Consider the following 144179-nt stretch of genomic DNA (forward strand, 5'->3'; position numbering starts at 1 on the left):
AATTTGAGGAAATTTTTTCCTCCTCATAAGGTTGTTGTGAGCATCAAATGAGACCAGATATTAATGGGCTTAAAACAATGCCCGCATAGAAATTCCTAAGCAAATGATAACCATTATATATTATTAAAGTTTTCATTGTTCTACCCTTATTATATGCTATTATGGTAGTTAAATTCAAGTAGTAATATGTGAATGTAGCTTTAAAGACAAGCAATCTTATATTGCTTGAATATGGGATAAAGATCCTTCTTCCCGAGAAATCCACTGCAAGATTCCTTTTTCTTTTTAATGTTTATTTATTTTTGAAAGAGAGAGACAGAGTGTGAGCTGGGGAGGGGCAGAGAGAGAGGGAGACACAGAATCTGAAGCAGACTCCAGGCCCTGAGATGTTACCACAGTGCCTGACTCGGGGCTCAAACTCAGGAACCACGAGATCATGACCTGAGCCAAAGTGGGACACCCAACTGACTGAGCCACCCAGGCGCCCCTCCATTGCTAAGATTTCTTATTTGTCCTTCTAGAATTTTTGTGTATAAAAATATACATGAGCTCTTTTTTAAAAAAAAATAAGTGATAGCATTTATTATATGGTTTGCATCTTACCTTTTTTTTTTTCCTGTGAGGATTATTCTGTAATGGCACTTACAGATCTACTGAGTTATCTTCAGTGGCTATGCAGTATTTCAATAGGTAAATGTGGCATAACTTATTTAACAAGCTTTATTACTGATGGACATGTACGTGGTTTTCAGTTATTTCCCATTGCAAAATAACATTTCCCTGAATATCTTTGTATAATTGTATTTTTTAGAATTCATTTCTAGAAGGGGAATTGTTGGGTCAAATGGTATGTGCATTTGAAATTTGTATAGCTCTTGTGCAACTGCCTTCTGGAGAGGTTGAAAGAATTCATACTCCTCCTCAGTTGTAAAGAAGCTATTTAAATACATTCCTTAAAAATCACTCAATTTTCTTAAGCCAATTTTCTCACTGTCCCAGAAAAGCCCATGCTACATTCCTACCTCCTTTCCTGTAATTGTCTTTGCTCCTAGCCTAGAATTATCCTTCTCATTTGTCCTATCTAAATCTTCCCCATCTGCATTAGTGGGACACATTTGGTAGTAAGTAAGAAAACTCAAGTGAAACTAGATTAAGGAAAATTAAAAGAGTGGGGAGGATAATTACTGAATGGATTCTAAGTAGTTCACGGAATTGAAAGATGAGCTGCAGGTTCCAGAGAAATTCTAGAGAGGTAGGACCAGAGTCTGCACACACACATCTAATTATTCATTTACAACTCTGAATCTCTGAATGATTGAATTATCTTCATTGGTAGACTGGTGGGTCTCATAACTGTCAAAAATGTGAAAAGGTAGCAAAGTATAAACACAGAACTTCAAAAGATATCTTTGCACTGGCAGCTGCTGGTTTATCCATACTATTGGTATCTTCTTATTTGACGGAATTCAATCAAGAAGTTTAGAAAGCACTGGTAGAGTGTTCAGAAAAATCATCCCTCCTAAATATCAAGGAGTCATATATTATTCAATGTTATTATTTATAATAATGTCCTATAAGTGAAAGTTGTGCAGCAACAATTCCAGAATCATCTCCTCCCCCACCTACATGACTAGAATATTTTGAAAGCTCCCCCTTCATCACGCTCTCCGTGGTCCTGAACCACTACAGTCAGTTGAACTGTGTTAGGAGGGGGAAAAGGGACAGAAAAAGTGAAGAAACTGCCCAGTTTTGTTAATTTTTAAATACTCTTAGTAACCAGCAAAGAACTAAAACCAATCTTGATCGAACCAAAAGAGCAAGAGCAAGCGATTTTGTAGGAAGCCGTGTCAATCTGTGCAAATGTGCAAGTGCACAGGCCAAGTCATGTAGGGGAGTCAGCAGATCATCACTGTGTAGAGAAATGGCACATCAACTGCCTTTCACAGTGAACTTATAAAAAATTACATGGATTTTCTTTATTTTTACTTTGATGTTATGATGGGATAATTGCAGAACTAAAATAATAATAAAGTCTCACAATTCATAAAGCTGTGTTTAAGTATATTTTGTAGTTCCATAAAGATTTTGAGAGTTATGGCTTTTACTCTTTGGTAAATTGTGTGCTCATCAATGACATAGTCATTTTTATTTTACATAATTATATTGTTGGTGTTGATTTATTTTACAAAAGATTTTATTTCTTACTTTCCCAGCTTAAGACTAAGTGCTAGTATTGATATTTGTCTTTTGGATGCACTAAATTACTTTACATTAATCTTTAAAAGTAATTCAAGATAGGGGCTCCTGGGTGGCTCAGTCGGTTGGCGACCGACTTGAGCTCAGGTCATGATCTCACAGCTCGTGAGTTCGAGCCCTGCGTCAGGCTCTGTACTGACAGCTTGGAGCCTAGAGTCTGCTTTGGATTCTGTGTCTCCCTCTCTCTGTCCCTCCCCTGCTCACACAGCGTCTCTCTGTCTCTCTCAAAAATAAACATTAAAAAAAATAACGTAATTCAAGATAGAGGGGAAAGCTATTATTTATTTGGGAAATTTTTAAAGCAATAAGGTGTGATTAATCTAAAAGTAAATTTCTAGAAATAAACTTTCATATAAAAATATTATTTAAAAGTTTGGTAAAAAAAATTAGGACATATGATCTTGGAAAATTTTTCTATGAATCTCTATCTCTCTCCTCACTTCCACCTTCTTTCCCTCTCTCTGAATTTCAAGAAATGTCTAGAAGTCTAGGTTTTAGAGGCAAGAAGGTAAAAGTCCGTGGTGAGAATTATCTAAATATAACATCCATACCTTTATATATTTCAATACCTTTATCCTCATGGCAATTTTTCAAGTAAGAGTTATTTAGCAATTAGAAAATGTGTTGCCATGATTATCCACGTAAGCGCTACAGATTTTACTATACACATTTACTGTACCGTATACATCTGAAGACTACATTGAACTCTAGTGATTTCCCTAGAAATCAAATCATACCCTGGGCAGTTTGTGTGCACCTGAGATTAATGTTGATCAGTCTTAGACATAAAACACAATAAGGCTAAAGCCTGTGCCAATTCCAAGGTTTCCTCTGATTTGACCATCAGTAGCAATTGACTTAGAAGTTTACTTTCTTCTCCCTGATACAGTGTCTTCCCTTTGCCTCAAAGAGAACACCCTTAAGTAGTTACTCTTCCCACTCTCCTTTGCTGGTTCCTTTGTCCTATTCTGTTCTCTACTTTCTGCCTCTTGATGATCCTGTCCAGTATCATGGGCTTTCCATTCCACATATGCCAACAACCTTCACTTGAGCCCAGACCAGTCGTTTCAACTTCAATTTTATATATACAAATGCCTACTTGATATCTCAACCTAAACATTCAACACACACCTGAAAATCCGCATGTCTAGAACTGAATCTTCCTGATCTTCCCATCATCCGTGTACCTGTTTACTCACAATCATCCAATCTGTGGTGGTTAAAAAAAATGGCTACAAATTCTTTATTATTCCTCCCATGAAGAATATGGTTCAGGTGTCTTCCCCTTTAATCTGGCAGGGGTTGGTGACTGCTTTGCCCGAGAAAGTACATACGAAAGTGAAGCTCTATGACTTCTGAGATGAGGTCGTTCAAGGCTACACAACTTCTGTCTGGTTCTCTTGGAACACCCCTCTCAGCACGTTTGCTCTTGGGGTGCTCTGTCTGTAGTCTCAATCCTTTGGAATTTAGAATTTAACCTTCATTCTGAGCTCTAGCCACATGGAGAGAGCAGGTATAAGTGTCCTGAGAGACCCAGCCTTTCAGTCATCCCAACCCAGGTGCCAGATGTATGAATGAAGACGTTTCCAGATGATTCCAGACTCCAGTCATTCAAGTTGCCTCTAGCTATTCATGCCATCCCAGGAAGGGTCCTGGGCATCATGGAATAGGGACACACCATCCTCACAGTGACCTGACTGAATTCCTGATCCATAGAATCTTAGAGCATAACAAAATGGTTAACACTTTAAGACACTTCCTTTGGAGCGGTTTGTTAACCCACTAATAGAAAACAGACACTGTCTCAGTTGTTGGAAACTTTACCTTTCTGGTTGCGCAGATAAAAATGCCCTTTTTCTCTCATGTCACATCCAAACCACCTACAAATCCTGCTGACTCCACGTTCAAAAAATATTCAGAATTTGACCACTTCCTCCCCTCTCCACTGCCAAACGGATCTCCACCACATGATCCTTTATGGTTTCATGCACTGTTCTCTCTCGAATCTCTCTTCTTCCTATTCTCCCCTTCCCAACTCTGCTTCAGCTATGCTTCCTTCTTCACCATTCCTTTAATGTGCCAAGCAGTTTCCTAACTTGGGCCCTTTGCCCTGTCTATTTCTTCAGCATGGAACACTCTTCACATTTTTCAGTTGGCTATTAGCTCATCTCCTTTGGGTCTCAATGTCACCTTCTTGAAGGAGACTTAAACCTGGACCATCTACTTATCACTGCAAACCTCTGCTACTGCCAACATTCCCAAACCTCCTAATCTTGATTTAGTTTTTTTCTTCCATAGCACTTATCAACTTCTAACATACTAGATATTTTAATCATTTAAGATGCCTTGTCTTGGGGCGCCAACTTGATGGCTCAGTTGGTTAAGTGATGGACTTCGGCTCAGGTCGTGATCTCTCCATTAGGGAGTTCAAGCCCCCCAATGGAGCCCCATGTGGGGCTCTGTGCTGACAGCACAGGTCCTGCTTTGGACCCTCTGTCTCCCTCTCTCTCTGCCCCTACCCTGCTTGCACACTTGCTCTCCCTCTCAAAAATAAAAATAATATTTTTTGAATGTTTATTTTTGAGAGACTGAGAGAGACAACAAGCCGGGGAGACGCAGAGAGGGAGACAGGATCTGAAGCAGCTCACCGCTGACAGCAAAGAGCCTTATGCGGGGCCCAAACCCATGCACCGGGAGATCATGATCCAAGCCGAAGTCGAGGTCAGATGCTTAACCGACTGAGCCACTCAGGCACCCTAAAATAATAAATATATATATTTTTAAAAAGATGCTTAGTTTTTTCGCCATGTGTCTTCCCTTACTAGAATGTAAGCTCTGTGAAGGCAGGTACCTGGCCACCTTGTGCTGTACGTATCTCAAGCACTTGAAATAGTGACTGGCAAACAGTCAATGCTTAATAAATATTTGTTGAATGAATGAGAAGTAGCCCTTAAAAACTTAATTTCCTAGTACTCGGAGGTGTTTATGTTTGATAAATTGGGAAGTACAAAAAAGCATTTAATATTTTAACTAGTTTAATGAAACCAATGTCAATAAAACTAATTTACGTTACTAATATGTAATTCATTTTTAAATGTGTCTCCTTTACAATAAAGGGCAGTCCCTTTCTTATGTAACCTCAATCCAAAACTGGTGCAAAATTAAAGATAAGTTTATATGAATATATTTTATATGCATTTATGTCTACTTCACCTCAAACACTTTATACATCTTGCAAGGGAAATGATGTTAACAATACAATAGAATAAAATTGAGAAATGATAATAAATGTCTATTATCTTTAAGAAAATGGTAATTGAATTACATTATGTTCTTAATTTGTCTTTCACCTGTATTTAAATTTCCATTGTTAAGATACATGGAAAACTTAAGTGTAGCAGACGTCATTACTTGGCAGGTACAGATTGGCTTCGGTGGAAAAATCATATTTGGTTGGTACTAAGAATCGTAGAATTTAAATGAACTAGAACCCACTGGAAGTGTGATGTGCTTTTGTCCTTGGGAGGTTTTATGGTGAGCACAACCGAGAAACTAGAGGTGTTGGTTGTTTTGCTTTTGAATTCAGAAATACTCCTACAGTGAGGCAAACTGCAGATCATGACATGTTAATGTGCTTGGAAATTAATTTAGTGGCTCTTAGCAAGCATTAAAAGAAGAGCATGAGAAAAGAGAGAAAGATGAATAAAAAGATTCAAGTACGTCGCAGGGAATAAGGGTAGACTGTGTTTCAGTTGTGTATGTAGATGTGTACAGGGCTTGACATACGATGTGTTTGTAAAATGTATTTTTACTGAGGGTCATGGTCAAAAGGTTTTAAGTCACTGCAGTAGAGTATTTCAGAATAAAACTACTGACCAAAGGTCAGTCCTTATGTATTGCATGATATTTTCATTTAAAATATGTGGGTTTAGACATAAGATACGGAGTGGTTTGCAAATCTTAGCACACATGAAACTCAGTGGGGGAAGTGCACATTAAATTAGAGAGCATCTGATCCAGGAGTCAGGGGTGGGATAGAAAAAGGCTGCACATTTAACAAGTACCCAGGTGATTCTGATGCGGGTGACCTTCTGCCCACATGTAGAGCCGTACCAGACAACACCGCAGTCATTGATATGATTATGAATGTCTTGAGTTCAAATTAACTCATATCTTCCTAATCCACACATAGTAAATATTCCTAAGCTTCTAATCAGTTGTGCATTTTTTGTAGGTTTTTTCTTTGTTTGTTTTTAAATAAAGAGCCTTAAAATCATAAGCCCTAGTTTGAGGAAGAATTACAAGAAGAAGAAGAAGAAGAAGAAGAAGAAGAAGAAGAAGAAGAAGAAGAAGGAGGAGGAGGAGGAGGAGAAAGAGAGGAGGAGGAGGGAAGGGGGAGGGGAGAGGGAGGAGGAGGGGGAAAGAAACAAAAGATATGATTATTAACCCTGCCATTAAGGGGGGGTTGGTGGGAGAAAAATGAGGGGCCGTGGGTGACCAGGGATTCTTTGTTAGGAAAACCAACTTATTTTACCTCCAGGCCCTGACTACTGAATAAAAAGTACTGCAAATTTGTCATTACTAAAATTCTTATTAAAAAACAAGTAAAGTTGGGCCACCTGGGTGGCTCAGTCGGTTAAGTGTCAGACTTCAGCTCAGGTCACAATCTCACAGTTTGTGGGTTTGAGCCCTGCATTGGGATCTGTGCTGACAGCTCAGAGTCTAGAACCTGCTTTGGATTCTTTGTCTCTGGCTGTCTCTGTCCCTTCCCCGCTTGCATTTTGTCTCCCTCTCTCAAAAATAAATAAATATTAAAATTTTTTTTGGAAACAAGTAGAATTATTTTGAAGACATTTTTTGGTTATCGAATTTTAGACGGAGTGCACCACACCAAAACATTTTTTTTTTTTTTTAAATTTTTTTTTCAACGTTTTTTATTTTATTTTTGGGACAGAGAGAGACAGAGCATGAACGGGGGAGGGGCAGAGAGAGAGGGAGACACAGAATCGGAAACAGGCTCCAGGCTCCGAGCCATCAGCCCAGAGTCCGACGCGGGGCTCGAACTCACAGACCGCGAGATCGTGACCTGGCTGAAGTCGGACGCTTAACCGACTGCGCCACCCAGGCGCCCCAAAACATTTTTAAATTGTTTACGTTTTTAAAAAGAAAAAGCAAGTCCTTTAGATGAGTGTGTCAGTCATGGGGAATCAACCTAAAAAAATCACCAATCAGTAAAAGTTCTGAAATGGAAAAATTAAAGAGTGGCATAGAGTTCTCACCTGCTCCCTCCCCTCCAACCTCAGTCATCTGTTTATTTGATGTTTTGTTGATACCCAAAACAGCAAAAGGTTTGAGATTATCTGTTGAGGGTATTAATGCCTGTCTGAAATCCTGTGTGAGTTCTCAGTTAGTTATCTTCTCTGAGTTCTCTGGGATTGATGGGGAATGAAATCAAGACTAGAGCAGAACTGGATTCTTACTGGCTGACTGCCTGTAACTGATTATTCCCCAAGACTCAGAGACTTATCAGGTCCGAGAAGTCTCTGTTTCACCCAACGGTTGTAAATAGCCCGCAGGTAGAGACCTTTGCTTCCTGGTTAAGGCTGTGCATTTACCTATTCCCAAGGTATTTAATGAAACATTCCCCTGGGCCTAAGCCAATGATTCTTAAGTTTTAGTGTAAATAAGAATCTTTTAGAAGGCCACTTAAAAAAGTAGCAGCTCAAAATGTCGCAGGATTTTTACCTTAATACCCGGAATTCATTGTTTTGCTGCAGACACAGCATGAGCAGCAGGCAGAGGTTTATTAGAGTATAAGATTAGAAAGGAAGAATAGTAGGAAAGCTCTCTCTGCAGGGGGGAGGACATCGGAAAGCAAATGCCCGAGGACTATAAGCAAGGGTCCTTGTTGTAGAAAATTCTGGGCAGCCCACCCCCTCCCCTTCCCCCCTGTTCCTTCTCAGGTTCTACAACGTACTGGTTTGATAGCTCTAGGTGCTGGGTTGCCCATTCCGGAATGGCTTGTTTCCATGGTAAGAGGGGTGGCCTATGGCCACTCTTAGGTCTTTCATCAAATTCCTGAAGAAAACCTGAAGGGGAGTAGGGGTTCTGTTACATTCTTAAGAGGAACCTTTCACCGGAGGGGGTTTGCTGGGATCAGACACTCCCAGCATTGTTCCAAAATACGTGTTTTTCCCCACCCAGTGACCTCAGGTCCTATCCTTCCCCTCTCTGCCTAGTTTATCCTCTCTTTTCCTATCATAATAACGGCTACTTAAAAATGCAGATGGTGGGGGTCTAGAGTTCTCTGTGACACTCTGGTTCAGTAGGACTTGGATGTAGCCGAAACTCTACATTTTTAATCACACCTTGGAAAACACTCACACAAATGTTTTTTTAAGAGACAGAATAATTCTTCACACTTGTCTGAAAGATTTGATACCTGTGAATGAAAAGAGAGAAGCTCCAACGCAATAATGCCTCAGTTAAGTAGAATTTTCATTGTTGTTGTTCTCTTGGAATGCATATAATACTGAAATGCAAGTACTCGCCTTTCACAGCAGCATATTGTGCCTTTCAGCCAATCTGAAACTGTGTCACAGAAAAGATGGTGCCCGCATGGACCCGGCAGAAATGGTGTCACTGGGAGTGTGTCAAAAATGTAGGACATCAGCCTGCCCTAGACCTTCTGAATCAGAACCTGCACTTTACAAACACCATCAGATTTGAGAAGCATTGATCTTGCAGATTCTCGAGCCATATGTCACTTTCCAGCTCACTTTCAATTTCCCTACCTCACATTTTTTTTTTTAATCTGAAAGGATGAGAGATTTTAATCATGAGAACAAGCTTATTAAGGGGAGGGGCATCTCCAGGCTCCCAAATCATACCATTTGTGATTGACGACTTTTAAATCAGAGGCCAATAGGCTGACATGGGATATTGTTTGCCCTGTGCCTACTTTTTCACGAGATCACAGTGCTCTGGAATTGTATTAATTCGTCCCCCACCTTCACTGTAAGCTTTCTGTGGGCAGGATCGTATCTCAGGAATCTAAATCTTCGGTGCCCTGCTTAATGCCTGACAAAAGAGGTGACCCTAGCACCTGAACAAAAAAAAATGCCTATCAGTGATAGCCACCCTTCAAGTTCAAGCTTAAGGCTTCTCTCCTTCACAAAGATTTCTTTAGATATTTCATCTACCATGCTCTCCATCTGCTCTAAGTAAATACTTCTTATTCGACATTTAACATATGTACATAGGACTTTAGGTATCATTCGTCATTATCTTGTATCTCTTATTATCCCATCAAAGCTGTAAGAAGCTCTTTTATATATTTTATACTGCCTTGAAGAGAAGGTATTCAAATATTTGTTACTATTAAGCTATCTTAAAAATAGACATTAAAATGAGAAAATCTGCAAGTTTTTATTTTCCTTCAAGCATTATTCTAAACGGCCAAAATTTTAGAGATGACTATTTAAACAGCTCCTCCAGTTGTGAGCTATTTCTCTTTTTTTAAAAAAAATTTAATGCTTATTTACTCTTGAGAGAGAGAGAGAGAGAGAGAGAGAGAGAGGAGAGGTGCAGAGAGAGAAGGAGACACAGAATCTAAAGTTGGCTCCAGGCTCTGAGCTGTCAGCACAGAGCCCTACGCTGGCTGGAATCCAAGGATGGCAAGATCATGACCTGATCCGAAGCTGGACCCTTAACCGACTGAGCCACCCAGGCATCCCTGTGAGCTATTTCTTTTAAGCAGAACATGTTCTGATATAGGAAATACTAAATACTTTCTAATTGTCAGTTAGTTGTAGTTTCAGCCCATTCAAATCCAATTTCTGTTATTTCTGACACTGACTTATACTTGTCTTTGTTGACAATATATAAAATGTTTAATTTATAGCAGATTAATTCATAACCAAAATAAGTTTATACTTAGAGATCACTTTAGGGTCGTAGGTAATAATTTACGAAGTTTTTACGATGTCCCTGATAGCATTACACATAGACCAATATTTTCATTTCAAGCTAAGTGTAGACATATTGCCCAATAGTGCATCCATGGCATGTGAAGTTTTAGCTCCTGGGATCATCACTGCATTTGTGAATATCAACACAACTGTTCCCGTAGATGAACCATTTCAGCTTATTTTTAAAATGCACTCTAGTCTACCACACAACTCATCTCTAACTATCCTATAGATGGCAGCATTGAGCAACATATTTGGTAATAGGTTTGCTTTTCGGTTTCTGTGAATTTTCAGCTAGAGCTGAATTTTTCATACAGTGTGATTTCATTACAGCACGCCACAAGACTAATTTAGCACGTACAGTGACAAAATAATACTTGTACCTGCTCCAAATTACTTAGATTCCGCAAAAGCATCTCTTTCTCTTCTGTATCTTATATGAACCAAATGTGCATTTCCAGAGTAATCTCAACCCATTAATAAAAAAAAATGTGAAGAACAAATGAACTTACTATAGTACAATTATAATAAATATTAACCATTTTAAACGTTGGTAGTAAAACATCAGCAAATAGGAAGAAATGGCAATAACATCCCGTGATCAGCAGTAACCTTCCACCTGAAACCTGCTGGTCTGAATGGAATTTGTCGCGGCAATCTGGCTTATGTCATGATTTTTATACAAGTTTTAGCCACTGAAATTCAATTTTTAAGGCAGAAATCATTTCTCACTAAGACAAAAAAGCTTTTATATTATTATGTAATAATTTGTTTCATATGATTAAAATCCAAACCTTTCTGTGAAGGTTAGGGTAGAATATTTGTTTGCAATTAAATTGATCTTCTGGCTTTCTCCTCCTTTTAGGAAAGAGTATTTTGTTTTCCACAAAGGCATATTTCCTTTATTTAGCTTTGGGGGGGGGGAGGGAGGTGGGGAAAGGAAGAGGATCATTTGAAAAGTAAAATTCTATGGATTTGGATTATTTTCCTACAAAATGATAAATACCCTCCAGTCCCACCCCGCGCTAACCATCAAACTTGCAAAAAGCCCTTTGGCCTTAGATTATGTTACTAACGAATAACCCTTTCGTCTCACTTTTTTCTTGCCAAGGGTAAAAGCCCACACAATTACACTTTGCTATGAACTTCAGGCTTCCCTGCTCCGCAGCCCCCTTCTCTGCTCCCCACGAAGCAAGCTGTGCCCCCAGAATCCCGGTCCCTGTCGCTGCAGCCTCATTACCAAATATCTGCTATTTATAGCTTTGCTGTAGTGGGCACGTGTGCCCTCATCACCAAGCTGTCAGAGGGAGAGAAGGGCGGGCTTTCAATTCAACAGTGTGTACACAAATTACAGATTAACCAGGTTTAGATGAGCCTGCATGATGGCAGGGAACGTGAAGGTACGAGGAGAAATGAGAAGCTCCAGGGTTCCGCAGATGCCGGGTCTCCCAACTTACATACCTTACGCCACTGAATGGCGCCTATGGTTCTCTCTCTCTCTCTCTTTCTCTCTCTCTTACTACGCTTTGCAACCTACCTTGGTACCCTCACCCTCTGTCCCCACCTCCCCTCCTGCTATGCAAGGCTTGAAAGACAGGCAGCCCTACCAATCAGCAGGCTTCCCCTGGAAACAGCCCCCGCCCCTCACCCCAGCTCTAGGCCCAGGCGCGCTCCGCCGCGGCCCAGCCGGCCGGGCCATTGAGCATGCCCAGCGCTTCCACTGCTGCGTTTCCCCGCGAGCATCCCGCAGTGTCTGCGAGCTGGAGGCAGAGGAGGGTCTCCGGCGTCGAGAGGGGGCGGAAACCCCACACTGGCCAGGAATGGGGTGGATAATTAAGACAGCGTTACCCTGAATGACAGACGTCATCTTTGTAGGGTTCTTAGTGCCAGGCGGGCGAGCAAGGGACAAACTGCTTGTTCATAGGTCAGCTCACAAAAACAACTTTGGGGAGCGTTGGCATGTGGTGAGACGGAGACCCCAAGATAACTGTAAGACTATGCAAGCAGATCCAGGATGCTGACCTGTTCTACTCACGAAGTACCCATTTTCCCCGTAGCGTTGAGCTGGCAGGATCCTTGTTTTCTCCCGATTATCCTTGTGGTCAAGGGTAAAAATTTTATGGGGTGGTTCAATGGGTGTGGTGGTTCAATGGGTGCGTGAAACAAACACTTAAGCCAATATTTACACAGTAGGGTTTGGGCCTTATGAACCCCTCTGTAGGTCCCTAACATCCTTTTTTAAAACACAGACACATTTCGGAATATGATAAAGGACATCTTCGTTTTCTCGCCCAGTCTTCACCCCCGTGAATCCCCGCCCCCTCGCTAGGAAGGAGGTAGGGGGAAGCCGTGATATTTACATTTTTCTCCCCCCAGTTCCTCGGCAGTAACCCCACAGCGCTGGGTTTCGAACACTCTACCCGGATCCCTCTTCTCATTTGGAGTGACCAGAATCCCCCAGTAAATGCCCTTGGGCGTCCCTCTGTCCCTTCGAGGTACCTCTCCCTGCAGTGGTTTCGGGGATTCCAAGGTGGAAGGCTGGCCCAGAAGTCCCTTAGAAGACCTTATAAAAATACAGATTTCCTCACCGTGGCCTATCACTGTGAAACTGAAGTCTGGCTTCTCTATTTTCTGGAGGAAAGAGGCTTGACCAGAAGCCACCCTCTCGAGGGGTCGATCTTACCTGTTAGGTAAGAATCTAGCCCAGCTCCGGCGCCCCCTCCTCCCTGGGTCCTCCCACTCGGGGCCCCGTAGCCGCAGTCCCCCCCCCCCCCCCCGCCGCCCCCCACCCTCACTCCTGCGTCTTCCCGAGCTCGCCCCCCCCGCCGCCGTTTTCCCAGACTCCCCTCGTGCTTTCGGGTAGCCACCCAAACACACCCGCCCGCACCCTCGGCGGGGATTCCTGCGGGCCGGGGGCGCCCTGGGTGGCACGCGGGGAGGACGGCTCTGCGCCGGGGCGGGCGGCCGCGCAGGGGCGCTGCCCGAGCGCTGCGCCGGGGCCCAGCGCGGGCGCCGCTGCGGCACTGCCGGGGGGCGGAGAGGGGCGGGCGCGGGGCGGGCTCGGCCGGGAATGTAGAGACCCGGGCGGGAGCCTCCCGGCGGCGGCGGCGGCGGCGGCGGCGGCCGGGCTGCGGAGCGCGGAGGCTCCGTCACGTGTTTTTCTCCTCCGAGTGAGACGGCGGCGCGGTCGGCGGGGGCCGGCGCGCAGAGCCAGACGCCGCCGCTTGTTTTGGTTGGGGCTCTCGGCAACTCTCCGAGGAGGAGGAGGGAGGAGGGGAGAAGTAACTGCAGAGGCAGCGCCTCCCGGGGAAGAGGCGTCTTCCCCGACTCCTTCCCAAACCTCCCCCTTTGCCTCCCGCCCTCGTCCCCTCCCCTCCTCCCCTGCCGACTGGAGCGAGGGGCAGGGATGAGCCTGTCCCTCCGGCGCGTCCCCAGCTCCCTCGGCCGCCTAGTAGCGTTTCGCGTGGAAAAGGCACTTTCTCCGTCCGCCGAGATGGGCCCGAATGGGGGCTGCAGCGGACCCGTCCGCGGGCGGCAGCAGCAGCAGCAGCAACAGCCGCAGCGCCGCGGTCTCTGCGATTGAGCTGGTATTTGGGCGGCTGGTGGCGGCGAGGCGGTTGGGGGGTGGGAGGAGGCGGAGGAGGAGGCGAAGGAGGAGGAGGAGGAGGGAGAACCCCGTGCAACGTTGGGACTTGGCAGCTCGCCTCCCCCTGCCCAAGGATATTTAATTTGCCTCGGGAATCGCTACTTCCAGAGGGGAACTCAGGAGGGAAGGCGCGCGCGCCTGGAGGGGCAACGCGGGGACCCCTGGCCGCCGCCGCCGCCCGCCTGCGCCAGACTCCAGCCCGGGCGGCGAGAGATGCATCTTCGCTCCTTCCCGGCCGCGGCGGCTGCGAGGAGACTTGGCTCTCGGAGGATCCGGGCTGCACTAGCGCCGGACGCACTGCCTCCCCCCCAGGGCATGAAACGCCCGTAAACTCCGGCCGGGGCCACCTCCTTGGCGCAGCCGCTGCGTCCCCCTTCGGCTGCCCCTCCCCGGCGCGGGCGGCGGCGTGGTGTTTGGAGTCGGGGGTTCTGCCGCCTCCAGCCCTGTTTGCATGTGCGGGGCCGCGGCGAGGAGCCTCCGCCCCCCACCCGGTTGTTTTTCGGCGCCTCCCTCTCCTCGGCGGCGGCGGCGGCGGCGGCGGCGGTGGCGGCGGCGGTGGCGGCGGCAGCATGGCGAGCCCTCCGGAGACCGAAGGCTTCTCGGACGTGCGCAAGGTGGGCTACCTGCGCAAACCAAAGAGCATGCACAAGCGCTTCTTCGTGCTGCGGGCGGCCAGCGAGGCGGGGGGCCCGGCGCGCCTCGAGTACTACGAGAACGAGAAGAAGTGGCGGCACAAGTCGAGCGCCCCCAAACGCTCGATCCCCCTGGAGAGCTGCTTCAACATCAACAAGCGGGCGGACTCCAAGAACAAGCACCTGGTGGCCCTCTACACCCGGGACGAGCACTTTGCCATCGCGGCGGACAGCGAGGCGGAGCAGGACAGCTGGTACCAGGCCCTCCTGCAGCTGCACAACCGGGCCAAGAGCCACCACGACGGGGCCGCGGCCCCCGGGGCAGGAGGCGGCGGGGGCAGCTGCAGTGGCAGCTCGGGCCTCGGCGAGGCTGGGGAGGACTTGAGCTACGGGGATGTGCCCCCAGGACCTGCGTTCAAGGAGGTCTGGCAGGTGATCCTGAAACCCAAGGGCCTGGGTCAGACAAAGAACCTGATTGGCATCTACCGCCTCTGCCTGACCAGCAAGACCATCAGCTTCGTGAAGCTGAACTCGGAGGCGGCGGCCGTGGTGCTGCAGCTGATGAACATCAGACGCTGCGGCCACTCCGAGAACTTCTTCTTCATCGAAGTGGGCCGTTCCGCAGTGACGGGACCTGGGGAGTTCTGGATGCAGGTGGATGACTCTGTGGTGGCCCAGAACATGCACGAGACAATCCTGGAGGCCATGCGGGCCATGAGCGACGAGTTCCGTCCTCGAAGTAAGAGCCAGTCCTCCTCCAACTGCTCCAACCCCATCAGCGTCCCCCTGCGCAGGCACCACCTCAACAACCCGCCACCCAGCCAGGTGGGGCTGACCCGCCGCTCTCGCACCGAGAGCATCACCGCCACCTCTCCGGCCAGCATGGTGGGCGGGAAGCAGGGCTCCTTCCGCGTGCGCGCGTCCAGCGACGGCGAGGGCACCATGTCCCGCCCGGCCTCGGTGGACGGCAGCCCCGTGAGTCCGAGCACCAACAGGACGCACGCGCACCGGCATCGCGGCAGCTCCCGGCTGCACCCGCCTCTCAACCACAGCCGCTCCATCCCCATGCCTTCGTCCCGCTGCTCGCCTTCTGCCACCAGCCCGGTCAGTCTGTCGTCCAGCAGCACCAGTGGCCACGGCTCCACCTCGGACTGCCTCTTCCCCCGGCGCTCTAGTGCTTCTGTGTCCGGTTCCCCCAGCGATGGCGGTTTCATCTCCTCGGATGAGTACGGCTCCAGTCCTTGCGATTTCCGAAGTTCCTTCCGCAGTGTCACCCCGGATTCCCTGGGCCACACCCCACCGGCCCGCGGGGAGGAGGAGCTGAGCAACTATATCTGCATGGGAGGCAAAGGCTCCTCCACCCTCACCGCCCCCAATGGTCACTACATTTTGCCTCGGGGTGGCAATGGTCACCGCTACGTCGCCGGGGCCGGCCTGGGCACCAGCCCAGCCCTGGCCGGGGATGAAGGAGCTAGTGCAGCCGATCTGGATAATCGGTTCCGAAAGCGGACTCACTCGGCCGGCACGTCCCCTACCATTTCCCACCAGAAGACCCCATCGCAGTCCTCGGTGGCTTCCATTGAGGAGTACACGGAGATGATGCCTGCCTACCCGCCAGGAGGTGGCAGCGGAGGCCGCCTGCCCGGCTACCGGCACTCCGCCTTCGTGCCCACCCACTCCTACCCCGAGGAGGGTCTGGAGGTGCACCGGGGCCACCACCGCCCAGACACCTCCTCTCTCCACACTGATGATGGCTACATGCCCATGTCCCCAGGAGTGGCCCCAGTGCCCAGCAGCCGCAAGGGCAGCGGGGACTACATGCCCATGAGCCCCAAGAGCGTGTCTGCGCCACAGCAGATCATCAACCCCATCAGGCGCCATCCCCAGAGGGTGGACCCCAATGGCTACATGATGATGTCCCCTAGCGGCAGCTGCTCTCCTGACATCGGAGGTGGGCCCAGCAGCAGCGGCAGCGGCGCCGCCCCCTCTGGGAGCAGCTACGGGAAGCTGTGGACCAACGGGGTCGGGGGCCACCACCCTCACGCTCTGCCACATCCCAAACTCCCCGTAGAGAGTGGTGGCGGCAAGCTCTTGTCTTGTACCGGTGACTACATAAACATGTCGCCGGTGGGGGACTCCAATACCAGCAGCCCCTCCGACTGCTACTACGGCCCGGAGGACCCCCAGCACAAGCCAGTCCTCTCCTACTACTCGTTGCCAAGGTCCTTTAAGCACACCCAGCGCCCCGGGGAGCTGGAGGAGAGTGCCCGGCACCAGCACCTCCGCCTTTCCTCCAGCTCTGGTCGCCTTCTCTATGCCGCCACCGCAGAAGACTCCTCCTCCTCTACCAGCAGCGACAGCCTGGGCGGCGGGTACTGTGGGGTCAGGCCCGATTCTGGCCTCCCGCACATCCACCATCAGGTCCTGCAGCCCCATCTGCCTCGAAAGGTGGACACGGCTGCCCAGACCAACAGCCGCCTGGCTCGGCCCACGAGGCTGTCCCTGGGGGATCCCAAGGCCAGCACCTTACCTCGGGTCCGAGAGCAGCAGCCACAGCCCCCGCTGCTGCACCCTCCGGAGCCCAAGAGCCCAGGGGAATATGTGAATATTGAGTTTGGGGGGGATCAGCCGGGCTACTTATCTGGTCCCGTGGCTTCCCGCGGCTCGCCTTCTGTCAGGTGCCCATCCCAGCTCCAGCCAGCCCCCAGAGAGGAAGAGACTGGCACTGAAGAGTACATGAACATGGACCTGGGGCCGGGCAGGAGGGCCACCTGGCAGGAGGGTGCCGGGGTCCAGCCAGGCAGAGTGGGCCCCACACCTCCTGGGGCGGCCAGCGTGTGCAGGCCCACCCGGGCCGTGCCCAGCAGCCGCGGTCACTACATGACCATGCAGATGGGCTGTCCCGGTCAGAGCTATGTGGACACCTCACCAGTTGCCCCCATCAGCTATGCTGACATGCGGACAGGCCTCGTTGTGGAGGAGGCGAGCCTTCCGGGGGCCACGGCCGCCGCTCCCTCCTCATCCTCGGCGGCCTCGGCTTCCCCCACTGCGCCTCAAAAAGCAGGGGAGCTGGTGGCCCGCTCTTCCCTGCTGGGGGGCCCGCAGGGACCCGGAGGCATGAGCGCCTTCACCAGGGTGAACCTCAGCCCCAACCGGAACCAGAGTGCCAAAGTGATCCGTGCGGACCCGCAAGGGTGCCGGAGGCGGCACAGCTCTGAGACCTTCTCCTCGACACCCAGTGCCACCCGGGCGGGCAACACGGTGCCCTTCGGAGGGGGCGCTGCAGGAGGGGGCAGCGGTGGTGGCAACGGCAGCGCCGAGGAGGTGAAACGCCACAGTTCTGCTTCCTTCGAGAACGTGTGGCTGAGGCCTGGGGAGCTCGGGGGAGCCCCCAAGGAGCCGGCCCAAGTGTGCGGGGCCGCCGGGGGTTTGGAGAACGGTCTTAACTACATAGACCTGGATTTGGTCAAGGACTTCAAACAGCGCCCTCAGGAGCGCCCCCCTCAACCACAGCCGCCCCCGCCCCTGCCCCCTCATCAGCCTCTGGGCAGCAGCGAGGGCAGCTCCACCCGCCGCTCCAGCGAGGATTTAAGCGCCTATGCCAGCATCAGTTTCCAGAAGCAGCCAGAGGACCTCCAGTAGCTCGACTGGACATCACAGCAGGTGCGTTTCATGGTGACAAAGTCAGAAGACAAAACTGCTTTGAACCCTGTGCTGGAATTCTCTTCCTCTTTGCTTAGGCCCCCTTTCCTCTCCTTCCCACTGCTTCCTTAGGGGGTGCATTCCCAGGATGGGAGAGGTTAGGGCACACAAGGTGTGCTCTGCCCCCCTCCCCCCCCCCCCCCCCCCCATGACACTTGGCTGGTGGTCAAATAAACCTGTTGGAGCAGCGGCCCAGGAGGCCTTTTTCATTTGAGGTTCCCAAGTGAAATACTTAACCGTATGATTTTCAAAAATATATACCCTACACCAGTGCTGAGGCTTGTGAAGTCCCTATATAAGAACCTTGTTCTCTTTATTGAAGTTTTCTTTTGACTGTATATTTAGGTCAGTCCCTAGAAGGAACAGACGACAAAAATACTGGTTAATACAGGGTCTAAACCAAACCCTCCACTTGAGATAGTTTCTTGCAGCTCTTCAGGGTGATCTTATCAAGTTGCTCTGTGTCCTTTAGTTCTGTGATTTCACAATACCAAGGCAACATAAATAGCAGTGGAAACATCAATTTTTATTCCTGCTGCCCTAAAACGATTCAGGAGGAAGAGCTTATTCAGGCTTACATATTTAGAGAGACATACTTGCCTGTTTGTGACTCTCTGTAGAAAGTAATTATGGGTGACATTCTCTTTTTGTTCCCGAACCAGCATTTGTGAAATATTATTCACACACCGACCCACCACCTCACAGGCATGGCTGTTTTTATACAGGGTATGCAGTGAAGTCTGCTGGTGTCTGAGACCCATTATTAGTTAAGAGTTATGGAAATCCACCCCAGCGTGTCTGCCTTACCGTTGTCTGTTCTTGCAAAGGCCTCAGGGAGACATCACCCAGATCGTTTGAGGACTACCGCACATCTTCTGTAAAATTACTTAACATTTTTTTGTGTGTGGAAGAGAAAGAGTATTGAGCTAGGGGAGCGCGGGGGTCTGGTTTGATTTTGCATTGAATGTTAAAGCCCCTTCATTTGGGGGGCATTTCTGGTTGGTCTTTAAAGGCAAGAGTAGACACCTCAGTAAATGTGGAAACTTAGCCTGTTACGTCTCCTGTGGCTAAGGCTCTACTGAAAATGAAAAACATTTGTAATAGGAAATCAGCCTGTCCTTCATTCCGTTGAGCCTGTTTTCTGGTGGTCATAATTGTGGGAAGAAGAGAGGAGTGCAGTTTGCAAATAATGTGATGAGTTGGCAATGTAGAAGTTTCCAGCATTTGGAAACACTTTATTCTGACGAACTGATTATCTTGTGATAGTCTTTTTGATATATGCTTCACAGAATGAGCTTTTAAAAGCATTATTCTTCGTAATGTGTGTCCATTCATAAGAAATTGTGCATTGGGTTTCTATTCATAGGTATTTGCTTATCATGTGGCCTCAGTCTCCTTGATTCTAACAGCCTCTAATATTTGACCCCTATCCTTCTCTGTTTTCTAGAACAAGACATAGATATAAAAACATTCCGACTAAGATTTTAGAGGCTATATTACACAAAGCATTATTTGATCAGTATTTAACCTCTCTTTTCATGAGTCACTAGACGAGAGATTTAATTGTATATATCAACATCAGTTAAAAACTTTGGTCATTTTTAAATGATAAAAAAAATGCTTAGGGGAAAACCCCTCTAATCCTTTAACCATTTATGCTGCAAAGTGTTTCATTTATAAAGTAATGAGAGTTTGAAGGAAAAAAGAAAAAAACCCAGCAGAACCAACATTGTGGCCAGAGGGGAGATGAAAGAGGACAGGAAAGAAGAAATTCTCCTCACCTGCTTTCTTCGGTCAAACCGGTCTCTTTTTATGTAGAGTAGAAGAAATAATATTTGCTCTAAAAGAAACTGATGACCAAATAGAGTTTTCATCTTTTCAAGGGGCTTTAAAATGCAATCCCCTTTACGTGGAGGGTACCTTAAAAACCAACCAACCAAAGCCAAACGATCTTCTGAGCTTTCTTAGGGAGAGTATAATATTTTGGAACACGCATATAGTCATATCCCTAATAATCTGGGAGTAGCAGCACACCATGCTTTCACAGCACCATGGCAGAAAAATTCGACAGTGCATATTGTACGATGTAAATGGCGAGATGAGAGGTGTGTGCGGGTGTTTTCTGTGAGGCACCGAATGCTGCTTGGCCCCCTTCCCATCATGAATTCTGCTCACCTGCCTCTGCCCTGTTGAGTTTAAAGACAGTCCATTCTCCTCTGAAACACAAAAGCGGACCCACCCCTGGCAAACAACTTTTCCCAGGAATGAGTATGCTGCTTTGTAAAAACATCCTTTTCCTAACTCCCTCGGCAATTTCTGTCTTTGCCTGCCTTGCTGTTGCTCAGGTAAAACCCGAAACTGGGAAGTAATGAGGCGCGCTTCCTCCTCACCCCCTCCTCCCCGTTTTATTAAACATTGCGGCTTCTCCAGTATTTTTCTCTATTAAAGGAGAACATTTGTGAGGCAGCTCAGGAGCTCAGAACTGGTGGTTTTCCTTCTGATTGACCTCATGGCAGCTACCGGGTTTTGTCAACCTGTGTCTCCTTGGAGTTCTGTTTTTAGTTGTTTTCCGGCATCCCCTTCTCCCCTGTTCTTTGTTTCCCATCTCTTGTTTCCTGTTTCTGGCGTTGTCTTGTTGTGTGTGTGTCTGTGTGTGTGTGTGTGTGTGTGTGTGCGCGCGCGCCTCATTTCAGAATCTCGCAGTCCTTGTGGCCTACTCTGCAGAGAGTGGGTTGAGAGCCCAAGAAAGAAGGCAGAAAGGACACAGCAGCCCAGTTTTTCAATTTGTTTTTTAGTTTTGAAACTGCAGCTCGGGCACATAGATCAGGCTTTGGCAAAGGCACAGACCCAAGCCACCCCTTTTAGGTCCCCCTCCCCCCTTATTTTTCTTTTTTGGTCATTTTGTTATGATCCCTTCAAAAAAAAAGGGAGGGGGGAGCATTTCTTTTCTTTCACTGCATTTCCTTGGGATTTCAAGGATTCCTACCTCCACGACTACCTCCCTCCTCCTCCCTCCTTCCCTTCCCCTCCCTGTGTGGCCTTTTTGTCTGGCGCATACCGTCTCAGCTCTGGCACTTTCCCGTTTCCCGGGTCACCTCCGCTTCCTGCATTCCTCCCTATTTATTTGGCACTTGGCTCCCCTCCCTCCTCCGAGCCCCTTGAGCCGGGGGTTGGGGAATCTGCAGCGGGGCTGAGGCCGCCCTCACAAACCTCCCACCCCGCCCACCTCCGGTCGCCTGGGGGCGCCGGGCTGCCTGGCCCCGTCCCCGCCCCGCCGGCGGCGTGGTGGTCGGGAGAGCCTGCTGAGCCCCGGCCCCTCGGTGCAGGACTGGCTCTGGGTGGGCGGGGAGGACGGGCGCGGATTGGCTCCCGCCAGAGCCAATCAGCGCGAGCATTGGCAGGACTGCGGAGGGCGCGGGGTGGGGCCTCGAGCGGGGGTCGGGCGGGGGCGGTGGGCTCGGGCCTCCGTCGGGGTCTCCGCGGTAGCCGGCGGGCTGGGCATCGGGGGCGCCAGTCGTCTACCTCTGTCCCTCCACCTCTTCCCTCTGGAGCCCGCGGAGCTGAGCCAGATGCGCGTCTCTCCCCCCGCCTCCCTCCCCCCCCCCCCCCCCCCCACGCCCGGAGGATGTTATGCTCTCAGCCTTATTCGTGCCTCCAGCCCATAATCCCAAGAATGAGAAAGTCCAACCAGCCCACTGACAGAGGCCGGAAACACACACTTCCTCTTTTTTTTAATTGAGAAAAATCCAGGCCATGACCATGTGACATGCCCCATTTTGTTTCCCTCCTCTCTTTACTACGGTTTACTACGACGCCACGTTCCTTCATCTTCCTGTCTGGAAATCCAGGAGCACGTGGTTGTAGGATTGATTGGGTTGGCTCAAGATTCTTACATTTACGTCCCTTACTAATGGGAGGGAGGAGGGGGGAAAAAAAACGGAGGAGGAAGTACAAGTGCTGTGGCTGGCACTGTTTGGGGAATCATTCAGGAAAAACTCATTTGGCTGGAAATTGCATTAGGGTCAACACTATATATCGAGCGGCTGCAGTTCGAAAAGCATGGAGCCAGATAAGATCAACAAAAACTGACCCTTCTAGGCCCAGGGGAGCTCCCGGTGAAATGAAAACGCCGGATATAGCTTGCAAATCATGAGAATCTAGAGATTGATTGCAAAGGCCTGGGTAGGGTTTGGTACTGAGGTTGGGGAAAACGCTGCTTAAGCTCTCAAAACCAGATTTGTTTTTTTGACCAGTGACAGCTCCAGTGAAAGATCATCAGGGGAGACTGGCTACCTTTCCTAAAGCTTGCTAGGTTTGTGTTGTGGCCCTCACATAACCAACAGCATATGAGATGTATTACTTGAGGGGATGGAAAATGTGTTCAGATCTGTCCTTTCTAAAATAAAGGAAAATAAAAGAAATCCTCCCCTTCCCCTCTCACCAGCCAGCATCCCTCATGCATCGCTGCAGCATAAGCCCCAAAGGCAGCCGCTTTTTCCGTAGGTGTAAATGTAAGGAAGAAGCACCGCCCTGATGTAAATGCCATGCCTCATGCTGTTCTGAGCTGTGGGAGAGTTTCTCTGTTCCAGAAAACTTGGAACATCTAACAATCTTATTAATCTCTGCTCTCCTTGAAGTAGCATTTTAGGTTAAAAAAAAATCCATAAAAAATTCTATATATTGTAGTCGTTTCTCTGATTGCCCCCCCCCCCCCCCCCAAATGAAGACTATCTCCAATATTGCCTACAACAAAGGACTTGCAATTCAAAAGTTCATGTCTTCCCTGACCCTTGCTTCCCCCCTCCCACCCCCGGAGTGGTGGGGAGGTTATCAAAATTTCTGGAAAATAGCTTTATGCTATCTTTAATGATGGAATGGAAAAAACAGTTCCTGGAAGCCAGAGATCTTGGGTTGTAACACAGCCTGTGCCCTTCACTAGCTAAGCGACCTTGGGCAAGTCACTTAATTTCTCGGAACCTATTTCCTCATCGGTAACTCGAGAGTTTTGTTCTAAATTATTCTGACCTCCTTTGCAGCACTAAACATAGGAGTATTTTGGAGACAATAACTGATATTCTTTAATGGGTCAGTTGTAATGAGGATTCTTTCCGAAGAAGCTGTTGATGGGGTCATAATGAAGTGCATGAGAATATTCTGTTTCGTCCTGTTCTGGCTTTTGGATCACTCTTAATAGTTTTGATTCAGGACCTATTTTAACCTTTCTGGTTTGGAGGGGAGCAGATTTTAACAGACCTTAAGACAAGACCTCCAGACTGCACCAGTCTCAATTTTTCGAAACTTTTCTAGACTGAACTGGGCTCCTCCTCCTCTTTCCTTGTTGAAAACTCAAATGCGTGTGGGAATGCAAGTCGGCTGCTAGTTTCTTGCCTCCTAAGGTCAACTGTTGGAAGCATCCCACCCCACAGTACAGGTCAAGCTTTAACCAATCGATGCCTATGACATGATTCTGTTTCTTCTCTTGGAAATCACCCCTTCTTATGTGGGTGGTATGCTTATGGATAGTGTTTCTCATTTGTACCGTCAGAATCCTTCAGTGAGGTATCAGAGAGGAAACCTGAGAGGGCAAGTGAGGACTATAGGAAATCTTTTACAATTTTTTGTTTCAGCCCTGTTAGGTGTGTGAAAAGGCCCTGTATTTCTCTTGCTGGCAGCCTGAGTTTCATCTAGCTTTTTTGTGTGTTCTCTTTTCCAATCCTTCTGCTACCTATCATGTATATTTCTTAGCTGTATAGTATATTAATGGGTTTTTTTTTTTATTTTGGTGGGTTGGTAACTTTAGGATAATGGGACACCTCACAATTACAAGGTTTTGCTTTAAAGAAAGCTATTCTCTCAATCATTTCCTCATGTTACAAAGTTACTGGAAATTGTATTCAAGGAAAATAGTGTCTTGTGAATTCAGTTTGAAGTCAGTTTCCCACTAAAGATTCTGCAACCCTCTTTGCCACATCTACAATTATATACTTGATTTATTATTTCCTTATGAGACCGTAGCTACGCGTCAGAGTCTAAAAGCTCTTCTTAAAATGTTCTTGAAACATGTTTAGAAGTTGTAATCACGTTGAATTTTAATTTAACAGAATTACATTCTAGTATTGGTATGGGATATACTATTAGTATGCTAATTGCCAACTAATGAAATAGTTGCTCCCCAAAAAGTTATCATAAAGCTTTTTTGAATGATAGCTAGGAAATATCATCTACTTACTTCCATTCTTGTCTTGCAAGGTGGAGATGGGAGTATCTTGCCTGTTCTTGATTCACAGAAAAAAGGAAAAGATAGATTAGATGGGTATAAGGTACTGTCATCTATGGGGAAAGGAACATTTCCCATTTTAATAATATTCTTGCTTCAGGCTCTGCTATAATCTGTTTGTTAAAATAGAGTTGGTTGGATAAACGGTATTTGTGCTTCCTCAATGAGCCAGTGATCTTTGAATAATAGAGCTTTTAAAAATGATGTGTTGATGTTGAAAAGGCTGCTTTTCTTTTTCAACCCTCTTTCTGTATTTTCATTAATGATGGCAGTGGAATTGAATATGTGGGTCAGGCTATAATTTTAATTGGATCATTGCATCTGTCTTCAAGCGGAGAGGAAATTTTGTGGTTTTATTACCCCCACCCTGAATGTTTTATTGAGTAATGTTTTACTGAGTGAGCATTCATTGTTTTCCTTTTGCTATTCCTTGTTTGCTCGTTTGTTTGTTCCCCACTCTGTGTCGTACCTTCTGCCATCTACTCCTGGTTCTGTTTGAGCCAAACCCACATACATTGGATGCTAATTGGTTGGGCTGTAAAGAAGATGCCGGTAAACCCAAGTTCATAAACTTTTCTCCCTTGTTTTCTATTGACCAAAAAATACTTGGATGTGAGTTCTCTGATCTGCCCTGACATATTTAGGTCATGCTGCTGAATGAACAGTATCACTTAATCTTGAGAAATTGATAGTTGTGTTATGTTTGTTGAAATGATTAAAGAGACATCCCCCCCCTTTTTTTTCTGTGAATGTGGATAGTGTGGCAAACAAATTATATTTTGCACAAAAAGTCATGATGCTTCTTTTTAGGAAAGTTACAATCCATGCGAGGTGGGGAAAAATTTGAGAAAAGACATTTATAAAAATATGACAGTTAAAGGTCTGCAAAATATTCATTAGTTACTCTGTCCTCAACTATTATTCGTCTTTTATTCTCTCATGATCATTTCCCTGCTCCCTTTTCAAATTATCTGAAGGGCTCATTAGGATTCCAGAAAATAATCATACTTACTCTTGAATTTTAGGGATTGTGGAGATAATCAGAAGAACTTTAGCTTCTCTGGTACAAGACCAGAGGCCGCCTACCTCCCAAACTCAACATGCATGATCTGCCCTCGGCCTAACAGCCCCCAGACCATGTTTTCTTGCTGGCCCCTCTCCCTCTTTTCCTCAACATACACCACTGAGCACCGACGGTGTTCCAATAGCACATATTTTCTTGTAAGCCGATGGGGGTGGACCCATGAAAGTGGAGGGGGGGAAAGGTGGTGAAGGCAGTTCAAGTAATTACCAAACTTCTTACGGCACAGCTTATCTGGGGGAAAAGAAACAAACCAAAAAACAAGATTCTGAACATGAAATCCATGAAAGTCAGCATTTTTTCATAGCCTTACGGGGTGAATGTGCCCATCTACCTCAAAGGATTATGCTTTTCTCAGCCCTTCTAACCCTGCCTTCCTGGCTGGCAGTAACACCAGCATAATTAAATAGCTTATAAGGCTGTTGAAACTATTTGGAAGAGTGGCCCATTTTTGGATATTCAGCCGGCAAACGTAATATTAGCAAGAAGCAAGAGAAAGATCTCTTTGGCTCTTTTGTGCAGGCGAAGAGGCCAGGAGAGGGGGTCCAGGTGTTACAGGGACCGGAGTTCATGAGGACTTGCTGGAGGTTGGGCCACGTTACGAAGCCTGGGGTGAAGGTGGAAGCTGCAAAAGAAATTGTGAAAGTCTTTTCTTTCCGTCTTCGAAGTTCTATCATTCAAGGACTTTTTTTTCCCCCCCCTTCGGGTGGGTGGTTTTTATTTTTAGTAGTGACAGGCTTTAACCCTCTGACCTCTGGTTCCTGTGCCTGCTTCTGGCTGGAAGTATAATCTCCTTTGAGGTTTTGTCATTGCTGTTTCTTCTGTGTGTTCCCTTGCACTCTCTCTGCTTTGATGATGGGCAGTCGTATTTGTTTTTAAGGTTAGAGTCGTTTCTTACGGGAACAAAAAAGCATTTCTTTTTTAAGACCACCAAGTCTTAGGATAGCTTGCCGGATCTAGTCACGTTATTTAAAAAAAAAAAAAAAAGTGTCGGTGTGGGTAATTCGTGCGTGTGCTCTAAGTTTCAAGCAGTTGAAAACATCTTTTTTTTTTTTTTTAAGGTATAAAGTGAAAACTAAGCTTCCCTCCCGCTCTTGCTTCCCAGGTCGCCTTCCCCTAGGCCACCATCAATGCTGGATTTTGTTTATGTTTCCAGAGATGAACTGCTCATAAATTTTGAAGCTTAGTAATAGGGGGTTGGTTAAATGCCCAACTACTCCAAGTCTTCCATGGAAGAACATGCTCAGATTCCCCGTGTTGGCACCGAAGGAACACAGCAGAGAGCATGCCTCTTACAAGAGACTCACTGCCTTTTTTGTTAAGAGGAAAAAAGAAAAGTACTCTTTCCTTTCCTTGCCTCTTGTGACTCTTCGGGACGCAATATAAAAAGCGTAATCTAGTGTAACCCAGTGATGGAGGGAACGCATTAGTTAGGAAATGATCTGCTTTTCTAATTTTGAAGCGTTTGTGCAAATTGATTATGAAGGGAAAAGGGCCTGAGTCTTCAAAGTGCAAGACTTTATTATTCTGTTTTCTCCTCGGGGCACTTCCATGGGAGCTGGCCAGCATTTCCCCGCCCCCTCCAATGGAATGAACAACTAGTTCTTAATATAGTGTGGTAGGATTAACTATAAAGGTTAACGATCCTTTTGAAGGCTTTCTGGTCACCCAGGTCTCCTATTGGTGAGAGTTCAAAAGAATTAATACTTTCTATTGGAATGGTCTGAAAGATTGGGGAAACCATTTCAAATTCTGGGAGCAGGTTACTTTAGACATCATAATCGCATGTAAATAATACAATAAATTGCTTTCGTGATTTCCTCTCCTAGTAACTTTGGAGAAAGTGAGTGGAATCTGTTCCGTCTCCTGAGGAAATGTATATCACTGTGTGTATGACAGAGATGATCTCTACTTTGTACCAGTGAGGCAGCCTAATGGTTAGACACATTTATGGCTGATGTCCTTCCTGATTGTGGTCCAGGTACGGTATGAATAGGATGGGGCAGTTCTCATTACAAAATAGAAACTTTGAGAACATGAGAACAGATAACATTTAAGTCATAATTACCAATATTTTTATCATTTTTGGTGACTTGTTAATAAGAATATGCTAAAGGCAATAATACCGGGTTTTCTTCCAGATCCTCTGGAGTGAGGGATGAAATACAGCATGCAGGAACTTTTTTTTTTTTTAATTTTTTTTTTTAACGTTTATTTATTTTTGAGACAGAGAGAGACAGAGCATGAACGGGGGAGGGGCAGAGAGAGGGAGACACAAAATCCGAAACAGGATCCAGGCTCTGAGCCATCAGCCCAGAGCCCGACGCGGGGCTCGAACTCACGGACCGCGAGATCGTGACCTGAGCTGAAGTTGGACGCTTAACCGACTGAGCCACCCAGGCACCCCCAGCATGCAGGAACTTTTAAAACAGCTGTTAAAGAATTTAATATAGGAAGCAAGCTAATTTCTTAGGTGTATGCATCATTTGCCTGCATTAGGTGTACGTATCATTTGGGCTGTAAGAAACCACCCCAAGACCTGTTGCCTTAAGATATCGGTCATTTGTTAGATCCCAGTCCTGAGGGCTGGGGAGCTGGGCTGCGTTCAGCCGGGCAGTTCCTGTCTCACCTGGGTAAACTCCTGTGGTTGCAGTTGGTGGACGGTTGGCCGAGGGCTGGTTGGTTTACAGTGGTTTCCCTTACTTGTCTGGTGGATGATGCTGACCGTTGGTGCCTGCTGTTGGTTGAACCAGAGCAAGCTAACCCAAAGTTCGCGCAGTCCTTGGGTGAGCAACCAGCCGCAGCCAGAGGGGGCAGGAGTGCACAAGTACTTTTCAGTGCTCTGCTTACACCACTTTTGCTGCTCTCCCATTGGCCGGAGCAAGTCACAAAGCCGTGCCCAGTTTCAAGGGATAGGAGAATAGACACTACTTCTTGATGGGATAAGCCATTGTTTCTGACTTCTACAATGTATGAGCGTATGTATACGTGCAGTTGTTCATACCATCATTGACCATTTATCAGTTGCATGTTGAACATTTAGAATAAAGTTATTCTTAAATGTGTATAATGAGCATGCCTAGCTTTGGGTGAAACAGCCCTGATTCCCTTTGTATGAAGTGTTATCACTTTGTTCCTTCTAATTTTTCTTTTGTGAAAAACACAAAAGCTTAGAAGGTCTCCACAAACTTTTATTGAGTTCGTACTGTGAACCCGGCACTGGGGACGGAAATAGGTGTGCCCCTGCCTTCCTGGTGCTTGTAGGAGGCAGAGAACAAAGAAGTAAACAGTGAATTTCATTGCTGCACAATGTGGTACGATGAGGAAGAAGGACACGGTGTTACGAAGTGGAATAATGGGAAACCACTTTAAATGTGGGGACAGGAAATGATTTGAGAAAATAGTACATAATATGGTTCTATCATTGAGGTTTGTGAAAGGAGAGCAAATATTTTTATATCACGTGTTCATGGGGCCAGGTGCAGATTCGGATCTTTTTTTTAAGAGTTTGATTTCCCCCTTGAGATAGACCTCTTATGGAATGAGTGAAAGCTGGAAGAAGTTCACCTCTAAGAAAAACATGACAAATGACTCCTGAGGTTTCTAGTATCAGAGGCTGTTGTGGACTACAGTTTCTAACAGTCCTCAGGCAGTTCACACAGTCTTGGCGATGAAATGGGGTAGTAGAGAGGGGCCCAGAGCCACAGGGCATCAGGCATCATCCCTCTGCCCCTTCACCAACACCACCCTCTCCCCACGCATGTGGCAAGCTGGACCAGAGCAGAGCTTGTGCAGAGAACTAGACTTTGAGTGGGGAGTGGTGGAGAGTAACGGGTGAAATGGAGTCCAGGACTTTTCGACGGTTTGAAAGGAATTTTCCCACCTGAGCACAAACGTAGACTTTGGTAACGCAGAGTTGCTGGCTCTTGGGAAGCAAATGCTTGATGGTTGGCAGTATCCGAAGGCCAACCCTGTCCCAGATCTCTTACCAGGCAGTATTTCCATTTTTCTTACACCAGAGCCTCGAATGCCTTAAACGTTCCTGAGGTCAGAGAACAAAACAAAACTGGGACACTGGGTAACATATGTCACATCGCGAGGAGGGAAGGGAGATCCCTAAAGTGTTTTGAGGGGCTAGTTGAGTGGTGTATTTATATCCTGATCTTGACAGCTTGCACCCACCCCCCAGCTCCTCCTTGGCTTGCCCTCTGCCCCCTTCCCAATTCCAGCACACTCTTTGAACCGCCGTTAACAATACCTTCCTTTCAAAGCTGATCTCCTTCCCTCTGGTTAGATTAAGGTATATAAATATTACATTTGTTTCCCTAAAGAATGGGTAATGACTTTACTTCTGAAAATATTTTACTTTCACTGGTAGTGTACCCTGGAAGTCATTGGGATTATAATGAAAACTTTCCCTTTTGCTAAGCTTTTCGTGTGTGTGTGTGTGTGTGTGTGTGTGTGTGTGTGTGTGTAGGCGAGGAGGGCTGGGGAGTGGAAACTACACTCCAATAAAAAGGGTTACATTCCTAAAACTAGGTCTTCAAAAATATTTTGCAGCCTGAGCCTTTGGTCCGTCACAAGTTCCTACAAGGGACAACCTTCAGACAGTGTATGGGCTTGTTGATTCTCGGGCCTTTGAACTGTGTGAGGAATGTGTCTCAAGACGGAAAAAGGAATGACTCCTGCTTTTAGGCTCTAGCCTGAAAGCTGGAAGAATGTTATTGTGTCTTCAAAGCCTGCTTCCCACCACGCTGTATTAGATGGGTTCTTGGAAAGCGTCTTTGCATGATCAAGTATACAACAAAAGCCCGTGCCACCCAATTTGATCTAATTCAATGGCTACTTTTAGGTGGGTTTTAAATTAATGTGTCTCTTCTGTAAGAATACAGCCCCATTCCTCTGCTCCCTCTTTACCCCAGTTGAGATGATTTATAGTGACTCACTAGATTAGGAAACTTGAGGCCTTCCTTTTTGGGGAGGGGGGTGGGGGAGTGGGGATTGGGGATTGGGGAATGTTACTTTAAAAAAAAATAGTGGCAGTGGTATTTCGGAAGGTAAAGAGTTCTTAGCTCTGTGGAATTGAGAATAGATTTTCACTGTAGGTAAGTCAGATTGAGGTTGCATTGTAAAATCAGTACATTTAAATGATCACAGAAAACATGTAGAGTGTTTTATTTGCCTGGTTCAAGTGTACCTGGCACCCTCCCTCTCTCCTTTCTTTCAGAAATTTTCCCTCTTCCTGTGATGGTGGGAAAACCCTGGTGTCCAGGCACTCGGGCACTCTTACCTACTAACAATTGTGAGCTCTTTGAGCGTAGACTCCAGTATCTGAAGAGGGAAGGGCCCACAAGACGCTTGGCCAGGTTAAAAACTTGTTCGTCAACAGTTCAGGGAGCAGTTATTGAATCAAGGCAGGGGATAACTTTAGAAAAAGTCTCAAACAAAAACAATGCTGTGCGTATATTTTGAGTGCCTCCAACCATTTCATTCCCCAGATATCTTAAAAATCAAATTCAGATTTACCATTGTGTTAAAAATAATCAAACCAAATTACAGGAGCTCTTGCAATCTGATATGACCGGATATGAAAAGCTCGGGTGAAATTAATTGCAGCCTCATCATTCATATGTCTGAAATGCTGGGGTGCTTCCTCTGTTTCCCCCAAACCCTTTTTTTAAAGATTGATGGAAACTTTGCTTTGTTTTGACAAGATTTGTTTCTCCGCTTCCAACGGGAGTTTAACCAACTTTTAGTCTGCTGAGAGAGTTCTTCTGATGTTAATTGTAGTTTACTAATCTAGGTCAGAGTTTACTTAGCATTCTCACTGATGAGGTTTAAAAGTATCAAAAGCAACGAGAAAATTATTTGAAAAATAATTATTGTATCACCATTACCTCTGCCTTTACAAAGAGGCTAGTTTGTTCTCTGTGCTTATTCCTTTTCTTCTTCCTGAGTATATCTTTGCTAATTAGCCCTTCTACTAAAATACTGGGACGATCTGGGGAAAGGAATTAAATTTAAATGAGTCGGTTCTGCCAGTGTGGCACGTGTTAGCTACTCTGCTACAATGTTATCCTGGGTCTGGGAAGTTGAACCTAATTGCCAAGGTAGGAAACTGCTCCCTCCCGCCCCCGGGTTCTGTTTCCACACTCCATTGAGGCTGGGCTGGTTTGATGGCCGCAGTTCTAGAACGTGTATTGTAAACTAGTGTATCAGCTATTAGAGCAATTCTTCTTCAACATTGCTTTTGCTATTTCAAGTATGAAGCTAAAACTTAGAATCTAAGCAACTTTACACCTAGCAAAACCAGTTGTCACCCTTTGTTCTGAAACCCCGAATCTGTAATATAAATGCCTTCTGTTTTATTTTGCAGAGTATTTCCATTTTCTTGGCCAGTCATTTGACATTTATGCTACTTTCTAAATAAAACCTTGCAGTGTTTCCCAGCAGGTATATGCATCTGGTATTGGGCTAGGCTATTTCTGGCTCGACCAGCGTGGTTGACTGGGTTCGAATGCTTCATGCAGTGAGTTTGGCATTTGGTAGATACTGTTTGTTGTCGATACTGAATAAATGAATGTGGGGCCATATGTTTTTAAACCACAGTATGGGAAGTATGCCAGCACTTTATTTATCTGTAGACCAGAATCATATTCTGTTCAGGAGGACAGAGAGTGTTTCTCAACTCCATTGCCACGGCCTCACACTTACTTGGCGGGTACTCGTCTTAAATGTTTCCATTCGTTCCATAATCAAGCTGTTGTAATTAGCAAACCTGGATATTTGAAGAAAGCATAACTGGTCATGAAGACAGTGGTGAGGAATTGCCAAAGGCTCAAATGTTTGTAGACCAGACATGAGAGAATGTTCTAGTTAATACAACAAGGAGTTAGTGGGTTTCTGCTGAGTGCCAGGCATAGTCCTAAGTTCTGGACTCACAGCTGTGAAGAACAGACAGCAATTCGGGCCCTTGTAGAGCTTCTTTTCTCAAGGACAGGTTGAGGGAGTAAGCTGTCAAGGATCCGCTTTCCCAGAGGACAAAGGAGACCCACTGAGAGATGTGACAAGGGCTTCTGGCCCCCCCTTTATGGACTTGAGAGGTTGACAACATTGATTTGTACACACACTTTTACCTTAAAACTCATCACAGTCCTTTTGCCTGGGAGTAAATACGTCATTTGGACTCTTTGTGGCTTATCAGTCATGACTGAGTTTACCTTGTGACTCACAAATGCAGCAAAGTCCGATTTTTCTGCTGTAATAGGGCTGTGTATGAGAGAGAAGGAAGTAAGAGTTGAAGCTGATGTGTCTCTGCTTGGAAGAGATGGTCTTACACGTAAAGTCAAGATCTGGAGCAGATGACAATGAGGGAAAAAGGGTGAGGGGTATTGATATCTCTGGGGGGTCATGGCAAAGATGGAAACTGGCCATAGGTATGGCCACCATTGTGTGTTGGGCCACAGATGTGTGTTGGTGTCATGACCGAACCATAGCTCATGTTGCGATGTTGATGTCAGTAATTTTCCCTGGGTGTCAAAACTTTTCTTTTGAACACCAGTACGCAACACTGGTGATGTGTAATACCAATCCTTTTCTGAAATTTTGTCTGGAAATTCTGTTGGAAAAGTATTTAGTATACTTTCTCTATGCTTATTACTTGTATAGAATGTTTGGGAGGAAAGACCAAAATCTTGAAACTACTCCTATATAGAAAGATTTTATTTTTATATTATTGTGTGTTTTGCTAGTAAGGATCTTCAAGCATATTCCTGTTAGAACCACAGATCACAAGAGGAAATCCCACAGTTTCAGGGAACATTTTCTAGTGGTTTAAAGCTTTTATGGTGAGATTTCTTTATAGCTGACTTAAGTCCCTTATTCTCAAGGGAGAGCATTTCCCTCATTCTGATTTTAGTAGTGGTGAGAAGTGATAACCCCTGTCTTTTTTTTTTAATTGGGTATGTAAATTTTATTTTTATCAGAGGGTTTATATATATATATATATATATATATATATATATATATATATATAATCTACTGTAAAGGACAGTAAGGTTGTAAAAACAAATTAAAAAATAAAACATAATGACTACATTTATTTATTTTAATGTTTATTTATTTTTGAGAGAGAGCATGCATGCAGGGGAGGGGAAGAGACCGCGAGCAGAGCTCAGATGTGGGGCTGGAACTCACGAACCTCGAGATCGTGACCTGAGCCAAAGTCAGTCACTTAAACCCCTGAGCTACCCAGGTGCCCCTTTAATGGCTAAGTTTAAATGTGCAGAAAATGATACAGGAAATCACAATAACCTTGGTGCTGGTACTAGTCAGTTTGCTAAAAGAGGAAATAAGGCCGGAAATGATTTTAAACCAACTCTTCAAAGAAAATAGCCGTAAACATAAAATGTTTCATAAATGATTAGACAATGCTCATTAAACTGGATATGACTTTCTGGGTTTCAAATATGATATATATTCATTAGCTGAAATTTATTTATAGAGTCACATTCTTCTGAAAGAAACTTTTTATATTTTGTTTTTTATTATATTTTATGTTATGTATTTTCTAAGAAATATTTTATATTTTATAATTTACTTTTCTACCAGTAACAACAGTGCACCCAGTGCAATTACAATTTGGGGCTCTTTAAAGAGTTTACTTTTAAGTAATCTCTACACCCAACATGAGGCCTGAACTCACAACCCCGAGATCAAGAGTCATGCACTCCACCCACTACGCCAGCCAGGCACCCCCAATTTAGGGTTCTTTTATGTGGCCAGGAGATTTAAAGGTGTTTGAAAACCAGTTGGGAGAGCTGCTGAATATTTATATAATTCCGTTTTTCAAGTAAACTTGTTTCATCGTTCATTTTTAACTCAGTATTTTTTTTTAAGTGTTCCCTTACTTTGTGACACTACAAGATGCCCCAGGATCATCTGATTTATTTTCTGCCCTAACCCTAGAATCTTCCATTTCTCCAAGAAGCCCTGGATCCTTTCCTTGGTGAATTGTATTAGGGACCAACATATTGGCACTAGCTGTGTTTGTTGCTACGGGTGTCATTTATTTTCTGCCCTCCCAGTTGCCAGAGCGAGGAAACACGTGTGTGTATACTACACCCTATAGATACAGACATACCTACAAATATTTCTATATGTAACCATCTGGATCTATACCAAACTACACATGAGTTCATACTGATGTCTCTTAACTCTAATGGATTTCCATATGGATTCTTCTAGCTTTCCCCCTTATCTGTCACCTCCCGCTCCCAACAGTGGGAAACTTTGCACTCACCATCCTCCCTCCATTCACTTCCTTGTTGGAATCTACCTCATGCATATGCATGCCAGGTTCAGAATTGTTAACTTGTGTCCTATAGGAAACAACTTGATCAACCAGAGCGTGGTGCTTATGTATAGTTTCTTTTGCCTTGAGTCTTACAGATTCCCCTCCTTTCCAAAGTTACTTTAGTCAGTATCTTCTTCCTTGGCCCCCTTTAGTGAGGTAGTTTCATGTGTTTGTAATACATTTTGACTCTTCTGTCCCATTCTGTGTTCTACCTGTGATCACTGACTTTTTTTTTTTTTGTAGGATCCCTTAGAATATTTTTTAAAATGTTTTTTAATGTTTATTTATTTTTGAGAGAGAGAAGAGAGCATGAGCAGGAGGGGTAGAGAGAGAGAGGGAGACACAGAATCCGAAGCAGGCTCCAGACTCTGAGCTGTCAGCACAGAGCCCAACGTGGGACCCGGGGCTCGAACTCACGAAGTGTGAGATCCTGACCTGAGCTGAAGTCGGACGCTCAACGACTGAGCCACCCGGGCGCCTCTGTGATCACTGACTTCCTAATGATTTTTAAAAATTTGCAGACATTAAGGTTTATTCTTTTTTTGTGTTTACTTTTTTTGAGAGAGAGTGCAAGCCAAGGAGGGTCAGAGAGAGAGAGAGAGAGAGAGAGAGAGAGAGAGAGAGAGAGAGAGAGAATCCGAAGCAGGCTCCAGGTTCTGAACTGTCAGCACAGAGCCCCACGCGGGGCTTGAACCCATGACCCGTGAGATCATGACCCTGAGCTGAAGTCTGCGCTTAACCACCTGAGCCACCCAGGGGCCCCCACGTTCTTCCCATTTTAATCTGCTCTATGTCAGTATTTATTTGTGCAGCCACAGAGCATTATAGATTTTTGTACCACCTTGGAGCTACTGTGATTGTCACAGCCTGTTTCAGCTTTCTTCCTTGAAGGGTCTAGATATTTGGGCGTTTGAAACTGTGTTGTTTGAATCCTCCTACTGGTCATCTTTTAAAAACCCTGTTTTGTAATCTTGCCTCACTGTAGATATTTATAAAATCTTCACTTTTACTTTGCCGTAGTTGATTGACGGGGCTCAAGGAAACGAGTTAATACAGTTAATTTGAGCCTGGTCATCATCAGTTCCTAGACACCCGGTGGGACTCTGGAACTGGCCACACAGTGCTGCCTGGGCTGGGCACAACAGCGTGGGTCACAGGAGGCAGCCACAGGGCTCAGCCCCATCTGAATTTGTCCTCTGGGGACAGGGCTTTCTTTGCTGGACTGCAGGAAACTGTTTCTGGGCTTAAAAAGGCCACTTTGTGGTAAATTGGTGCTTATCACCTTTGCAGGAACAAAGCAGCTACTTAGCAACTGGCCGAAAGGGGCTCGCAGATCGTATTTACAGAGTCTTTTAACACTCAACCAGGTTTTTTTTTGGTTTTGGGGTTTGTATGTTTGTTTGTTTTGTTTTGTTTTTTTGATCATTTACTACAAGCAAAGTGTAATCAGCCTTAAGGCTACTCTCTCCTGGGGTGGCTACCCTTGACCCAGACAACAGTGCTTCCTACCCACCAGGAGAGCAGGTGTGCTGTGGGGCAGGTACTCAGAGGGGGGAGTGACAGGGGAGCCAGAAAGGCACAGATGTTTGGGTCAAATGCTAGGACACAAAAGACAAATAAAATCCAGGTCATTTATGTTTCATAGTCTTATTCCCTACAGTCTTTTTTTTTTTTTTTCTTTAAAAACACAGACATTGATTTTTTTCTCACCCTCTGAAATTGTCTCAACTTGTGTTTCTGGCAATAGAATTCCTGACATACTAGATCATAAAGATTACTGCTAGGCGTATTTTATATCTGTGTGTGTGTGTGTGTGTGTGTGTGTGTTCTCCATATATTTAACCTTGGGTTACATGTGTAATTTTTCAAACATTCCCTTATAATCAGTTTTGTTGCCTGTACTTGTTGACTGTGAAAGCCTCTGGAAAAGTTGTTTGAAGTACAGGAGACTCACGGGTTTCTTTATACGTGTCCTTTTCACCAAAATGAACCTGGATGAAAGTTGTTTTTAAAAACCGTTTAAAAACCCACTGACCTAAAATACATCTTATGCCCTTTTTTAACCTTATATTGAAAACAGGCATGTGTACCTGCTAATGCCCGTGATTTCAAAATGCCCAGAAATATCCAAAGAGCGTTCCACAGGTCATTGACTAGAGACAGTCATGGTATCCTCCATAGAGTTTCTGGTGCTGCTTGATTTTGCACATTCCAGATTGTCACCAGAGTCTAAAAAGAATTAGTATGCCTGGACTATATTTGCATTTAGAGTGTTAGCAACCCTCCAGAGTACACACACTGGGCTATTTATGAAGCAACTTCAGCTGACAGCTGAAGATCAGAAGATTCTATTTTGGGAAGTGTCCTAAATGTGAGGTTCTGTGGTGAAAAAATTTAGTGCCCTACAGATAAGAATACTTAAAACAGGAAGCAGTGGTAATTTATTGCTTCCTGTGTAAGTATCCTTATCACTATGATAAGCTTTAGGTTTCAGTTCTGCTCTTCTGATCCCAAGATTTCTTTTCTTGTAATCAGCTCCTGTAAGAGGATTACAGATAATAATAATAATAATAATAATAATAATAATAATAATGATAATAATAAATATAGGGAAATGTACAAATGTGGTGGTTGCCGGTGGGGCGGGGTACGGGGAGAGAATTTACCAGCATGACTTTTCCTGTCTTGAGAAGAGTCTTTCATTTCCAGCCACTCAGTAGTGTTTGGTAGGCTAAGACAAAAACTATGCCACCATTGGCTCATTCCCTTGGCTCTGTCTGTTGCATGTGTGTGCATATGGCATCGATTCCAGGTTAGTGTAATGCAAGGCTGGGTTGACTGGGGCTCATGAAAGGCTGGATAATGGGATAGACCAGCATGGATAAGAAAAGAGGAGATGGGAATTGTATTCCTGGTCCTGCCACTTCCTGGGATCTACCATGTTGGACCTAATTTTCTGGTGCATAAAATTAGAGGTAGTAATAATAGTTCCCCAATCAATCTGATAGCGTTGTTCCAAGGAGCAAGTGAAGACATATATGGAAGCTCATTTATAAGCTGAATTGCCTTGGGAGCCTGTGGTTTATAGTGGTTTCCCTTAAATCCACCACTCCCCTTTAGCTCGTAGGACACGAGGGTACTTTTGACTCATGTTCCTTCCTTAGTAATAGTATGTTTCAAATTCAGTCAGCTTCCTAGATTTCTTGGCTGGACGACTATATTGTGATTGTACCTGAGAAGATGCATCCATGTTGACTCTCTAGTGGAGATATTTGTTTCATGAAGTAGGAGTCTGTTGTGCTGTTAAATTCTAGGGAGCTGCGTTGCATTTATTAGCTTGGCATAGAAAAATCAAAGTTCTACATATGGGCTAAATTATTTTATAAGCTGTAAGTATAAATCAGGATTAAAGAGTGAAACGTATTTATTACATTTTAAAAGGAAGTATGTACATGCATTTTATGGTTCCTATGGATTTAATTATATACTAAATATGGAAAATAAAAGTATTACTGGGTAGCACTGAATGTTTACTTCCACAGCACTCGAGTTGATAAATGTCTTTGCTCTTGAACCTGTGCCTTCTTTGCCAGAGAGATCTGGTGCGATGCGCTGTGCCAAGCAGGAGGGACAGCCATCCTAAAGAGATGGGTGAAGGAAAGCCAATAGCACTCAGTGTACTTATGTAAAGGTTGGTCATAGGTTCTCGATGGCATAACTTACTCTTCCTAAAGAAAGGGAGCTTTGGAGAGCAAAAACCAGCTAAATCATCTCCTATTCACTCCTGCTCTTGCAAAGTGACTTTTTGTAGTGTTGGCTGTGTTGTGATTTTAAAGGGTGCCATGTTTTTATGGAGGAGAGTGAATATTCAGTTGTGAGCTCATTCTTGGTCCTGACTTGCCTTTGTCAAGGTCACAGGTTTGTGGGAAGGATGACGATGATAGGGTACACATGGCCGTAGAGGAGTCTACAGTTGGGTCCCCTTTCCTGTCCTCAAGTGTATGACATTGGCCAGCTCTCCAGAGTAATTATGTCAGTGGCTCACTGGGCTCATATGTGTTCCAAAATTATTTCAGAGCATTGGCTCCATTGGTCAAGGACAAACAGAGATAAAATGAGAAGAACAAAGGGTAGGTTGGAGGAGGAGTAAAATTCATGTGGCGGTTTTGTAGACAGCCACTGACCAGAGTTAATTACTAATTTATAATTACCCAGGGGTCAGGAGTTTGAATTTTAGTTATTTTGCTGTTTTGTTTTCCACGTAGAGTGGGTTATGTGAACTATTATATGAATCTTTGAATTTAGTAAGAAAAATACTAGGCCTGAAAGTGTCCCTAAAGATGATAACACTTCAAACATTCATTCTGTGGTTAAATAAATGCAGGTCCAGAGAAGTGAAGTAAGTTGTTTAAGATGATACAGCTGTTTCATGGTAGAATCAGCAGAGAACCCTATATATTATCTCCAGCTTGATGCTTTCTCGGCAACCCCCCCACCCCCTGCCATGCTATACTGCATAAAGACATTCATGCATATAGTGCCTTGTTGATTTTATGTATATATAATGTTACACATGTTGCATACATATATGTGTGCCCAGAGGGTATACACTGTAGATTTAATTGTTCATTTATTTGTTCCTCAAATAGTTAATAATGCTAGGCACTGTTTTGGGTGCTAGGCATATAGCTGGGAATAAGAACTAGTTTCTGCCCTCATGAAGTTTATATTCTAGTGGGACAGACAATAAACAGATACAGTTATTTCAGATACATTTATTTCTGATAGTGGTAGGTACTCGTCGGGAAAAATCCAGCAGGGTGGAGATAATGGGCAAAATGCACCATCATCAGTTTATCAAAGCAGCTAAGTGGACCACACTCAAATTTAGTTTTAATTTATTGTTATTGAGGTCGTTTTGAAAAATTCGATTGGGCAAGAAACACTTGGGTTTTCAAAGACATGTTTGGGGAAAAATTATAATTTATGACAATAATTAAAGGATTTAAAAGATTGCTTGTTAAATGAAGTTTCCTCTTTTATATGCAGAGTATTTGATTATTAACCCTCCATGAAAATAGTTCATGAGCATTGGTAATTAACTGCCTGTATCCATGACTTAGCCAGCCCTATCCGTAAAGTTTTAAAAATGCATTTATGACTGGCAGGAATTTATTAGTGCTCTTTTTTCAGCATCCTCTTTCCTTTCTGGGGGAGGAGAGGACTAGATTTCCCAGTGTTTGCACTGCTCTGCTCATCTAGGAGAGCCCTGAAAATGGTGACGCTGTGTTTTTTATAACTTGGAAGGACTTATTTTAAATAATAGTAAGGCAATCAATGGATGATATGTCTAAACTAAGATAAATGTATGCTCGTTATCAATGAATAGCCCTGGTTCCTTGGGAAAAGTTGGAAGACTCTTATTTCATTGGCTTATGACTTATTTTTATAGGTACCTGTTCTCCCCACAGTTGTAGATAAAGAGTTTTCTGGAGATAATGACCAGAGTAGTCCTTGCCTATTTTCCCCACTACACAGATCCCTTTGTCAAGTGACTTTGATGTTATGGTAATGGTTGATAAGTTGTTGCTTCTGAAATGGAAGTTAAGTCTCCAGCCTCCTGTGAAACTCTTAGGGAGCCTAAAATGACATGTCCTGCAGGTCTAGGTCTTGTATTCATAAACTGGTTGGCTGGAAGGACAGGCCCAGAAATGGCTCTCTGGTCCCATGGGGCGCTGGGGACCTGCATTGTTTTGGTCTAACATTTGGACTTTCTGAAAACCCTCTGTGTAGCCTGGCTTGAGCTCCTTTTTCCTTTCGGTCGCTGATCATTTGAACCTGGATCCTCCTGATTTTAGTGTCCATATCCTTCATGGCCCATGTCCTTTCTTGGCTGGTCAAGGGCCTGTGTCCTAATTGTCTTCAGTTCATTGTTCATGACTCTTTTCTGAGCGTGCTCCATTGACTGCAATCTTTGGCATATCTTCTGTGCTTTAAGAGCATACTTGTGGCCACAGAGCAATTTGGTGATAGTGATAGTGTTGAATTAGGAGAACTCTAATATCAGTTTCTAGGTTCTGATGGTTTTTCCAGTGGCGTAAACAATTTTGAAGTATACTGAATATAGTCACATAAAATATATAGAATGTGAGTAGTCCCATTATGCAAACAACACATCAGTCAGCTCTGATGACTTTAAAGAAGAATCAAGATCTTTGTAAATTTCTGAGGGCCTCCAGATTGGTTTGGTAACAGCGAGAGCTTAGTTCCAAATGGATTTGAAGGTCAGCAAATATCAAGGAATACTGAAGGCAATTTTACCAATCACCTCTTGACATTCTCTGTAGTACACAAACACCTAAGTCTTTGATTAGCCCTTTGGCTTTGGTTTGGTTTATTTTCATCTTATCAATGGTTATTTGCTTATTATATTCATTACTGTCTCATTATTTCATAAAATATATTTGTATCAAGGCAACTAATATATGTCCAGTTATTCATTGCATAGGTATTTACTTGTTGACTAACCTACCATGTACCCAGCTACTTTGGAAGATGGAGACTCCAGTAAATTAGGCAGAATTAGGTTTTTATCATCATGACATATATATTACCCTAGTGGAAGAGACAAATGATAAACAAGTAAACAAAAGCATATAATTTCATGGAGTAAGACCTACCAGGAAAATTAAATCGTGTACAGTGATGGAGAAGAAGGGGTAGGGCGGGCTATTTCTTTTCTTTTTTTTTTTTTTATAATTTTTTTTTTAACGTTTATTTATTTTTGAGACAGAGAGAGACGGAGCATGAACAGGGGAGGGGCAGAGAGAGAGGGAGACACAGAATCCGAAACAGGCTTCAGGCTCTGAGCCGTCAGCACAGAGCCCGACGCGGGGCTCGAACTCACGGACTGTGAGATCGTGACCTGAGCCGAAGTCGGACGCTTGACCGACCGAGCCACCCAGGCGCCCCAGGGCGGGCTATTTCTGATAAGAGTAGTCAGAAAGGAAACATTTGAGCAAACACCTGAGTGAAGTGAAAGAGAAGCTCCTGTACCGATGTGCTCCTGAAGAGTGTTCTGAGGAGCAGCAGATGGGAGTCCTACAAAGGGAACAATCCCAGTACGTTCCAGTGCATCCAGAACAGCCCAGAGAGGGGTAGCAGGCGCAACAGGAGTAGTAGGTTAGAGCCAGACCTTGGAGGGCTTGATAGGTCGTGGTGAGTGGTTTGGATTTCATTCTTGGGAGATGGAAAGCCCAGTCAGAAGGTTAACATACGTGCCAGGAGCACCCTACCTGCCTACCAAGGATTCTACTGGAGAGACATGGAGTTCGTCTGTATAATCTCTTACTCGTCACCTCTTTACTTTCAATTGAGCCAGTCAGCTGGGGCCTCTTCCATGAACTAAAGCCACCTTCAACCTAGATTTTCATAGATCCGTTCCTAGAATTGCTTAGGCACGTTTTAGGGGTACCTCCACGAGATTTCATCTTCGGTCTCGCCACAGCAGCATGTTGCCCAAGCCGCTGAGATGCCCGTGGGCCAAACCAGCCCCTTTGGATATTGTCACTACAGTTCAGTCGTCATTCCAAGACTTTCTGGATGCTTGGCCACCCACCTAATGATCCTTGACACATTCCTGGCAAGGCACGCCTACTCTGGTTTCTTTACAGCCAGATCACAATTCTTTGGAGAATGGCGAAGCCTCTTTCATCTAGGGTAGGGTCCTTGATTGAAGCCTCCGTCAAGCATTCTAGCTGCAAATAATTTAAGCCAGTTTTTATCTACCTTGATTTGGTCATTTTTGTTTTGGAATCCATGTCACCTGACATGACCCGTTCACATATTGGCCTTATTAGTGCTTACGTTTATTTCAGCCCTCTTTTTATCTTAAGTGGTTTTTAGGTTATGGGATCCAAATTTAGACTTGCTGATAACAGTTGGATGCTAGTGGACTGGCAGTGAGTGGAGGTCTGCATGTTTTAGGAAGTACAGTATTAGTTGGTTTTAATCCTTTGATCTTCCTGTATGCTGGATACTAGTCTGCTCTAACACCTACATTCAGAGCACTTTTTTTTCCTGTGACATTTCAAAGCTGTAATGGAAACATATGGCACCAATCAGGTAGAGTGAGTTAGCTTTGACTTTTATTGCTTTTTTTTTTTTTTAAACTGGATTTTACCTACTTCCTGGAAAATGTTGGCCGAGTTCACTTTTAATGATGTTTTGGATATGCCATTTGCTTTGAGGTGTTAACTCTGTGATCTTTCTTGTTTTGAGCTGCTCTGGACAGCTGGCTGTAGTGGCTTCGTGGAGACATGCTCATGGGTTGATGAGACCCTAAATATGAGCATGGCAGGGGGAGGCGGCAGGGGGAGAGTGACCTTCATTATCTGAGGTCCCGCCATTATTAAGGATTTAGTAGGGAAGTAGAAGCTATAAAAATATTCACTAATAAGCTAACCACTTCGAGAGTCTCTCCATGCTTATTATCTCTCTATACTTACTACCAGGGATGGCTCCTCTATCTGCTTTATTCAACATTGAAAGTGTGCATTTTGCAAAAGATGCAGAATTTCATGAAGTCAATGGAAAAGACGTTGAAAGGGTGCCTGGGTGGCTCAGTCAGTTAAGCGTCTGACTTGATTTTGGCTCGGGTCATGATGTCACGGCTCGGCTCATGAGCTCGAGCCCCATGTTGGGCTCTGCACTGACACCATTGGAGCCTGCTTGGGATTCTCTCTTTCTCTTTCTTTCTCTCTCTCTCTCTCTCTCTCTCTCTCTCTCTCTCTCTCTTCCCCTCCCCTGCTCACACTCTCAAAATAAATAAACTTTAATAAATAAAATAAAATAAAATTCTCAAAAAAAAGAAGAAAATGAACTACTGAGATTCCGAAGTAGTCAGTGACAAGTCTAGATCTAGCAGAATTAGATGAGAGAGCTACTGAAGAAACAAATCAAAGATAATGACTCCTTTAGGGAATGGTAAAAATATAGGATTAAGAGAGGCCCATGGGGAAATTGATAAAGCCTCTGAATATTTCTATAGAATAATTTTTTTATGATTGTTCTATAAAAACCGAAGAACTCAAAGAGATGAAATATGCAGGAAAAGTATTTTAAAAAATGAACACTTTGATCACACTCTGTTCATTCTAAGACTTTGCCAGGAGAGGCAGCTGACTTACATTTTGTTAAGTACAGGGAAAATAGCTTTTTCCATCTATTTTAGTTTCAATATTTACAGTACTCTAATTTTCCAATATAAAATTCCATTGAAACTGCTTTTTACTAGAAAAATGGGCTCTATCTTTTAAGTAGATTTTACTTTTTTTATAACTTTTTTTTGTTTGTTCTGATAGAGAGGACAAGTTGGGAGAGGGGTGGAGGGAGAGAGAGAGAGAGAGAGAGAGAGAGAATCCTAAGCAGACTCCACGCTCAGGAAAGAGTCCAGCGTGAGGCTCCAACTTATGAATCATGAGATCATGACCTGAGCCGAAATCAAGAGTCTGATGCTCAGCTGACTGAGCCACCCAGGCACCCAGATTTTACTTTTTTAAATGGCTTTTTGCTAGTACCAGTTACGTTCAGCTGATAATGACGTTCTGTGTATTTCTTTTATGCATGTGGCATATGATAGTCGTGGGGAGGAGCCCTTCCCTTTTCCTGGCCAAATTTTGCAGAGTAGAATGGAGTTTCTCATTGTGTCAGTCCAGTTGTTGAGACCAGTTGTTGAGTAGGCGGGTAGCAAAACTCCAGGGATAATTCACTCTGGTGAGCCCAAGAAAGACCATTAGTGCTCACGGATGGTTTTGAAAACTCATTGGAACGGAGCGATGCTCGCCATCGTTGTAGCAAACACAAATAAGTTGTCAATTCCACGGGGTCCCAATAAAAAATTCTTCCCGGCCCTTCCAGCTAGATATGGATCAGTCCTCAAGAAGGCTACGCAGAGAGGAGCCTCTTAAGAAGTTTGTCTTACAACAGATAGCCATTCATGAAAAGCTTGCTGATGCTAGTCAATAAAATTTAAAATTTTAAGGGTTTCTTCTCATGTCTAATTCCCATTTCAGCTCAACTGCATATTTCCTGAAGGAGGTGGAGTTAGAGTGGATTTTTTTTTTTTCTAAGAAAGGAATATGAATCAATGAAGCCATCCATAGTGGGAGGTTGGGCTAGGTAGCGATAAAATCCAAGAGGAGGGAAATGGAAATATGCACAGATTTTTCTTGGCTGGGAAGAGGCTTATCAAGAAACTAAGTTTGTTTGCTACAGTTCTAAGCACGATATTGATGCTGTTCCTATAACCACCACCTCAGTGTGATTATGCACTGCTAGGTCTTCCAGGGAGCACTTAATTAGTGTCTTGTAGAAAAAAATCAAATCTTGTAGGAAAAAAGTCAGTTGGGCAGCTGTCCAGTTTCTGATCTGCTCACACGTAAATGAAGATGAAGACCTTAAGAACTACAACCCAGAGCATAAATTGTAGTATCATTTGTGAACAGAGATGATGACGCGGGATGACCACCACGATCTACTTGAACTCCTTTTCCTAGATTCATAACATCATCCTCGTTAGTCATTCTCTTTTTCCTGGTCTTTGTGTTTCAGGCTCATAGAGCGTTTTCCATAGCAGTTTAAAAGTCCATACTTCAAAATTCAATTCTTTGTCACATTCTTTGGGTGATTCTGTTATTGCCAAACTAACACATGCTTTTATTAATGCGGTAAAAGCAGAAGCAAAATATTGTTTAGAAAATCTGGCATAGGGAGAAATCATAAAATTTATTTCAAATGGAATAGAAATGGTACTGGATTGTGTGCTGTTCAAGTTCATCCATGTTCCATCTTTCATCATTTGGCATGAACTACAGAGTTATGTATAGGGGATTTCATTTTATTAGTGTTTGAAGTTCATTTGCTGTAAAACATTGATACAGATGAGTTTTGAAGCCCTGATTAACCCAAGTGGTTGGCCTAAAGATTATTGTATGAAGTAGGACATATTATTGCCCTGAGACCTATTGTTGGTATTGACTAGAGTAGCTTGGGTATTGCTCAAGAGAAATTTGATTCAAATTGTGAATGGAGGATTTACGCAGGGTCTTTTGTGATGGCATTTAAAGTGGACCTGGGATGTTTGTGAGGATAATGAATAATTCCAGATGGAGTAAAGCTTGACTTCTATCCTAGAAACCAAGACAGAAAGACCACAAAAATGTTGATACCTTGGCCATTAGAAATCAAACGCACTATGATCAAATATTTTGGATTACTGGCGCTAGGGAAGAAGAAAACTCTTTCTGCTGCCGTTTTGCTTTTGAAAAGCAGATGGCATCTTTTTAAAAATACCCTTGAAATCCAAGCTCTCTGGATTGCTCATTTCATTTTCACGTGGGCATTCAAGGGGGTAACCACTGGGATCTGGGATGTGGCATCTATGGTACTTCTTGTGGCTTTCGTTTGTAATATTTTTGTCAGAAATGTGGCGAGCAGCCATCCAGAGAACCTTAATACAGGACTCTTAGAATCGTGCATAATTTTAGGACCAAAGAAACCACGGCATAAAAAGAAAAACCCCAAAAATGTAGCAATTTGAATAAAAAGGACCCCAAAATAGGATGGTAAGGGAAGTGTTTAGGGAACGAGGAGTTAAAACTAACAAGACCCTCCAGTGGAAGCCTATCTGTCATGCATTCTTTCCACTTTCTGGATCTCTCACACAAACCATCTTCCCTCCTTGCCTTCAAGGGCTTTGTCTCTTTCCTCCTTCTGTCTTTCCATTCAGAAAATTGCCGTACGTTCTTTACTAGAAAAGCATTTAAAAGAAGATGATGACACAGAATGCTCTAAGTTGGTCTTATTCTCTTCTGGATGGTCAAAATAGTATCGCAATATTTTTGTCAGAGTCGCAAATGCATATTTATCCACGACAGACCACTTGTTAACTATTTTCTTGCCTGATTCCTTGCATCAGAAAGGTGTTTTATACTTGCAGGGTTGTTCCTCTGAGTTGATTTGGGTTTTATGTGTAGTCCTCTTTGTATTATTCCCGCTTTACAGTAAAACACGTAATTCTACTTAACGCTAGATAAGGAGTTGACAGAGTAGAGCTTGTGGGCTAAAATCTGGCCGTCACCTGTTTTCGTGGGTGTGTGTTAGTTATAATGGGGATTTGGCCACCCCATTTCTTTATGTATTGTCTGGGAGCTTTCGACCTAGAACAGCAGAAGTGAGTTGTTTGAACAGAGATTGCGGGTACAGATGGTAGGTAAAACTTGACATTGTGATTGCTCTCTATCTATTTTGTGCGTGTCTATGGTCTCATGGTGCGTTAGGTGATTGTATCACAGGAGGCCTGAGTTAGGTGTCTTTGTCAGTACAAGGTGACATCTATTATGACTTCCCAAAGAATCCTGGACCGTGACTCCAAGTCAGGATGCCACATTCACATGGTGATAGTGCATATTTATAGTCACTAAGAGCAAGGTTTTAAAAAGCCTAAGTAAATTAATAAATCATGCCAAATTTGAATGGATCGTTTCTGGAAAATAACGATCGCCAGTTGTTCAAAGAAAGTGAACCTCCTCGTAATTCGTACTGGGAGCGCTTCTGTAGTGAGCCAGGAGTGGATAGGTGTAGGGCTACAGATCAGCCCTTTGTATTGATTAGTCATTTTAGTCCTGTTTTATATGCTTTTTGAGTCATCTGAATGAAGTGACTGATCAGGGGTCTTTGCTAAAATTAATGGGAAACTAATTTTTGTATAGTTTATGATCATGGGAAAGTGCTGTTATTTGACAGCTTCTATTCGTGACCATGCTTATGGCCCTGTCATAGCTTCTAAATTGCACTCATGAAACAGTTCTTCAAGATTCACAATTTGTGTTTTAGTCTGGTTAGACAGCTCTTCCTTGGGCTGATTCCATGCATTTGGAGAATTTCAGGTGTATTGATGTACCTATAAAATCTTAGTTCTGTTCAAATGTTAGAATGTGTATCATCTGTAGTTGGGGATCTTTGTGGGAAGGAGAAAGCCTTTTGAAACCTCAAAAAGCCTTTATTCAGTGGGAGGTGTGATAAGAAGCAAAACTTTGACACTGTGAATGACAGTTGACCGCTGTGGCGGAGGCGACTGGAAAGAAGTACATAGGAAAGTACCAGGGACAAGATGGCTACTTTCCAGCTTTTTCTGAGGCATGGTGCTTGGCAAGTGGTTTCGAATGGCTTAATGGAACTCACAACCACCGGGCTGTGTACGGTGCAATTCGCAGGGCTGTTCTCACGCAGACAGTGGTATAAACAGCGCCCCCTGTAGTTGTACTGCCCTAACCTCGGTTACAGCAAAAAGCCAAACTAATACCAAAACACATTCCAAAGCCATTATGTTGTTGTTTTAGTTAGATTATCTGGAGAGTTGGGTTTTATTGCCCTGCCTCGCTCATTAAAACTGAGAGTTTAGAACTGGAATTGTCTCTAGGTTCCCACTCCTGCTAATTAGGTGTGGTGTAGCCTGATGCAGAACCCAGCTTGATTCTAAGTTTAACTTCCTGTCATGAGCCAGCCCTGAAACCTAGAAGTATTGTTTTTCATGGAAGCAGTGTGGAAGACCTCAGCAACTCCTGAATCCACGCTGAAGTACACATGCATGAGTCCGCTGCTCTGGGGAGGAAAGAGCTGCAGGGTGAAGATTCACAACGCTGCCGTCACAAGATTGGCCTTCGTATTATGCATATTTGCTTCCAAGGCTTCTAGTGCCGGTAAAAGGCAGCGCCTTGGATTTCAGACAGCTTCCATGGCAAGTTTTCAAGCTTTGTTCTTGCAACATCTTTTCAACAAGGAATTATCTGGTGTGTGATGAACGTACAGAATTGAATTAAAAAAATACACCTTATTTTCCCGCTAATAACTTTATCTGAAAGGGGGAAGAAGAGGGTGCTGGAGGGATTAACCTTTTAGCCAGTGTCCGCATGCACAAAAGTGGGTTCCTTCCTACGTGCCCAGATCTCTATCAGCTGTGTACTTCTTCATCTTTCACAGGGGTGAGGGTTTTCCTCTGACGTAGAGACATTCCAGATGGACAAGAGTGTAAATGCCAGGTTACATTTTTAGGGGCTTACTAATGGAGCCACAGCAGATTAAGAGCGGGGGAAAAAAGTATGACTGCACAGATTTGTAGGGAAGTGTGGACCGGACACTGTTAGATTAGCTATTTGTGAGAGCCTCTCTTATTGATATTTCATAAACTTCTTGAGTATTTTTCAACTCTCTCCAAGGAATAGAAAGTAGAATCTTAATGTCACCTTTTGTGGAAATAATATTATGGGCAACCTTTTTTTTTTAATTATTATTTATTTATTTTTATAAAGAAAAATTTTAATGCTTATTTTTGAAGGAGAGAGAGACAGAGTGTGAGCGGGGGAGGGGCAGAGAGAGAGGGAGCCACAGAATCCGAAGGAGGCTCCAGGCTCTGAGCTGTCAGCACAGAGCCCGACGCGGGGCTCAAACTCACAGACTGTGAGATCATGACCTGAGTCGAAGTCAGACGTCCAACCGAATGAGCCACCCAGGCACCCCTCAGGCAACCTTTTAGTAAAACCACTTATTGAATCTTGGTTTTAAAATTAATTGTTAAGCTTGTCTTAGGGCAAAAGACAATAATGCAGGGAATAAAACAAATTTAATTTGTGCAGATACACTAAAAAACTTGTTTGAAGGGTGGGCTTATTCTGCGAGTGACTTTTCTTTCTCATCCAAGCCTACGTACATGTTCTAACAGACTGAGGTCAAAGCATTTCAGCGTATTTTCATGGTTTCATTATTCGTGGTACTGGTGCCATATTTGCATTTCAGTGTGAGTTTCGGTTCTCTTGCGTCTTCTCTAGTGTATAGAAAGTGCCATGATTTTAAATTACAGTCAAAAAATGGATTTGGGTTGTCTTTGCACGATTTTTGAAAGAAGAAGTTTCTATGTTGCTTTTCCTTGTTTTTAAACACGTTCGAAAGTGTATTATCTGCTTGGATCATAATAGCCCTTTTCTGCTCATGTAGTCTCATTCAGCCTTTGTGAAGAAATAAATTTCGTTGCGTATCAACATTTTACGATATTATAGGAAGTGCTCCCGAGTTTTGGAATGTGACTTGCTTCAGCTGCTGTTGGTGGTTAATGGTTCAGGAAATTTGCCAACTGCCGTGGTTTGCTGGCCATGTCAAAACCTTTGTAACTCCAGACTCAAGAGCCCAGCACTTACTTGCCCCTTTATTAAACACAGGTGCCAGGTTTAGAAGTTCCTTTGCTCCAGATCTCCATAAACGTTTTCTCTGGACAAACTGTTTTGCTTTTTAGAAAGAACTGGTCTGTTTACCAACATGGCATCATAAAAATACAGCAGCTTTATATAGCTTTCAAGACCACATGGTTGCCTAATGAATATTACTTGCTAGTTGTGACTTTTACTTGTGATTTGAGCCCTTGTGTGATATTGTTCCCCCTGAAACGGGCATTTTGGGGTATTAGGGCTTATTTTTTCAGTATTCCCCCATTGGGCCTCTCTGAGTCATCTTCTGGGCACAAACAGAAGTGAATGTATAATTATAGAGCCTCTCTTATTCCACAGTTACTGGATCAAATAATTTGTAAAGTGCCCCGAGGATCTTTGTTAGGGGAATTTACAAGAACATCTTCAAAACAACCCTCATATCCATTTGTCCTTCAAAATCTGAGGAGCCAACATTTCTTTTGGTATATCAATTGTATTCCAAACTATTAATTATTGGTGCATTAACATCTCACTGACTACAAATCACAGTAGGAATTTAAGAATAGAAAAACAAATATGGTGTTGTCAAAGTATGTTTTTGCGTTCAATTAATTTTTATCAACTTTTCCATCCTAAAATTTCTCCTGTTTCTACTGGTGTATATTTTGCCCAGGATTTTATCAGGATGCTCTTTGAATAGTGAAGTTCAGGGAGAAATGATTTTCGGGGGGGAGAAATTTTACGCAGCCTTTCTCGAAGTGTGCTTCACAGGGTGTTTGAGTTGTTAGTATGAAATAAGATCAACATACTTTCTGATCATAAGTTTGGGAAACACGGGGTTAAACAAAATGTGAAGGCTCTAATGTCAAGAGGGAGATATTTCCTAAATGTCATGGGCCACAGAACCTTCTTTGTCATGGAGCTCATGTTTCATAGAACATATTTGGTACTGTTGGCTTACTGTCTGGCCAGAACTGGGTCTGTTGGAGTGCACAAATTTGGGGGCACCAACCATCCTCCCTAATGGAAGCTTCTTACCTTGTATATTGTAGGTTCCCCCAAATATTGCTATGACTTGGAGTCTTTGTCCTGATCCATTAATTGTAATACTGTATAAGTAGAGAAATATATTTGCTATTCTTACACATGCCCTTCATCACTGAAAGCAAGCGCACAGCACTTAGACCTTTCTTTGGCTGTGTGTATATGGCTGCCTTCTCAGAAGCCTGTTAAGGAAAGGAGGAGCCATCATATTGAAGGAGACAATTTGGGGCTTCCCTATAATTCTATCCTAGTTGGTCTGAATTCACACTGTTACTGTAATGCATCAATAAGGATATAATTGATCAATAAGTCATCTGATCTCTAAAACTATCTTCTCTACTTATATTCTAAAGGAAAAATATATTCCTTTGGAATGTCAAGACATTGGAATATATTTGGATATTTGGATGTCAAGACATTGACTTCTAGTTGCATGGTTAACGTTTACAAACAGCGCCTATAACTCTTGGGCGACGATTCACTGACACAGGAAGCACATCCAGGGCTGTTTCACCGCCTTTCGTGGTGCATATGTTTTGATTCAGTGAGATCAGCGATGCCAGATTTTAACATCGGGATTTTCTCAGTAAGATGAAGTTGGTGATTCACCTTGGCTCATACCTCAGACATGTGGGTATAGGATAAATGCGTTCTTAATGATAGTTCAGAGCCGCCAAATCTTTTATCTGCCTGAACTTATTGACTCTGTTACCATTGATCTTAATTGGCTGCTCCTGATGGAAGTGTGCTTGTATTAAAGTTTAAAAGGGACTTAGAACGAAGTCTCTCCCTTTATACGGACGATTGAAAGTAAATGCGCGAGGCCTGTAGATGACATGGAGTTTTAAAGACTTTTTGCCAACTGTTGATCTCCTGAAAATGTAACAGAGTTTGAGAGATTTGGCTCCTCCCTTCCCCCTTCCCACTTACCAGGTGGCTGGGATGCAGAGATTCATGCTTTTCAGGTTCGCTTGTTGTGGCATTCGTGCATTAATGTTCAAAGACAAGAGTTTAAAAACTGGTTGTTGTGATGGGGACACCCGGTTTTCTAAGCCGGAGTATCAATGATCAGGCCGATAAGGATTTATGGGTGGCACTGATTGGTAGGGAGAAGCTATTAAGGGTAAGTAAAAAAAAAAAAAAGTTGGGAGGAGGAGGGAGATAAACAAGGGATGAAGGCACAGAGTGTCCCCCAATAATGGCATCCACCGTCACCCAGGCCCGGTGCCACCCAAGTTCAGCGCAAAGAGTTTTGACTCACAGGAAAACCTTGGGTTGCGAGTGACTTGTTCTGTGAGTGTTCCACTAGACGAGCAAACATGTCTTATAAAATTTAACTTGAGAAACGACCGAACTGTCTTGCAATCCGAGTAGTGTGTGACGCCGAACATCCCATGATCGCAACTGAGCCGATAGTTCTCGAAATTCATTTCAATATACGAATGCTTTGGATTACGAGCATGTTTCCAGCACGAATTCTGCTCGCGAACCAAGGTTTTAGCGTCTTTTGATTTGTTAAGCCACTTGTACCCCCTACCATGCAACAGGGAACATACACTGGAGCTGGATCCCATTTAAAAATTTTTTTTTTTTTAACGTTTATTTATTTTTGGGACAGAGAGAGACAAAGCATGAACGGGGGAGGGGCAGAGAGAGAGGGAGACACAGAATCAGAAGCAGGCTCCAGGCTCTGAGCCATTAGCCCAGAGCCCGACGCGGGGCTCGAACTCACGGGCCGTGAGATCGTGACCTGAGCTGAAGTCGGACGCTCAACCGACTGAGCCACCCAGGCGCCCCTGGATCCCATTTTAAAGATTACAGATATATTTTAGAGCTTTCTGTAGACAGACATCATTAACACAATAACAGCTCTCCACTTGAGCCCATTTTATATCAATTGCTGCCAACTGAAATAATGACACAGAAGCTCTGTTTCTATGTAAACTGTATAATATCTTAAAGCTAACGTCATTGTTTTCTCCTTCCCAAGTACAGCATGTTTTGATCTACATCGGGAATATTTTTAAAAAGTGGACGTCTAAGAATGTAAACAGTTGGGAGGAGAGATGCAGCTGTTTATGATTTACTTTTTCATCTTCTGTTCTTTGGTGACTTCTAATGTCAAAGGACTTTTCTTTACATATGATAGTGTATGGCTTAGGACCATAAGTGTGCCTTTTCTGGTTTTTATTTCGGCTTTCTAAATGAAGGACGGAAGGACGGAAGGAAAAGTCGTTGGATAAAAATATCCCCCCCACAGACTGGGTCTTGCACTGGAAGCACTGGGCCAGAAGAGCCTACGGTCCTAGAATGGAGAGGGTTTCTATTTTATGGGGCCAATAAATGTCAGGCTATGAGCTTTATCTTTCGGCGCTGTGTGTGTGTGTGTGTGTGTGTGATTGTCAGAGTCTATTAGTCACACCCAGTTGCTCGTGTTGACCACTGTCTAGACTCTTCAAGAAATGAGAGATTTCATATTTAGTGTTTTCACAGGAGGGCACATAATAAGGGATAAAAGCATGCATTTATGATGGCAATGTCTTTTACAGATGATTTTCCAGAAGTGGAGGGATTTCTGATATCTGGGTGCCTATTGTGTGAAATAGTGTTCTAGCTGATTTCGTTTAGATTTATCAGAATGGCATTTCACTCTGTAATTTCTCATTGCTCTTTGTAAACACGAAGCTTACCCCAATCTCCTGGTATAAAAATAACTTTGTATATTCCGGTGGACTTTGTTTAGATGAGCGGTTTGACAATCCTTCCACCCATGCTTTTTCTAGCATTGTCTGTAAATGTGTGGTCGCCAGCCTGGATTTTGAATCCCAGTGGCCCCAGGTACCAGCTTTGAGATCTTGAGGAATTTACTATTCTTTCCAAATCTCAGTTTCTCATTTTTTAAAACAGAAATAGTAATATAGTCTCAGGATGGTCATGAGGATTACATGAAATAATGTATGTTAAAACTCATAACATAGTGCTACCAAGGAACAAATGTGGGCCCTATTGCTGGTGGGGACTGTGTGTGTGTGTGTGTGTGTGTGTGTGTGTGTAACATGCTTACGTATCACCACCTCACCCCAGAAGTGCTTTACTCAACTATTTGGGGAAGGGAGGAAGATACAAGTGAAATTTGAAAACAATTATAATCAGTGTAAAATTTGCTTTATTTGTTTAGTCCTGCTTAATTTGTAGTATTAAAAATAGATGGAGCTTTTTAAAAAAAATTTTATCAAAAGGGGATAACGCTTTTAAAAGGTTAACAAAACCCCTACTTACTATTAAATGTAAGGGAAACCACAAAAACATAAGAGCCTGTTTTTCTTTGCCTAAAATTACCCTTAATCAGGTCATATGGACCTTAGACTATGTATGTATGGCATCTTATTTTCATATATATACCTTTATATCTATAAACATTTATTGAGTGCCAGTTATGTATGAAACACAATGATAAATCAGAGCTGGAGAGTGACAAACCTTGAGAACAATTTGGTAAATGATGCCAATCAAATGAAAGTTTTATTGACAGGCTCAGAAAATGAGATTTCATGGCATATGTGGAATATAGTATGATTCTACTATGCCAAGATATACTTTTACCTTTGAGCTAATGAAGTATAAAAATTCAGGTTATAAAAGTTTAGGGTGCTTTAGAATTGCTAAGAACAATCCATTTTAAATAATGGATCAACTATTAAAATTATAAGTTCAGAGCAAAATAGGAAACACCTCCACACCCAGTGATAAAAAAAATGGAACAGTATTCCTTTAAAAAAATTTCTTTTTCATGTTTATTTTTGAGAGTGAGAGAGAGAGACAGAATGCAAGCAGGGGAGGGGCAGAGAGAGATCCAGGATCCAAAGCAGACACACAGGATCCAAAGCAGGCTCCAGGCTCTGAGCTGTCAGCACAGAGCCCAACACGGGGCTCGAACTCCCGAACCACGAGATCATGACCTGAGCTGAAGTCGGACCCTTAACCGACTGAGCCGGTCAGGCGCCCCTGGAACAGTATTCCTTATTGACGATGAGTGTCATTGTTGGGGTTTCGCTGACGCCATTTTTTGAGGTGCTCCTCCCTGCAAACACACGAACAGTGTTGCAGAGAGCAGAGAGCAGTCAGTGTCAAATACCTTTCCATTTCCTTTTTGTTCCCCTTTCTGCCCTTCCCTCCCATGGCTTCTTGCTACTGGATGGGATGCATGGATTGTTTTGTAATTGCTTAATTGTCAGGGTCTGGGCGCTGTGCTTTACGGTCACCATCTCATTTAATCCTTGCCAACAACCCCGTGAGCTAGGTGGGCATTTTCATCTGGCACCTCACTGAGGTTGATCCAGTGCCTGAGTGCCGGTAAGTGCCACAGAGGAGCTAGGGTCTTACCATCATCGGAAAGCCACAAGCCTAAGTGCCTTGCAGGCAGTTTCCACTCCTGTTGTAGCCCATAACCCTTGGTGAAATGTATTTTCATCCTGTCCCAGCTGGTTAGGAAAACAACTCCCGTGAATCGCATAGCATGCGAGTTGCGCTACCCGGCAGTGGTTTCAGAATTAGCTCTTGGGGAAGATCTCTGGCCACCTCGTCATTTTCCTAAAGCCATTAGAAACCTACGCTTGCCTCACTGGGGCTTCTCTCCCAGACCAGTAGAGCTGCACCTCCTAGTCAGAGCACAGGGTCAGGCCCAGTGAACGAAACCGCGGTCAAATAATGAAGACCTTTGTACTGCTGTAAAAGTTCATTAACGTGAAAACGGAACCTCGTAGTCACTAACTTGCCAATCAGTTGGACTGAAGGGCATGCTCTTGACTCAGGCTATGTGCCTCCTAGAAAGCAGACGACTTGGCTACGGTCTGTCGATGTGAATGGAAGTTTCTAGTACACACGCACCATGCTTCTGTGCTTAAATTTGTAGTCTTTTCCAAATTTTGGTACCTTTGAGTCACTATGGCTTTGCTACTTCCCCAGAGGCAAAGTGTGCCTGCCTCTGGATCTTCCTCTGCATGCATCTATGGTTCTGGGGATTTGATACTTGCACATAGAGTCTGCTTGATGCTGCAGAAACATTATGGGGATAAATTAATGTTCCGTGGGAAAATGGGAGCATATTTTTATATCAGTAGTTTTGATACCTCGAAGCTGAAGGTGTCGTCATCATGTAATTGTTACGTTGATTCTACTCTTGTATGCCAGATGGGATCGGAGTTGGCAGTTTGGTGGCTTTCGCTGCTGCTGATCCACTCAAAGAATGAAGCCAGGGAGTTAGGAACTAACCTCCCATTTGTGCCTTGTGGTTTATTTGGTAAAAGACAGCTGGAGGGGCGCCTGGTTGGCTCCGTCGGCTGGCGGAGTGTCCGACTCTTGATTTCGGCTCAGGTCGTGCTCTCACCACCCATGAGTTTGAGCCCCGCGTCGCACTCTGAGCACTGACCACCCGGAATCGGCTTGGGATTCTCCCTCTCTCTGTCTCTCTCTGCCCCTCCCCCGCTCTCCCTGTCTCAAAATAAATAAACTAAAAAAACCCCCAAACCAAAGACCTGCTGGAGGGCAGGGTGTACGTATGTGTTTCGTCGAGGTTTGGTGAATGCTTGTTTATTTGGGTTCTGTCGTCTGTGAGCTAACACACATGGCCCGTCTCACTTCCTCTTGACCAGGACCTCCAGACTTCAAAGTAATCTGCATTGGTGTTTTACAGAGATAGAAATGTATCGGATCACAGTTTCCATCCCCCTTTTCCCACGCCAACTGTCTGTAGCCTCCCTTAGCCTGAACACGAAGCAGGTAAAAGCCCCTCCGTGTGGAGTCTGCCGTTGTCTTCCCCAGGGTCTTCTCTGCAGCCATCTAGATCTTGTTTGTTCAAGGGCCCTGAGGCAGAGGCTTCTCATTCTTCTGCAGTTCGCTCTTTTAGAACCTTTCCGCCTGGAAGTCTTTCTTTGTGTTTCACTGTAAAACTGTTTCTGTAACCTAACCTCATTTACCTTGCTGAGATGGAGCCCAGATGGCTTATGGCCTGGCCTTCCTTCGAAGTCCCCAGTGAAGGAGTCTTTCCTTCAAGGTTCTTTACTCCTTGGCTACTCAGAATACAGTCCTCAGACCAGCAACCTGAGTGGCACCTGGCCACAGGTTAGACGTGCAGAATCTTGGGCCTGTCCACAGACCTACTGAATCCCAGTCTGCATTTTAACAAAATCTCCAAGATATCCGAAGCACCTTAAAGTTTGAGAAGCACTACTTTATTTTATCCCTTCGAAGTTGAGTTATTATTTTCTCTGTACTTTTCTCTGGTTTGCCCGAAGAGTGGAGACCCCTACTGGACACGCTGACGTAATAGTGGATATCGCCGGTGTTGCTGTATCTCAAGCCCCTATTAATTTAATACCTGTGATATTACAAGTGTGAACTAAATTAATGTGTATTCTTCATTTACAATACATTTGTAGCCTTCAGAGACTTTTTGGGGTTTCCCTGTGCTATATATTTGCCCCCTTGTCCTAATGGAAGGCCCCATTGTGACTTGGCTGCTAATATCTTGCTTTGTGCTTATGTTGGGTACCACCTTGTTTTTCCTCTTCTTTTGGGAACTTCTCATTTTTTGCCGGGGGAGTGGGGCTCTTTTCTTTTCTGAAGACTTGGGCTATTAAGATGTTAATGATTCCTGGTTAGAAAGAGTACTCTTTCGGGTGAGGACACCCCATGTCTCAGTGGGATCTTACCTCAGTGGTACTCTTGACCAGTTTCGTGAGCTTGGGCAGCGTGATTCTAACGCTTAACAATAATCACATGATCAAGGAAGTCTCCGTAATACCAGGCGTGGGACTGCTTTGATCGTTCTGTTTATGTTAAATCTGTGAACCCCTTCCTATGATGACTTGGGCACGCCGTGGAAGTCACCTGTTGAAATGGAAAGGGAGCATCTAAAACAGAAGTTGGAATAATTACCATCCAGATGCATATTTTGGTGAGTCCTTGGACTGTCCTTACCGCTAGCTTATTGACTTGTATCAAATGGTTCACTAGTCACCTTCCTATTGATTTCCTCCAGCTGTGTGTTAGAAAGGACATCAGCAAGGATCTGGCCACTCTTAATCCTTGCACCTCTATATGGAAGACTGCGGGAAGGCCTTTGTCTCTACTGGAAATTCTCTGGGGAGGATGCAGAAGAAATGATATATGTGAAGTCAGTGGCTATGTTTAGGGGCTCTTTGGGTGCCGCTAATGGCTGGCAGCGGGGAGAGCTCAGGGTGGAAGGACAGGAGGGAAGAGAAGCATCTCCTAAGACTCACATTTGATGTGGACACTTACGTGGTCTTGCTCTCCCTTATACTGTTAAGGAAGGAAAGTGGGGGTAACCAAATGAAGAGGTAGACGGTTGCCCATTCGTGACATGGTTTTATGGGAAAAACTTCAGGCAGTTTTTAAGCAGAATTAAGCAAAGCTCATCATAGGGAAGTTAATTAAATGTTAATTATAGCCTGTCGCCGTTGGGTAGTAATGGTGAAATTGTGTGGTTCAGTTTTATTCTGAAGGTATTTTGTCAGCTTCGCAGGCTACAGTGTAGAAGAATAGAAGCTATTGTTTTCTTTGTATACTTGAGGACCACAGTAGCTTCTGGGGCTTTATTTAAGGAGGATGAGCTCTTATTACCATTACCTTTGGGCTCAATCTGCAAAGCTTCATACTTAGCCACCCGGAAATCAACTTGTTCTTTCTGTTCAATGTCTAATTTTTAGAACTTTGAATCCTGTGTACTCTCGTTGATGATGGTATATATGCCCTGCCCACCCCCCCCCCCACCCTCCCACGTCCCCCACCCCCCACCTGCCAGCATTTTTCAAGTTTAAGTTTTAGGGAAAACAGACCCTGAATGTATCTTCCTGGGAAGCCATCTTATATTTAGAAACAGCAATTACGGCCCCTGGGTGGCTCAGCCGGTTGAGCATCTGAGTCTTGATTTTGGCTCAGGTCGTGATCTCACAGTTTGTGGGATTGAGCCCTGCCCTGGGCTCTGCACTGACAGCAAGGGGTCTGCCTGGGATTCTCTGTCTCCCTTTCTCTCTGCCCCTTCCCTGCTTGCACTCTCTCAAAATAAATAAATAAACATTCAAGAAAAATACTTTTAGGGGCGCCTGGGTGGCTCAGTCAGTTAAGTGTCTGACTTCGGCTCAGGTCATGATCTCACAGTTCATGAGTTCAAGCCCCACATCCTGCTCTCTGCTGTCAGCACAGAGCCTGTTTCAGATTCTCTGTCTCCTTCTCTCTTTTCCCTTCCCCCACCCCTCTTCTCTCTTTCTCTCTCAAAAATAAACATAAAACAAATTTAAATATTAAAAAAAATACTTTTAGAAACAGCAACTGGAATTTCTATCTTGTACTTTGATATATATATATATATATATATATATATATAGTAATAAATGCTCTTCCAAGGTGAGTATTTCATAAGGTGAAAAAAATCTGTAGGAACTAGTATTCTGAATTAGGAATAGCCTCTTAGAGAACAAAGTTAGTGGATTTATTTTAAAAGGTTGACTAGGGGCACCTGGGTGGCTCAGTTGGTTGAGTGTCCGACTTCAGCTCAGGTCATGATCTCACAGTTTGTGGGTTTGAGCCCCGCATCGGGCTCTGTGCTGATAGCTCAGAGCCTGGAACCTGCTTTGGATTCTGTGTCTCCTTCTCTCTCTGCACCTCCCCTGCTTGCTCTTTCTCTTGCTTGCTCTTTCTCGCTTTTTTCTCTCTCTCTCTCAAAACTAAGCATTTAAAAAAAAAAAAAAAAAAAGGTTGACTAATTCTGGAACAAAGGGGGCCTAATTCTTAACTTCATTTTACTCCCAGATATTGGAGCCCAACGGGCATGACTAATAGTCACAAATAACATAAGGAAAGTCTCTTCTTTCTCAGTGAGTTTTACAAATGATTGTAAGGACTAGATATTTTATCCATTTTATGAAATTATGGAGGCAAAGCGAGGTCAAATGACTTGTCCCAGACCATCCCGAAAGTATTGGCTCAGTTGGATGAGATACAAACCTGGAAGTAATAAAGCATAACTCTTTGTGGGGTTGATCTCTTTTTCATGGTCCATGTAGGGGGAGCACAGGGCACCTGCTAGTCTCCCCCACACTCTGTTACTTTGGCCTCCATGATGCCTGGTGTTCTCCCCCCGGTTTAGTCCTTGCTTTTGTGTCACATCCGGACATCCTTGTTCTCCTTTGGAGGAGGAACATGTGAAAATAGGGGCCTGGACTGGTTAATCAGATTGGCCATCTTCTAGTAAAAAAGGAGGGAAGGGGACACAGCAGAGGTAAGGCTGTGAGCATGGAGTGCTCACCCACTCGGACTCTGAAGCCACGGTGTGGCAGTCATAAATAAAAGAGAGGGTCTTGGAAATGGGAACGCCTACCTCTTCCCGCGTGCACTTCCATAGAATTGGCATGGACCCCAGAAACAGTTAACGGGCACGTTTGGCGGCACGTTTCTCAGCCTCAGCACTGTTGACGTTTGGGGCCAGATAGTTCTGTGTTGCAGGTGGCCATCCTGTGCATTGTGGGAGGTTTAATAGGATTTGGGGCCTCCACCCACCACATGCCAACGGCCTCTCTCCCCCTTCATTCCAACCCCAGTTGTGACAACCAAAAATGTCTCCAGGCATTGCCAAATACCTTTTGCAGGGAGACATTACTCCTGGCCACCCAAATTGAGAACGAGAGATTTAGTGATATGCTTGGAAGCTAGAAGGTCTGTGCAGAGAAAAGGGGTTTAGTCCCCTGAGCATGTTCCAGTGGAGTCCACATGGCTCCTGCCTGGCTCACCAGTGGCTTACCTTCACAGACCCCCTTATCTCCCCTGGGACTGTAATTCCCTCAGGGTCACTGAGCAGCATTGTCTTTTTTTTTTTTATGTTTATTTATTTATTTTTGATAACGCACATGCGTATGAGCGGGAGAGGGGAAGGGGCAGGGAGAGAGGGGGGAGAGAGAGAGAATCCCAAGCAGGCTCCCTGCCATCAGCACAGAACCTGATGTGGGGCTGAACTCACGAACTGTGAGATCAGAATCTGAACTGAAATCCAAGAGTCGGTCACTTAACCAACTGAGCCAGCCAGGCACTCCATTATTCCTTTTTTTCTTTTTTTTAATGTTTATTTTTGAGAGAGAGAGAACGAGGGCGAACGCGAGCAGGGGAGGGGCAGAAAGAGAGAGGGAGACATAGAATCTGAAGCAGGCTCCAGGCTCTGAGCTGTCAGCCCAGAGCCCGACACGGGGCTCGAACCCACTACCTGTGAGATCATGACCCGAGCCGAAGTCAGACACTCAACCGACTGAGCCACCCAGGCGCCCCCCCACCACCTCTTAATTAAGAATTTGGCACAGCTGTCCTCAGGAGGCTTCTAGTTCAGCCAGGCAGGCAGCTCAGCAGCCGAGTAACATGATGGGGTTCAATTCCGCGGGCTGGTAAGGGAACTTCTCCGCAAACGCCGTCTCCAAATTAAAAAGCCAAAGGCTGAGATGTCAGATAATGGGGAAAAGAAAGAGGAACAAGAGCAAAGTGGAAGTGAGACTTGAGACATGAAAGCAGAGACCATGAACCCGGGGTCAGCGGGTGAAAGGTCAGCTGCTCCTTGTCAGCTGGAAGAATTTTGCTTCCTGATCCTGGACAATAGAGAAGTGTTTGCAGTCGCTTAGAAATCTGCACCATTGTCTGCTTCAAAGGCCTTAGAGATGCAAGCAATGTACACATTGTCAATAATTTCGGATGATCTTTCCAGTGTTTTTCCCCCTCCTCTTCCAGCTGCCCACCCTTCAACGTGTGCATCTGGCTGTAATTTCAGTTTTTCGTCAAGTAAGTCAGGCAGCATTGACTGGCTGTGTCACATTCCCGTTCGGTTCCTTCAGATGTGAGACTGGGGACAAGAATTCAGAAACAAAAGCCGCCCGTTCCCTCCCCCTCCAATTAGAAACATGCTTTGGAACCTGGAAATAGTGCATAAGAATCTCACTAAACATCCATTTAAGTCTATTCGGGAGAATTCTTTGTGAATCGTTTCGTGTAGCATGGTAAGTCTTTCATTGGCTGACTTAGAAGGGCTGGGGGCTTCAGGCTTCTGATTCCTCTGAGAAAGCAAGAGAAGTGGGCTTTCAACGGTGTTTCTGTAGATAGCATTAATTTAAGATCCGCCAAAGATACGCTAACGCCTTCCGTCCCAATATTTACCTTGTGCTGTTCCCTGTGTAGGTAGACGGGTCTTTGTCTAAAATCCTATCCCAGGGTCTTATTTTTAGCTTCATCACTACTGCTTTTACCTTTTCTTTTTGTTCTGGCACTTCCTCCATACCACCCCCCCTCGCAAATAATTTTGTCTCCCTTCCCGAGACTCATTCTAATCTTGGCTTCAGCCTCAGCCCTTGGCTGGTATCTGGTCTATGGATTTATTCTTGCTGGCAAATTCCACCAGAGCATCTTTGGTTGGTGTGTATTTTCAGGTATCAGGAAAAGATGGGAGATCCAAGGACATCTAGGACTTTTTTTTTTTTTTATGTTTATTTATTTGTTTTGAGACAGAGACAGAGGGTGCATCACTGGGGGAAGAACAGAGAGGGAGGGAGGGAGAGAATTCTAAGCAGACTCCATGCTGTCAGCACAGAGTCCGACTCGGCTTAAACTCAGCTGCTGTGAGATCATGACCTGAGCCCAAGTCAGACGCTTAGCCGACTGAGCCACCCAGGCGCCCCCAAGGATATCTAGTTCTTGATAAGAGTTCTGACAATAAGAGCTAATGGTTGAGGGCTCATATGTGTCAGGCATAATGATGAAAATTTTCGTGTATTATCTCATATAAGCTTAAGGATAACCCTATGAAATGGGTACTGTTATCCCCGTGTTACAGATGACAATATTGTGATTTACAGGGGTTACTAACTTGTCCAAAATCACAGAGAAAAGAATGAGAGAAGAGGAGATCGTGTAAATTCTTAGTCTCCTTTTCAATTTTTTTTTTCTTTTTAGGAAGAGCACACAAGTGGGAAAAAGGGGTAGAGGGAGGGAGAAAGACAGAGAGAGAGAGCGAGGGAGAGAATCTCAGGCAGGTTCCATGCCCAGCAATGGAGCCTGATGTGGGGCTCAATCCCATGACCCTGGGATCACGACCTGAGCCGAAATCAAGAGTGGGACGCTTAACCAACTGAGCCACCCAGGCGCCCCTCCTTTCACATTTTAACTTGGAAATAAGTTTTGAGTTAAAATTGACCAGTTTTTAAAAAGTGTTAACAGCCATGTGGTAGGACCATCTTCGTTCTCAAAATAACTTTTTTTTTGGGATTTAATTTCCTAAATTATATTTTAGAATTCAGAAGTCCCTACAGGATACACCTCACTCAGATGGTGACAGCCCTACTTATCGCATGACTTTATTGCAAGCAGGGTTACAGCTTACCTTGAACACAGCCCAGCTACACAGCGGTCTCACCCCTGGCCTTCGGTAGCCTGAGATGGATGGGACTCTTTTCCATCCTCCTTAACTGACTTTTGTTTCAGACTTGCTTTCACAGAAGCACCTGGGTGGCTCAGTTGAGCGTCCGACGTCAGCTCAGGTCATGATCTCGTGGTTCATGAGTTAAGCCCTGCATTGAGCTCTCTGCTCAAAGCACAGAGCCCACGTAGGATCCTCTGTCCCCCTCTCTCTCTGCCCTCCCCCACCCACGTGCGTACACACACACACACACACACTCTCTCTCTCTCTCAAAAAAATAAAAAAAACACATAAGAAAAAAACGAACAAAAAAAGACTTGGTTTCCTAGCCCAGAAGTCTTATCACTTGCATTTCTTTAAAAAGAATTCTTGGGGTGCCTGGGTGGCTCAGTCGGTTAAGCGTCCGACTTGGGCTCAGGTCATGATCTCACGGCTCGTGGTTCAAGTCCCGCGTTGGGCTCCGTGCTGACGGCTCAGAGCCTGGAGCCTGCTTCGGATTCTGTGTCTCCCTCTCTCTCTGCCCCTCCCCTGCTCATGCTCTGTCTCTCTCTGTCTCAAAACTAAATAAAAACATTAAAAAAAATTTTGAAAGAATGCTTCCAGTAAAATGAGTCACAATTGTGCTCTGAATACATTTGAAATACGCTGCCCTCTACCAGTTTCGATTGGTTTCAGAGAGTTTTCTTTCATCATTTGGAGCACATAAACAACAACAGCTGACGTAACTTCCAAGAATCTGGATTAAATTCTCCCCCACATTTTCCCCCTTAGTATTCTCAAAGCAAGAGGGAAGACAAAGGGTAACACCTTTTTGTTTGTGATTTATGATGATGGTTTCCAGGACATGTCACTTAGATTGTGTGCAGTACAGAGAGTCTTCTACTGAGCTTGACCTTACTAGGAACAGTCGGGCATGGCCCTGTCCTCCGGGAGGCCCGTTTCATGATCAGAATACCACGGAAGATCAGGGCCACACAGCTGAGGTACCTCGTGGCTCCCGTTAAAGATGCTTGTTCAGTTCAGTACTTGCATTTTTCTTGCATTACCAGATTCTTCCATACAGTCAGCCACAAACCCATATTATCGGGGACTCCGGCTAAAAACTTGTGGTGAGTAGGAAGTAGATTAAAAACACAGGTTTTCCCTTTTCCCCGGCTGCCAAAAGTGATGTCAGTGGTGTTAATGATCCTTACCTCAGCCCGCTGCAGACTCGGGGCCCTCTGTGTGAATGCTTGTTCTGTGCTCTGGTTCCTATGCTATTAGGGAAAAGCTGCTGATAGTTGATAAGAAACAATTGGGTAGTCAGACAATTACTCAAATGTAAAATCAGGCCCTTGCTTTCTTGAAGCAATTTATGATATGACTCCAGGGAGAGAGGAAAGAATGCGGAATCTATTTAGTGTTTAGCAGAAATATTAAAGGCAGCAGCACTAGGCTGAGTCTGCCTCATTCCCATTTGCCTAATTCCAGAAATGGTATTGCAAACACTTTTTTACTGTCTCTACACCACATTGTAAACTAAGTTGTGATTTGAATTTATGTCTACTGGTTTGGATCAAAGCCAGACCAATAAAACCTACTTCCTGTATTTCTGAACATTAAAACAAAACAAAACCAAAAAACTGATGCGAAGCGACAGTATAAACTATAAACCTCAGAGCTGGAATTTAATTCCTAGGAGAGAAAATAAACTGCAGAAATAGCTCCCGTGAAAGCAGAAGAAAGACTGAATTTTATGACTTGCTTTCTCAGGTAGGGAAGAAGGTATCATATTACTTTCATGTCTTCAGGCAACAGGTTTATTTTGGTTGAGCTCCGTTAAAATTAAAGCTTCCTGTCCCACATTATGTGGTCTGACTTGTGATGTAGAGGGGTTGTTTTTCTGAGTTTCCCCTACCTTGACTGTCACGTATGTGGGGATGCATTCTGATTCCTGTAGAAGAGAGATCTGAGACATTTTGACTTACCTCGCGGGGATGGGGGAGGGCTCTTAATGGTGTTGATGACCCCCGTTTGCTTTATCTTTTGCTTTCTCAGCATGCTCCATATTAATAAGAAGAAATAACCCGTGAAATAACTGAAGTGAATATTCTTTGGCTTAAAAGATTTTTCAAAATGTTTATTTATTTATTTTGAGACAGAGAGAGGGGGGAGGAGGGGCAGAGAGAGAGAGAGGGAGAGAGAGAATCCCAAGCAGGCCCCACAGTGTCAGTGCAGAGCCCCACGCAGGGTTGGATCCCAGAAACCATGAGATCATGAGCCAAAATTAAGAGTCAACTGCTTAACTGACTGAGCCACCCAGGCGCCCCTGGCTTAAAAGATTTCTGAATGCTTCTTCAGAGTTCCTTAATACATCATTGGCAGAATACTTTTTTTTTTCTTAAGATTTTATTTTTAAGTAATCTCGAACCCATGACCCTGAGATCAAGAGTCACCCGCTGTACCCACTGAGCCAGCTGGCCACCCCTGGCAGAATACTTTTAATTGTTGCAAACCATATGTTGTTGTAGTGGTTTTAATCTGTCTTCTCCATAAATTTCCAACCCTCTCGAAAAGTCCCTGCCCTTTGTTTTTGGGGACAGGAGAGGTCCACAGTGCTGGCAGGATTCACCCCGTGGACCACAGCGGAGGCTCGAAGGCTGGATGGCCGGCTCCTGGGTCAGCCCCTCTCCTTTTCTTTTCATAATACACGTTGCCTTTCTTCACTGGTGGTCTCCTGAAGTCACCAGCCCTGCAGAAGGTCTTTCGCTGGGACAAAAGGGGAACTGGAGCGAGGTGGCCTCTCACATGTTGGCAGCTTTCCCTGAATGGTCCTCCCTGGCAGCCCCGTGTGCTGGAAGGGCTGGCTGGCAACCTTGTTATCTTCCCCAGCTCTCGCCCATGTGACTTGCACCAGGAAAAAGTGCTATTTAAGCAGCTCCTTTAAAGCACTGGCCTGGCTGCTCAGTTACCCTTTGCCTTTTAAGACCGTGAAACCAAGTCTTTCCAGCTCCCTTCTGGCCTATTTTCAAAGATGTTTCCTTTCTTTAGCTTCTTGTCAACAGAAACTAGCAAACGTCTTGGTCTTTGCTCTAACTTGAGTTCTTTAGTTTAATCCTACCTTGATTTTTCCTTCCTCTCTTTCTTTCTTTCTTTCTTTCTTTCTTTCTTTCTTTCTTTCTTTCTCTTTCTTTCTTTCTTTCTTTCTTTCTTTCTTTCTTTCTTTCTCCTTCTTTTCTTCCTTCCTTCCTTCCTTCCTTCCTTCCTTCCTTCTTTCCTTCCTTCCGCCACTTAGGTCTGTCCTTCGCTAGAGTCCCAGCTTGCCCCCACACTTCCCAGCTGTACCTTGTAAAAAGCAGAGTGATTCTCCCTGTGTCCCAAACTTGAAACTCTCTGGAGTTAGCTTTTCTTTTATTTATTTATTTTTTATTTATTTATTTATTTATTTTTTTGCTTTTCTTTTATTTTACTTGGGTGATTATTACGGCTAACAGGACTGAGCTGATAATTCTGTTTCCTCCCTAAATGCTGACATCTAACCCTCGGTGGTAGAACCAAACTCTAAGCCAGGAAATGTCTTTAACAAGGGTTTCACAGTCCATCAAATGGATCAGCAGTCTCCTTTCTCCATCTGAGATTGAGTAGTGTGAAGGTTAAAATCTAGAGTACACATATACTCCCAGAACTATGAATCTATTTAATACTGATGTGTGTGTGTGTGTGTGTGTGTGTGTGTGTGTGTGTGTGTGTGTGAATTTACTGGCCTGTTTGCCAGAATCAGGTCTGCTTAAAGACAGAATACTTTGGCAGTGTTTTATAATGTACCTTACTAATAATATGTTAGCATTCTAGAAGACTCGGTCTTCTCTAAATTAGTGGTACCGTGAATTATTGTGTTGGCATCAGTGAGGTGGCTGAAGAAATGGACTGCCGTCACAGTAGTGGTGTGCAGTTGACTATAATTGTGTCAAATAAGAAGTCAACAGGCCAGGAAAGACAAGATTTAGAGAGATGTCACAGGCTCCATATTCGGCATTCTGCCAAGTACAAAGCTACCCACCATGCCCACCATTTCTCTCTCTATTCCCAGGTGAAGGGAACTGTCTTCTCCTCTGAGAGGAATCCTCCCCTCCTGTTCTTCTATATGCTTTGTCCCATTCCCGTAAGGACTTGGGCTTTTGGACCCCAAAGCCAGGAAGCCAGAGGCTTTTCCTACTTTCAAACTCCCATCCCCATCCCCATACACGATAAATTGGGAGGAAGGGAAAGGGATAGAATACCGAAAAGGTTTAAAAGTTGGTTAACATTTCAAATATCTTTTCATCACAGATTTTTTTTTTAAGAATGGGGAAGATCGAAATATGATGAAAACATTATTTTCCAGTCCTATTTAAACAATTTTGACATTAAATGTAGAGTTTTAAAAGTTCAAGTCCTTTAAGCAAATAGTGAACTTAGAACCACAGCTGAATCATGGTTTTTACCTGGTTGACAAGATTTCAGGAAATGTTTATTCCTTCTTTACGTTTTTTGTGTTGTATAAATTTTCTATATTGTGATCGAGAATTTTTTTTTAAATCATAGCTGTTTATGTTAAGTGAAAGAAAAATGTGCTGTTTTGACACATGCCTTTAAGTGGAGGAATTTATTTATAAAAAATTTTTTTCTAGTTGATCTACGATATGAGATTTCAAACAATGATCTCCACCGAAGAAAAGCCATTTACTGTAGTTACAGTCATTTTTTTCTAAGCATAGTTGGGTGAGGAAGAGTTACGTTCTGGCTACATTCTGGTATAAGACAATAGCCCGGCAACTTATAACATTTTACTCCTGTTTTCTTACTAAAAGTAGAAATTGCAAGGACTGCTTTAACCAGGTATTTAGAACAGTATTGCAGTTGACTCAACAAACTGGAAGGAGGTTTCAAGGCCTTTGAATACAAGAGAAAACTTTTAGTCAATGGGTTGGACTAAAAATTGGTCGTTGGAAGGGTATGGATCCTTCATTGTCCACATATCATATAGCCTGATGCTGTTTTCAGCTGCTTTACGGTGAAGGTTAATCAGGCTGAGTGTGAAAAGCAGCAGAAGCTTTATTTGTTTTTCAGCTTTGGTAGGCATAGTTTAAGTGGGTCGAGTCCAAAAGATGTTAATTCCTACTGGATGCAATAATGCAGTAATCCATAAGTCTCAAGCAGCATTGCTCAAGTGTTGACTTACTTGATAATGCTTTAAAAATTGCATTTTTCATTACTGGCAACAGGATTAGGTAGGATTTATCTTACGACAAGACACATGGAAAGGTACCAGAGATGCTGATGTGGTGATGAAATTTTATCAAAATGTAATTTCCTGCTACTAAATCTCATGACAGGTGCATGGTATTTCTGAGTTCAGGAGTTATTCCCCAGTGATGTAACTAGACAGAAAATATCATAGGAACATCACCATTTGGTATTTGCCCAGCTCTTCTCCAAGGAAGATCTTTTGTTTTTGCTTTTTTGTTTCCAGTTTATGGATGTTACAAATGACTTTTTGTATTTGTAAAACGTTGTCGCAATATTTGCCTCATACAGTTGGTGGGAGTCCGTTGGGGTTGTATATATACAGTGTATTAAACATACCTATACCCCTGTCTTCCCTTTTGGTGCTGATTATAGTCTTTATCCCTGACTTTTCATTTGTCACTAATAGATGTTTCTTGAATTGAATGAGTGCTGGAACCTACTGTGGGTATTGACTTTTTAAAAATATATTCCAAAAATGTATACTACATGTGTTTGTCTTCCTTCAAGAGACTTCCTTTATTGAGAATCAGCCCTTCCTGACTGCAGTTGCTTAGAGGCGGGGATATAGGCAAGTGAACTTAAGCCCCAGGAACATACGCTGAGGTCTGTCTGTAATGTCCTCAGAGTTCATTTCCAATAAAACTCCTCAGAGCATTTGTGAACAGCTATGCTTTCGGAACTTTAGTTTTGGGGTTCTTTGGCTTTAGCTAATGCCTCACTGGGAACCATTACTCAGCTTGATCAGCCCCTGTGTTCACCCTATTTGGCTCCCAAAACTTTTTGGCTGTTTCGAAAGATCAAATGTGCCCTCAAAGGGCCAAGACTGGCTGCTATAGAGATCCTTCAAAAGAATATGCCCGAGGCTGAGAAGGCGGGTGCAAAAAAAAAGAAATGGGAACTTGAGAAGGCATTCCAAAAATACTTCTTCCAACAATGGCTGCCTGATTGGAATAAGTATGCAGACCCCAAGGTGGCTGGAATGAAGGACAGTTCTCACCCAGGCGTGCCTGTTAGAAATCTGTATCATTTACTCAGGAGCGAAGTTTTCTGTGTGTCCATACAGACACAAAGACACACGTACACACACACACCCTTGAACAGAGATAAACAGATGTGAACTTCAGACTTTCCCTTTAAGTTTTTCCGGGCCTCTGTTGCCTGTTTATAGCCTCTGTCCCCATACTCACGGTCAGCAGACCCTCCCACTTTCCCCACTTGTTTTCACTTTCTCAGAGATCCCCAAGGTGATGGCACCAGAAGGGAGCATTGGTGGCTGAGACGTGTGCTGATCAGGATTTACGACAAAGGGCTTTGAAAAGTAGTGTGCTGAGACTTTAGAGGGAGAGTTTACGGTGCAGTTGACAGATCCTTTATTTCCTGCTCTTTGAACACACACGCATGCGGGAAGCTACAGGGAGGGTTTCGGAGTGGCCCCAAAGCAACAGATTTCAGCATCTGGCGAAGCCGGAGTGTTTTCCCTTTTCAGAGGGCCCCCGATCTCTGCCCCGCCGCATTCATGCAGGTTGGCACACGTGACTACAAAACTGGATACAGTGTGTTCCTGTGCTGAGCTGGTCATTCAACCCTTCTGGCCGAGAGCCAGGTATAAAATGAAAAGCATACCGCGTGCCCTCCGTTCCCACCACACACACACTCCCCTCCCCTTTTCTGTAAATGAGCAGTTTGTTTGTTTGTCTCAAGCCCTTTAGTACAGTGGGGCCTTCCCACTTCATCTTAGGCCCAGAGCTGTGAAGCTGCGTCTGGATACTCTGGTCAGAACGTTCGGATAGATTGTGGTGTGAGTGCAGGAGAACCTTGCAAGCCTATGGGAGATCTGGCGATGGTTCTCCGGGGTTTCTGAAGGGATGGGTTTTCCTGACACTTGTGGGAACCACACAGAGTAAGTCCTGTTTCTCTGGCGACGAGAGGGATAGGCCTGGAGCGCTCTCTTGTTTTCCCATTGGTGTCTCCATGTCACGTCTTTATTTGTCTAGAGAAAAATAGGCTGTTTGCCTGCCATTTAGGGGTGGGGTTAATATTTCGAAATAAACAGAAATCTCCTCATCGAGCTAGAGTCTCCGTTTAGTACATTTCGACTTACCTGAAAGCCATTAGGTAAATAGGGAAGGCTCACAGGTCCCGGCCATACTCTCCTTCGAGAGAAGAGAGTGAGAAACAGTTCTATCGGTCAACATATACACTGGGACGAATTGTAGAACCTGTTCTGTCCTTTCCTTGCCACGGATATGGATTATTACAACTACCACATCCTGATTTATCATGAAGCATGTGTTTGTTGTCCCTATACTTAAAGGTGTCTTGGGGTTTCCTTCAGAGTTCTTCATCGACCCAACCTACATTTGCAGGTTTACTTCCTTGACCCCTTTCCACATACCTGGTGAGGCAACACGACTATATTCTTCCCTTGGCCTTTCCGCGGCCGCACTCTCTTCCCCAGACCTTGTTTTATCGTGTGCTCACGGTGGGAACTGTGCTTTTTCCCTTGCATTCGTTCCACTCATATTTAGTGAGTACTTACTGTGTGCCAGCCCTTGTGTTGAGCTCCGGAGAGGCAACCCCAAAGCAGATAGATAGGATCGCATTTCCACATCCCCAGACTATCCCTTTCCTTCCAGACCAAGCCATATGTGTCAGTGGATTACTTCCTTTCTGTTCCCAGTTAGAAGTATTCTTTCCGTGCAGCGAGAGCTTTTTTCCTGTGCATTTACCAGGGGATTTACCTCCTTCCTGTGCATTTACCAGGGGATTTACCTCCTTCCTCTTTTGTGTGGTGCCATATACTACTGAAGACATTCTGTAAATATTGGTATTTATAAATAACCGTGGAATGCATAAAGAATGTGGCCCTCAGAAGGACTGTCTCATGCTAACACTTGAGAGCGAAGGAGGGTTCATAACGTTGAAAAAAGTGTCTCCTCTCTGGAAGGGAATGGATAATGCCCCATGAGGTCTGCCTTCTTGAATTGCATGGAAGAAATGTGCTTCTTGCAGAGTAACATTTCTATTAGATCTAAATCAGAATCCCTTCCCTTTTTAATTTAATGATTAACTGGGTCTGTTTCACCTGGGTCTCCTTTCGCATCTGAAATTTTCATCTCATGTCAAACAATGGCACATTAAAAACTTGACTTTGGATTTTGTAACGTTAGGCCCTCCGGCTTCAAATTCTAAAATCTACACTTGACTTTTAACCAAAAGAAGATGAAGTGTGGCCTGGCTGGACTCTGCCTACCATATTTTATAGTAGTTTTACACAATAACTGTAATTCACATTTTTGTTCTGATCCTAAGAACATCCAAGTATTTTGTGTTTTTGTGTTGTTAAACTCTGAAACCTCCAAATCAGATCGATTTGTTTACTGACTTAATATTGACTGTTTTGAGTTTGTATTTGCTTTAGACTCTTGCATTTTGAAAGGGAAAAAAAAAAAGTTAAATACAGTCTGTTGATTTTATTTAAGTACACAGTACTGTTTGTGCCCGTAACTTCGGCTTATCAGGTTCTGCCTCCTTTTTAAAGAAAAACCCTTAGAAAATGATGGAATATGAGGTTTGAGATGCCTTTGCTGACGACTCTTTTTATTTTTCTTTTCAGAATGAAGACCTGAATGACCTCAGCAAATCTTCCCTTAACTCATGGGTACCCAGACTCTGAATATTTCATGATTCACAACCAGGACCTCACATCTTCCTCCTCAGTAGATGGTACGATGCATCCATTTCAGTTTGTTTACTTTCTACAATCCTCAGGAGTTCCTTGACTGAACTGCACGTACTATATTGTGCCAAGCAAAAAAGCACTGTGACACCAGAATAATGAGTCTGCATTAAGTTCATCTTCAACCTTAAGGACTCAGCTGGCCACGTGAGCTGATGTGATCACCTCCATGCCACGAGAGAAGGGGTTTACTCTCACTGCATTTACAAGATACATTTCATCTGCTGCTGAAACTGCGTATGACAAAGCATCATTGTAAATTATTTCATACAAAACTGTTCGCTTTGGGTGGAGAGAGTATTAAATATTTAACATAGGTTTTGATTTATATGTGTAATTTTTTTAATTAAAATGTAACTTTTCTTACAGCACATCTTTTTTTTGGATGTGGAACTGAGGTATACAATGTTCTGTTGTAAAGAGTGGAGCAAATACTTAAAACGAGGCTAACAAGAGTAGAATAGGGTACGATCCTTGTTTTAAGATTGTAATTCAGAAAAATAATATAATAAGAATCATAGTACCATTAGATGGTTCTCAATTGTATAGTTCTATTTGCTGATACTATCTCTTGTAATATAGCCCTGATGTTGAGCTGAGATCCTTACAAGAATTGACCTTAATTTTGTATTTTTCCTGTAAGGCAATAGGCCATGTTAATTAAACTGAAGAAGGATATATTCTACTGGGTATTTTCAAGTGTCAGCTTAAAATTGGCAATTGGATGGAAGTAAAATCACAAGGAAAAGAAATTAAAGACTTCCATTGTATATACTGTAAAGAGGAGGAGACTTGGGTGATTCCTTTAAATCAAAAGCTCTCTTTGGAATGAACAATGTGGGTGTTTGTAAATTCTGGAAATTTCTTTCTATTCATAATAAACTAGAGACTGTTGATCTTTTCTTCTCCCCCTCCCCCCACTTCTGTAAGCTTCCTGCTCCATTGCTACCATTTTTTTTTTTCTGTGCACACATTAGGATCTTTTATTTCCTGCATTGTCTCGGGAAAGATGGTAAGACAAGTGAGTACTTGTCTTTCATTTCTAACCAGAAATTAAAACTCCAGAAAAATGTTTTTTATCATGACCAGGGCTACATGTCACTTTCCATAAGACCCTTATCTCCTGTTTTCTGAGAACATCCCGTGCCACATTATTTAATTGAATGTAATTTGGCCCATTTGCCCTGGTGGGTACTGGCCTTTTGGTGTTTAGTTAATAAAACCCAGTGTACAGAGAGCATGTCAATGCCTAATGACCAGCTACTGAAACATCTAGCCAGCAGTGAAGAGGTTAATCCTCCTCTTATTTGGAAAGTACACACATCTTGGAATTTTTCCTTATGAAAAAGAAAAGGCAGTGGACATAACTTCGAGCCATTGCCTACAGTGTTTTTAATATTTTTTTGCCAGGGAACTTCCTAAAGGTTAAGTGAACTAATGCCAATGTCAGGCTCTTCGGAGGCCGTGTAAACTCTCTATCAGAAATTCCCAGCCCTGCTGTTGAGAAAGAGCAACATTTTATTTCTCCCATGGGTTGAGCTCCCTGGGTGGGGGAAGGGCGACCCGGAAGGGGCCAGGGTTGGGGCCAGTGCAGTGGCCGCTGCCCCTTGTCAACTGGTCAGGGGACCACTCAAAAGGGAGTGGACATAAATGGAATTCCTCACGCTGGCAAGGCCTGCGTTCTGTTAACTCAGCCGGATAGCATGTACCTCACAGATTGTTGTACAGTGTTCATTGTGGCAGATTCCAATCATTTGCATGCTCATCAATTTCTAAGATGGATAGGTCTGTGGTCGTAAGAATCCATTGTTTTCAAGGAACTTGCTGAATTACATCATTTCCTATGAGGAGAGGACACTACCGATTTTAAAAATCTGATACGAAATTTTTTTTTTACACTTTTATAAAAAAGACTTTCTTTGTCACACTAACTTAAATGTTTCAAGTATTCTGACTCATACTCTTGCTAGTGTAGGAAGAAAGCAAGCTGTCCTGCTGTCTTCTACTGGGGACATAGGTAGTTAAAGAGAAATCAATGAACAAAGTCAGCCCCAACCACTTTTCCTGTGAAGCTGGTTCTTATTTCTCAAGGAAGCTAAGTTTTGACTATGTATTGCCAAGATACCTCTGCGTGTGGAGTATCGACATCTTTTGGGTGAGAACAGAAATGAACAGACTGGAAAAGCCATCTCTTGGTTAATTTCTCTGATGCTTTGTTGAGTCACGTAGCATAAAGTTAGAAAATCTTATAGAAGCTGCTTCTAGGGGTCCCTGAGCTGGGTCTGGTGGTGGTATCCAACCTCATCAATTTAAAACTGGAAGTTGCTGGTATTTAAGGCAAAAACTCATGCTCTGACTACAGAGGGGTTGACCTTGAGCAACATCAGCTGCTAAATCCCTGTGTTCAGTTCCTATTGAGAGCTGGCTTTTATCCATTTCCAAGTATTTGTAGGCCAGCCAAGGAATTACATTAATGGGGCTTCTAGTGGCCTCTGGTTAACCTATAAGTTAGTGGCTTTTCCTCATGAGACCAACCTTTTATAGTGTTCTTTCTTAGAGACCTAGGCAGAGTTTTAAAATTCTCCTTTGTAGAAAGAACAAATGTATTTCATGACTTTGAGAATATCTTCATTCTGGGGAAAAAAAAAATCCTAGAACCAGCTAGAAGTGAAGAGAATCCATTAATGATCAACCACCTGAGTCAATAATGACAATTCAGTACCGATGTTACATTTGTGGCTATTTCTCGCTAACTTTCAAAGGTCAGGGACTTTCTTAACTAATCTAGGTTGACTGCAAAAGTGGGTTTACTGAACACCATCTAGCCAAAAGTAGAGATTTTTAACCTTTTTTCCTCTGTTGTCTCCTAACTTGATTTTGGGACATTTAACATATTAAGAAACAATTTTACTGTCCTGTAAGAAACAGCATTTTACAACACTGAAGCCTGTTTTGTTCGATCTCGCATCCTGAATGCAATACACCATGTAGTTGAAAACTTTAATTTTGTTTACTGCAGGTGGTTTAAAAATGGGAGGGGAGCTCATCGTCCACTGACAGTAGAGCCATGAAAAATGGGAGAGATGTGAAATGCTCTGAGTGCTTTGGCAGAACTCTGTGGGTCAGTCCATCACACAAAGAGGTGCTGAAACCAGAGACACTGTGGGAAGTAAGACCTTGATTGGGGAGATCAGGAGGACCCCTTGGGAGGAATATGGAGATGGATGGAAGCCACATATGAAATTGCTGCTTTGTAATGACTTGACAGGGGAGTTAGTGTTCCCAGGACATCGTGTGTGTTAGGTGGAGGTAACGCTGCATTCATAAAGGCTGCTGAAAAAGTTGAGAGGAAGAAGGATGCATTTCTTGGGATGTGAGGAAATCTGGCCTCACCAATACTGAGAGAAAGACATCCACTCTGGAAAGCAAAACAGCCTTCCTGTAGTCAGAACATCGAGGGTTAGACACCGGTGCCTTTGATCATTTCCAAAACCAAGCCATAGAAGATCTTGGAGGTCCTACCTAGTGTAGCTCTGTATGTCCATGTCTCCTACACCTGGGTAGAGAAAGCATGGGTCGGATGGCATGTTGGGTTTCCCACTTCTTGTAACCAGAGCATCTAGTTCGATGTGGTGAAGAGGTAGAAAGATAGTGAAGGTGTTTGACCCCATTCTTAAGGAATGTATCAGTAATGGAGAGCTTATAATTAGTTAATAAGATTAGAAAATGACTCAGCTGGAGAGTTGCCTTCCTTTCATTGTTGACGACTTGGCATTTGTGATGTATACACCAAGAGCTCTGGTGTTTTCAACCCTTGCCATTCACCTGGCATTTAAATCTCTCCTTGCTTCTGTTGTTAATTTCCCTGGTGTGAACCAGTCTGCCACATAATAGGACAAATGCAGTAAACAGGAAAACTTGTCTGTATTTGTATAGACCTCTTGAGTGCTGTTTTGTGTTTGTTTTTGTTTGTTTTTGTTTGTTTGTCTTAGAACTTTGCTATTTGGCTTAAGAATGTAGTTCCCAGGACAATTTTCCTTACAAAGTTCTTTCATTACACCTCTTGGCTGCAGGGTGGGCCAAATTAAATACATATATATTTTTTTTTCATTTAATATATGTGCAGTTTGGTTTATCATCTTAAGATGGTGGTGCTGTCCATGGTGCTACTTCATCCGTGTACAAAAGGACCAATGCATGGTCTGTATTGCTACCAAAACATTTACTGTATATATGTGTATAACATATGTATTATGTATATATGTAATGGGTACCAGGCCAGGTATATATTTTTATTTAGAAGTGTTTCACTTTTCCTAGTTTTCTTTATAGTGTTATGCTTATTTTCGGTCCCCCCTTCCCCCCGATTTTGTCTGGTACTTAGAACTGTAGTGTCTTCATTGTTAATTAAAGAAAATTGTCTAAATGAATTCACGGATGTGAATGCTAGTGATCCTTAATGTTTTTGTTTATGGGATGTGAAACAAAACTGCCAATTAAAAGAGTTGCTGGGGCATTTGGGTAAGAGCAGCATACACCATTTAACATACTTTAATAAATGATTTTGGAACAGATAGGTTTGCTTCACACTGTCCCTCGTCAGTTGGCTTTCAGTGGCCAAGAGCATAAAGAAAAAGACCCTGGAAAGATTTTAAGCTGCTTTTGTTGTTGGTGGTAAAATGGGAAGAGGGAAGCAAAAATCCATTCTCCTTGGGATGGAAAGATAGACGTTCTGTTGATAGGCACTGGAACAGCCTTGTCAAAACTTTCAGTGTGCACATGGATCCCCCAAGAGGTTGTTCAAATGCAGATTGTCATTGATGGGTTATGGGGACGGGGCCAGAGATGCACTGGTGACACATTGCTGTCATCTGGATAGCTTTTAAAAAACATCAATGGCCAGACCCACTCCAAAGATGGCTGATTCTTTGGAATGGGGTCTGGGCATCAGCCGTGGTTACTGCCACCACTTTTTACACTGTATAGGACACTAGTACGGGGAAAGTATCTGATTGCTAAAGTCACTTAGAAATGCTGATTCCCTGGAGCTGTGTAGGAACGTGTGTTTAAACAGGTGACTCATGGTGGGCGAGTGAGAAATCCTGATTTCTGTGCAAGTGGAACCTTTTGGATTGTTTCACCACTAGAAAAGATAGGACACCAATGACTTTTGCAAATAAGAAAGCATGTTGCCAATATAGAAGCAGCCAACTTCTCTACCTTCTCCCAAATTGAGCTTTCTTGCTTAAGCAATTTATTTTTTTAATGTTTATTTTTTGAGAGAGAGACAGAGACAGAGACAAAGACAGAGTGTGAGCAGGAGACAGGCAGAGAGAGAGACACACACAAAATCTGAAGCAGGCTGTGGGCTCTGAGCTGTCAATACACAGCCTGACATGAGGCTCAAACCCATGAACCCATGAGATCGTGACCTGAACTGAAGTTGGATGCTTAACTGACTGAGCCACCCAGGTACCCCTAACTTAAGCAATTTAAATAGGTGATTGTTGTGTCTTACATTGTTAGAGCAGACTCAAGATTAACTTAAAAAATGTTTTTTTTAATGAGGCTGATACTCCACTGAGAGTAAAAAGCCTGAGTTTTCTTATTTGGTGCAACAGGCTAGCACGCTCTTCCCTCTGCCTACATTGTAAATGGTATCCTCATTGCTAAGAAGCAGCACAGAACATGATTGAATAAATGCTTGACGTCATTAGTTCATCTTTGCTTTACATTAACTTTGTCCATTTATTTTCAAAAGAAAAACAATGACAGCAACTGACTTTGCCCTCCCTGTAGTATTACACACCAAACATCACTCTAGCCCCTATTGAAATTATATATGAACATCACTAATTAGGAGTAATTTGAGGGAAGTCTAGTTGGAATGAATTGGTGGTGCCATTTATAGCCTAACTGTCTTATTGCCTTTTACACATACACAGAAATAAACCAGAGCACGTAAAAGGTGGATGAAAGGACTTGGAGCATTAATAATCGAGTATCTGGTATTATCTCTCTGAAGCGACATTACTCTGCATTCATTCTAGGTTAGGTACCAGGAAGTTACATCAATTGTCTCACCTCATCTTTCCAGCAACCCAGAGGTAGGTATTATCCGTATTCCTGTTTCCCAGATGTGGAAGCAGAGGCGAGAAGGGGCATATGTGTGTCACTGGCTAGGATGCTTCAGAACAGCCCCTGCAGTGAGGGTGACTTGATGGCCAAGTGTGTATTCTCATCAACGCCACTGCAAGTCTTTGGTTTCTAAGTACTTAAACAAAACTTAAGTTCTGCACATGAAAAACATTTATCGCTCCAGCTGCCTTGTGTTACAAATTTGCTGAGCAAGTGTGATCTCATAGGAGCTTGAAAGTGAAGCTCTATTCATCTTAATAACTTTCACCCTAGAAAGTAACAGGGCCTTATTAGGTTTGTTTCCATTCTTTACCTTTGTGTCTAGCTTCGTTTATTTGTGTCAAAAGTCTTTTTTTCTGGTTCCCTCTTGTTTTTCTCAATAGGTATGCCCCTTTGCAAAAGCAGCAGAATAGAAATATTTGGCTTTATTTTAGGAATGAACATGGGCAGCAGGTGAAATGTGAAAGCCGCGTAAAATCCAAACCACTGTGTTTTTGGGCATTAGGTTTTACATATTACCTCTGTAAATAGAGGTAAATCAGAACTTCTTAGGTTCTCTCTTATGGATTATCAATGATCAGATAAATGACAGAGATTAGCCAGAGGAAAAATATGAGCAGGTGGATGCCTGAGTCTCAACGAGTTGAAGAACAAGGCCTCACGTGAAGTGAAAGAATGGTGGAAACTCCTCCAATACAGGAATTCCCTCTCTGCTATACCCTGCAGGGGAGGAAAGAGTTTTCATTGACTCTTAAGGTTCCTGGCTTGGTCTGAAAATTAAACTGACAAAGACAGATTGACAGGAGGAGAGCACACAAATTTATTCAGTATACATTTTGCATAACACGGGAGCTTTCCTAAGGAAACAAAGACCCAAAGAAACAGCTAGATGGGGATGTTTAGGCTTGGTTTGATGAGAAGTGGGCAATTGTGGAGGAGGAAGGTGAAAGGTTAAGGAGTATGAGGTTATGGTAGTAAACAGGGAAACAGCAAGGCCTGCTTGTTCAGATTCTTTCCAGACACCCCTTTGTCTTTGGAGAGAAGTATGCTTTTTTCCTGTGGGTATAGGGCAGGCACCACTCACGTGAGCATGTTATGACCTGTTCCAGGGGAGAAGGTCAGAGTGATCTTCCTGCTTCTGCTGTTTTCTTAAACTCCTTCAGTTTAAAATATTTAATATGCTAAGGTGTTGTATTTTGAATTTTTTTAAATGTTTATTTATTTTTGAGACAGAGAGAGACAGAGCATGAACGGGGGAGGGGCAGAGAGAGAGGGAGACACAGAATTGGAAGCAGGCTCCAGGCTCTGAGCCATCGGCCCAGAGCCCGACGCGGGGCTCGAACTCACGTACTGCGAGATCGTGACCTGAGCTGAAGTCGGACGCCCAACCAACTGAGCCACCCAGGCGCCCCAAGTTGCTGTACTTTGAACCCCACCAGTCCACAGTGCTTCTCAAAGCTTGGACTACACACAAACTACAGAGTTTCCTGAAGAGCTTTTACCAAATAGATTTTAACAAAGACTTCATGACACTGTATTAGTAATCAGTTGTTTCCCCAAAACACACATCTCTCCAGGGTTATTTTACACCCTGACCTTAAAGGAATGTGTTGTTGGTGCTTGATAAGCATTATCCTTTCTGCTCTGTCCTACATGTATATCGCCCCAAATCTCAAGCATCATGTTCTTAGTTGTAAATGGGAGAGAAGGAACGATATTGTTGGAGATCCTCACTGCTTCTGGAAAACAAAAGAAAAAATAAAAAACAGTCTCTAAAGTAGAAATTAATTTCAGCTTACATAGGGATTAGCATAAAAATAAAGGAATTAGGTAAATTTTTACTTACAGTGTTATACAGCATTCTTCTGATTCTATAAAACAAAATCACAAACAAAAACCAAAATATCCTCAAATATTAAGAAGTGGTATGTCTGATGGCATTATAGATGATTTTAATTCTAGCTTTTCTATTTTTCTGTGTTTACAATGATCCTGTCTTATTTCCATAATGTTAAACAAAGCAAAATATTATTTTAAAAAAGCACAAAGGGGGTTGGGTGGGAATCTCAGTGAATCCCACATGTCAATATTACCATACATCACACCATGCCATGATCAATCAGTCAGAGGTCAGACAGCTATGGCTTGTGAGCCAAATCCAGCCAGCTGCCTGTTTTTGTAAATAAAGTATTATTGGAATGTAGCCATGCTCATTCATTTATTTATTGCCTCTAACACTGTAACAGCAGAGTTGAGTAGTTGGGACAAAGACCAAATGGCCCCCAAATAAAATAGTATCTGGGCTATATAGAAAATGTTTGCTGATCCCTGTAACTGATGTTTTTCAAGAGTCATATTTGGGATGAAGCAACGTTTTGTGCCCTGGGCTTCTGAAATTCTCCCCAGTGTGCTGAAAAAGTGTCAAGAAGCTCTGAGGCCACCACTATATTGCTGTTGGACAGAGTTTATGATCATATTATCAGAGCTTCTTAGTCCTTGTACAGTTGATCACTGAAGTGCTAAAAGGAGTTCTTTAAATGTCACTTACACTGAAATACTTATTTATAGTTAGGCATGTACAGCTGAATTAGGGTAAATCTGGGATGATACCTTCTTCTTGGTGCCTCAGTATTTCTAGATTAACAGCCAACCTCCCCCACAAAAGGTAGAAACAAATTAAAAGTTTGTCCTTTTCAAAGGGGGCTGCATTTCCTCAAGAATTCCAAGGGGAGTTCAAAGTAGTTTGTGGTATCCAGAACAGCAGGACCTCAACCAATCAGAGAGACAATAAACAGGCATCCTTTTCCAATCTCCTTTTCTAACTTGTCATCAACTGTCATGCTGAGAATGGAAACCAGGGCCAAGAGCATGAATTCCAGTCAGGAAGATAATACCTGGAAACCTACGAGACAAAGAGAAAATATTTGAGAATTGCTGGATTAAAAAAGAAGAACCATTGTCATCAATTGAGTCATTAGCTAGGAAGGCAATTGCTTGGTACTTTTTAACATTGTTATAGAGTCCCAATATTTATTCACCCACAATATTATCGAGGAACTATTATGTCTTATGTGTAAGAGATACCCTCATAATAACCCAGCTCTTGTCCCCTTGGAGCTGTCATTGGAGGTACTCTCAAATTTGGACCACTTGTTTTATGTACAAAGAAACTGTATTTCAGTCCCACCCTCACTGAATGTGACTTTATTTTAGAAGTTGAATTAATGGGGTGCCTGGGTGGCTCAGTCAGTTGAGCATCCCACTCTTGATTTCAGCTCAGGTCATGATCCCAGAGTCTTGATATGGAGCCCCATGATGGGCTTGGAGCCTGCTTGAGATTCTTTCTCTCTCTCTCTTTCTCTCTCTCTCTCCTTCTGCCCCTCTCCCCTTCTCATGTTCTCTCTCCCTCTCTAAAATAAAATAAAATAAAATAAAATAAAATAAAATAAAATAAATTGAATTTATATCAGTTGATTAAATGGATTCCTTAACACCCCCCTCCCAGCGAGTGTTTGGGGTTCTTTCAAGGGCCCGGTGTGCAGTGAAGCTGGTGCACAGATTTGAGAAGTCATGTCCTAGATGGTTGCTGATGTTGACCTGGATAGCCGGTTAGGTGGAAAGTGGGAGATAGGTACAGCACTGAAATGGAGCAGTGGTGAGGACCAGAAAGCTGGCATGAGGAGAGTGAGAGCAAGGAGGTGGGGAAAGCCTCCCACAGCCATCTTTCAAAAAAACCAGAACGCATCATAGAATCACAAATCGTTGCTGTGGAGCCGAGTCCTTTATCTGTCATCAGGAGCAACTCCTTATACTCAACTAATGTGAAGAAACTAAGGTCCCCAGACACCAGCCCATCAATTCGTAACTTTCCCCTGGATCAAATATGGTGAAAATCCAAGCAACACCCCCAGCTCACCTTTAGTGGCATTTTTGCTACATGTCTGAGGCTGGTCATGGATCAGCTCGTGTGCCCATGTAACCCTTCATCCCAAAGGTTTTGTAGATATTATATAAAACACCATTTTACAGAGGAAAAAAAAATCGAGGTCTAGAAAAAGAACTTGCCTAGGGTCACTCAGTGGGTACAGGTAGAGCTAGAATCCCAGCTGAGCCCAGTTAACTTCAGAGCTTTGTTTTGGGGTTTCAATAATTGAAAGCCATGGAAACAACAAAAATCCACGTTCTTTGAAATCCTCGTATACATTTATGACCCTCGGTTGTCAGAAAATGCCATATGGAAAGTTCTCGATTTACAGTTTCAATTCTCCAGACACAACCTATTCCCTCTCCTCCACACCCCCCCCCCCCATCAAGTCCAACTTTCTCTAGTGCTTTTGAGGGTTTCCAGTTAAGTCAAGATGAAAGTGTTCCTCAGCTTCTTGAAACTCAATTCTTAATTAAGCGATTTTCCTCACCAGGTTAATGCAGCTTCTAATTTGCTTGTCACAGAAGATGGCAGACAAATGCACACACACATGCATACCACACCACTCATGCACGTGCGTGCACACACACACACACACACACAGGCCCCACACACAAACACAATTCAAGGAGGAAATGTTAATGAGGCATCTCAAACAGCCAACTTATTTTTTATATCAGCAGCATGTTTCTAGGTTAAATTCAAGTTGTCCATTTAATTTTACATCCCCCTGTCATCTCCACCACACAGAAACTATTCCAGTTAGTAGGGTCCCATGCCTCATATGTGAAAAAAAAAATGTAGACCTCTGAATCTGGTTTACTTCATCTGTTGAAAAATAAAATGAGTTGGTCTGAGCTAAACAAACTTCTTCCTGAACAGAGTAACTCTACCATTTGTGTTTGCTGAAATGTTTGACAGATGGGAATCTGATGGAGGTGGGGGTGGAATTTCTTTTAATGGCTGTGTGAATACTTCAAATCTTGTCTTTGCCTCGCCACTACCTGTGTGACTTTGGGCAAAGCACTTCTCTCTGGCTCTCCACTTCTTTGTTTATAAAATATGAGGGCTACCTAATTGTAACCTGGGTTTCAGGAACCCGTCAACACTAAAATCTGGTGCAATGTTTTTCATGTGGATGGCTGTGTGCATTCTTTTCCCCCTGGGGAGAAGGGACTGTGATTTCTACTGGATTCACCAAAGATCCAAAGCAAAGAGATGGTTTCTTGAAATCACAGAATTTCGCAATTGGTAGGATGCTCTAGCAATTTGTATAGAATTAGGGACTGGCAAAAATATTAGACCAGCACAAATTTCCCCTAGTGCTTTCTCCCCTCAACTCTACACATTGGTTGAAGTTGGATACCTACCACCCCCTTTGCCAAATGTTTTCTTGGGGGCCCAGGTTCCTGGAGTGGAGAAAACACATCTGATAAACTATTTTTCCCACAGGTATATGAAATTAATGTATTAGCCCTCAGAGAATTTGGCTCAAAAAAGAAAACATATCCAGAAGGAAAAGAACACTTTGGCAAAAAGGAATTAATTGCTAATGGTGGTATTTTAGGTAACCATGTGGGGAGATGTTTAATAAGGGGTGTTTAGTTTAGTTGAATCAGATTTCATACTTTATAGGCACTGAGCCTCAGAAAGGAGTACGATGAGGTAATCCCCTTCTCTTACATGTTATTAAAATAAAACTTTACTTTGGCAATGACATAATCCATGCATGTTTGCTAATGATAACCTTAATTTCTAGATTTTTTGAATAAGTTTAATTTGGGGTAAGTTCACCAAAGTTAAACTTTTTGGGGTGAAAGGAGGGTCTTTGCCTGGCTGGTGCTCTCAAGCCTTTCCTGGGCTCAACCCCCTTGTCTTCACGTCTCTGAGGTCATTCTGCTAGGTGACCACCTACACCAGCCATTTGTGAAGTTGGCTGTGACTCACTTAACGATGAACTTTGTTTACTTGTTGGCAGGGAAAGAACTGAAGCAGGAAAAGAATGAAAGAATTTCCTTCTGGCAGACAAACAATTCCTACTTGTTGCTACTAACAGGAAATCTATTTTTATTCTTCCGTGCCCCAGCAATGGAGTTGATCTTCATGACACAAAGAAACCCTCAGCCAAAAAATTTAGAAAGAGCATTTCTCTTTGGAACTTACCAACTCCCAACATCTTCTCTAGGAAACCACACTATAGTACTTCAAGTATGAAGATGATGCTCCCTGTGCATGTTCCATAAAAATGTTGAGCCCCAGTGAAAACAACCTACAATCAAAGATTTTCAACACAGATGACCACACAGTTGAAATCTGCCATTTAACTTTTCCTTTGGTGGTCACGGAGAGGTAAGTTTTTCTTCTAGAAAAACTATGCTATAGCGTTGGAATTAGACAGTCCTAGGCCAACTGGGAAATGCTGTTTACTAGCTCAGAGACCATGGGAAAATCACTTAACTTCCCAGAGCTATTGTTTTACCATTTGTAACGTGGGGATGATGCTATTTACCCTGAAGAGGTTTCTTAAGCATTGAAGATACTCCTGTCATTCCCAGTGCATTTCAAGTAGCGCTTCACCCGTAGCTGGTACCCGATACATGTAGACCCCGTAGAGTAATTTTGAGTCTCAACAATTTTACAACTTTTGGACAATAGCGCTTCTTTTGTGCCGAAAGAGTTCAATCTATCTGTTTATATCTGTAAAGTTTAAAAGGCCATAGACACAGGAAGTCTTCCTTGCCTGGTCTTCATTCTGTATTTCTGGCAAACAAGACCCAGGCTCCAAGGAAAGTTTATGGCAGGGCCACTGGTAGAATTGAGTGATCATGGCTCTGCTTCTCAGAAATGCACTCGGGCAGTCTCTGAGCACAAAACTGGCACCGATGAGGAAACTGGGCATTAAGAACAACGAACAACGTTAGCTAACTCTACCTTCCATTCCAACTACTGCGTTACTCTCCTCAAGACGTGAGTGGGGACTGGACACTCTCCTCCCAGCCAAGCATGGTAACCTTTCCCTTGGATTCAAATATGGTTCCCGAGTGTCACCCTTTCACGCTTTCCGCTCGTGCAAACACTGCTGTTTCATTCTAACTGTAGCCCTCTTTTGGAGGTGCCTGTCTATTAGCAAATAGCCGCTGCACCCTTTGGCCCTTGGGGTTGGCCAGGCTTAAGTTCGACTCTTTTTATATTTAAGATCAAAATTAATGAAGAAAATGGGGGGTGGGGGAGAGGGGAAAATGGGTGATGGGCATTGAGCAGGGCACTTGTTGGGATGAGCACTGGGTGTTTTATGGAAACCAATTTGACAATAAATTATATTAAAAAAACAAAATTAATGAAGACAAATATGTAAGAAGAGGCTGTTTCTGCCTCGTTTATAATGCGGGTTGTCTCTGTCACAGAGCTCTTAGAGAGGAGGGTGTCCAGGGGACCCTGCTATGGCATGGTTCAGCCACCCCACGCTGTGGAGAGAGCATACTGCCCAAGACAAAGGAGCCAGGCAGCGCGGAGCAGACCCTGCTTCTGGCCAACTTCTTCTTACCATGTTTCATCCTTTCTCCTGCCTTTCGTTTCTTTCCCTCCATTTTAGGGCTGAGCCAACCTCGCACAGCATTATTTTTAGTTCTCGCACGGGAACACGGACTTGTCTCTCTGCTGGTTTCTTTTTCCCCTTTACCAAGGATGCGCGATTGTTTTTCCACCGTGCATTCAGGGGCTCGGGAACATCGTGTGCTTACTTACGGTTAACCCCTTGCATTTCCCCGAGGTGCTTTGTTCAGTCGCTCATGAACTTTTAATTTTTTCCAGGCTTGTGTGTTTTGTCCAGACTGCAGCTCTTCTGGAGCTGGGCCGGCCTCTTTGTTTTGGGGAAGCTTATTGCTTCACAGTGAGACCATCTGACAGTTGTTATCTGTGACCTGAAAGCCAGAGGCAGCCAGGAGCCTGTTCTTCTCGAAGACCTCCCAGCTCCCCAGCCCCCACCGCCATCTGGGACCACCCGAGGAAAGAGACCAGTGTGACAACAAATGTTCACAGGAGGATAGAAGTTTTCTCCACCCGCCAAGGTCAGCCTCAGTCTGTCCTTGAGCCCCCAACAAGGGGGAGAGCCATCAGATTAATCTGTGTGGGTGTCTACTAGGATCTTCTCTCCCTCCTCTCTCTTTCTCCCTTCCTGTCTTCCTCCCTTCCCTTCCTCTACCTTTCATAAAAATCTGTGGGCTGGCTGCTGGGTAACAGCTCTCCAAGCACAATGGCAGATATAACACTGAGTACAAGCCAGTGAGCCATGTCTTCCAGAATGTCCCCAATGCACTGAGAATAAAATCCGTGCTCTTCGTCGGGGCCAGCCTGGCCCTGAGGGACTGGCCCTTGCCTGTCTCTTCCCACCTGACCTCTGCATGCTTCCCTTCACTCCCTGTGCTGTCAGCTCCTTCCCCGCCCAGAGCCATCACATTCACGCCCCCTCTTCCAAAATGCCTGGCTTCGGAACTTCTCGTAGGTGCTTTCTTCTCATCCCCCGGGACACCACTCAGTCCAAACGCTCCCTTCCCAGAGTGGCCTTGGCTCATCGCCCCTGCCTCTCTAGCCGTCCACTGCACATGTTTAGTTTCTTCACAGTGCAGTCTTCATCTGCAATTATCTCTGTATTTATTTGTTTACTTGTTTATTTTCTGCCTTTATCCCGCAGACCCTCTGTCTTTTTCTCCATGTGGCCCCCAGTGCCTGACACAGACTTCGTCTTCAATAAATATCTGTTGAATAAGTGGATAAATAAATACTTCAGTAGGGGATGTAAGAAATAGCATCACAAATAATGATAATGATAACAATGATTGACTTCTCTGGGGATTTTCCCAAGCACTGTGTCTTATGGATGCTATCCCCAATCTTCAAAACAATTCTGAGAGAGAATATCGTTCTTATATTTTGCCCTCCCACCCCTAAATGAGGCTTCCAAGCATTGGTATTTTCCCAAGACCACCTACCTAGTGAGGGACAGACCTGGGATCTATCCTCAGACAGTCTGACCTTACGGCCAGTGGTTGTTCTTTCCTCTTGACCGTGATGTCTAAAACACGTAAACAACGATCATACAAGCCAGGAAGAGATAAGCTCCATGAGAGGCACAGATAAAATGTCATGGGAATTCAAAGAAGGAAGAAGTGGCCTCTGGATGAGGGCAACAGGGAAGGCTTGTGACAAGGTGATTTTGTTTTGCTGGCCTTGTGCCCCTGATGACTCAAGGGAGAGAGGCGGGGGGATTTGGACAGTTGGAGTGGGTTGAAGTCAAACACCAGAGGGCTGCGTGTGCGTGTGTGTGTGTGCGTGTGTGTGCGTACACGCAAGCACGCACGTGATTGTTGAGGGCAGAAAGGCAAGAACGACAAGATGATTTTAAATTCAGTGCAGAGGAAGCTAGTGCTTGTAATAGGGAGTATTTTCTTCTGGTCTCCAGCTCTAACTCTGATTATTATTTAAAGACAAAAGCACACATCTGTATCTATTAGAGTAAGAGCTTCAAATAAACATTTATTATCTCACATTTCTGTTTAAGCAAACCTCACTATTTATCTACAAAACAAAATATATTTTCTTCCTGAGTCACGTCTTCAGTTCAGATGTAGTCTAAATGTTCCCAGGCCTATCTAGCCTGGGGGGGGGAGGGTCACATATGACCACGTTACCACTTAAACCCAAGTTTTCATGATTTGGTGTCCCCATCTACTTAGTAGGTTTTATGTTCCTTGAAATGCCTCTGACCAGATTTTCCTCGAGTTTTCAGGGACACATCGGCTGTGTTCACAGACAAGTCCTTCCTGTTTTCTTTGCTTTGCCTTCTCTCTGCTGCTGGACTCCGTGCTTTGGACCAAGTCCCCTGCCTATGGCTCCAGATTCCCAGTCCCCAAATGGACTGCATTCCCCTTAGTCTTCCCGGCACTGGACCTATACACTGTGGTCCTCACAGGACGGGGACAAAGACCTCCTCTCTTCTGAGTCTCAGACCTGTTGGGGGAGGGCTGGCGACTAGAATCGAAAGCACAGCAAAAGCCCTGCCAGTCACAGTAGATTCCATTTAGATTGATACCAGTGTGTTTTCAGGGAACTGAAAGAGATGATGTCGATGTGATTTTTACAGTGTGATGCGAAGGAGGTCGTGTAGATGTGCTGATTTCCTGATCTTTCAGGTGAAGAGACAAAACATAATTTATAGGTGATAAACCAAATGGTAGAAGTAAACGTATATTCAAAGTGTAAAACTCAATATTACAAAGCAAAATTGATAGCAGAGGAAAGAGCCATGGGAGACAGAAATAGAACTATAATAATTCCGATCTATTGGTTGCCTTTATAACTATAATATATCACAGTTTAGTATGATAAAGAGTGCAATTCAGAGCAAGGATCTAATGGTTTTGAATATACAGAAGCCTAAGAACACAGTATCAATATTCATAAAGAAAAAAAATTCAATACAAGATACAGGCAAAATTACTTTATAAGGGCACCTAGGTAGCTCAGTTGGTTAAGCATCTGACTCTTGATTTTGGCTCAGGTCATGATCCTAGGGTCATGGGATTGAGCCCCATGTTGGGCACCACACTGTGTGGAGACTGCTTAAGATTCTCTCTCTCTCTCTCTCTCTCTCTCTCTCTCTGCCCTCTCCCCCACTCACACTCTCTCTCTTTCCCTAAAATCAAAAACAAGGGGCACCTGGGTGGCTCAGTCGGCTAAGCATCTGACTTTGGCTTAGGTCATGATCTCATGGTTCGTGGGCTCCAGCCCCACATCTGGCTCTGTGCTGACAGCTCAGAGCCTGGAGCCTGCTTCAGATTCTGTCTCCCTCTCTCTCTGCCCCTCCTCTCCTCCTCTCTCTCTCTCTCTTTATCAAAAATAAATAAACATTAAAACATTTTTTTAATACTAAATTAGGGGCGTCTGGGTGGTTCAATCAGTTAAGTGTCTGACTTCGGCTCAGGGCATGATCTCGCAGTTCATGGGTTCAAGCCCCACATTGGGCTCTGTGCTGACAGCTCAGAGCCTGGAGCCTGCTTTGGATTCTCTGTCTCCTTCTCTCTCTTCCTCTCCCCCACTCATGCTCTGTCTCTCTCAAAAACAAATAAAACATTAACAAATTAAAAACAAAACAAAACAGGGGCGCCTGGGTGGCGCAGTCGGTTAAGCGTCCGACTTCAGCCAGGTCACGATCTCGCGGTCCGTGAGTTCGAGCCCCGCGTCAGGCTCTGGGCTGATGGCTCGGAGCCTGGAGCCTGTTTCCGATTCTGTGTCTCCCTCTCTCTCTGACCCTCCCCCGTTCATGCTCTGTCTCTCTCTGTCCCAAAAATAAATAAAAAACGTTGAAAAAAAAAATTAAAAAAAAAAAAAAACAAAACAAAACAAAACAAAAATACTTTCTAGCAAAAGACTTGCATGCATTCTATTAGTCCAGGGTGGATCAAGTGAATAAAAAGTAATAAAAACAGAAAAATACTTATACGACAAAATTAACAACCAAAATCTAGTTGGTATATCTCATACTTTGTTTCACAAACACAGACCATACCTTTTTCCCTATGTGTCCATGGAACATTCACAAAAAAAGACCACATATCAGTACACAGAGAAAACTAAGCAAAGTCCAACCTGTCCAAAAATCATCTCCTGCTCATAAATGGAAAAAAAAATAGAAGAAAACAATCAACAACAAAAGCTCTACTGACTGGAATTTTCTTAGGTAACTCTTGGGTCAAACAGGGATTCAAAACCGAGACTGCAGAACTGAAGTTATTTAGGAAATAATGAAAACAAAAACACTACCTATCAGAACCATGTTATAAAGGTATGAATTCTACTCTACTCCATTTACATGTAATAAAAAATGAAAATAAACTAACAAAGAGGGGAGAATAAATCAATGGAAAGTAAGAGAAAGTATGAAAAAAAAGAACATAAATTAATTGAGAAAATAAAGAGTACAGTAGAAAATGAAAAACCCAAATCTGTTTTTTTTAAAAGAAGCAACACAAAACAAAACCGTCAGCTAATTTAAATAAGTGAAAAAGGAAGACACAAAATGAAGACTATATAAACTAATAATGAGAAAAGAAACACAGGAAAGGGGATTAAAAGTCTCTCAGAGAATACACTGCATCACTCCATAAAAATAAATGTGTGAACTTGGTTGTAATGGATACGTTTTCTAGGACGAGTTATAAAAACTGATCCCAGAATAGATAGGAACTGGAAATATTAGAAAATAGCAAGAAAGAAGCCTAAAATTCATATTTTTGGAAACTAGGTAACATATAATTATATAACTCTCAAGTTAAAGTGAAAATTGTAAAGAAAAAAGTATTTAGTAATGAATGATATGAAAATACTATAGTTCAGAGTTTGTGAGACAACACACGTGTTTGTACAAAACGTTCACAGAAGACTTCTTCATATTAGCCCCAAATTGGAAACAAGTCAAATGTTCACTAATGGGTGAACAGCTCAACAGATTGTGGTATATCTATACAGTGGAATAACAGGAATAACAAGGAATGAACTATTGATACACTCAACAACAGGGATGGACCTCAAAGACATTACGCTGAGTAAATAACACCAGGCATAAAATAGTAGCTTATGTTTCCATTTATATAAAGTTCTGGAAAAGGCAAAACTGATCTATAGTACTAGAAAGCAAATCAGCGGTTCCTTTGGTGAAGGATCAGGAAAGACTGACAAGGGGGATGAAGGAACGTTTTGGAAGGTTGTGGAAATGTGACTATGGTTACTCAGTGGGATACATAAGATGTCAACCTGTCCACTTAAAATGACTATACTGAATTCAATTTAAATTTAATCTCAATAAAGATGGTTTTTTAAAATTGTGTGGCAGCAAAGCAGAACTTTGAGATAAATTCACTTGGAAACAAGGAAGATTTAAAAAATAAGGATGCTAAAGATACTCATGTTCTTGGTTGCAACAAATTTACCTATAATTTCAGTGCAACCCTCATCAAATTTACATTTGGATTTTTAAAAAGAAACTTAATAAATTTATCCTAAAATGTACCTGGAGGAATAAAGTTCTACAAATTGTTAAGTCAATCAAAAAAAGGAGACAAAGAGAGACATTTGTCTTACCAGGTGTTATGACAGAAGTCACAGGTTTAGTTTTATGAAAGGAGTGTTAATAGCAAATCATTCCAATGATCAGGATAAAGAGCTTAAAGACAGAGCCCTGAATGTATGATTCTTAATAAATTATGTTTAAAGGTAAAACTACAGTATTAGGTAGGGTTCTCTAGAGAGACAGACCAATAGGACATCTATGTATGTATGTATGTATTTATGTATCTATCAATCATCTATTATCTATCTATCTATATATATGCATATATACTCACACATATATATGCATATACATACACTATATATGTGTGTGTATATATGCATATATATACACTATATATGTGTGTGTATATATACACCATACTCCATGGTATGGGCTCCGTGTGTGGCTCAGTTGGTTAAGGGTCTGACTTCAGCTCAGGTCATGGTCTCACAGTTTGTGAGTTCAAGCCCCACGTGGGGCTCAATGCTATCAGTTCGGATCCTGCTTTAGATCCTTTGTCTCCCTCTCTCTACCCCTCCCTTGCTCTGTCTCTCTCTCTCAAAAATAAACAAACATTAAAAATAGATAGATAGATAAACTACTCCAGGGTACTGCTGCCTTGGCATCCATTTAATTTGGCCAAACAGCCACTGGGGGCCTTAAACTGACTCTTGCCCCTCATGCAAGCCCATGTTCTAGATAACACCCTCCAGGTCATAAGTAAATGTAGGTTATTGATGTGACTTCCACCAAGGCCTTGTAATAAACAGTCTCTCAGACTCCCAAATGTCCCCTTGTGCATTGCTTAGATAGAATCCTCATGCAGCTTACAAACACCCTGCTTTCTAAATTTGAATTTCAATCTTGCCTTAGTCTGGGGAACCCCCAAAGCACCTCACCCACAGATGCTGATAAAGGCATGTGCCTCAGATCCCATCACTTTCTCTCCTGCTCCCTCCCTTGACCTTCCTATGGTGGCATTTTGAGGAATGCTGTGTACTTCTTCTGGCACCTGTGAGTAATAAAACTCTTGATTTCAATGTCTCTTGTGGTCTTCGTTGAAACAGGACTCACCACCCAGCTCTCTGGGCCTCTGCTTAACAAACGTTAATTTAACAAAGTAATAACACATGATTATGAAGGCTGGCAAATCCAAAGTCTACAGGGTGAGCCAGCAAGCTGGATACCCACAGAAGCTGGATACCCACAGAAGAGCTGGGTTTCCTCTTCCCAGAGGTCCATCTTTTGTTCTTTTTGGGCTTTCAACTGATTGCATGAGACCCACTCACATTATGGAGAGCAGCCTGCTTTACTCAAGTCATTTAAGTGTTAATTTCAACCAAAAGTACCCTCACAGAAACATGCAGAATAATGTATGACCACTTATCTGAACACCATGCCCAGGCAAGTTGACACATAAAGTTAACCATCATAACTACATATCCAATTAAGTTGGTATTAGAAAAACTTGGAGGAAAATCCAACTAGATTCTTCCCGAATATCTCACCTAAAGGTAAACTTGAAATGGATTTAATTATATAATTAAATATCAAAGAAAAAAGAACAAACAAGTTGATAGAAGGAAATTCAGAAGAATATCTTTGTTACCTCGAGCAAGTATGATGTTGTGATTTATGATAATAAATAAATATTTGCTCTTTGTCCCATTTCTGGCACAGAGCTCCTAAAACGATTGGAATTTCCTAAGTGATGAGAGCAATAGAGGTGTCTTTTCTTATGTTAATGAAGTGACTTTTGCAAAGTGCCTAGGTAAGCTAAGGGGGTGGAGGGCTGGTTATAGGAGAGCTGACCTTGAGGTTGGAGGGCTAGAACTTTCAGCCCCATCTTCCCAACCGCCAGGGAGGGGAGACAGGCTGTAGACTGGTTTCAATAACCCATGGCCAGTGGTTTAATTAATCATGCCTATGGAACAAAGTTTCCACAAAAAGCCCAAAGGATGGGGCTCAGAGAGCTTCTGGGTTGATAAACACATGGAGATTTGGGGTGAATGGAGTACTCAGAGGGTGCATGAAAGCTCTACACCCTTCTCCCGTACCTTGTTCTTTCCACTTCTTCCATTGGGCTATCCTGATTATACCCTTTTATAATAAACCAGTGATCTAGTAAGTAAAATATTTCTCTGAGTCCTGTGAGCTGCTCTAGCAAATTAATCAGGCTTAAGGAGGGGGTCGCTGGAACCTCCAATCTAGAGCCAGGCAGTCGGAAGCACAGGTTGACAACCTGTTCTTGAGACTGGCACCTCAAGTGGGGAGCAGTCTTGTGGGACTGAGCCCTTAAGCTGTGGGATCTGATGTTATCTCCAGTTGAATGGGGTCACAAGGGAGATGAACTGTAGGATATTCAGCTGGTGCCAGAGAATTGCTTGGATGTGTAGGACAACACCCATCCCCCCCCCCCCACCCCGAATTGGAATTGGTGGTCAGAAAGTTAGCAGGAAAAAACTTTCCAATAAAACCTCAAAAGCAAGACCATAAGCGAAAATTCTGAGAAAATTGATTACATTAAAGACTGCTAGTCCACAAAAGTCATCATGACTAAAGTGGGTAGATCAAGGACAGAATAAGAGAGGCATTTGCACTGTCTAAAGCCAAGGACTAATATCCAGATTAATCAAGAAACCCTTGAAAACCAAAAAGAAAATTAGAGCAAGTCCGTTAGAAAAAATGGGCAAAGGATATGAAAAGGCAGGACACTGAGAGGACTGTATTTGGATAACTTGTATTTGAAGAGAAATCAAAAGCAAAATTAAAGTAACAATGGTATATTGGTGTGTACCTATCGGACAACAATTAGAAAACTAGACAACCAGTAGGATTCAAAGAGGAGAAGTCCTTACACACTGTTAGCAGGACTGTAGGCTGCTCAGCTATTTTACTCAATGAAACAGGACATCCCCTGTGGCCTGGCCTTTCTACCAGTGAATTCTCACGTTGGTTTCCAAGGAGGCCAGGTACAAGGACACTGCAGAGCCACTTGATGGTGAAAGGTGGGGCGCTGAGGACCACCTGGGTGCCCATTGCTGGAAGAGGGCAGTATTTTAAAATCAAGAGGATGCACACTTTGGAATCTATTGCACCAGTTAGAAGCAGTGGATTTCATGTTTGCAAAGTGACATGAATGGGTCTTAAAATATAGTGCTTGAGAGAAAAGGTAACAAAAGGAATAAAACACATAGCACAACACCATTTATGGAGATAAAAGAAAGCCTGCACCCACACACACACACACACACACACACACACACACAAATGCACTTTGCGAGGATATCTGTCTATATATATATACACACACATATATGTAGAAAGTCTTTCATTAAACATATTATTTTTTTATTAAATATAATTTATTGTCAAATTGGTTTCCATACAACACCCAGTGCTCATCCCAACAGGTGCCCTCCTCAATGCCCATCACCCTCATTCAACATATTAGAATAGTTGCCTGTATTAGGGGGAAAAGGATGGGAGAGGACGTGAGGGGTAAAAGAAACAGATGCTTTTAAAATTTTTTTTAATTTATATTTTTAATGTTTATTTATTTTTGAGAGAGGGAGAGTGAGCACAGATGGGACAGGGGCAGAGAAAGAAGGAGAGAGGATCCAAAGTGGGCTCTGCGTTGACAGCAGACAGCCCGATGTGGGGCTCAAACCCACAAACCGTGAGATCATGACCTAAGCCAAAGACAGACGCTCAACTGACTGAGCCACCCTGACACCCCAGGAACAGATGCTTTTAAAAATTGGAAAGGGGGGGGGGTCCTTGTGAAACACATGATAATGATGTACCATGAATTGAGGAGTCTGATAAACCCAACCTTCTGTTCCTGAACATTAAAAAAACTAAACTAAACTAAACTAAAATGTACACAGGAAAAATAATATAAATAAAACAGAGCAGTTTGTGAAAGCAAATCCTTGGAAAGCCCCAGGCCCAGACAGTTTCACAAAGAAGTTCTACCAAATCTTTAGAACAGGTAACTCCTGGGTTACTCAGGGTGTTGTAGAACAGAACAAGGAAAGCTTCTAAGTGATTCTTACAGGGCAAGGATAATACTGATCTCACAACCCAACAGAGAGAGCACAAGAAGAAAGCCATAAAAAATATCACATGGCTATCAATGCAAAAATCCTAGATGACATACTAGCAGACAGGACTCTAGCAAGAAGAATAACTTCTTTTTTATTAAAAAAATAAATCATAGTCACATGGGGATTATTTAAGGAACATAGGATGATTTGAAAACAAAAAGTTTAGGGCACCTGGATGGCTCAGTTGGTTAAACATCCAACTTTGGCTCAGGTCATAATCTCGCTGTTCCTGAGTTTGAGTCCCACACTGGGCTCTGCACTGATGGTGTGGAGCCTGCCTAGGATTCTCTCTCCCTCCCTTTCTCTCTGCCCCTCTCCCACTCACATGCATGCTCTCTCTCTCTCTCAAAATATATAAATAAACTTAAAAAAATAAAAATAAAAAGATGTTTAACATAATTTAGCAAGTCAGTAGCTAAAGCTATGAGAGTCATTTGTCCCAATGTATGTGGAAAAGGCATTTGATAATATTCAATGTCCATTTTTAAAAATGTTTATGTATTTATTTACTTGTAAATTTTTATTTTTGAGACAGAGAGAGCACATGTGCGTCAGTGGGGGAGGGGCAGAGAGAGAGTGGGGTGCGACAGGATCTGAAGCAGGTTCCACACTGACAGCAGAGAAAACGAATGCAGGGCTCGAATTCAGGAACCGTGAAATCATGAGCTGAAATCAAGAGTCAGATGCTTAACCAACTGAGCTGCCTAGGTGCTCCTATTTATTTCTTTTGAAAAAGAGAGAGAGAGAGAGAGAGAGAGTGAGCACAAGTGAGGGAGGGGCAGAGAGCAAGGAAGAGAGAGAATCCCAAGCAGGATCCACGCTGTCAGTGCAAAGCTCCAAGTGGGGCTCGATCCCACGAACCCACGAGATCATGACCTGAGCTGAAATCAAGAGTGGACACTTAACAGACTGAGCCACCCAGGCACCCCACAATGTCCATTTTTTTTTAATTAAAAAGGTTTTGTATTAAAATAGAAAGTGGAAACCTGTGTAATCATCAATGAGGACTAGTATATAAATTATGATACATACACACAATGGACTGTTCTGTCCCTGTAAGAGAGAGAGAGAGAATGAGGAACATCTCCATTGCTGGTATGGAAATATCTCCAAGATACATTGTTAAGTGAAAAAAAAAAAAAAAAAAAGCAAGGTGCAGAGGAAAGAGCATTACATATTATCAGCATGTAGAAAGGAAGAGAAAAGATATGTTTGTGTTATCTGGAATGTATAAATTTATAAATATCATCTGAAAAGATAACAAGAAGGCGAAATCATAGTAAGTGGTGCGGCACACATGTGCGTGTGTGTTGTGAGGGAGTAACTGAAACCAAATAGGTGAAAAAAGCCTTTTTATAGTATATCTTTTCATACTTTTAGGTCTGGGATCACATGAATCTATTCCATATTCAAAATATTAAGTAGGTAATTTGAAAAAGAAGTTACAAGTTTGTGCTACTATGATTATCTGTGCTCTCACAAAAAATGATAATACTTTCAATGTTGCTGGGAGTGTAATTGTAGCACTTTTAAATCTGGAATGATCATCTGAGGAAATCCAAAATCTCTTTGGCCAAGGGTGGGACGTACGACCAGAGACATGACGTGGTCTGTTTTACCTACTGTCAGAGCGAGCTAGAACTAAGACAGCTTGCATTTTCCTATTGATTCCCTGGCAAATGTAGTGATCATTTATACAATTCCTTTCAGGCTATTTTAAGTCCCCTGTTCTACTTAGTTGGTTCTTGCTTAGTATTAATTGTGTAATAACTACTCCATGGTTCTTCCAAGTTTGTTATTCCCCAATAGGGAATTAGATCCCTGAAATTCATGGCCAAAGACTGGAGTGATAACTAAATTCCTCTGTATACAGGAACATTTTCTTTGTGGTCTTATTCTGAAGTTAGGTATCGCATTATAGCTCCAAAGAATAGAGATTTGATTCTGTAAGTCAAGAACGTTCAGTAATTTGGCGATGCTTTGCAAGCTTTCTGTTTTCCTAGAATAATAACAATAATAAACAGTATAGCTAACATTTATTGGGTTCTCTCTATAAGCAAGGAAGCAAGAGCTACCAGTATTAACTCATTTAATCTTCTTAACAATATTAGGAGACAGATACTGTCATGGAACCCATTTCACGAGGGAGGAACTGAGGCTTGCGGACATGAAGTCTCTCAGGTTGTCAGAACTGGTCAGAAATGGAATTGAGTTGCAGGCAAATGAAGGCTAACTCCTGAATGAATCAACATCCTTCATGGTTTCTCAGATGCCTCTGTCATAAGGAATTCTTTTTTTTTCTTTAGATCTCTGACTCTGGTTTCCTTCCACTTCTCTCAGACCCACTGATTTGGAAATATCTTTATATTTTCATGAATTTCTGAATGCAATGAGCTCTGATGGCAGTCTACCAACAGTTCTGCTCTTGGACACTTTGTCTTATCTAAGACTTCATTGAAGGGGCATCTGGGTGGCTCAGTTGGTTAAGCATCTGACTTTGGTTCTGGTCATGATCTTGTGGTTTGTGAGTTCGAGCCCCATATCAGGCTCTGTGCTGACAGCTCAGAGCCTTGAAGCCTGCTTTGGACTCTGTCTCTGTCTCTCTCTCTGTCTCAAAAACAGACATTAAAAAAAAAAACTTTATTGAAGACATCAGAATGGGGGTGTCTGGGTGGCTCAGCCAGTTGAGCCTCCGACTTCGGTTCAGGTCGTGATCTCACGGTTTGTGGGTTCATGATCTCATGGTTTGTGGGTTTGAGCCCTGCATCAGGCTCTCTGCTGACAGTGCAGAGCCTGCTTCAGATCCTCTGTCCTCTCTCTCTCTGCCCCTCCCCCACTCCTGCTCTCTTTCAAAAAAATAAACGGAACATTTTTTAAAAAAGAAGATATCAGAATGCTACAAGGTTATTTCTCTTCGTCAGGTACCTACACTTTAGCAAGAGTGATTTTGAGTCCTAATATGTTGTTAACATGGAGCTAATGGAGGAGATAAGCACAAGAGTAATAGTGAGAAATTCTTAGAGAAATTAGTTATTGAGTATTTGAGTAACTCAAATTCAGTTATGCAGTATGGCTTTTAAAGAAATGTCACTTGCATGGCTTTTAAGTAAAAATCGTAAGTAAAATAAAGTCAATAATTTGTTGCCTAATAAATACCTTAGGAAATCTTTTTTAATACATATGGATGATTTATAATATACATACACACCAATACACATTTTAATTTTTATAACAAATAAATATTTTAAAGTACATAAAATATTTTTCTTTCATGGCATAGATTTTTTTTCTAGCCACCTTTTATTTACAAAAATATAATTGATTTACTTATGTAACAGGATGCTGAGTTGGGGGTTTTCATGTGTTATCAAGATAAAATAAATGCTCACACCATATATGAAAATGAACTCAAAATGGGTCAAAGCCTTTAATGTAACAGCTCAAATGATAAAACTCTTAAGAGGAAACATGGTTGTAAATCTGTAGGATCTTGGATTAGGCAATGATTTCTCAGCTGTGACACCTAAAGCACAAGCAAACAAAGGAAAAATATATAAATTGGATGTCATCAGAATTAAAAACCTTTGGCCTCAAAGAACACTATCAACAAAGTGAAAAGACAACCCATAGAATTGAAAATGTTTGCAAGTCATGTATCTGATAAGTCTAGTATTGAGAATATAGAAGGAACTCTTACAAGCCAACAATAAAAAAGACAAGTTACTCAAGAAGTGGAAAAATATTCGAATAGACATTTGCCCAGAGAAGATATACAAATGGCCAATAAGCCCATGAAAAGATGGTTAACATCAGTATCATTAGAGAAATACCAATCAAAGTCACGATGAGATACCATTTCTCATCCACTGGGATGGCGGCAATTAGAAAGACAGGCCGTAACACGTGTTGATTAGAATGCAGAGAAAACAGAACCTTCATACATTTGGGATTGTAGAATGGTGTAGCCATTTGAAAAACAGTTTTGTGGGTGCCTGGTGGCTCAGTCAGTTAAGCGTCCAGCTCTTGCCTTTGGCTCAGGTCATGGTTCGTGGGTTGGAGCCCCACATCAGGCTTTGTGTTAACAGTGTTGAACCTGCTTGGGATTCTCTGTCTCCCTCTCCCTTTGCCCCTCCCTTGTTCGTGTGTGCTTTCTCTCTCAAAATAAATAAATAAACTTAAAAAAAAAAAAGAAAAATACCTTGCAGTTCTTAAAAGTTTCAACATAGAGTTACCATGCAAGGCAGCAATGTCAACCATAGGTCTATACCCAAGAGAACTGAAAACAGAAGTCCGCACAAAAACTTGTATGTATTACTCCTAAGAGCCAAAACAATGAAGACAACCCAAATGTCCATCAACTGATGAAGAGATAAAAAAAATGTGTTACACCTATACGATGGTATTATTCAATCAAAATGGAGGTTGGTGGGGGATGAGTGGAATAAGTGATGGGGATTAAGGAGCGCACTTGTCTTGATCACTGGGTGTTGTACAGAATTGTTGGATCACCGTATTGCACACCTGAAGCTGATATTACACTGTATGTTAAGTGGAATTTAAAATAGAATGAAATAGAGATACATGCTACAACACGAATGACTCTTGAAAACACTATGCTAAGTAAAAGAAGCCACATATTGGATGATTCCATGTGTATGAGATGTCCAGGATAGGCCGATCCATAGAGACAGACAGTAGATTAGTAATTGCCATGGGGCTGCAGAGAGGGGACAATAGGGAGTGACTGCTAACAAACATGGGGTTTCTTTTGGGGATGATAATAATGTTCTGGAATTAGAGAGGATAATTGTGCAACATCATGAATATCCTAAAATCTACCGAATTGAACACTTTAGTGAATTTTGTGGTTTCTAAATTATATCTCAGTTTACAAAAGGATGTGATAAATGTCAGATACCAAATTTACCTAGGAAAAAATTAACCATATGCACATTTCAAAAGATATATTCCAGAATCTCTTGGATTCCTAACCCAACTGACTCTCACCTAGATGAAGGATATAAAGTGTGGCCTTGGGCAGACCTACAGAATCACTCTCACCTCCCAAGTTTTCTAGGAAATGTTCATTTGTGTGGAGGGTCTTGTCAACCTCCCGGCTCTGCCTTCCAGCAAACTAAATGCTTCCCTCTGAAAGGTGAAGAAAAAGAGGAAGCCCTTGCAAAGTAAATAACACAGAGCTAACAGCCTGATGAGCTGCAAATGCGTTTTCTTAGCAGGTTTACGATTGAAGAAAATATTCACCGATAAGCACTTTCTCACCTATGGTACTGCATAAATTAATTTCTTTAATGAGTAATGATCAGCACTTTTTACAGAGTGTCTCGATTTTAGAGACTTCATGATTTTATTTCAGGAGGTGCTTAAAGACAAAGTGTATGTTGTGATAAATGCGACACATTTATACCATTCATTAAAGTTCAGGAATGGATCTTACAGTGCAGACACATGTTTGTACCTAGGGTCAAACAACGGGCTTTAAATACAGTATTCGGTTAAATGGCATAAAACTTGACAATCACAAATACGATAGTTATGCCAGCTGGCATGATTTTGATTGCTCTCTTGAAATACTCCCTTCAAAAAATAATCATCTCTATTTAGGCTTTAAACAGGATGCTGCTTATTCTATACATTTTTATCTATAAAGGGAAAAATAATTTTCATTGCATTTATATTCTTAAAAAAACAGCACTATTTGTAAGCTATACATTGAGTGATGATTTTAAACTATTTGACAGTGCAGACCAGTGAAGTCAATAAATAAGGGAAGCTGGGGTGCAATGATCTGATCTCATTCTCCCATTTTATAGATGAGGACATTGAGGCCCAGCTGTGATGTGTCAAAGGTGAGTTTGTCTAATTCTAAGACCAGCCTACTTTCTACCACCCAATGCTGATGGAAGATCAGAAGTGCCCGAATGCGGCCAAACACCACTTATCAAAAGTCTTGAATAGTTTCCTCAAGGCTCTTATGTGAAGTCAACTTGACCGAAACAACAGGAATGGAGTTGGAGTAGCTAAGTCCACTCTGTCCTGTAGGTTTGTTGCCCTCCTGTTGAGGATGAGAGAGAGGAACCTTCTCGACTTGCTGTTGATCTGTGAGCATCATTGCAACTCTGTGATTTCTGCTTTGATACACGTAGGGGAGATGGAGTTTCAGGGACCAGTGGTTTGGGACCATAGCATCATGATGATTGCTGTGAATTTGCGGTGTTTTACCTTGTCTACTATTGTTGAGGAAAAGCAGATGATCTTAACAGAGTTTGGGATATGTGCATCCTGTTGCAGGCTGCCCCATAATCACACCTTCATCCAAGCTAATGCACCAAAAGCCAGAAGAAATGAGAAGTGAGTCTTCTAGCGGTCATGAGCGGCATGTGATTGACCAGCTGCTGCCTGTTCTTTGTTCATAAAGCATCCGATGATTGTTTGCTACTTATTCAATAAAAAGAAAGTTGGGCACACTCTATGAATGCAGAACAAACTGGTTATTCATTAATAAGCATGAGTCTGTGTATTAGCTTCCTGTCGCTTCTATAACAAATAAATACCAACTTGATGGCTTGAAACAGCACGTGTTTATTCTCCCATGGATCTGGAGGTCAGAAGCCTAGACTCAGTTTCACTGAGCCAAAATCAAGATGTCAGCAGGACTGTGCTCCCTCTGAGTATCTAGGGAGTGATTACATTTAGCACCTACCTGAATAACCCAGGGTAGTCTCTCCATCTCAAGATTCTTAATTTAATCACACCTGCAGTCTCTTTTACCATATAAGGTAGCATTCACAGGTTTCAAGGACTGCACCCTCAATATATTGGTGGAGGGCATTGCATTATTTAGCTGACCAGAGTTTGCAAGGCCAATAAGCTTTCTCAAGGGTACACATGAGCCCTGCTTTTGAGCGTAATTTTAAGCATAATTAATTCTTCAGGGCCATTGGGTGCACTCACTGTGCCAAAGTGGATCTTAGAAGCCCACAGAAATTCATCTACTTTCTTAAAGGCCCAATTTACACTCAGGAAGGGGCTTTGGAACTGGATTAAATTTTTATCCATAACAGCTACTACTCTTTATATAGGCTGAGTTTGCTTACATTTGTGCAGATCTGGCTGGCGGTAAGGAGAAGAATTATTCCTCTCTCCTCTCGTGTTCTTCTCTCTTCCAAATACAAGTCTTATCACCACACAGGACTGGAAGCCTTATTGTCTGGGACCCTACTGGACCTCAGCTGGATTTGGAAGGGTCCCGTGTCAGGCTCTGGGTTTGGCTTCTTTCCACTGTGCAATTGGGAGCCCCACCTATGACACTGGCCAGTGATATTTCTCTCAGTCTACCTTAAGATTTAAGGTATGGATGCCTGTAACCTCTGGAGGTAGGGAGGCTATGGATGGTGGAGGAGGTGAGTGAATCTTATTGCTGGATACCATGAATAATCCAGATGATGTCAGAAGAAGCATCTGGCTTAAGATTTAAGGGTCCAGGCTCTGGAGTTAGACTTCCTGGGTCTGAATCTGGTCTGTGTGATCCTGGGCAAGGTGGGAAACCTTTGGGAGCCTCGGTTTTCTGAGCTGTAAAATGGGGGACAGTTGCAATTCTTAGCTTCTGCGTTTGCTGGGAAGATTGAATAATATAATCTGAGTCAAGCTTTTTTTTTTTATGTTTCTATGTATTTTTGAGACAGAGAGAGACAGAGCATGAGCAAGGGAGGGGCAGAGAGAGAGGGAGACATAGAATCCGAAGCAGGCTCCAGGCTCTGAGCTGTCAGCACAGAGCCTGACGAGGGGCTCGAACTCATGGACTGTGAGATCGTGACCTGAGCTGAAGTCGGACGCTTAACCAACTGAGCCACCCAGGTGCCCCCTGAGTCAAGCTTTTAGCACAATGGCTGGCATCCAGAAGCACTCAATCTGTGGAAGCACTTGTGAATAATGTGTCCAGCCACGGAGACTTTCAGAGCATGGATTTGCTTGTTGATTCCCCAAGGTTATGCTGAATGTGTGTGTGTGTGTGTGTGTGTGTGTGTGTGTGTGTGTGTGTTTGGGCGGCGGTGGTGGTGGGGGGAATGTACCGTACTCTGAATCCTCTGTTTGGTCATATTTATGGAGATTCTTGACAGAAGTCAGTGCTGTGGGAAAGACAGAAGTGTATAAGATATAGAACTCAGCATCTGCAAGAGAGAGTGAAATAGATATAAAAGTTCTCATAAATGCCACAGGACTAAGGCAGCTAGATCAGACTCTAGGAATCCAGAGCAAGATAGAGGGACAGGGATAGAGAATTTGGTCGTCTGATCACTTGTAAATCTCTGCACACCATTGTCTTCATTCTCTAAATTTGTTTCCATTTATGATTATTTGGTGTCCATTTATAGTTAAGAGTGTTGCATGGAGATGTGATTGGAGGCTGTGTCTGCATGGGCAGAGACTGTTGACTCATGGGTCTCACAGGAGAGGGTTCAGTAGGGGCACTAGCCAGGGCAGTTGCCTGCCCCAGGAGAACCTCCGCCAATCTCCTGCCTGGAAATTGAGTTCTGGAGCTAAGTAGGAAAAGCAGGCTGATGAAGGTTATCAGAACTTTCAGCATGTACATTCCACTTTACCATCCTCTATCCAGGAGATCCTTACTCCTTCAAGCCCCAGGATGGTCTTTCTAGATCAAGGTGACTGTATTAGCTTCCCAGGACGGCTTACAACAACAGAAATTTATTTTCTCACAGTTCTCTGGGCTCTAAGTCCCAAATGAAGGTGTTGGGAGGGCTGGTTCGTTCTGGAAGCTGTGAGGGAGAATCCATATCATACCTCTCTCATGGCTTCTGGTGGCTGTTGGCAATCTTTGATGCTCCTTGTCTTGTGGCTACATCACCCCATTTTTGTCTCTAGTTGTCATGCGGCCCTTGCCTGTGTCTCTTTCTTCTCCTTTCTGTCTCTGATAAGGGATCTCCTCATTAGATTTAGGATCCATCTTTATTCAAAACAGGTCTTCTTTCGAGGCATCTTTACCTTCATTACATCTGCAAAGATTATTCCAAATAAGGTCACATTCTGAGGTTGGGGGTGGATGTCTTTTGGGGAACACAAGTCAACCCAATACAGTGACTATGTATTTTGTTTGTCCAAGCCAAGACATGTTGGGATTGACAAATGCTAAACAGGATGGAACGCCAGTCAAGTGTCCTTGCTCGGTCACAGTGGGCTGGCTGTATAACCACCTTCTAGATACCCACCCACCATCTTCCCCTGGGAGAGCATCTGTCAGGCCACGTGGGTTAGAAGAGGAAATGAGAGGACTGAACTATTAACACCGACTTCTGAAAGTTTCCAATATCCTTTGGCAAAAATTCACTTGCTTGCTGAGTCTTCTCCTTTAGGGACACTGAGGTTGAAAGCTAAGTCCATCGTTTTCAAACTTTGTGATGTCCTCTTCCACCATTGTCCCCTCTCTTCTTTTTATTAACCACTGTACTGTCACTTTAGTGGGGAAAAAAGTGAGGAAAACAGGAACCTCAGGAATTGGGACGGAAGAGACATAAATATGGAGGCTCCATCTGCTTTTGTGTACAGGGATGTGCACTAGGAATGAGTGCATTTTGGTTTTACTTTAACGTTAAAATGCGAGAAGTAGGTGTTCCCGGGCGGCTGAGTCAGTTAACCAACTGACTCTTGGTTACGGCTCAGGTTGTGATCTCACGTTTTGTGAGTTCGAGCCCCACATCGGGTTCTGTGCTGGCAGAGCAGAGCCTGCTTGAGATTCTCTCTCTCTGCCCCTCCCCGCTTCTCTCTCTCTCTCTCTCTCTCTCTCTCAAAATAAATAAATAAACTTAAAAACAAAAAAGATGCAAGAAGTGAAAAAGGATAAGGAGACCCTCACCCATAATTTAAGAAATTGTAATTAAAACTATAATGCATACTTATATTTAAATGTCAACCCAGCAGATTCTTTTTACGGTGATGTTGTGATATTGAATACTAGGGATGTGGGGAGAATAGGCAGTCTAACACTGCTGGTACAATATAGGTCAGCAGACTTTTCTGGGGGAGAATTTTATATCAATTTTCAAAGGCCTGAAAAATATGCCCATGTGTTCACCCAGCTTCACCTCTAGGAAATTATCTAGAAGAAAAACAAAAAAGATTTGTTACAGACCTATGTGTGAGGGATATGCATTCACAAACTATGTGTAGGTCGCAATCAGTGAAACGTTAGTAGGGTAATAGTTAAAGTAGAGGGTATCCGTATGATAGCATTTCATGCAGCCATTAAAAATCACGTTTTAAATGAATATTTAATAACACTGCCAAATGATCAGGACATTGTTTAAAATTTAAGAGGTAGGTTACAAAGCAGTAGGTTCATAATGATCTCTGATGTAAAAAACCCCAAACATCTTCATGCATTGTAAAAAAAAAAAAAAAAGCTGAATAGCTACATCAGCATGTTAAATATCTTCAGTATCTCTGGAGGATGTGATTAGAGGGGGCATTTATTTCTATTTTTGTGTTATTTTGCATCTCTGTGTTCTCTACAATGCACGTGTTACTGTGTATTGCTGTTATGTTAAGAAATTAGCCCAAGAGAACAAAGACAAATGGGAAAAAATGAACACAACAGAAAAACACAATCTGAGTCGCTGTCTCTTCCCCCTGTTCCTCACATAGGGCAGTGTGGAGCTATGTAGGGAATGGAATCTATATATATATACACTCCCCAGGGACTGCTGGCCTCTTCCTACCACCTGTGTCTTTGGAATCCAGCCCTTCAGAGCCCTGTTTCATTGAGATCTGACACCTCGATGTTTTTCGAAGCCTGCCTTGTTCATATATCATAGTTGGGAAACTCTTTCGACCTTGGGGATAAAAGAGATTGCTTTTCTTTTAGCTACCAATTTAGAGCAAAATTCAGTCTTTTGTAGTGCTATTTCTCCGTGGTGACCCCTTTCTGCCGGTCACTGCATTAGAGCACTGAGATGTCACTACTTCTTGTACGAGTCGTGAGGAATCTAAGGTGAACGTACCATTCCTCCCCTTCATGTAGTCATTAGCTTTACCTGAAAGCTCATCTTTTGGTCAAACAGATAATCTTAAACTTCTTATGCTCTGGGTATTAGTGAAGCATTTGAGGCTTTTTTTGTTCCTTTAGAGATGTTGATTGATTAGTTTGACAAAGTTGAGAAAAATCTCCCTCGACCCCATATGCTACCTTCCCCAAATCCACTAATCAGAGCTGAGATGCTATAATTTCTGATCTTTATATCGTTGCCCTGTTAGTCACTTTCACCTAACTTATTATGCCTTCACAGCACCCTCCTCCTGCTGGGCATCGTTTCCTTCCCAACATCACGCGTGCTCACGCACCCGCATATGGATAAGACTTGCAGATATATACCAAAATGACAGTTGAACGATAGGATGTTTGCACACATTTGGTAATCTGTTTGGGATTAAAATGTAAGACTCCCCATTAGGTTGCTCCATGAACATTTATATACTGCTCTTTGTTTAGGTGACCTTAGATTCTGAAGCAAAAATTAGGACACATGATGTGGTATATTTTTTTTCTTGTGTTTAAATATGTATTTGGTCCAGTTTACAAGGGGATAAAAATTTAAAAATGCTTAGTTTAAAAGTTAGCTGTATTGATGAAAGAAAATTCTATGACATTAGGACTGTTTTAGACAATCTTCAGTACTTGACCACTATTGTATTGTTACCCTTGGTTGGATGTCTGTCTGTGTGTGTGTGTGTGTGTGTGTGTGTGTGTATGAGATTCTTACAGATGCTCAGTCTACTTTGTGTACAAGTAGTATTATATAAATAATTCCAAGGTATTAGAATATATAATGTTTCAAAATGCAATTTACATTGACCCATCAGGTTGTTAACTTATCACACCTAAACATACAACACTGAGCAGCCATTGTTCACGACAGGTTATTTCTTCCTCTTCTTGGCTGCCAGATGAAGGAATGCTAAAAATGGCTTTGTAGGTTGGTAAACTTACACTTAAAAAAATGATATTACTTATTAGAAACACAGAGTGGGAATTTTTGGAGCAAGGATTTCAGATTCCTGTGGCTGTGTTACTCATGGTCCGGCCTACTCCATTGTTTATCTGATTATAAAAGTTGCTTATTGAAAATAATTTTTTAAATATGGAAATCAATAAAAGCATAAACAAAATGACAATAACTCAATTTCAAAACTCGGAGACAACTTCTATTCAGAATCTGACTTATAAAATAGTTTTCTGTGGATATATAAATATACAAAGATCCTGTTGAACATGTAATTTAGTATTCTGCTTTTTTTACTTAACAACAAATGTTAAGCATATTCTATATAACTAAAAACTCTTAAGAACATAATTTTTAAATTATGTAAACTCCACTGTGGCAGAGATGTTTGTCTGGATAGTGTCTGGACGTAGTAGGCTCTTGATAGCTATTGAATGGTTCTGTCTATTATGAATGTACTCTAATTTACTTGTTTACTCTTATGGGCAGTTTCTTTCTTTTATAAATTATATTACTAGGGATGCTTTTGAACACATCATAAATCACTTGCCTTGGGAGTCATTTTCTAAAATTTAATTTCCTAAAAGTATAAATATCAAGTTAAACAGCATAAACATATTTATGGACCTTGATACAAATGAGTTTGCATTTATGGTGCCCACCTTCAAGAGGACTAGTAGAGATTATAGATTTAAATTATCTCTTTGGACAGAACATAGGTAACCAGTTAAAAGGATAAACAAACCATGACTTTCCTGAAACGTTTAACCAAGCATCAACCAAGGTAGCTTACTAGTCACATACTGACAGTGAAGTCACTATGTCTACATGTTGACTGCCCTACAGTTAACACTAGAAGGATTTATTACTTATTCAAAAACTGCATATGGAACACTCATAATGAATCGTGTACAAACCCTGGGAAAAGCAAGATGAAGACAGTCTCTGCCTTTATGGGGCTTACAGTTGATTGGGGCAGACTGAGACCTATGAAGGTCTAGCACCATCTGAGAAGGTTGAGTTGAAAGACTTCAGAGTTCATTTTGAAATAAACTTGGGGGAACTACATGTAATTTACTCACTTCTTAACACATGGTGTTTCTTCTCTCAGAGAAGGCATATTCAACATCATCAGATCGAGTATGGAGGAAGATGAGACTAAAAGAGAGGCATGTACAAGGCATGTGTGAACCATGTATGAACAATGTGTGAACTCCAGCAGAGGTCTTGGGTTCACTATTCAACTTCACAAGGTCTTGGTTTTTCACTAAAATAAAGAAGGATAATTTCAAACCCAGCTCCAGTCTTCTTTGATATACTTTTTATTTTTTAAGTTTATTTTTGAGAGAGAGAGCACGAGCATAAGTGGAGGAGGGGCACAGGGAGAGAGGGAGACACAGAATTTAAAGCAGGTTCCAAGCTCCGAGCTGTCAGCACAGAGCCTGATGCGGGGCTCGAACCCACGAACCATGAGATTATGACCTGAGCCGAGGTCATATGCTCAACCCACTGAGTCACCCAGGCGCCCCTCCAGTCTTCTTTGAAATCAAAGCTTCAAGGGTCTCTGCTTAGCAGTTGAGAGGTGATCTCTAGGCTACCAGGTAGTATTCCCTGATCTCTAAAGGCAGAATTTTGTGTTCACAGGCAAATATAAGATTTTGGAAGATCCCTGAGATGATAGTCTATGACTAGCTTTCAAAAAAAAAAATTCTTTATAGGTGTGCCTGGGTGGCTCGGTCGGTTAAGCGTCCGGCTTCAGCTCAGGTCATGATCTGACAGTTCTTGAATTCAAGCGCCAGGTCGGGCTCTGTGCTGTCAGCTCGGAGCCTGGAGTTGGCTCAGGATTCTGTGTCTCCCTCTCTCTCTGCCCCTCCCCCACTTGCGCTCTGTCCTTCTCTCTCTCAAAAATAAACATTAATAAAAAACTTAAAAAGAAATACATAAAAATAAATTAAAAAAATGATTAAAAAATTGGCTCCTGTCTGCCTTCTGCCCATTTAACTTGACACCACATCTTTTTATTTATTTTTTTGCTGATGTTTTGGACATATCCCAAGCTGAGAGCCTCTAGGAGTCAATATTGATTCCTTTTACACTATTCCTTGGTTAAAAGTGCGCCTTAGGATGATAGAATGACAGATTTATATTATGGCACAGATATCAAGTACATTCCTTTTCTTTCATATGTTTTATATTTATTTTTTGGTGTGGGGTAATGGACGATACTCCATCTATGTCCTCTCCTAGATGAGCAGGAGCTGAGACACTTATTGGATGGTACTGAGGGGGCCAGGGATGGCTATCTCATGCCCTTGGGTGTTAATTCTTACTCACTGAAGGAACAGCCCGAAGATGCAGCATCCATTCAGATGCAGCATCTGGAAACAAAATCAGATCGAATTATCCAGCTGGTTTGTCCATCTGAAGGATCCATCAGAAGAAAGTCCTGTCAATGGGAAGGAAACCAGTTGAGTCCAGGGTTTAGAAGTGGAAGGGAAATGGAGCCTGAGTTGTGAGAGTGGCTCTAGCAACTTTTTGTAGGCACGTTGTCACTTCTGGGGATAGCAGAGAGGTACCATCAAAAGCAACATCTGGACCTTGCCAACTATGAAATGACTAGAACTGTACTGGTAAAGAGGATCATGGCTGGCCAGCAGCCAGCAGTAGATTTCTCTGGAACTGCCACACCAGCTCAGGGTCAAGGAGTATGACAGGACCCCTGAGTCATCTCTTCTCTCTCTAAGTCCTTCAACAGGAGACACTGTGGAAGGCTCACAGTGGAGCATTGAGTGATACCAAACATTTTGTTTGCCTTGTTATATTAACTATAGTTACAATAGATTTTATTTGGTTGGAACAAACTTCCTCATGATGCCTGGTTACCAAGGAGCTCATCAACAGGCGAGTTGGTGTTACCCTTCAGGACTGCTCAATAGATGGCCTTTTTCAGGTGAAGAGCCATTCTGAAGAGATGACTTGATGACAGAGTGCTAGATTTCTCTGCCTCCGGGGCTCACACAGTCAATAAGGGGAGGACTGGAGATGGGTTAAGAAAGAAAGGAAACTTCTCTTCCATGGGCTGTAGACCACCGGTAAGAAGAAACTGGCACTCCTCACCTTTCCTCTCCCACCTTAAAAGCCAGAGAGAAAGTTCTGTCTTCACACTACCATGATTAGGCCAAAGAGACTGAGTAGTCGTCTTATTTGCCCTTGAGTGTTTGGATGGCTTCAACTTTACTTTTTCCTCATGTTAATAACTCTAGGGCTAAATTAGTACTGTGTGTGCTAGTTTAAAGTTTTCCATTGGGAACCTACACCACTGTTTCTGGTACTAGCTGTTCCTCCTTTATTGAACGGTAGCAAGTGTGTTACCCAGTTTTAAATCCATTTTTGGCAAGTTCTCCATAGTTCGGTGTCAAAAGAGGTGATGGGGCCAGGTTTTCTTGATTTTTATAAGAAATTGAATTCTGTATTTTAAAAGACATTTGCCAAGTGTTTACATTAAAAAGAAATATATCTACGCAAACACTATTTGACTCAAATTAGGATAAGCTATGCTTGGAATTTAGACGAGATGTGTTGTTTGCCAGAATGAAGATTTATTCGGTATTCAACAAACATTTATTGATTTCTCAATGTTGGCCAGGAATTGTGTTAGATACTATGAGGTTTGTATTGATAAATGAGATAATGCCTGCCTTCAAATCACTCACCGTCTCTTGAGAGAGACGTATAATAAAAGATTAATGGCACTTGTAATTAATGTCTAGGTGTAAGTAAGCTGAGGAAGCTTTAAAGCCATTTTGAGGGGCTCCAGACATAAAATATCAGGTTCAGAATATCAACCATTGCAATGCCAAAGACTTCTATAACTACCTATATGGGTTCTTATTTTCTTCGGTTTCCCAAATGCTCTCTGCATATTACAAGGGTTGATAATCCGTGTTCTTTAAGTCTTTCCTTGAATACCACCTTCCTACTGAGGTCTTCTGGGGTTATCAGATTTAAAAATCTATCTTTAGCTCACATCCACCCAGATCACTCTTCCCCCACCCTGTATTCTCTAATCTTCTTCTGTACTTTATTTCTTTTTTGTTTAATTTTTATTTATTTTGAGAAGGAGAGAGAGAGAGAGAGAGAGAGAGAGAGAGAGAGAGAGAATGAATCCCAAGCAGGCTCCATGCTGTCAGCACAGATGCAGGGCTTGAACTCACGAGCCATGAGATCATGACATGAGCTGAAATTGAGAGTCTGATGCTTAACTGACGGAGTCACCCAGGCGCCCCTCTGTGCTTTGTTGCTTTTTCTCCAGCAACTCTCGCCTTTAGATAGAATATATATTTTACTTTTTATTAGTTATTATTATTAATCAACTATTTTTCTCTCCCCTCACTGGAAATATAAGCACTGTTCTTATATAGTCGTATTCTAAGCATCTAGAATGGTGGCTTTCACATAGAAGGTGCTCAGTAAATATCTGTTGACCTAAATTAAGGATGAGGACTTTTATCATTTGCACAAAATTTAGGACACGCTTAATGGCCTATGCATTTTATTTTTATTCTTTGCATAGCCAAACACTTCTGAGGGAGAAACTAGTAGATAAAAGTTAGGCAGGAAAGTTATCTTGCAATTAATCAGTCGATAGTTACTGAGTGCTGGTTACACATTAGGCGTTGTGTTGGATAATACCTGAAGCTCAAGAGAGATCTTTGCCTTCGAATATCTTAAAATGTAATTGGTGAAGGAGATATCGATGCATAGAAAATCAAGAACCCAGGAAAATAGTATGAAGTCTTGAGGCAGAATAAGAGAAAGAGCTCAGGGAGTGTGTAAGCAACCTTGGTTGAATGGACTGAAGGTAGCTGGTTGGTGAGGAAAGTTTCCTGGAAAACATAGGGCTTGATCCTATGAGAGCCTAATGCTCAAGGTGGGCTTTTGGGGTGATTAGGTCATGATGGCTCTCATGGGATTAATAATGGGATTAGTGGTGTTATAAAAGGGACCTCAAAGAGCTCCCACCATGTGAGGACACAGACAAAATGGCTATTAATTAGGGAGTAGGCTTTCATGAGCGCCCCGATCTGCTGGTGCCTTGATCTTAGACTTCCAGGCATCCAGAACTGTCAGAAATAAATACTTCTTGTTTATAAACCACCCAATCTATGGTATTTTGTTATAGCAGCCTGGATGAACTGAGACACCGGCACCAATCAAGCTGGACAATGCTGTTTGAACCTCAACTGAAGTGTGATTTTAAAGTAACGGGCTATATTTTCAGATGTGTCTCCCACACTGGAGCTGAAGGCAACTCAGGGTTGTCTTTAAAGTTGGGGGTTAAAAATGTGTTGAGGAGAACTGTGTCTGTCGTAAATCACCTTCTAAGGTGACTGTTTTGAAAGCCATTGCTCATTTGGATAAATAATTGCTAAAAAAGCAACATTACTCCTTCATTCATCACTTTCCACAATTGTAGAAAGGGATTCTTTTCTCATTTCTCTGAATTCCTTCTACTGGCTCTTTGCACATGGAAATGTCTTCTTTGCTTCTGTAATCAAACCAATTAGCTGTGATGTCAAGAAATGACCTCTCTGACTCAAGAAAATCATAGGGAAAAGAGAACAAACTCAGCTCATATTTAATTATTATATGAGCATCATTGGTGTGGTCAAAGGAGATAATTAACTTTGACTTTGTACTTAATAAAAGAGAAAAATTAGGCAGTAGGCACATCATGTGAACAAGACACAGTGCCCGTTTGGGGACACATGTAACCCCTTCCACTTCTCCTGTCCCTTGATGCTCTGCCACACCCAGCTATATGCCTCAAACTTTGGCTTCAGTCCTGAGTCCTGAAACACTCAGATGACTGGCTAGCTGTATGCACGATAATCTCTAAACTTTGCCTCCACTTTCCTGAATAGATGCTATCTCCATGTTCTTCAGCATTGGAGTTTTTGGTGGTAGAGAGATTATGATCACCAAACGATTTTTATTTTATATATAAATGGGAAGACCAATAATCCCATTTGATATTTGGCTTCCACAGAAATTATTCATTGATGGGAGCTTGCAGAAGACTTTGACAAGACCATGTGCTAATGCGATCACATTCGAGAGGCTGACCGGATCACTGTGACTTTGAAAGTAATTCACCTCCGCGTGTCTATCCCAGGGCGGACCATCAGAGAGAAGAGGTAAGTGTCGCTATCAGCTGGAGTTTCACTAGCTGCTGATAAATAGATCCTAAGTGCAAGGGATCACTTGGTAAGGACTAGCCTTGTTAAAAGAGACAAGGTCAAGTTTCAGGAATGGCAGTTCAATTGTCACCTTGAGTCTTAATGTCCACAAGACTGACAGCCTGAAATGCATCATGGAGCCCCCTATGTATGCTGTCCTCAAATACATAGAGCTTTAAGGTAGAAAGGGACTGGGGAAAATAATTCATTTCCCACAATTCACATGTAATTAAATGATAATTTGTCATTGCTGCTTAAGGTGGGTTAGATTTCTGTCCAAGACTAAATCGTGTGTTGCTTGGATATAGCCTAGAAAAGATGCACTTGTACTGTCTCCCCTTAGGTTAGCAAGTGTTGGACTCTTTGGAAACAGGCAGTTAAATATGTTGAGTCACTGTCAGGACTAACCATTTGTAAGTATGTTTGGGTCTCACAATATCTGTAGAAATACATACGGCGCAGAAACAAAGCAAGTGGGGGAATACAGTGCATTTTGCTGCAGGCAAAGTGACAAGAGACGAATTATTTCACCGCAGACTTTCCTACCCGTCCATAGTTCTCATGGCCGAAGAAGTCACCTAGCTATGTGGTCTTAGCTATTTTACTGGGGCTCACCGCCCAGATCTGTAATTTTAAAGGCAACATGCTAACTGGCGTTTGAGCAGGAAAAGAAACTGTGCTATTTGCAACCAAAGGCAGGAAGAGCAGGGGAACGAGAGCAAGTTGGCACTTTGTAGGTCATTATTGCCCCTGCTTAATAAAGTAATAGATGCTTCAAAATCACTTTGAAGCGGTTGCCAACTTCCTCCAAGCGCTGTGAAACCTGATACTTTTGCCTTTAAACCATGCGTGAAAGAGCAAATGGTAGTACTTGTGAATTCATTCAGTGGCTTCCAAACTGTAGTCTAAGCAGGGAATGGGAACCCAAGACTGAAGAGGGAGGGAGAAGTGGCCTCTACGAGATTCAGTGGTTGGATGTCAGATTTGGCTGACTTTTAGTTATGCAGGCTTGAACTTTACAGAGATAAACATTGGTTTCCCCAAAGGATCTAAAGGAATTAGAAGAGGGAACTTTGATCTTCTTAACAGTTTTTTTTTTAATTTAATAAGCTCATGGCAGAGTTAAGTGAAAGCTGGCTCAACCCACATTTAATAAAACACTTATTGGACTACCGAATTTAATAGATGTGTTTTAGAAGGTGGAAATTAGCGTCTGAATAATACAAGGGTTTAGGTCAGAAGAATATTTTCTGTGCTTGTACTGAGCTGACTAGTGGGAAAGACTGGCTTATTCCTAAGGCTGAAGTCATTTTCTGTTATCTGCCTTCCTTCTCTGAGCAGGCGGTCTGCGTGTTGAGGTTCTTGAAAATGTCAAGAGTCATTTTCAGAAGTGTCATAAAGGCCACACAGGAGACTAAGGAGGCCTTATGTCTAGAACGGCATGATGGCCTTGGTTAGGGACTCACGATCTCTGTTGTAATGGGGGGAGAACATGACAGCCAGGTTATTGTCCTTGCCTAATTTGCTTGCTAACAGAATGGCTGAGAACAAAGGTTGACTCCTTCACTGCTCACCGCCTGCTGAGTTGTGTAACAGGTCGGCAGTCTCAATCTGTGCGTGACTTTAGCTATTCCTAAAGCAACTAGTCCCAAAGTCAGACAAGCAGAATGACGACTTTCTTGTGCAATACGGTGGCCAGTACCAAAGAGTCATGTGGTGCAATAGAGAAATCTTCATGTGAACACTGTTGCAGAACAGCAAAGCTTCTCTCCAAAGATTCATCACCCGGTGATAGTACAGGTCTCCATGAAAAAAATAGTCCACGTTCTGCAACAGCTTTGTTCAATAAAAGACCTTGCATGGTGAAGGAAATGTTCTCTGTCTGCACTGTCCAATATGGTAGCCACAAGCCGCATGTGGCTACTGGGACTAAGAAACTGAAGTTTAGTGTTACTTATTTTTATTTTTAAATGTTTATTTATTGAGAGAGAGAGAGGATGGATGAGTGGGAGAGGGTCAGAGAGAGAGGGAGAGAGAGAATCCCAAGCAGGCTCCATGCTGTTAGTGCAGAGCCTGACATGGGGGTTGATCTCATGAACAGTAGATAGATCATGACCTGAGCCAAACTCAAGAGCTGGATGCTTAACTGACTGAGCCACCCAGGTGCCCCAGGTTTACTTATTTTTAATTCATTTTAATTTAAGTAGTCCCATGCGTCTAATGGATCCTATGTTGGGTAGCACGGTTCTGGAGGGACCGCAGCACGGATGTGTTGTGAGCACCTGCTTCACGGGCAACACAAAATTCAAGGATGCAATGTCTGGTGTATGTTTTTAAAGCTTGGGAGCTTCCACTTATTTTTCTCACGAAGCTGAAGTGCCGATCATAGAAGCAAGACACATTCCTGCAATATGATAACACCCTCATTAAAAACCAGAAGAAAAGAAATGAAAAGAAAAAAAAAAAGCTCAAGTTACAGGTGTCTCTTGGGAAGGACCGATGATTATTTCTTGGCCAGACATTTGCCGTGATGAAAAGCAGTAATGTCTCCGCAAGCAGACCACTCTCCTACTGTCATTCATTTCTGGATGCTGGGTTCCTGCACTTTTATCTGTGTCGGAGAGCTGTCGAACTCCTTTCCAAGCCCCAGCTTAGAAAAACAAAACGAAACAGTAAAACAGAGAGGGGAAGCTGTGCTAGGTGTGGGAAAATGCTTTACGATTCAGGTTTCAACTTGCTACCAAGTCATTCCATGTGTGACTGCAATTCACTGACTTGGAATCTGGAACGTGTTCTCTATGGAAGCACTTTTATAACTGGCTAGCTTCCAAGGCTAACCTCTGGTAGTCTATTTGACCCATCATGGAGTTGACATATGGCATATTTGCAAAAAAAATAGGAGAAAATGCTTCTGCGGAGTGCAGGTTGTTAACGGAAAGCCACACCCAAACACAGCAAGGTTAATTATTCGATACTGCTCTCCAAAAATACTTGCGAGGTTTGACACATTGCAGAAGAGTTGATTTTCTGTTTTGTTTTGAAGTGTTGGCTACTCAAAGAAAAGCAGATTAAATGTAGAAGAAGAGGGAGATTTGGGGGGACATTCTGAAGAAGGTGTCTGGGGTACTGTGGGCTTGTTTTTTTTTTAAGTAGGCTTCGTGCCCAGCGTGGAACCCCATGCGGGGCTTGAACTCCCAACGCTGAGATCAAGACATGAGCTAAGATCAAGAGTCGGGCACTTAATGGACTGAGCCATCCAGGCTTCCCATTCGGGGCTTATCTTAAGAGTGTTCGCACTTACTAGCCCTAGCCCTATATTTCACTTCAAGTATTTTATTTCAAAGTTGATAGCTTCCCTTTTCTTGTCTGTGGGCATAGCAGCGGGGCCGCTCTTAGAATCATTAAGTAGCCTTGTGTGGATTTGCGACTGGAAAAAACTATGAGAGAGAAAGAAAAGTTGAGAGGCAAACGGAGACTGATATACGGTGGACAGAAGTTGAAAGAAAGTGAAAGGACAAAGCCAAAGTTTAGGATGATTGCCGGAGGAGAAATTCATGGACTTGGGAATGATAATCCTCTCCACTTACAGACACTTCCTTCCAACACCAGGATCTGAGCTAGATTATTTACATTGATCATTTCTTGTAATTTTCCTGACAACCCTATGAAGTAGATCTTCTCCCCCTATGCCTCAGTGGGGAAACCCAAATCGAGAGATGAAACAACTCACTCAACGTAGCTTTTTTGACCTCCAGGTACAAAGGTACATGTGTCTGGATTTACATGCAAGCCTGTTGAGTGCCAAAGCCTCTGCCCTTCCATTATGACAACGTCTTCTCAACTCCACTGACCCCAGGTGAAAAATGGAAGATGTGGGTGGTCTTTATGTGTGTGAGCCATTTGGGAGGGATGGAAAGGGCCGCTGAAGAGCGTGTTGGTGGTTCCTGTTACTTGTCGGGAAGTGAGTGATGAGGTGGTGAGGAGCAAACCGGGATCAATCATGGAAGAAGGGGCTGGTAGCAGTCTCAGAATTTTGACAAGCCTGGAGATCCAAACTCAGGAACACCTCTTGTTGCATCCGTGTTAGTGAAAGCTCACTACCACGGAGAAACAATGGAGACAACTTGCGCTCTCCGCCTGTTGGACCCACTGTTGGGAATATGTTGGACGTTTGTGGGTTCGCAATGGTTATTTTCTGAGGGAATCCGCTTCAGGGAATGTTTTCTCTCATCTCCGAGGGATCTATGTAAACCGTGCAAAATGATTCATTCAAGCAAAATCCACCTTTTTTGAGTACCTCCTCCCCATCCTTCCACGTTCCACAAACATTGAATGAGAGCCTGTTATGTGTCAGGTGTTCTTCAAAGCCACCTAAGGTGAACGCTAACTCCATGTATTGGACGATGTATTTTAAAATTCATATTTCAGGGGCGTCTGGGTGGCTCAGTGGGTTAAGTTAGCGTCTGCCTTCCGCTCAGGTCATGATCTCAGGGTTCAAGCGTTCGAGGCCTGCATCTGGCTCTGTGCTGCAGCGTGGAGCATGCACCTCTGTCCACCCCTCTCTCTGCCCCTCCCTATTTTCTCTCTCTCTCTCTCTCTCACAAAAAGTCAAGCTTTGATTTACTTAATCTCCTATTTTAATACCCCTTTAATACCACAACACGGCGTGGCACTAAAATGGTACGTAAAGGAAGTGAGAGCATTTTCCTTGCAGTGTATTTATAACTTTCTCGTCCATTTAGGGCTTGACAGGGCAGAGTAGAAAACTAAATATAACCAGCGTTTGTATTTTTCCCGCATAAGCCTGTTGGGCATTGAAAAGGAAGGACGGGAACCCACGTTTTGTGAGAAAGGCTTCCAGTGTTAATGAGCAGCTGTATGTATCTCAGGGAAACAGTTTGTAACTAAAAATAGAGTCTATCTAACTATAGCAACTCAGAGCATTTAATACCCAGATTCTACACGGGCAGAACTGAATTCCGAACTGAATTCCAAACGCGTGTGATTGAGGAGGGTGGGATGGGTAGCCGTTGAAGGGATCAGAAGAACTAGGGCCCCAAATCCAGGGTCCATCAATCCCCTCATGAATTTCAATCAAATATGCTTAGTCCTTTTAGGTGAGATTTTCTGAGTCTCCAGACAGACAATTAGAAATCAGTTCCTAACAATGAAGCTAAAAGAAGAAACAGAGCACCCAGGCTATATTTAGCACACTTCACCAAATTGTTTTTCTTCTTCTTCCTTTTTTTTTTTTTTTTTTTTTTAAAGCCAAGAGTAAGTAGAAAGAAGGGAGTATAAATACTTAGAGGAAAAGGTAACAGAAGTTTCTTGTCGTGTAGCCATAATTTCCAAGGATTCCAGGTATGTCCAGAGCATTGAGGATATTCGTTTTAAAATGGCCATCTCTGTTATTTTATTAATATTTGTAAGATTCAGATATCCAGAAAGTACTACCTGAACTGAATTAGAAAATTTCAAGAGGTACTTTTTGTCATTAACCAGGGCTGTGGACTGAATCGTCCACCCCACCCCCACCCCATTCATATGTTGAAGCCCTAACCCCTAAGGGGACCACATTTGGAGGTGGAGCCTTTGGGAAGCAAAGCCCTCTAGATAAGCTCCTGGTGGTAGGGTCCTCCTGATGGGAATGGTGCCCTCATCAGAAGACACACCAGAGTGCTTGCTCTTTCTCTCTCTCCCTGCACTATGTGAGGACAGCGTGGAAAGGAGCCGTCTGCAAGCCAAGAAGAGATTCCTCATCATGAACCAAATCTGCTGGCATCTTGATCTTGGACTTCCCAGCCTCCAGGACTGTGGGAAATCAATGTCTGTTGTTTAAGCCACCCAGCCTATGGTATTCTGCTATAGCAGCCAGGACAGCGAATACAACTAGCATTGCCATTGTTGTGTTGAAAAGATAAGTTGTATGGTTATTGTTCAGTAATCCAGGAATGACCCACCAAACATTTTTGTTCCTCTCCATATTCTTTTCTCCTTCCTCCATGATGAATGAAGTCTTTTGGAAATGCCAGCAGGTAAAGATTGCTCCCAATACTTATTCTGATCTGCACTGGTCCTCACTTGATAAAACATTTCTACCATGTGTAGACTTGGCAAAACCCTCAAAGTTAAGCCTCAAAGTTAAGCATTTCTGTGTCTTTGGCAGTATAATACCAGGAGGAGGAAGAGGGACGCTGCCAATGTTTAAGTGACTAATAGCCACATCTTTGTTTTGAAATAGAATTGCTACGTTCTTGGCCATGGAGGATGACCTGGTTCCATATATACCTGTAAATACATTAAGGAAATAAAACTTCCCGTATGGAAGGATTTTGACTATGGTAATGTCTACTTACAATATAGTTGGTGAGTTCCTTCCTTGCAACGACAACAGATTAACTTGAGAAATGAAAATGTAACAAAATTTTAAAAAGAATACAATCATTCTTGAATCTTTCACACACATGATCTCATTTGTATTTGTATTGGGGGTCAAATTATAATGGCAGATATCATTGTGTCCTGTTACTGATGGAGAAACCCAGTCAGCAAAGTTCAAGTAAAAGGATACTTTATTCCTCTCTGTTGGATGCTTTCTCAGAAACTTTAAAATACGAGCTTTCCATTTCCAGAGGACTTAGATCGACCATTCTCACAAACTCTGTTGACGCACTTTTCTTGCAGTGATGAAGGGTCCAGAGCTGAAGAAGAAATTCCATTGCTATTCTCAGATGTATATTCCCAAACATGGGTAAAAACAAGGAAGCATTTATAGCGCTGTGTATTGTTGAAGTCCTCTTGGGTAAAAATGGAATAAAACAAAACAAAATAAAACAGAATAAAAACATTGCGGGCAACCTCCTTCCAGCAACTGCAGACACGTATGTCGGGTAGGACTGGATGACTTTTCTCAGTCTGCTCCCAGGTTGTTTTAAGTGCAATGTGAGTAATAGATCAAACCAAATGAAATTGTTAGTTTTGCGGGTCAGAAATGGCCAAATTTTGGCCATTTCTTAGAGTCATACTTAGAATGGATATTTCTCGGTTTATATCGCACAGGTTGATTATAAAATTGATCAGTAGTAGCTCTTTCTTCTCTCCCTCCTCCTTACTACACTACAATGATTAGTTGACATTTCCATGTGCTACACTTACTGGATGTAATCAGACTTTATTGAAACACCGAATTAGGAGTGGGGGGAAGGTAGGGACTAACGATTTTTATCATCATAAGAATTAAGAGCCCCTGGCGTAGATAAAATGGGCCATAGGCAACATTTTATTCCCTGGCCAGAGGGGTGCAGCTCTTTCTTAAAGAAAGGGTCAATGAAGTTACCTCTCTTATAAGAATAACCTAGAAAAGGCTCTGACTTATTAAAGCACTCCATCATTTTCCAACATCAGTAATGAATTATTTCCAGTGTGCTTCATGCCTAGTATACGTGGTGTCCTGGCTCCATGGACGAGAACGCTTAGCACTGCCTAAGAGTCTGTGGGAACACAAGGGTTAAACTCTGAAGCTTTGAGCCTGTGCCCCATGGAGCATGTATAATGGGGTGCCCAGGGACTATCAGGATGACCAGGAACTCCACTTGTCTGGGAAACCTCTTTCCGTTTGGATCCGGCTTGGAAGTTATAGTCAGTTGCTTTAAAAACCTTCCCAGATGCTGCAGTCCTTTGGGGGAGGCTGGACGGAGGAGCCTCAGTGGCCAAGATCACTCAAGGTGCAGAGTACAGGCAGGGCCGGGAGGCCTCACAAGCGAACCAGCAAGCACATGTCAGATTGGAGATGGCCTTTCGGAGGGCGTTGAATGAAAGCAACTGGCGTGGCACTAGGGTTGATAGACTGCGCACCCCAAATCACCACTGAAAGCATTGCAGACTGAGAATCATTTGTAGCTGATATGAAATATCTTGCCACGAAGAAACAGCTCATCAGGGAGGATACGTTTAGAGCCCCTTGAAATGAGTCTTCAGGGGACAGAACTGGGACTCCAACAGCGGGTGAGGGTGGGGACAGACTCGGCTGGGGACAGGCTAAATCTTACCTGGCTAAGAATTTCCACCGATCCTTCAGTAAGAAAGGAATTCACTTAGAAAAGAATACCAGAACTTCACGAAACAGTGTTCGCAGTTTGTTTTCTGGGTATAGTGTGGCAGCTGTGGTCTAGCTCGTGTGTGTGAGCACGTGCTTATATTGATGAGTAAGTCAATCTCTCTAGTTTTTTATTTCATAGCGTGAGTTTGATCGCTTTCAACGGACTCTTTATAAAGTATCGAGTGAAAGAGCCTGTTCCGATATTTTTAGACATGTATGTACTGGGCAGAATCAATTGATAAATTCACAGGAGATTTAGATTCTTGGAGGAGGCAGACAAGACAGAGTTCTCCTTACAGAGTGCCCAAAAAAGGCTTGTTGCAGTCTGGGCTTATCCCCAGGTACACCCGGATGCACCACACGTTCTCATGCTCACCAGCTCATTGCTTATATTTGGCAGAGATAGGGAAGGAAACCCATTTACATACGTTTTTCTGAGTTTTGGGATAAAGGTAATTAAATTCTAAAGGCTTTCAAAATAGGTATATAAATGAGGAGAACTGGATTTTATGATGATTGTAAAAAGGGACAAAGGCTTGAATCTTAGGAGCAAATATCTGTGCTGTTAATGAAATAATAATAATAATAATAATAATAATAATAAGAAATTCCCAAAGTGAGGCTAGTATAAGACATTAAATGCACATGAAAACTTTAAGACCAGGTTGGCTTCAGATCATTAGGGTTTTGTTTTTGTTTTTTTTCTCTCTTAATGTCAATTTCTCCTGGTTGGACAATGAGAGTTTTGTGAGGGGAAGAAAAGTGTGAACTCTACTTGGTCATGGACACTCAGGGTGATGCAGAGTCTTTTGCAAATACCCACAAACTCTGAGTTTGATGGGAAAGAAACTTCCCTACGTAAATATGCAGTTCAAATACAAAGTGGTATGTCTGAAATGAGAATTTCTAAATCTGTTTATTATCACTTAGATGTGAAGCACCCCTCATAGTTGGTGCCTGCAGTTTCCTTCCTGTTTCCCTGGGAAGAACTAGCACGTTTCTCTGTGCGGAAAGCAGAATTTGATGCGGGGCACAGTATTCGGGCATCAGCAAGTCACAGAACTGCCAGTGGCCATAATTAGGAATATTACTGTGTGACGGTCCTCAAAGGCATGCATTTCAAGAATCCCTAAAAATACTTTTGGATCAAGGCAGGGCATAAATACATAAAGCAAAAGTAAAAAGACACATTTAACACTTTTGCCTAGTTTAAGCAAATCGTGATCAGAAAAGACAGGAGAAGAAGGAAACAAAATCTCCCACCCAGCAGTCTAGTGTAAGAAGATGTCAGTGTCACAGCCTTGAGTTTTGAGAGGTCTGATGGAAGGATTCATGGAAAGGAGGGAGGAGACGTCAAACCCAGAGAGACAAGATTATTCAGTTATTTATTATTTATTAACACCTCTTAGGGGTGTGCAGAGGTGGGGGAGGGGCTTTGTTTCTACTGCCCCTCATTTCTACATGGAGGCACTTTATTTTAAGCAGAAATTCTTTGATTTTGAGGGGTCTTTTTGGAAGTCTGGCAAAATTTACCGACACCTTCTAAGAATAATGTTTTTTTTTGAATTTTTAATTTTTATTCTTTAGAGAGAGCACGAGTAGGGGAGAGGGGCAGAGGGAGAGAAAGAGAGAATTTTAAGCAGACCAACACGGGGAGCCCAACGCGGGGCTCAATCCCATGACCTTGGGGTCATGACTTGACCTGACATCAAGAGCCCGACGATCCACCAACTGAGCTACCCAGGAGCCCCAGAATAATATTTTTAAATTAGATAATACATATACAGTGTGCACATATATTGGATTAGTAGAGGAAATTATATCGTACCGTAGACAACATTAATTCTCTCAAAATGCCATTATCAAAATACTAACACAAATCTAAATCTGGGAGGTAATACATATGTGTTTTAAGATACAGAATGAGATCTAGGAGCACGTCCGCACTTCCATAACTTTGAAGTGTGTGGTCACGCGGCATGAAAGCATCTGAGCTGTGCGTTGCCCACAGAGTCACATGCAACTAACTGCTCCTGTAAGTCTGGCTCATTGCCTCCTTTCATAACTGCAGGAAATGCTAAATTTCAGCTAGAGGTGAGTAGGTCAGCCAGAGGTCAATGACAAGAAAGAAGTAATTTTTCCCCTCTCCAATTTCAGAGCCCTCCCTGAATTTGCTCCAGGGACATCTTGTTTAGAACCCCTGGCTATGCTTCCCTCACTCGTTTTCTGCAGGAGGAGGGATGGGGTATCGGCCTGGTGACTTTGGGAAAAGAAACGCAGCCTGCTCTTCTCCGCTCGGCTTCCTGCAGTCTTGTCTCGCTTTTCCAGAGAGCCTTGTCTGCACACTGCCTTCCTTCCCACTTCTGTCGGTCCCGCAGAGAAGCCTGCCCCAGAAGGGAGACCTGCCTGCAGTCGTCGAGCTGTTCTCCAGACACAAAGCGGGCAAATCTGTCTCTTTCAGGGGTCCCGCACATCATCCTTTGTGATGGTGCTAAGCCTTGTGTTCAGATCCAGTTTTTATCGGCAAGCAAGCTACCGTTTTGGAGCTCCTGATGTCTTGCTGTGGTCGGCCTCCTTGGTCAACCTCCCTCTGCAATCCCCAGGCCAGCCCGACTGTGAGGCTCAAGCCCACAGATTCTGGAGGCAGACAGCTTGGGTGCAAAGCCCACCCCTGCTACAACCTGCTGGGGCCTTTGGAAAGCGATGTATTTCTCCGACTCAGTTTTCTCCTTTGTAAAATGGAGCTAACAGAACCCGCCCCATAGGCTTGTATGAAAATGCAATGAGTTCATTCACATAAAGGTCTTAGAATGATAATGAGAAAGGGGTGCTTGCTCAGTAAATGCAGCTGTTATGATTCTGAATGGGGTGCGGGGGGGGGGCTGGTATGCTACTGACTGAGCCCCCTAACCCCAGCAACTTCTACTTGAGGTCCAAAAACATCTAGTTGCCTGTGTGGATTAAGTTAACTAGATACTTGCCAGGTCATACCTACTTGTGCTGGGTTACCAGAGTATCAGACTCTCCTTTTTTGAAAGAGACGTAACCTCTGCATACGCACTCCTGTGTCTGTACTGGTTATAAAAATAGTGAAGCTTTATGAAATCGACTTTTTGTGGGCTGAAAATGGTTAAGTATCGGTCCGTTCATGTGATTTAACCCCATACTTCCGTACTGGTTGTTAAATACCCACTGCCTCCCAGGCCCCAAGCGGACATCCTTCTGCCCCCAGATTCCCTGGGACTCTCCCACCAAAGGGGTCCCCAGGATCTTGCTGTCGTGCCGAGGCTGACATCCCTTCTGGCTGTTTGGTGCCCTTTCTGTATTAAGGGAAAGGTTTTTAAAAGTCTATTATTTACAGAGCATCTGAGGACTTGTATTGGAGGCTGAGACATTGTAAGGCCCTCAGCTAATGGTTTCAACTTCAGTGCTCTGAAGCAATCACTAGAAACAAAAAAACAACACCCCTCAAATCCCCCCAAACAAACCACCACCACCAGCAGCAACAAAACCCCTAAACAACAAAGATTCAAGGCTTCTGATTGTCTGCTTGGAAACGTCAAGGCATCTGCGACACTTCTTGAACCTGTATGCTGTGTCCCCCTAAGCCTAATTATCTCAGCTCTCAGACACGTAAGACTTAATGTCTAGTTCTCTTAGGAGAAGCAAGGCGTGAGGACTGATTAAGCAGAAGCTCCTAAAAGGATTATGAGCAGGCACACAGCTCCCAATGGCCACCAGCTGAGCACCGCCTCCTGGGGTGTGAAGAGGGATCGTGTTGTGGTGTTACTTCCTGCCACTGTGTGAGTCACCTCCTGCACACAACAATTCCGACATCTGAGCTAACTTGGGGGAGCAGACCACGCAAGAATAATTACTTTGGCTTTTTAGAACAGCTAGGCTTTGGCTCTGTTTCCTAATCTCTTCTCCAATGGGTCGTCCCATGGGGATTTTCACCTCTGTGTTTTTAGCTCTGTGTCCCCTCCAGAAGGATCTTTTTCTTCCACCGTTCGCTGCTGAAATGGACTACCCATCCCAATGCATCATTCTTCTCAGAGCCTCACAGGGCAGACTATACAACATAATGGTTTCTGGATCACATCAAGGCTGCACACGGCTTCTTTCGCTGCGGGATAGATATGCAGGTCAGAATTTCCTTTTTCAATGGCTGGAACAGTAGGAGGAAGAAGGTTGACGGAGATAAACACTAGTTGAGCTCTTGTTATGAATTAAATAGTTCTGAGAACTATTGTTTGATCACTCACTGGGCAAATATTTATGTGCCAGCCATGTTCTAGCCACTGGAGATAGAATGATAGGCAGGACACGGTCCCTAAGCTACCTTTAAAATCTAGATCTTTCTATCGATGAAGCATGGCTTTGAGATTGTTTGCTATTCTCTCTCGCTGTAAGATCATGTACACAAACACAAACACACACGGGATGAAAACTAGATCTATTTTTTCCACTGTAAAATTTCCTCCTCCAAATTAAGAATTTGCAATCACTATTTTTCTACCGTAACCCCTGTGGACACTAGTATAAAATAGAAGGGCCATAGAAACAACTGAAAAAAAACCCAAAAAAGCCAGGGTAGATGTGCCTGTTTTCCCTTGTGACTTAAGACCAACTGATTTCTGCCATGTCTCTGGGGACTTTGGTGGTATGAGCACCCCTATAGCACCAAGCATTTGTCACTGAGCTACAGGGACAGTGCCTACGAAAGCCAGGCCACCTGCGCGCAGAGGCCTGCTTAATTTACCAAGCCAGCGTGTGCAGATATGGAGAGGTCCAGACTGAACTCCGTGGCAAGCTCATGCTCAGATAAGCAAGGTCAGGCGTCCCTGGGGGCCCAGGCAATTACACAAACGGCAGCTCATTGCAGACCCACAAATAGGTTGCCATTTGCTTCTTGCTTTGTTTTGGGCTTGGCACCAATTGTATACAGGGAGAATTATAGTGCAGCGTTCACTTGCCAAAAAGAAAAAAAAGACTGTGCTTGGTTTTTGTTTTTTTTTTTTATTTTATTTTTGTAAGTATAACAGACAATCTTGTTAATGTAACCCAGTTGGAATTTTATAGTTCTAGGAGTCTGGATTTTCATTTTTAAGGTAAGTGTTGTTTTTTTTTTTTTTAATTTGTCTGCTTTTTGCTTATTTTTGAAACCATTTTGAGAAGCGTAAAAATAAATTTATATATGTGATCCACTGTTGTATATAAGTAAGCGTTTTTTTTTTTAAATGAGAGCAATGTGACAGCTATATATTACCAGGTGAAGATATTACATATAAAGTATTCTGTAGATATTTGTGTCCAAAGATACTTTTGATTGGGGAAGTTTCTTGGAGATGTTAGCATGAAGTTAGTGTTTGGATGAGGATACTTATAAAGAGTTATGCATATTAATGTGGTAATTTCTAATTAGCAAAACGACTTTCAAATCAACAATCTAGCTATGTGTCTAAGGAGCAATGTCTTTAATTGCCCTGTGATAAACTAACGAAACCCACAGCTGGATAACAGATAGCAGTAAAATCTGTCAATAAAACCAATATTGTTATGCTTCACCAGCTCTGTTCACTTGTTAGAGTGCGTTAAGCGGAATTTTAATGGAGAATTATTTGAAAGACATTTAGGCACGCTGGAACATATTTCTGTTCATACGATGCGATTTAGTGGAATGCATTATCCTTCAAAGCTAATCATAAAAAAAGCAACACACATACAAAAGCATTTCGGTAAAAGTTTCCTCCTTTTTTTTTTTTTTTTTTTTTTAAGTTTTCTCCTTTAAAGACTTATGTGTCGAAAGGGTAAACCTGGCCGGGATTATCGATATTGGGACAGAATATATATTGCCCCTGTATCTTATGTGTCGACACTGGGTACTTCTAGGCCATTGTGGTTGCCTTTTAATTAGACTAAACTTCACTCGAGATTAGTAGACATTTTCATTACACTAGTATTCTTAGTCTGCTTGGTGATGTTTATTATTAAACATTTTGTTAAATTTTCTGAACTCTTCATCTACTATGTGATTTTTGTAATATTACTCTCATTCACATGGATGGGAATGACCATGGCATATATTATTCAAAACACTTTTTTTTTAAAGTTTATTTCTTTTTGAGAGAAAGAGAGACCGAGCATGAACGGGGGAGGGGCAGAGAGCGAGGGAGACCCAGAACGTGAAGCAGGCTCCAGGCTCTGAGCCATCAGCACAGAGCCTGACGCGGAGCTAGAACCCATGAATAGAGACATCATGACCTGAGCTATGCTATGCTATGCTATGTCCCAATGTCTGATGCTTAACTGACTGAGCGACCCAGGCGTCCCGTTACCGTGGTTTATATTCAAGGTGGGGGATTGAACACATTCAGATTACCTTTCAGGAAGTCACAGAGTAAAGATTAAGACCCAGAGAGCAGGTCAGCCTGTGGTAACCGTGGCCTCTCACTGCCCTGCATGCTTTTCCAGTGTCCTTCTGATAACAGATCTTTGTTTTCCTTTTGGTACCAACCCTGCCCATTCCACGTGAACTTGGCGGGCCTGGCAGTCACACTGGCCTGCCCTCTCGTGACCCCAGAAGCCAGGCACATAATTCAGGGTATCCTTTTGGCACGGCTACAGCGATTGATTCAGAGATTGGCACATGGACCAATTTGAGTCCATCACTAATGGCCTCCTTTAAAATCTCAGAGTTCGCTATTTTCTGCCGGAGTGGCTACACTGAGAGAATACGGTGGGCAGCGCTGGGGGTCATCTCGGGGAGACACAGGTTGAAGTATGAAGCCAAGTGAGGTAAAAAAAAAAAAAAAAAAAAAGGAGGAGGGATAGAGAAATGGAGGCCTGGAGACATTATTTACTTCCTCACACTAGCTGTGCCTGAAGTCCGTGATAATTCTACGGCTCCCAGAAATACGGGATTGCCTTTTTTTTTTTTTTTTTTCAAGAGCTCGTTTGAGTTGGGTTTCCATCATTGGAAACTCAGAGTCATGATTCCTACGGAGGGTTACCTGTTTGTTTGGGCAACACTCAAAGCAGGCTATATTAATTAGAAAGCCTGAGTCTAATTACTTACAGGTCACACCAAAATAGAGGTCTTCTCTACTAAAGGTGGAAGGTACAGTTTGGGAGACAGTTCTGCTAATTTAACAAAATATATCGATAAGTGTTCTTAGAGACTTCCAAAGACCATTTTACGCATCATTTTTGCTTCAGTTCAACACTGTATATCTATAAAGGAGATCCACTTCATGAGCTAATTCATTTAGTTTGGTGGGTTATACGTACAAAGTGATCTAGGAAAAAAAAAAAAGCACATTGCACGATAAAACCAAAAGAGAACATACTCCTTTCTTACTTGGTCGTTAGAAATACTACCTCAGAATTGGCTGAGTCCTCTTTCTGTGGCTCCTCTGGGAATGGAGTAGCCCTCCCCGTACTTGTGGTTTCAGTTACCCACGGTCAACTACCGTCCAGAAGCAGATGATCCTTCTGATGTATTGTCAGAAGGTCAGTGGTTGCCTAATGCTATGTCCCAATATCTACATCATTAACGTCACTTCATCTCATTCCATGAACATTTGGTCATCTCATAGCGTCACAAGGAGAAGGGTGAATACAGTACAATAAGATATTTTAAGAGAGACCATAGCCATGGAACTTTTATAACAGCATATTACTATAATCATTCTATTTTATTACCAGTTATTGGTGTTGATCTCTGACTGTGCCTAATTTATAAATTGAACTTTATCATAGGTATGCATGTGTAGGAAAAAACAGTATATAGATAGACTTTGGTACTATCCAGTATCAGACATCCACTGGGCATCTTGGCATGTATCCCCTGTGGATAAAAAAGGGCTATTGTATTACTGTGAGTCTTGCCCCCAAGACCTCATGTCCCCATGTCTTTCTGATTTAAGTCCCAAATTTTCCAACCCCCATTGGGTCACCCCCAGCCTCTAGGGCCTCCATACCTTCATCTGGTCTTTATTTTTCTATTTCGCAGCCTTGATCCAATTTCTGAGACCCCCCTCCCCCAACCCCCAAATGTCATTTCTTCTGGGCTCGGTGTGTTTCATAATAGTTCTTTAGGCAAAACTCTTCCTGGACTCACTTATGTTCCAGGACTCTGTCTTCACTCACAATGACTTTGAGAATTCTCCTTCCCTCCCAGATCTGGTCTGTCATTTCCAGCATATGACATGAGAATCATTAAGTAAGTGAGCCTTTCCCAATCGGGTTTCTCTCTGACTTCTAAAATTTCAGAGATTCATTCTCTTGTCTTGTTTCCTTCCTTGATAAAATGTCATCGATAATTTTTTGGGGGGAGGGGAGCTGTGTTAGACCTCGTGGTCGACTCCATAATATCCATCGTACGTACCTCCCCCCCAGCCTGGGTTGGGAGATTTTGTGCCAGCTTCAGGGTGGGTGTGGCCCTGATTAGTCTCAGTCAATAATGGCCCTTCTCCTTATCAGTAGTTGGTTCAGGAACTCAGACAGAACACAGCATTCCATGTATGACAGCTTAGGGGTAAATGACATATGTTGGTCTAAACAGAAAAGAAGGCTTTGATTCAGTGGCTGGGGAAATCATCCATCTCTCTCTCTCCTTCTCTATTCCTCCTCACTTGCCCCTCCAGTAGACATGAAAGGCCTCAGTGATACATGTAGCTGTCCTATAACCACAGGGAAAACAACCTTAGGATGAAGCCGAATTGTGTTTAGCAGAGCAGAGAGATAGAAAGAACCTGAGTGTTTCATGACATTGTCCAGTCCCTGGATAGGCCTAATCCTTATCAAGGCTTCCAGATAAGTGAGTCATACATTCTGCATTCAAACCCTTAACTTTCACAAAGCTAATGTAACTAATACAATGGGTTTATTAGTGTTCTTTTCTGTGGTCAGGTTTTGAATCCGGGGGAGTACGTACAGCCCAGAGGGAAGTCAAAGGAAAATATTTCCCAGAGGAGGAAAGAATAGGGAGTGAGAAACACCAGAAATAAGCTTTTCATACTTCGCAGCGTGCCAGAGGGTCAGCTTTCTATCCAAGTAGCCTGGAGATATGATTATATCATTTTTTTCCCCCTCTTAACCAGGGATAAAGACTCCTTTTCAGACACTTGCCTTGAAACCCTCCAAATCGTGGTACAATGATGGAGAGACTTGTCCAGTGCTCCAGGCAAAGATCATAAGGTTGGGCCCTAAGTCCAGCAAATAATAAGAGCTAACATTAACATTTATAAACCATTTTCCAGTTTGCCACTACCTGATTTCATCTGAGCCTGAGAACGATTCTTCAGAGTAACTTTTCATCATCTTCATTGACAAATGAGGCAGCTAAGGCTTGGGGAGACAAACTGAATGAATGGCACAGAGCCACCCAGCTGGAGACAAAGAATCCAGGACCAAAGGCTGGAATTCTGACTCGAAGCTTCACTGTTGCGACCATCCCACACCACCCCTTTGCCCTCCCATGTGGCTTCTCTGTTCCCTGGCACACAGCGTCTTCCTCTACATTCAGAATCAGTTTTCCTCGTTGGCTTGTCTTTGGGAAGGCAGCCCCAGGCCTTCCTTATCTCTTTGTGGTTGCTGGACTTCTCTTACCATGAAAAGGGCTTTATTTCTTGGCATTGAGTCCCGTTCCTTATCCACTCCTTTTCTCCATTACTTCACTGGGCTTCCTGTTGGTTTGGAGTCATGAACACTCCGGGTTGACAACTGAGGTCAATTTCTGCATTCGATTCAAAGGAAACTGGGTTGGATGAATTCGACACAATGGTGAACTTAGTGGATCATTACGTCTTAAGTAAGTCCCAGGAAATGTGATGAAACTATAGAAAAGGTATCCTTAATCCGAAATAATGTGAGCTAAGCGTGAATAAACTCTTTGGGTCTTAATGACACCCGTGAGACTTTTGATGTCTGACCATAGATGTGGAAGAAAGATAAAGGAAGAAAAATTGAAAAGCAGCGAGAAAGTAGGAGAGGGGGAGAAAAAAAACGTATGCACAAACATTGGGAGTCAAAGAGCATGTTTATGCAATAATTTTCTAACCTCTAAAGTTTTTCTCCCATTTTTGAGTTAAAGTAGGCATTGCTGAGCAAGGACGATTAGCCATTCCACAGAAGCTCTTGAGGACCACAGAACGTATTAAATCAGTAATTTGTGTGATGGACCTGATAGAGTTAGCAGCTGACAAAATGGCAGATGTAATCAATAACCTGCTGACTCACAAAACAGTTGATTTGGCCCCCAAATACCTATTGTGTTTATTAGTGAATCCCACGTACAGAACGTGAATTACAAGACAGTGTTGATCATTTTCCGCAGTTGTTTATTTTTCTTTCTCTCCATAAGCCCTTACGAATTAAAATGCAAAGTAGAGGTTAGGAACTCAGAGAAATCTTGTTTTGCTCATTTTTTTTTTTTCCCAGTGCACATTTGCATTTTCGATGGCTGCAATCTCTGCCTCCCTGCTTTGGCGAGGCATACGGTTGTTGTACTCTGCCTTATGAATATTATGATTTAGCTAAGGTGAAACTTGGATAGGGATCAGAACATGTCAACCGGGGACTATTAGGTTAAGAGAACTAGACCTCTGGCCTCTTTTTGGGGCTTGTGATGTCTTTGAATCCCCTGATGTAGGAAATTTGGATGCTGGGGATTTCTTCCACACTCAAGAAAAGTATAGGATGGGTTTTATATGTACTTAAACTTTGTCTTTTATAACCAGGTGGCAGCCAATTTATTTAAAGCACTGATGAATAAGAGGAACCCTGGAAGGGAACATTTGACTCATCCTTATCTTTACTTTCAGGAGGATGATAATCCCTGGAATCAGGGAACATTCAAATAAACCATGTAACGCTGGATCCAACTGATTATCCTCATTAGCAGAACCCTGAGATTTACTGAGAATAACTAAAAGTTGCATTTGGCATGTGTCTTAATTGTTACTCTGCAGAAGGCAATATAAGGGAAGATTTTGAATATATCAGATGACAGAGTTATAGTGTAGATAAGTCTGGGAAAACATTTGCAGAGTTTATCCATATAACATGTCTTAAGTTGTCATGCAGTATATTTGTGTCTTAAAAAAAAATGTTCAAGAAAACAGACAGCGTGGGATGTCCATCCTGCGTGGTGTTCCTCCGTCTTGATACGGGAGAACTTGGGAACTAGAGCAAAGCCATAAGCTGTGCAATCATTCTGAATTTGCATTCACTTAAGGAAAGATTTTTAATGTCCTGATTTGCTTTCACTTTTTCAGGCCCTCACGAGCCCTATCCCACTGCCTTGGTGTGCATTTCATAGCATCGCTCAGCTGTGCAAGTTTTTTTTTTTTTTCTCCTTGTTAATTTTCTATCCAATCCCCAAAGTGAAGCTTGCAGGAGGGATGAAGGCCGGAAAATAGCAAGTTATGAATAGGTCAAGGGATATGAACAAGCCATCGTGTAGCCTCCAAGCTTTTCAAGCTTTTCTCTCTTAAGGTTTCGGATGTGCGTGTGTTTGGCTATGCCGAGAGACAAAAGGAGGTCATCTTCCCAGTTCCTATTTCAGAGACGATAACAGGCACAAAAAGTGCAGCAAATAGCCACCATTGTTTAGTACACAATAGAAAGGTGTTTAAATTTTTTTTTAATGTTTCTTTATTTTTGAGAGAGAGAGAGAGTGTGAGTGGGGAAGGGGCAGAGAGGGAGGGAGGCACAGAATCCGAAGCAGGCTCCGGGCTCTGACCTGTCAGCCCAGAGCCGGACACGGGGCTCCAACTCACAGACCACGAGATCATGACCTGAGCCGAAGTTGGATGCTCAAACGACTGAGCCACCCAGGCGCCCCTAGAAATGTGTTTGTATTAATCGTCTCAGTGCCCAGGAGGACGGTCATATTATTGCATTTGACAGATGAGGAACCGGAGATACAGAAAAGTTAGGTAAATGCGCTCAAACTTGCACAACTGGAGGCTAAAAGCGTTAAGAGTGTAAACCCAGACCTGGAGCCTGCTGAAGCCTGTGCATTTCTTACCGTGCTCTGCGCTGTTTTTAAAGAAGGGTCTTGAGAATGTAGAGGAACAGATGGGGCCACTGGTTACGTGAGCCCTTCTACGATTGCCTTATTCTCTCCTGACTGCATTTCCCCCTCGCTTTTCTATCCACCACACTCGAGGAAGAAAACAATGGGGCAGAACCAAAAAAGAGACGGTTGTTGTCACTGACTTAGAAGTAAAAGGAGCTAGTCTTGGAAAGTAGACTTTCCAAACAGGCGATTTGGCCATGTTCCCAAATTCTAAACTTGGAGGCTCAGCTCTTTCCATTGAGCAAATTATCAAGAAAATCATTTAGATGGGATTTCCTCTGAAATGTAGATACATCTTATTTCAGAATTTTGGCTACCAAAGACCCATTATCACTTATTTGCATTGCAGCCTTACGCTGCCGGTCTCCAACCTTCCTATGAATAAGATTCATCCAGGAGGGAGTCAATTAGTGTTCTTCAGTTTTAAGTAACAGGAATCTTCCCTGGTTACTATAAGCAGCAAGGATTTGGGCCGCTCTCAGAAATAAAGGGAAGGCTGGAGAACAGGGCCAGAAAAAGGAGAGAGACAGGGGTGTAGGTAGGAGGAACTAATTTTGTTTCCTATCTACATTCAACTTTGTGATGTCATTGAATCCGAAGATGTTTAAGTAACTATCTATAGTGGACAGAATTCTAAGATGGGCCTCAAGATTCCCACCCACTGTGTCTTAGTGTTCTTAGAGAAAAAGAACCAATAGAATATACACGTATATTCTGAATATATTTATATATTCTGGATATGTGTATATATTCTGGATATAAAAAATATAAAATATATTTAAATCTACAAACGATGTTTAGATGTTTATATATATTCTGGATTAAAACATAAAATTTATTTGTATCTACCTACAATATTGATAGATTTACTCTGGATACAAAACACATAAAACATGTTTATATCTATATATAATATTTATATATATTATGGGTATACATAATATGGATATAAAAATAAAAATAAAAACATATAATATATATATTTAGAATAAAAAATAAATAAAACAAATATAAATATGTATCATACACATATAACATTCATATATGCATTTTTTTAATGCTTATTTTTGAAGGAGAGAGAGACAGCATGAGTGGGGGAGGGGCAGAGAGAGAGGGAGACACAGAATCCGAAGCAGGCTCCAGGCTCCCAGCTGTCAGCACAGAACCCGACATGGGGCTCGAACTCATGAACTGTGAAATCATGACCTGAGCCAAAGTTGTACGCTTAACTGACTGAGCCACCCAGGTGCCCCACAACATTCATATATATATATATATATATATATATATATAGAGAGAGAGAGAGAGAGAGAGAGAGAGAGGTTTATGATGAGGGCTTGGTTGACAGGATTATGGAGCATAAGTCTGACAGTCTGCCATTCACAAGGTGGAGGCCAAGGAAAGCTGGTGGTGTAGTTCCCATCCCAACCCAAAGGGTGGAGAAGCAGGAGCTTCTATGTGTGAGGGCAGGAGAAGATGATGTCCCACCTCAACAGAGAGCAAACTCGCCCCATTGCTCAGTCTTTTTGTTCTACTCCACAAATTGGCTGATGAAAACTTGCATTGAAGGCCATGTTTTTTATTTTAATTAATTAACTAGTTAATTAATTAAAACATTTACTTATTTATTTTGAGAGAGAGAGAGAGAGAGTGAGCCAGCAGATAAGAGGGATGGAGGGAGGGAGAGAAAGAATCCCAAGCAGGCTCCACATCCAATGCAAAGCCTGATGCGGGGCTGGATCTCAAGACCACAAGATCATGACCTGAGCTGAAATCAAGAGTCGGATGCCTTATAGAATAAGTGCCCCGAGGGCCATCTTTTTGTTCAGTCTACAATTCAAGAGCTAATGTCTTTTGGAAATACCCTCACAGATAGTCCTAGAGATAATGCTCTATCAGCTGTCTGGGCACCCTTTAACTCAGTCAAGTTGACATGTAAAAATAAATCATCACACTCTGTTACACCCATCCTATGTAATCCCTTGAGTGTGGGTGAGATTATGAGTGATGGGCTATCACTTCTGTCAACAGGTTACTTACTAATCAGCTGGCTTTGAGTTCATCGAAAGAAGGATTATCCTAGGTTCACCTGACCTAATCAGATGAGCTCTTAAACCAGGACTGGGCCCTCTCTGGGGTAAGAGATGTTATGAGAAAGAGATTCTCTTACTGACCTTGAAGCTGAATACTGCCGTGGACAAGGCCATACGGCAGGGAGCTGTGGGCACCTCCAGGAGCTGGGAGCGGCCTTGAACAACAGCTAGTCAGAAAGTGGGACCTCGGTCCTCCGGTTGCCAGGAGCTGAGTTCGGCCATCAAGCAGCTGGGTTGGAAGAGGACAGAACCCTCGCTGCAGCTCCAGCCAATACCTGATTTCAGCCTGTGCGACCCCAAGCAGAGAACCCCCCACACTGTGTCTGGACTTCTGACCCACACAACTGTTGAGATAACAAAGGGATATTGTTTCCAGGTGCTCAGTTTGTGACGATGGAGTCTATACCATCTCCATGCCGATGACTCTGAAATCTAGACCCTCTTTCCTAACTTCAGTCTGATTCCCAACCACCGACTTGCTGTCTCTGCCTGGACATCTAAGAGACATGGCAAACATAATGTGTCCCGAACCGAGCTTCCCTCTCTCCTGTCAACCCACTCTTCCTATCCTCCTTTTATGCCCAAAGTGACAACTCTCTACTTACAGTTGCTTACCTCAAGAACTCTTGAGTTTTGTTTCACTTTCAATCCGTCAGTTTTAAACTTTCACTCTACTTCTCACTAATGGCTCTGCTGTCACCCTGGTCTTTACCACCCAACGCGTTTCACATGGGCTAGTGCAGCCGTCTAACTGACTTCCCAGATTTCCCCCCCGGGTCTCCTACAGTCTGCATTCGATACAACTGGACTGATGTCATTATATGAAAACTCTAGTCAGTCATCTGTGTAGAGCCTTCAGTGGCTCTCCGGCAGACTGAGTTATTAGTCCCTATTCTCATTTCTCCCTTTGCCATATGACTTTGCAGTCCCTCTCACTGGGGGTGAACGAGGTGGCTCCACTCCTTGACTCGGGTCACTTGACTTGCTTCGAGCAAGTAGAGAGAAGTGGGGAGAGGTGTACAGAAATGATAGTATCTCGGTGCTGAGTTTAGGTCTTATGAGTTTCACCGTCTGTAACTCACTGTTGCTGAGAGAACCTTCCCTGGCTGGCTCAGTTGTTCAAGTGGATGAGAGACCCTTGGAGCGGACAAGAACACAGCCTGCCATTTAACGCTGCCCAGATGAGCCCAGCCTAGATTTGTCTGGCTCTAAGCCGACCTGTAGGTATATAAGCCAAATAAATGCTTGTAGTATATCACTGAGAGTCCACGATTGTTTCTTTCCAAGCAGTAGCTGACTAAGACAGGCTCAGAAGAGAAGTGAAAGTTCTTCCAGTGGCGTGCAAGGGTCTGCCCATTCCATCCCCACAAGAGACCTCAGTCTCCCTCTCACTTGCTGTAATCCAGCCACACTGGTCTCTTTGCTTGTCCTGGAACTGTCTAGGCCCACTTTTCTGTAGATCTTTGTATTTTTTTCCTCCATTTGGAATCTGTCAGCCCCTGACAACTTTCCCTACTGCCTTCAGGGTTTTGCTCAAATATCATCTTCTTAGTGAGAGCTGTTTGCAATCCATTTTCCATTTTCCTTTGCTATCTCCCATCCTCGGTCTGTTTTCTCTACAACACATATGACGCTTTACTTTTTACCGTTTGACAGTCTCCCGCCTGCCCGTTCACCCCCACCCCCACACTAGAAGGCAAACTTCGCAAGGGTGGGGGTTTTTATCTGATTTGTTCACTCCTGAATCCCCAGTTTTTGGAATGGAGCTCAATAATATTTATTGAGCATATATTAATTCATTTCTGAGGGAGCCATTTTTTTTTCTCCTCTCATTCTGTATCGTTCTGCCTAAGAACTAATGTCTCAGGAGGAGATTAGGCCTGGTCTGGATCTCAGTCCTACTCCTCGGCCAGAGCAGAGCAGGACATCTTTGTTCATAGTCCCTCCAGTGGGGAGGCAGGATTCCCACAAAGGAACTAGGCATCCTGTAACCTGAACCAGGGGACACAGAAGGCACAAAGCCGAGTAACAGAGAGCAGTCTGATATTCCCAGCCTGAGTTAACTAGGCCCATCCCCATACCATTCTAGAACGTCCATCTCACCGTGTCTGTGGCTCCCATTTTGAGATGCAGTAAAACACCTTAGGAAAGTCCTTGGGGAATTCCAAAGAAACACGGAGAAATTTGAATCTCTTTTCCATGTGCAAATGAAAGAGAAATCTCCGTTTGAAGCCCTTGAGAGAGGTAAGCCCTGGCCCCTGGGATGGGGCACAGAATAGGAAGTATCCTCGGGGGGTTCCAAGAGTTTCCAGCCTGTTGGTATCTGGCATCCCTCACTGAGCCCTTCTGCACCCCCTGGACTTGGCTCCACCAGAGCCACTGTCTCAGACCTCAGAGGCCCATTGGACCTCCGCTCCTACTTTCTGGTGAGCAAGTAAGAAGTGAAACGTGGCTTCCACCTGTGGCCAGGGTTGCAGCCCGGGAGACGTACACTTGACCTACTGGGTTGGAATCCCAGCAGCACTTTCCCCGGTTGCCGGTAGCGTGAGGTCCCTGGGACTACAGTGCACTTGACCCAGGTTGAGCACGTGACCGGCTTCCGTGGGGGCAGCCCCGGGACCTGACGGCACCGGCAAACGTGTAAAAAGGCATCCTGCGTGCCAGACGCAGAGTGGCTGACCTGTTTGCAGAGTGCAGGCTGTTTGTAAGTTGGAACTTGTCCCTACTTCTGAGGGAAGGAAAATCACGCAGCCTTTCTGGGTCAAGAACTTGGCATTTAACAGCGTGCTGAGATTGACTTCCTTCCTTACCAATCTCCCGGTCATTTTGATGGGAACCTCCAGCTGGGATGCCCCTTGTGAAGCTGGAATAAGGTCTTCGATTTAAACAAGAACAAACACTTGGCCCTGCTGTTCCAGAAGCGTGTTGCCAGTGTGCCTTCACCATAGCTCAGTCACTCTGTGGTCTACTCACAAGATTTCTGTCTAACAGGAGTAAAGAGACTTTGCGTCTCAGCAGCTCATGGAAAAATTGGCTAAGGAAATGAAATTATGTGAACAACTGTGGGCCTTTTGGAGATAGTCGTTATTTAAACCCATTCGTTTATTCTGCATCTTGATAATGTCTATAGACTTGCTGCCATCTCATCTCCTGTTGCCCGTTTAAGGCATTTAAAGTTTGACTTACTATTTTAGCACCATAGGTATTTCTACATCCTGGGAATCAGGCTTGAAGGACTAGAGTCTTTGAATAATGATAACAAGAGCAGTTGTGGTGGTAGAGAAGGCAGGAGCAATGGAAACCATCATGATAATCCTAGAAGCGATCATTTTCAGGATTTATTGTTGACTGTGCTGGCACATGCATTATGTCACTTAAGCTTCCAAATCTCTGATTCTTCTCACGTTAGAAAAAGGAAAGTTCACTTAGGGAGTTGTGTTTTGTTTTGTTTTTTTTTAAATTTTTTGATGTTTGTTTATTTTTGAGAGAGAGACAGAGCAGGGGAGGGGCAGAGAGAGAGAGAGAGAGAGAGAGAGAGTGAGAGAGAGAGAGAGAGGGAGGGAGACACAGAATCAGAAGCAGGCTTCAGGCTCTAAGCTGTCAGCACAGAGCCCAACATGAACCCACAAACTGTGAGATCATGACCTGAGCCAAAGTCGGAGACTTAACTGACTGAGCTGAACCACCCAGGTGCCCCTAGTGAGTGGAGGTTTTAAGGTCAGATAAATACGAGTCTAAATCCCTTCTGCCACTTACTTAACTAGCTGTGTGACCTTGGGCCAGTTACTCAACCTCTCTGTAACCGGGGTGTGGCAATCCCTATCTCAAAAGATCTTTGTGAAACTGAAGCTAACTACGACTATGTTCACGGAAGGTTAAGTATGGAGCCAAACGGTCATTTCTTTGTCGACGGAGGCAATGATAATAAATCTACCCCACGTTCCACGTGGCAAAGCTCCTCCTTGTGAATTATCAACGAGGAGTGAAAAATGGGCGACTCGATTTTGACTGATCGTCACTATTTGCTAAGCATTAATAAATGCCGCCATTAGAGCCCCTTCCAAGGACTCTGCTCGTAGCTACACCCCCAAATCCGAGACCGGCCGGCCATCAACCATTGCTCCTAAATCCTTCATTACTCTCTCATTAAGGTTTCAGTCCCTGAGCTGTGCCAGCACCGTCAATAAAAAGCGCAGTTCACTTGCCTCCCTTTTAAGAATACTTTGCCCAAGATAATTATAACCCCTGGAAAAGGATGCAAGCAAATTAGCATCATGATCTATGGGAGCAGAAGGCATGGTGGTGATTTTCCCATAAGAAATACTTCTATTTTGGAATTCTCAGCAGTCTACCACTTTCTCTCTCATGAGAGTCAACACAGTTTTGATTTACTGACTCACTGTCCCTGGAGTGTTTTTCTCTGAATTTTAAACCAAAAAAAAAAAAAAAAAAAATTAAAAAAAGGAGATAAAGAATTGCAGAAGAAATGCAAGGCAAGAAGGAAAAACGATGAGAAAAAAAGGAAATGAGAGAAAGAAGAGGGAAGGAGAGAAAGTAAAATAGTGTGCTGTCAAAGAGGTTTAGAGCTAAAATATTGAAAGTTAACAGTAGAAAATTTCTTTATCTTTATGTATTTATGAGTTTATTTATTTATTTATTTTGAGACAGAGAGAGAGAGAGAGAGAGAGAGAGAGAGAGAACCCCAAGCAGGCTCTGTACGGTCAGCACTGAACCTGAGGTGGAGCTCGAACTTACAAACCGCGAGATCATGACCTCAGCCGAAATCAAGAGTTGGACGCTTAACAAACAGCCACCCGGGCGCCCCATCAGTTGAAAATATTCTGACTATTTAAGCATTATTGAAATATCAGTAAGTTCAAAGTTTGAGTATTTATTTAGTCTGGAAGTATCCCATTAACCCCACTTTTCAAGTGTTTACTAAGTATTTATTGTGGGTCTAATTTTGCCAGGTGCAGGGGGCGTGGGCAGTCTGGGCCTATCGATGGCTCAGTGTCTGCTCCCTCAACACTTGTGATCTGATTGGGGATATAGAACAATTAGAAAATTAGATATCCTATAATCAAGAAGCAAAACTGACAGAAAGGTAGTTTGTTTTAGTTCCACAGGCTTCTAGAAAGAAAAAGCAAGTGGCCCAGTCAAGTACCTTTCTCTAGGAGAAACTCTGTGCCTATCAGTGTATTAATGGTTCCCTCTTCGGGGCGCCTGGGTGGCTCAGTCGGCTGAGCGTCCGACTTTGGCTCAGGTCATGATCTCACGGCTCGTGAGTTCAAGCCCCACGTCGGGCTCTGTGCTGACACCTCAGAGCCTGGAGCCTGCTTCGGATTCTGTGTCTCCCTCTCTCTCTCTACCCCTATCCCACTCGTGCCATGTCTCTGTCTCTCAAAAATAAATAAACATTAAAAAAAAATTAAAAAAAAAAAAGTTCTTTCTTCAGTGAAGTAACATCTTAGCCCGGGTTCTCTTGGGAACACAGGCTGCCAAAGCTGTGTGCAGGGAGTTTATTAGGGACTGTGAACTCAGACAGCGGGGCAAGGGGCAAAGGGGAGTGAGAAGGGGAGTGGGAAGAGAAGGGCATGAAGGAGAGGAAGCCAACATACGCACGTTACTGACCTTGAGTCAGCCAACATGAAGGGCACCTGGCACTTGACCTTGTGGGGCTTTCTGCTGGAAAATGAAACCAAACCATGGGAAAGTAGGGCAAAAAGTTGAAAATGAGTGAGTTGAATCTTGGGAACTATCATTTCAGCCTCTGAAGAGAACCTTATCCAATATGTCTCAGAACTGTCCACCAAGAAGACCAGAGGGGGTTCTTCATCAACTCGCTCTTGAACACCTTGGTCAAGGGCAACCCCCATGTGCATTGACTCCCTGCCCTTCTGGGTTGCATATAAACGGTCTCTTAGCAGTTCCCATGGGAGAATCAGGCTCTGCATGCAGCGACTGGAGGAAATGGAAGACCCAGGGGTGTTAAGAGCGGTATGGGGGCACCTGGATGGCTCAGTCGGTTAAGCATCTGACTTCGGCTCAGGTCATGACCTCACAGTTCGTGAGTTTGAGCCCCACGTCGGGCTCTGTGCTGACAGCTCAGGGCCTGGAACCTGCTTCGGATTCTGGGTCTCCCACTCTTTCTCTACCCCTCCCCCACTCATGCTCTGTCTCTGTCTCTCAAAAATAAATCAACATTAAAAAAGAATTTAAAGAGTGGTATGCAAGCAGAGTCTAGATTAGCTTATTGGAGCTTTACACATTCTTGTTATCTGTCATCCTGTGTAATTATTATCCTGCTAAATGCATTTTAGTACACTCAGGAATGTTTTCTTTGACGATAGGTCCAGGAGCTGGCCCAACTTCAGGCATAGCTTTATCCAGGTGCTCAAATAATGTTTCTCAGACCTTGTTTTGTTCTTGATTTTGTTTTTTTCTCAGCTTTTGCCCTGTTTGCTATGTTTTGGTTTCATTTTCTAGCAGGCTCCTTTTCCACGTGGTTGGAAAGGTATTCCCTGGTAACTCATTCGTTCACTCGCCCATTCTTCCTGTTGCTCTGGGGAACATGATTAAATGATTTTCCCAGCTTTGCTTTGCAATTCAGTGTGAACCCATGATGGGTTCTGGTGAATAGAACATGGACAGAGTGATGCGTGGCACCCTTTCTCACGAGCCTTTGCTCTCTCTCTCTCTCTTACACTTTTTTTTTTCTAGCTGCCTATAGGTTCAAGGGACGCAGGCAGCAAGGACTCCATGGCCCAGTGATGGAGGGAGCCTGGCTTCCTGCTTCTCTGTATAGAGGGTAACCTACCAAACACCCATAGTGGATTGTTAAGTGAAAAGAAAAAAAGTCTATCGTGTGAAGCCACTGCAATTCTGGTGTTTGTGACTGCAATTAGCCTATCAGAATCCAGCTCTCATGATGCCTCTGTCCATATCGGCTCTTGGAAAGAATTCTCATTACGTCAACTTAAGGTATTTGACCACACACTAGAATAATCAGGGTTTTCCAGGGGACTGAAGAGAGGTAGAAACACTTGATTTCCAGCAGAAACAGAGGGAATAGGAGCAAGATAGTTTATAAAATGAAGAGAGGCAAGACAGGAAAAGACGAAGACGCTATGGCAGTTGTTACAAGATCATACGCAAGTTGGCATTGGGTTCCAGACTTGGCTTGACTGTAACTTACGTGCAAGGCTGGGGACGTGCTGCTCAACCTCACCGTGCAGTGTGAGAATTGGGTTAGATGGTTTCTTAAGTCTTTTTCAACTTTGAGATTATTGGTAACAAAACGTATCTTTCTTCCTACCATTGGGTATGACGGGGGAAATAATTGCCCTACCCACTTGATAGATGGTTAGTTAAGAAAAAGATTGTGTAGGGATGCCTGGGTGGCTCAGTTGGCTAAGCATCCAACTCTCGGTTTTGAATCAGGTTGGGATCTTATGGTTCATGGGTTCGAGCCCTGCATCACGCTCCATGCTGTCCACTGTCCCAGCTCTGTCTCTCTCAAAATAAATGAATAAAGTTAAAAAAGAAAAAGATTAAGTATAGATTTAGAAATGGTAGAGACAGGGTCAATTCAGCGGCTGGCAGCCATGTGTGGTGGCCATGTGGGCAGAACTGAGAATAGAGGAATTTAGCAGGAAAATGTA

The 144179-nt window shown here is 43.1% G+C and overlaps 1 protein-coding gene across 1 annotated transcript; it reads left to right on the top strand.

Annotated features, from left to right (window-relative positions):
- The first annotated feature begins 14441 nt into the window (after positions 1–14441).
- IRS1 (insulin receptor substrate 1) lies at positions 14442–77123 on the top strand. Its single transcript, XM_060623941.3, has 2 exons — positions 14442–18167; positions 72571–77123. The coding sequence occupies exon 1, from the start codon at positions 14442–14444 to the stop codon at positions 18144–18146; it is 3705 nt and encodes a 1234-aa protein (XP_060479924.1). The 3' UTR covers positions 18147–18167; positions 72571–77123.
- Positions 77124–144179: the final 67056 nt, after the last annotated feature.

Source organism: Panthera onca, chromosome C1, assembly GCF_046562875.1.
Source record: "Panthera onca isolate mPanOnc1 chromosome C1, mPanOnc1 haplotype 2, whole genome shotgun sequence".
Taxonomy (NCBI): domain Eukaryota; kingdom Metazoa; phylum Chordata; class Mammalia; order Carnivora; family Felidae; genus Panthera; species Panthera onca.

Excerpts from the sequence above, each read along its gene's own strand:
- IRS1 (XM_060623941.3), top strand. The coding sequence starts at position 14,442 with ATGGCGAGCCCTCCGGAGACCGAAGGCTTCTCGGACGTGCGCAAGGTG.